The sequence below is a fragment of the Scleropages formosus genome, chromosome 2, assembly GCF_900964775.1.
Source record: "Scleropages formosus chromosome 2, fSclFor1.1, whole genome shotgun sequence".
Classification (NCBI taxonomy): Eukaryota; Metazoa; Chordata; class Actinopteri; order Osteoglossiformes; family Osteoglossidae; genus Scleropages; species Scleropages formosus.
This window is the reverse complement of record NC_041807.1, coordinates 22,241,058-22,362,953: the sequence shown is the minus strand read 5'-3', so window position 1 is coordinate 22,362,953 and position 121,896 is coordinate 22,241,058. Positions and strand designations below refer to the sequence as shown.

General features: G+C 43.2%; 1 protein-coding gene across 4 annotated transcripts; it reads left to right on the top strand.

Annotated features, from left to right (window-relative positions):
- Window positions 1-4,953: 4,953 nt before the first annotated feature.
- On the top strand, window positions 4,954-110,874 carry LOC108940004 (nuclear factor 1 C-type-like). 4 transcript variants are annotated; one of them, XM_018761746.2, is made up of 11 exons: window positions 4,954-7,338; window positions 34,318-34,849; window positions 71,781-71,852; window positions 74,840-74,914; window positions 76,744-76,867; window positions 77,953-78,077; window positions 83,263-83,376; window positions 83,663-83,847; window positions 86,668-86,827; window positions 91,525-91,610; window positions 110,229-110,874. In XM_018761746.2, exons 1-11 carry the CDS (start codon window positions 7,336-7,338, stop codon window positions 110,313-110,315), a joined length of 1,563 nt encoding a protein of 520 aa, XP_018617262.1. In that variant the 5' UTR covers window positions 4,954-7,335; the 3' UTR covers window positions 110,316-110,874. The 4 variants fall into 4 exon arrangements, with proteins under 4 accessions (XP_018617262.1, XP_018617255.1, XP_018617272.1 ...); XM_018761739.2 differs by lacking the exon at window positions 4,954-7,338 and adding an exon at window positions 9,967-10,226; XM_018761756.2 differs by lacking the exons at window positions 4,954-7,338; window positions 110,229-110,874 and adding exons at window positions 9,967-10,226; window positions 100,322-100,512.
- Window positions 110,875-121,896: the final 11,022 nt, after the last annotated feature.

Sequence of the window (121,896 nt, the reverse complement as noted above, 5' to 3'; positions counted from 1 at the left end):
CCCATTGCATGTGACTGGGGAAAATGTAGGGAGTTCTCAGCTCTCAGTGAGAGCAAGCATTTAATTTTAACGTATGTTGAACAGTGCCATTCAACCAATGAGTAGTTCAACAGAAACTAAATAATTTTAGAAGTATAGAAGTATAATGTGAAAGAAACAGGATATGAGGAAGTGACAGGACCAGAATTAAAAACTGCTGACACAGACTCACAATAAAACACATCAAAATAATGCAAGAAAAATTCCTGATTTTTTGCTGACTGCAGAGAACATTTTGACATCATCCACGATGGAAAACTTTCAACGCGAAAGCATGTTGAATGTCTGGAATTTCTTGGCAAACTCCTTCAGGTCTCTCACGTGAAAGCAAAACCATTTATTTCATAACAGAAGAGGAGATGTGAAAGCGTATACTTCAGCTGCTTCTCTTATCACCACGTTCAATAATATACGCTGTCCAAAAAGGGGACGATTTGGTCCAGAATTCATGTGATGTGCACTCCTTTGCTGACACTGGCCAGCTGTGAAATGTTACGGGAGAAATATGTTGGAATACGTTGGTAACTATGTTGGAACGTATACTCTGGACACACATGAGAGTGTATTTAAACAAAGTGATGGCACGAAATAATGCCTGTATGTCCTATGGAACGAATGTGAAGTTTCCCGTCCTTCTCAAACTAGACTCAGTACCACCAGCTTGTTCCTTCTGCAGCCTTTGTGGCTAATTTTGTATAAGAGTCTAAAAACCTGAGCTCCCACATCTTGCCTGAAGGTTCAGCTCGTCCAGAAAGACATGTCCATGTAACGTCACACCTGCTTAAACAGTTTCCATATCTTCTGGAAAGAACAATCCATGAACAAATTTTGTACTCTTTCAACCTGTATACTACTAATAATAATAATAATAATAATAATAATAATAATAAGGCAGCTGCTGCCTTTGGATCTTAAGGTTGCTGATTCACCTCTCACCTACTATTGTAGTACCCTTCAGCAAGGTACTTACCCTAAATTGCGCAACCAAAATTACCCAGCTGTGTAAACAGGTAAACAACTGTAGGTACCTCAGCACTGTAAGTTGCTTTGGAGGAAAGTGTCAGCTAATTGAGTAAATAAAATAATAACAACGTAATGCAAAGCAGGTAACCCTCCCTCTCTTTTAAAACTGGAAAGAGGGTCCTTCTTGGGATTTCTGCCGGCTGCCTTTCCACCTCAGGAGCAGGTGTGCCTGCTCCAGCAAAAAAAAATCCGGTCCTGCAAAAGTTCAGTCCAGTGCCAGATTCTCCTGGTTTTTATTTGTCTCAAACCCATAATTACCTCATTCAATCAATTCAGTTAGATTATCACAGCCTTCAGGTGCTCAATGTTAAACTCTTTAAAGAGATTAGAAAAATCTAGCTGCTATTTTCACTCCGGGAAAGTGGTTTTCTAAGCCGTGGTGTGTCCCACACTTTGCGGTTTCGTGGATGCTCTTTCCCCCTCTCACCTTGTCAAAGAAAATACTTCAGGCATTCTGGTTTGTTTCACTGGCAGAGAGCCAGAGATTCCCAAATAAAGAGGCAATTCTCTTAAATGAAATGTTTAATCATGGAAACATTATTAACCACACTGTTATAGAAACAGCTCGAATCTGAAAGCACAAAAAAGCAAAATGCTGCAAAATTTTTCATGCACATTTGAGAAAAAATGTTTCTGTATATTTCCCAGGGTGAATAAATTCGAAAGGTGCGGTGGCGCAGCGAGTTGGACCACAGTCCTGCTCTTCGGTGGGTCTGGGGTTCGAGTCCTGCTGGGGGTGCCTTGCGACGGGCATTCCGTCCTGGGTGTGTCCCCTCCCCCTCCGGCCTTATGCCCTGTGTTACCGGGTAGGCTCCGGTTCCCTGCGACCCCGTATGGGACAAGCGGTTCTGAAAGTGTGTGTGTGTAATTTAAACAAAACACTTTGATTTTAAAGTGCCCAAGATAATATGGAACAGAATCCACTTCCTTTCATGTCATAGGGCTGAACCGTACTCTGGCTGAGCAGAACGACAGAGCTAAAATTGATATGGATTTCAAATTCAAAATATGGAATATCTTTCATAAAATTATCTCACCACCAATTGTTATGACATCTGGGACCCTCAGAAGACCTTTTGGTACAATCCATCCTGGAACATCTGGAACAAATCCCTCCTATGATGAAGGAGAAGTTGTACCCAGGAGCGAATGTCATTTGGACTGTAAAATCTGCATAATAAACTATCAACTCACATTTAGGAAAAATACTGGAAGAGGATAGAAATTTCGATTATACAGGTGCATTAATAACTTCTGGAACCACAGCAGGCCAGCAGCTGCTCCACCCATGGGCTTCTCATGCACATCTCTGTTGTCTCAGCCATGTGGCTACACACTCAAGGAACTTGGGAATCCTCTCTTTATCACACACACGTTGACTGAAGCCGCTTGTCCCAAGTGGGGTTGCGGCAAACCGGAGCCAAACCTGGCAACACAGGGCACAAGGCTGGAGGGGGAGGGGACACACCCAGGACAGGATGCCAGTCCATCGCAAGGAACCCCAAGCAGGACTCGAACCCAGCCCCACCAGAGAGCGGGGACAGGCCAAACCCACTGCACCACCACACCTCCCCTCCTTTCTCTTTATCTTCTGTCATAATAACGAATCCTGAAGTTAAAAAATACAAATCAAAGACAAATATCGCCCATAAACCTGAAGTCACGAAACGCATGGAATTCATTATTGAATATCATTATGAATGACTTTGTGTGATTTATTATTCTTTTATGGAAAATGATACTTTGGGAAAAACTGAGCAGAGAAGAGTTACAAGCCATACGAGTGATTTCACAAAATATTGCCTTGTTAGGCAGTGTTATCCCTCACTGCTCTCTTACAATCCATAACTGTATCTCGAAATGCAGGGTTGCAGCAATCCGGAGCCTATCCTCGAAGCACTTGCAGGCAGGGTACATGTGTATGTTTGCCGGAAAAATGGGTGATCTTCTTGTGACTCAGTAATGAATTATTTATTTTTCCCATTATTATTTTCACCAGAATTTCCTGTACAAGCAGATCTTGTTAACAAATTAGAAAGAAAAGATAAATTGGAAGAAAACTGGAAGAAAAGATAAATTGTGTAGACAGTATTTTAAAGTAGGCAGATATCTATACTAAGCAAAAAAAAAAAAAAAAAAAAAAAAACCTACATCCAAGAAATAGTAAAATGAACAGAGCATTACCTTAGGATGGAAACAACTGATACATATACATATACATTTCTTAAATCATTTCTTAAATCAACTTATATTAACTACTTTATCTACAGCCTCCAGCCAATGGCACTGTAAAATACATATTAATAGAAAAATGAGGGAAAAAAGAATCCGTGACTTCATCTAAACTATGTTCTTTCCCAACTTGTAGTTATTAAACTTATCTCTTACAGTGAGTGAACTCATAAAATATTGCAGTTTGAAGAAAAATAATGGAAAAGAACGCATACAATTATGATCACACACAAGTGCATTTTGCTGGATTCTGTATCATTATTACCGCTTAAAAAACGAAAAGAAAAGAAAAAAATCAAAAGAAATATTATTATAGTAGCTTTGCAGGCACCCTTTTCTACCGAATCACAAAATAAGTCCCGGAATAAAGGCACCGCATTTAAACTGAACTATTTAGCTTGTAACATTTAATTATTCATATTTTAAATAAATTCAGACTTCAAATTATGATTAATGTATTTTGCGAGCAAGACGTTTTAACATCTAAATGTTGCAATTAGGTCTTGTTTTTTCTTATTTTTTTTTTAAATGAAAATGTACTTTTAAATCAATCTATTCATGCGTATTATAACTTGTCAATTATTAGAATTTTTATGACATTACATTTTATAATTCCCGATGTTTTACACAATGTGTTACGTTGTTATTAGCTGTCAATATTTTATAAGAGTTAAAGATAATGTGGAATTTGCTCGCAACAACCTATTACTACGTGTAAGATCCCACTTTAGCTCTATGAGAGGGTTAAACGAAAGAATGTGTTAAAAATTAAATTTGACAATACTAAAACAGCATGCATGGCATCTTAGTAAATAATTAATAATCAGCTTGAAAGACATATTAGTCTGCATAGGTAAAAGTACTATTGCATTTAAATGTTCCTCAGATGTTCTTAAATATTATGTAACTTCTGCATCTCAGGAAACTAAAGACAATTATTATTATGAAGGAAAACCCTTCAGTGATAATTTACTTTAGTTCATTTAAGATGAATAAGCAATGGGCCTGAGCCACAACCGAGCGCACAAAAGAATGTCCTAGAATCTTCTCATTACCTTCAAATATAAATTCAGTTCCAGCAATACAAAAATCGGAGAATATTATAAACATCACTTAAGCACAGTGGACTCTTAAATCCGCAAATATCGTGCTTGCAAAACATGACGTGAAAAATTCAAACTCGACTAAATTTCCTCAACTTAAAAAAAGCCCTGAAAAATCGTCACTTCACGCATGAATGAACAAAGAAAAGTAATGGTTTAAGCTATAAAACAAAATGTCAATGTTTTATCCGCAAACCTATATACTGTAGCCGGTGAGGTTAACACTGATTTAAATTGGAAGGGACAATTTCCAGCACAGATGTTAACGCTGCTTATTTTGGATCCAGAGGTTGCAGGTTCGATTCCCCCCTCCGGTCATCGTACCCTTGAGCAACCCTAAAATCCTTCAGTAAAAAAATTATACAGCTGTATAAACGCGTAAATAATTGTAAGCTTGTAACTGTAAAAATCGTGACCTTAATATTGAAAGTCGCTTTGGAGAAAAGCGTCAGCTACGTGAATAAATGTGAATTTTCAGAAGAAAAAAATAAAATTAGATTTAACACACAAACATTTACCTAATTTGTGTTACATTATTATTATCTAACATGGGGAACCACTAGCAGGAATGGATTTGGACTCTTTCTCTTTTTACATTCACATCGAGGCAGGTTGTTCCAGGGTGCAAAAAAAAAAAAACAAGAAAAAGGGAAAAAGTAATTATAGTGTCACAATCGGTTGCATAATTATAAGAAAAGAGAGCGGACTGCTGGGATCTGCATGATCAGTTACTCTTCCCTGGGGTCGCGTTGACCGCAACTTCTTTCTTTACAAGTTTCGGAAATGCTTTGACGCGCTTTAACACACTCCTTTTCTCCTCATATGACTATTCTTCATGTAAATGTCACATAAAACGTCACGTGCATTAAAATTAGTCCGAATTTGGGAGTAATAAAATAATTTAGACCAGCTTCCTCAAATGGAATTCATTATATTTTGTCCAAATATGGAAGGTAGTATCAGTGGTAATATGAAGAGGTACAGATACAGGTTCTTTCTGGATATAGGACACACACACACACACACACACACACAAATATGCTAACACGTTAAAATGTAATGTGAATGCATGCTGCCCAGTCACATTCCCAAATAAAATGAAAAAGTGTCACTATGTCCATCTTGATATGATTACTCGTGAATAATTATTACTAAAACAAAAGAGCATCTTCACAAAACATTCACGTGCCTCTGAGAAATCGTAAGTTCAACTGACACAATATATATGATGGTCGCCCACAAAATCACCAATACGGCCAGTCCAAATTTCTCATTGTTTCAAATTCTCTGTTAAATCTCGGGGATCCGTGGACCATTTGAACACGTAGCCCCTACACTTTGAACACTGTTCAGTTGCTTACACTCATTTTAGACCACACTGATTTATGAAGCTTTGGGTGTTCAATTTCAGTCGTGTCCTGGCAGTTCATAATTATGTAAGTGCTTTGATAATATCTTATTTTTAGACTGAACTCGAACAGGGAGCAAAAATAAACAGGGACATTTTTCATATAGGCTGCGAATATAAAATCCACCAAGGCTAAAACCAATAATATAGCAGGGACAATATTGAACTGGAAATAACAATATTTAACACTTGGCTGTAATAAACAGAACACAATATTAACACGGCCAGGTTAAGATGTAGGTTTCCACCGATGCTCTGCGTGCATGAATTTTTATTTTACTCTTTGGAACAGCTGAAAGAGTTGGTCTGGACAACATTTTCTTTCCCCACGACATCACACCTAGATTCGGCAGAATTTCAGTGCACTTTCGTGTGGGGAAGATCTTGCAATGTGACATTAATACGATGTCAATTTTTCCTGATTACTGAGCACCCATCATCTCATCTGCAAGTGCGCGGACCTGCGGCTCAAAAAGCGGACGCGGTAGAGAAATTGGGAAGCCAGCAGGAGCGTTAAAATGCGGAAAAGGGGACTGTGCAGCGCACCACCTCCTCCAAGACACACTTCCCAAACGCAAGGATCCTCTCCTCCATCCATCCCACTGACACGTTCAGCCCCCGTGCCAATAAAACACCCGTCGCCCTGAAAACAGCTACAAGTAACATACTTTAAAAAAAAAAGAACGAAAAAATAAATGCGGAAGGCTGTCACTTCCAACACGCGCAACCTTCCACATTTTCTCTGTCCAGAGGACTGCTGATGATCGAGGTTTTAACCCCCCCCCCGCGGCACCCCACCTTTTAAAACTACGCCATCAAATGTAACGCTAATACATATTACCACGGACGCACCCCTGCACTCGCACCCGCAGACAGCCGCCCCCGCCCGGCGCTCCGCGTTTCCTCCGCGCCTTCTGTCGCTCCACAGTGCGATGTCAGCGGAGCGAGGCGGCTCGGGCCTCCCGCGTGGACAGCGCGAGCTCCGCGGAGGAGAACAGCGGCAGCAGCAGCAGCAGCGGCAGCAGCAATAGCAGCAGCAGCACCGTCGCACGCGCTGATGCGCAATGTCGCCGCACGCGTGACACCCGCCGCAGCTTTAAAGACATATCGCCGATAACGTCGCGGCACAGCGTCGCGCCATCAATCAGCGGGCGGCTGCGCGCAGACACGGCGCAGTCCCGGGAGCGCGGCACCGGGGGACACCTTAACGCTATCGCAATATCCGTGCTCGCTCCTCCTGCTGCTGCTGCTGCAACTTGGAGTGCGGGTTCGGGCGGACTGCAGCGCGCTCGCTGCTGTCGGACGACTCCGTTTCCTCTGCCCGGCTTCTCCTTCTTCTTACCCTCCTCCTGTACCCACGGATTACTTGCTGCGTGGCCGCACGGATGGATGTGTACTGAGCACGAGAGCGGCGGCAATCACAATAATAATAGAAGCGCGTGGACGGACGGGATGACAAGGCGCTGAAGTGCGGTGCTGCCGAAGCCCACTGCGCTCCAACTTTCCGGGGGTCGGCGGTTCTGCGCCGAGATGGTAGGTGACGGACGGACACTTTAGAGCGCTTTTGCCTCCGAGTCCGAGTCCTTATCCGCCTTGCCTTGTTGTTCCTCCTTTACTCGTCGATACTCCCGCGGACGCAGTGCGGGCGGCTCTTGCGCTTATGAACGCGCATTACGGCACAACGTGACAGTCTGTTACTCGTTTCCTCCTTTTTTACACTTAACTCGTTTGTTTGTTTTTGTTGAAGGTTTGCTCATTTGCTTTGCGGAAAGCGGTCGCTTCGTCGGAGAGTATTTTATTATATATAATGTCGGCGTTGGGAACGAAACGCGCCGTTTCTCGCTGCAGCCCGCGGAGTAGTTAACGGGGGTTGACGTGTCGCCTCGGCCCCGCGGAGACGCGCCAGTTCGGCGGGCGCTGGACCCCACAGGCCCGAAGTCGGAGTGAGAACGCGAACGAGCGCCGAACCGCAGCGCCGAGTTCGCGCAGCTGCGACAGAAAATGGCCGCGGCGGGATCGGCGGGCGGGTGCGCGCCGACGTGAATTTGAAGGGCAGGCCGACAGGGGCGCGCGGCGCCGGGGAGCCGTTAGTGAGCGCGGCGCGGGATCGCAGATCGCGCACACACATGATACGGACAGACGCAACGCACACCGCACTGTTGCAGCATGTGCGTTAACCAAAGAAAGTATGTAAAGTCACAGTTCCAGCAGAACAGGGCCATCGAACGCGCGCGCGCGCGCGCGCCCACACACACACACACACACACACACACACACACACACACACACTCACACACACAAACACAGCCAAAGGTGCAGCGTGCTGATCTTCAGGGAGGCGACACTTTATTCTCTCCAAAAGACGCTCTCCTTTTTTCTCAGTATAATATAGTCGCCAAAAAACCCCCAGCGACTCTGGCATCGCTTTTTAACTACAGTTACAATTAATAATTTATCAAACATGGTAAACGTGCTCTGGACCTTCGCAACTTCGTGGAAACTTGCTGCTGTTACGCGATGTCGCGCGCGGATAAATATTTACTGCGCGTATAAATTAATGATCTGCATTCTGCAGTATTGTTTACAATTAAAAATTGCACGCAGATCGTAACATTTAGAAATTGTACACACGTCCAAAATAGGAATCGGTCCAAACTTACGAAACTATAAGTACGGTGCAATTATGCAAGAATTGCAGGACGTTTTTAATTCCTTAGCTAAAGCAGGGTGTTATTACTATTAGGGAAATTGTTTATGATTTGTTAGCAAACTTTTATACTTGTTTAGAAATCAGTTTAAAATGATATATATTTGGGATCTGACGTTTGACTAAATGGACTGAACTGAGCCTGATGATTTAAGTGCGATATTCACTGTAATAAAGTTTTATCTCTATGTGCAGCTGCACTTTACGGTACATATTATACACTTTTACGCATATGTACATACACGCGTTTTGTATTTTGTTCATATGTCAACAAAAATGTAAAAAGTGAAGGGAAAGTTGACATTCATTTATATTTAGTCACTTTCTCTTCACCGTTTCCCATTTTTCATGTTAAAAGATAAATGTAAGACTACATGCGTTTTACATGCATCTATCCAAGTAATTGCACAGGTGAATTACAGTCATATTTACATATTTCTAAATTAGGTAACTAAGCCTGGATCAGGAAGCTTTCATAATGTACCATATTAATGACCCGCTGTACCTTGATGCCTCTTTTGGCCTTAGGATACTTGTCTTGGATGGCCAGTTGTAGTCCTGTTAAACGAATATTCCCTTCATCGTTTTATCGGCCGCTGCCTGTTTCCTGCGTTAAATCCTTTTTTGGTGTTAATTTTTCAAAGTACCGATTACACTGCTTTTTGTGACCTTTGCATTTAGTTTGAGCCTACACATGGTAAGAAACACATGATGAATGGGGGCGCCTGATTTATTTTTCTTTGGGTTTTTTGGTGCGCAGGCTTGACACATTTTAGTCTTAAATTGGGGATTACTTTATATGGGTTTCAGGCAGTTTGGTTCCGTATTGTCTGGGTGTTGCGAGAATTATTTTGCGGTGCTGTTTGGACCCCTGTGCCTGGATCCCAGTACATGAGCTTCTCTACACAATGCACTGCACAGGATCCTGTGTACATGGACCCCCTGTGCACATACCCCAGACTTACCCCATCACTCTGCTGCCTGTTTTTCCTGAATCGCTGTCTTGGGTTTTCAAGTTTTCATGTCTTAAAATTGTGTCCCGAATGCCTGGGCTGGGAGGCTCAGCTGCCGTACTTGGTTTCTAACTCAGAGTCATCGAAGGCGAAAGGATCAGTAAGAAAGTGTCCCGGTAACAGGGTGTGTCAGTCATCGTTTTTGCCTGCTGGGGGGGGGGGGCTGCGCACGTGCGCGGTGTGGCGGACAGACGTGTCGCATCGGAGGGTCCGAGTGCTGCGCTCGTACTGGGAGTGATGGGCCTTGGGAATCGGGGATACTGCATCTTTAAGTTATTCTTTCTCTGGGATGGGCTATATTCATAACGTCATTTAATTCCTCCCTCTTTCTCCTTTTCTCATTCTCTGATTCTCTCTCATCATTTGCTAAAAGGAGAAGATTTGCCAACCGTCCAGCGTTTCCAAACGCCCTCCGCGTTTCCCCCCCACCCCCAACCCCAACCCACCCCAAATCGATTATTTCTGTCGCGCGCCACGTTTTCTCGCCTCTTTATATGTCGAGGCGCATAATCCATGCGGACCTCAATGCCAAGTCACACTTGGCGGTGAAGAAGAAGAAAAAGATGATGATGATGATGATGATGATGACGACGCTGGTGAAATGTGGACCAAATATTTGATAACTTTTTTCGGCTTTTGCAGTTTTACACTCCGTTTTCCCCCAAAGCACCATGATGTATTCTCCTCTCTGCCTCACTCAGGTAAAAAGCCGCGTTTTTACCCATGTTGTCATAAGTGTGTGTGTGTGTGTGCGTGCACGCGCGTCTCTTTGAAACGTGGAGGTGAGATCTTGTTGCGAGAGGAAAAGGCGGGATGGTGGCGGCGGCGGCGGCGGCGCATCTCCACTTCGTGGCCCTTTGGCACCGTCGCCAACTTCTCCGTTTCTGCCGCTCGAGTTGATCCGGTAAAGGCGCGCGCGCGCTTTCCTATTCCTTCATTCGCCGTTTCCAACTCACTCACGAGTCACTCGCTCCTGCCTTAGTTTTCTCTCGTCGTCGACTGCTACTCAGTCAGTCAGTGTGCGGGAACAGCTGGCACACCGTCAGTAAAACCGAGGTTTTTATTTATGCCCACCTCCCTCTCTCTCAACACAGTTTTGTTACGATTTCGGCGATATTTCGGATCATCTGTAGAATTTATGGCACTGAAACTCTTGCGGCGGAAAAAAAAAATGTAAAGAAAATGCGCCTTCGGACCCTCATTGTGATTAGAGTAATTTTTTTTAAACGATCTCTGGAATATATTTCACTTTGATGGATAAATGAGAAAAGAGTGCGGCGGGGGGGGGGGGGGGGGGGGGGGCGTGCGCAGCGCGGTGTGTGTGTGTGTGTGTGTGTGTGTGTGTTGATCTACCTACCGTGGCGGTTTGCGTCCTGCCCCGCGGACGAGCGCAGCAGAGCCGTGCGCTACAGTAACGCGCCGAAATGAGGCGCGTTCACGTGGCTGGTGGGAGGGTTTCGTGATAAGATGAAAAAGTCATTATATGTTTCTTATTTCATATCGATTTTGCAGTTGCGCTTATAATACTTTTCGGGTGTCATACTCATGTTTGACCATGCATGCATTTTTATTTCTTAAACAACATTCTCAAAGCCGCGATTAATAAGACGTTCGTTTTTCTTTATCCATAAACCGAATTTGCAAATAAAATATGCATTTGTTCAAATATTGTTGGATTATGTTTGCATTGCAAGTGTTTTGATGGACCAAAGCCATCACGTGTCCCTGGATGCAAATCAGCTCTTATATGTGTATTCTCACAATTATTATTGTGTTCATACAGACTGGCCCTGTTAATGTGTTTTCATATTTTCCTTATTCCTTTTACAGTATTACAGCTCTATGGATCACTGTGTATTTTAAATGTGCTGTGGATGTGCTTTCAGTGCCGGATTCTTTTTCAACAAAGTTTTATTTATGTAGCTCCAAGTGAATATAATCACACATTGATTATATGTGAATGTAATTTTTCTTTCTATAATCTTGTCCATATGTTTAAAATGTGCTTTTTGTGTCATTTGAAAACTGCCAGTTGAAACAGGTGAATTAGTTCAAAGCCTGGGTGATGCATGAAGTATTCAGTGCGATGTGTGGCCTGCGCTGGACAGTGGACAACAATACCGAGTGAGCAGAGCGGCCGACACATCGGGGTTTTATGCTGGAGTCCATGGGGCTGGAGCTCGTTGGGTGGTTTTACCTGGTAACTTGTGGACGCTTACTTTCCGTATACTTAACAGACGATCTCCTGAAGAAGGACATTCAGGGCTGCCGGATGTAAAACTACACAGTCAGACAAGATCAATAACAAGGGCAGGTACCGGTGAAGACGTTTCCAGAGCGCTGCTTAAAAACACACCTACACAAGGTGTCATTCGCAGTCCCTCACGACAGAAATACGTAATAAATCTGAACCGGGGTTGTGTGTGTGTGTGTGTGTGTGTGTGTGTGTGTGTGTGTGTGTGTGTGTGTGTGTGTGTGGATGCTGCACTGGCTGTAGGTTTGAATATGAGGCAAATCCAAAGTTGTCATCCATCCTTTAAAAGAAATGCTTTCATCTGAGCTGAGAAACTTTGTTTTCTGCTGTGCGTCCGAAAGCGGGCGAGTTGCTGTTTTATCGCGAAGGCCCTGAAGTTTCCGGTAACCGATCAGTAACCGAGAGCTCGGGTTGTGGGAAGTGACATACTGCGCGGGTGCAAAAATTAAGGAATTTAAATTAGCATAAATATGAATTTGTTTAACGTGTTAATAAACAGCCAAATTAAGGACTTCGCAGATGGAAAGGAAACAAATCGCTAAAAATGTGCTTCGCAGATCTGCTTTGGTACTGATACATAGGCATGGAAGGAGAAAGCGGGAATATTTGCTGGAGAGATGAGAGAGAGGATAAATGATAACCATTATCACCGCTGACATGCGTGTTATATAAAATTTCAAGACGTCTGTAATTTGCAACTTTCTCCTCAGTCAAAATTCAGGTTACATCACGTTGGTTTTGCAGCCCTGTGAAAAACAAAACCAGCTGCTCTCTGTAGCCTGCAGAAAGGGTGGGGGTGTGTGTGTGTGTGTGTGTGTGTGTGTGTGTGTGTGTGTGTGTGTGTGTGTGTGTGGGGCAATGTGATGGGTCCAGAAACCTTAGCTTACCATTGTGCGGTCAGCGCTGCTGTGAATTGATGTGAGGGTTACACCACCACTCACGCAATCTTGATACCTTTACTACCTTTACCATTTTTTTTTTTTAAACTTCACCACATTTCAGTCGGCAGTCTTTATATAGACCTGCTTCTGCGAAGCGACAATCATAGCGGAATTTCTGCATCATCTGACTTGTAATAAACAGGAAGGATTTCTGTTTAAAGACGTAACCGATTCTTTTTAGGTGTCGCACGGAAATGGACCGAAATGAAAAGTGTTGGAAATATAAATAAAGAAAAAAGGGAAATTGGCTTAGTTTGGCAATGAGACTGACCACAGCAAAATAGCATAAAGCTTCTGGAAGCTGCTGATGACTGATAAAAAAAGGCAGTAAGTGCTGGCGGACAGCATTTCAAAACTTTCCATAGCCGTCATGTCATGAGTAATGTATTTATTTCGGAATGAAAGTGTTTGTGTTTGTGTCTCTATGTTCCTATTCCCCGTGCTGGATTTGGACGGCGAAGGGCACCCCGTCGGTCGGCGCCGTTCCACGCCGTACCTCGAAAACCCCCTGCGGCGCGGCCCGCCGCGTCTGCCAGACCGTCTCCACGGGACCGGTCTACCCGTGCTCCGTGTTTTCTCACACCGCGCCGCACCTTTCGTTCTGACTCGCGAGGACCTGGAAAACCAAAGCTTCCTCTCACGGCGAATTAAATTCCCATTCGTGTTTAAAAGTCACGCTGCTGCAGAGAACTCGAAACCACCCGGCGCAGACGTGATAAAAATGGACAAGCGCGCATTTCCTCCTTTGCCCCCGTGCAGGCCGGTGGAGACGTCTTCTTTCCCGGAACGGCACGGCATGGAGGGACAAGGAGGGACAAGGAGGGACGGAAAGGGACGGAGAGGGTGCGGAAACATGCGCCGTCCCGCATACGTGACTACCTGTCCTCCCTGAGCGCGTCCCCCTTTGGGCCCTCATTAGAGCGAGGCCGGAAGGCCTTTAACCCCACCGTATGCGACAGGCCGCTGTGGGACGGGGCACGTTTGCCCGATTTACCTGATTTACCGAGGGCCAGTTTTTAAGTGTGTGACAAGTGAAAGAAATTAAGCTATTTGTACAGTGAGACACAGCGATGACTCTGCTTGTCGCTGTTACCTTCGCTGCTGGGTCTGCAGCCCTGTGTGTTATGCCGATAGTGCAGCGCAACGTTGCGCCTTTTTTCCTGCCGATTTCTCACCGATAATATCCGCTAGTACACAGTAACACGCTTCCGTTTTTAATTGTAACAGCTACATTTATTTAGTCTCTTTTCTCCAAAGGGATGTACGCATCAGAGAACAATATAAAAAGTGCATTTCATCAACAGAAGGAGGGATTTGGATGCAGACGTGTGATTCTAGAGCACAATTTGTCACAATCTGCCATATGTGCCAGTATACATCACATGAATAAATGCATAAAGATTTAGCCATTAGAAAAAAAAAAAATTAGGAACTCAAGAGGTGAGGGCAGCGGTGAGTTTGAAAGAGGTGAGTTTTAGACCCTTCTTAAATGTAGTGAGAGATTCAGCAGTTCTGAGTGAAAGGGGAGGTCAAGCCACCATATTGGAGCCAGAACCAAAAACCTTAGTGCTTCTAATTTTGGACCTTTTGTACGTGGGATCACCAAGCGGACAGAGGTGGAGAAACGTAGCGGTTTGGTTGAGGTGTAGCGGGTGATCTGGTCTTGTAGGTATCAGGGATCAGTTCCAGTTAAGGTTTTGTAGGCCATAACCAGGGTCTTGAATTTGATCCGGGCAGCTATAGGAAGCCAATGCAGAGAGAATTTTGTGTGAATTATACTGTAATAACACTGTATTTTGTTAATGCACATAAGTGAGTGGAAAAGTTTGGAGGCTATACCTGTCATTCCTTGGAGCTGGAGACCTTTTCCTGTTCAAAGTACCTTCCTGCACGCTCTATGCACTTCTTGCCAAAAACTTCCGAACGACGTGCGGCGGCAAATTTTTTTGGCATCGTCTTTAAAGCGGCGACCTCAGCTTTTTTCGCCTCTTTGTCAGATGAAAATTTCCTTCCCCAAAATTTCCTTTGTCTCCGTTCCAGGTGCTTCGTTCAACATCTCAAAAGTTTTCTTGAACGCTTTTCCCGAGCTTTGCGCAAAACTCAGTCGCACGTCTTTGTCTCGGAGTTGAAGAAACATCAGAGGTGGCCGCCGTCGCAAAATAGGGGTTGAACCATTGGGTGCGAAAGCTGGAGAATGGAACAGAACCCGGTCCTGCTAGTGGTGACGCTCAGTAGGTTGTGACCTTGACTGTCCCAGCACCACACAGGTGCAGCGCGGTCAGTCTCTAAAGTTCTCAACCAACCCTTGGAGATGTACCTCATCAATATGGGTTATCTTCAGCAAGCCCCTACGTCTCTCCGGGCTTCGTTCTCATTGTGAGGCCAGGCAGGGGCACCTTTACATCAGCATGATTCAGCTCATCACCATCATCAGCATCATCATTCTTTTGAGAAGGTGAGGTTTAAGTAAAACCTTGAGCATCTTGTTACAATAACTTTTTTATATCACACATCTTGCGACACACCTGGTGATGTCATGGCATCGTGGGGTGTTGGAGGTGTTTCTGCATCAGGCATCCTCATTTGGAATCAGGAATCCTGTTATTGTTATTATTATTATTATTATTACTATCACTATTATTTGATGCATCACTATGCCAGCCAATAAAATTATGATGATAATAATAATAATAATAATGCTCATATTCATTCTGAAACTTGAGCCCCAATCTTTAACTGCTGAAAAACCTTTAGCCTGTATGATTTACCCCTTCAGCTTTTCTAACTACTGATGTTTTCGCTCACCTTCTTAAGTATATTTAATGTGTTTTTTCATTGCTGTCATTACTGTTAAAGGTCATGCATTAGCGGGTGTTACGTGACTGACCACTCCTGCCGTAAGGAGCGCTGAAATACCCTTGTTCTGCTGTGGCACCCCAGGCCCCGGAGAGCCCCTGCTGCTATTAGGCTGCGTCTCTGAGGCCGGCATCGCTAGCCCAGGTGCATTCTGGGTAGGGGAACCTGCCCCAGTTTGGCTGTGAAATTTCCGAGCATCGGCGTCACAGGGTCGCGGTCCTCTGGAATGCGGCGTATCGGTGCAGGTGGGGAACCTCGTCCAGGGTTGAAATGCGGAGTAGCGGCCGAGGCCAGGATTCCCAGGCGGCCCTTCTTGCGGACGCTGAATAGAGGCTCTCTGTGCTCCACGTTACAACTCAGAATCCCTGGCAGGAAGTGTGTTATCGCAAATCTCTTCATATCACAAGAGTTTGTTTAAATTCTGCCAGAACACAAAGCCTCTCCCGTTTTGAGTTTAGTGATGATGGTGACAAAATCTTAACCGCATGCGTGCGACTGCTTGCGGAATGAATCACCGGGGGGACCCTGTGGAGTGGGATGATGACCGCACCCTCATCTTGGATCTGCGCAGCGTTGTCACGGGGGTTAGTGACGCGTAGAGCCGCTGAAATGGGGATCCTGACCACGTGTTGTGGAAGAGCGCCGTGCAAGTCATCGTCTTCTCTTTCATACAGTACCGGTCAAAAGTTTGAGCACGCTTGATGGAAATAATTTGTTAATGAACGTGATGAGGAGAGGAGCTGATATGTCTTCCCGTTACTTCTTCTTGAGCAGTAAATCCATGAGATGTAGGCCACTTGTGGGTTGCCTTGTTTTTCCTTTGTGGTCCAGTTCACCCGATGCAAGTATTGACCAGGTGCCCCGGGTGTTCTCAAACTTTTGACTGCCACTGGTAAAGCCATTCGTTAAACAGTTCTCTATTAATTGCATTACATTTATTGTTTCTTAATGAAGGCTCAGATGCTGCTCTGTGATGTGGCTCGCAGAATATGAATATTCGCGACTTACCGGCAAGACAGGGATTCCGGGGCTGTTTTGGCTGTGCTCAAGGCTCAAGTCTCCTGGAGTACGAGGCCGCACGCCGAGGAACCTGTGTTTCTGGCAGCCTGAGCGGATTGATGAAGGCCGTCGAATATATACGTATTTCGTGGCCTGGTGTAATGTTTATTTAATTATTTTTCAGTTTACCTTGGATCTAAGGGGGGCACGGTGGTGCAGTGGGTTGGACCGGGTCCTGCTCTCCGGTGGGTCTGGGGTTCAAGTCTCGCTTGGGGTGCCTTGCGATGGAGTGACGTCCCGCCCTGGGTGTGTCCCCTCCAGCCCTACGCCCCGTGTTGCCAGGTTAGGCTCTGGCTCCCTGCGACCCCGAATGGGACAAGCGGTTTCAGACTGTGTGTGTGTACATTGGATCTGCAGCAGCTGTTTTTTTCCACCATATTCCTTTATGAACCAATTTCACTGTTATACACCATGTAGCATAAACGCACGGGTTTATGGTTGACAGAAACTGCCCTAAGAAATTAATCCGAGGACCACGTTAAGAGGCGATTTTATTGAAAATACCTAATGTGTAACGGCTCATGTTTTCCTTTTCCGTTTGACAGAATAGAGCAGAACTCATGACGGAGCACTCCGAACACTCACCGTGCGCTGGCTCTCGCTGTGTGTGTCGAAACTCACTGCAGCCGCACGCGCTTGCTCCGGCTTTCCCGGGGAATGATATCCCCCTTTTCTGTAAGGATGGCGCGGAGCAGGGGGCTGCTCCGAACGAGCACGGGCTCCTTCTCCTCGTGCCGAGATGGCGCGCGCCGCAAGAAACGCGCCTTCGCGCCGCGCATTTGTGGGTTTTCGTGCCGAGCGGAGAAATGAAGCGATGTAGGGCAGCTTCGGGTGCCGGTGCCTGTCTCCGTGAAGCTGAAAGGGCAGTTTTTGAGTCATCAGGCACACTTTCATGTGCATGGAGCAAATTTGGGTGAAGGCGCAAGGGATCTGTCTCAACCTGTGCTCTCGCTGAATGTGCGTGCAACAAAAACACATTTTGTACAAGAGCTGACAACATGCGCTACGCGCGTACGGTGGGCGGGACACAGGGGAGGATTCATTTCATGCGCCCTGAATGAGATTCCCACAAATCACTGCGAAAGAGAGACGTTATTGTTAACGCGCACGTGTTTTGAAGCCACTTGTCCCAAGCGGGGTCACGGCAAACCGGAGCCTAACCCGGCAACACAGGGCGGAGGGGACACACCCGGGACGGGACGCCAGTCCGTTGCAAGACACCCCAAGCAGGACTCGAACCCCAGACCCACCAGAGATCAGGACCCTTCCAAACCCGCTGCACCATCACATTCCCCTCTTCTTATTAGCTATTTACACAATCATACATACTATTATACTGTACTACACTATTCCATATAATATATCCAGTTTTGAAAAGTTATTCCCTAATATGGAATTAAGAAAAAATTTTTCTAAATGATAAATACGAGCGCCGATTATCCGAAAGTCAGTCATCTGACTTATCCAAACCACTGTGCCGCCCCTCCCAAAAAATAACAGCACTGTATTCTGTTATTTCTGCCCAATTACTTATTTCTGCTTATGTAAAAAAATGTGATTTATAGTTGAACCCATGTAAAATAATGATGTAAATTTAAAATCAATATAATGTAAATTGCTTTTTCAAAACGTGTCGGTTATTGTTTACAAACCGTTTCCTAAATCACTTACTTTTTATGCGTCGTATTTCAAAATACGGTGGTAAAATCCTCGCATACGATAATTTTACCGTATGGCTACACTTTGTTTTGTATAAACCAGGTATTCTCACGTATGTTTGATTATCCAAACTATCTGATTAGCCAAACCAACCCTGGTCCTGTTTAATTTGGATATTTGAACGTTCTGCTGCAGAGTTCTATGGATTTAGGAAATAATTTTTCCTCTTTTCTTGTGGCCACAGCTGGAATCACAGTGCCCAGCTGGAGAGCTCTCTCCTGCTTTACACTGGATCTACAGCGGCTCTTCACCATGTTTTTTAAACCCTTCTGTTTACCCAAATTAGCCATCTTAATGAAAAGTCACAGCTCCAAGCTGGTCAGCTTTCTGCTGATACCTGTGTGACTAGTTAAGATGCAGATGTGCTGCAGATGTGCACCGTGTGCGTCAGCCAGACGGTGTCAATAACTCTAGCACGACCCGTTGTGGTGACCGCCCCCGCTGCATGCCCCATTTCTTTTCTGTGATGTCCCACGCAGCTACCGCTGTAAACACCTCCTGCAGGACAGCGTATTCATGGTTTTATTTGCCGTTTAAACTTCTTGAATGTCGGCTGTAAATCAGAGGCGTTTGAAAGCAGGCAGGAGGGGGCATAGTGGTGGGTGCTACCATTGAACAACCCAAGTTTCGGTCCCACCGCCTGCTCTAGCACCCTTGCGCAAGGTACTTACCCTGAACCGGTGCAGTAAAAATGACCCGTTTGTATAAATGGGTAAATAACTGTAAGTAGCTTAATGTTAGAAATCGATTTGGGGTATCAGCTAAATAAATAAATAAAAAGTGTCATCGAGTGTCATCTTGACCCTAAGACAGATGTATCTTGATAACGGCGACTTTGCTTTAGCCTGTCAATAAAATTCTACTGCCATGATTAAATTAAGGGGACGTTAGCCTTGTGACAGGACGATACCGTAGTAAGTTCTCTGCGTTTCGCCAATGTATGAAATCGACCTAAAGCGGACTTGACTGTTGTTGACCGTTGTTCTTCGCGATGACATTCTTCTGAATCACAAACATGAAAGTGAGACTACCGTTGTGCTGATTTTTTAAACATCTTCTATTCTGTTGCATGAATCTTTTTATGCATCATAAACATTTACATTAATTTAGCTGAGCTTTTGCAGCTCGAGAAACTTGCAGAGATTTACTTATAGCAGGGCAGTTTTTACTATAGGAATTTAGTTCATCCTTAGTAGGGTATCCAGGGACAGCTGACGGTCTGGCATGGCGATTAGGGCCGCTGCCTTTCGATCCGAAGGTTGCCGGTTCACATCTCACTTTAGCCGTGGTACCCTTGAGCAAGGTACTTACCCTGAACTTCTCCAGTGAAATTACCCAGCTGTGTCAATAATTGTAGGTAACTTAACATTATACAGTAGATTGCTTTGGGAAAGAGCATCAGGCTAAATGAGTAAATACAAGTCAAATAAACTGTAATAGTGGTAGGTGTCTTGTTACATGCTATATAACACATGAAAATATGGGTTGAGTGAGTCAGCAGAACTGGGGTGCAGATCCAACGAGATCATCTTTAATCTTAAGATGTACAGGGGTCTAACATCTAATATACGTTGGATTACTTGCCTGATTGCACAGCTCGGTCCGGTATCCGCTGCGCGACTCTGCGCTATTAAAGGATGAACTGTGAGGGAAGCCTGTTCTGAGGATCTGCTCTGCTCTCTAAGATGAGCCGTGTTGCTTCTGTTGTGCCGTGAATGTACTACACTTACGACGCAGGCTCTCGTTACACACGGATGGCCGGCAGGCTGTCACTGTCTGCAGGAGAGCAAGATGATGCGCGGGTGCAGAGCCCAGCCCCCACAGCTGTATCTGTTGCAGGCTCAGACAGAGATCTCTGCGAAGCTGGAGGCGAGCCAGGGAGACGACACATCAGCTTCGCGCGTAACCCCACATGACTCCACAGAAGAGAAGTGCAGCGTTTCTCTGCCTGTCTCATTTGGGAAAGACCTCAAAATGTCCCTGATGTATTTTTAAATAATTATTTTTTGCCTCCCAAGCCTCACCGCCTTTGTCTCAAAAATACGCGAAGAAATTCTTTTGTGCGTTACGTTCTTTAATTAGGCCAGCGATGTTTCTTAATTAATGTCAGACCTGCATTCCTCTCTGTACATGTTCTATTGTTATTTTTAAAATTAGAATTTTAACGCTGACTATATGTGGAGTTCTCAGTTTTGGCTCTGACGTGGTCGAATGTGATTCCTCTGTCCCTCGGAGCTGCTGAATCCCTTTAAACATTGAAGAAGCATCTCAAAACACATCTCTTTCAGACCCACTTCTCTCCGGACATGACAGCTCTACAAATTTGCTTCAAGCCATCTATCACGATCACTTTTATATTTCCTGTAAGTTCTATATGCAGCTGTCCATGTGATTTGCATCAGAGAAAAACGGTGGAGCTGGACAAACTGACTGCTCTTTTATGATCATGTGTGGAGGACAGCGTCCACTAAATGAATCAAACTAAGTGTAACAGAGTTAGTTACAGACTGTTAAAATCTATTTCTGGACATACAGTGTCACAGCAAACAAAGATAAGTTTCTTCTGCAAGGATTTTCATTTCATACGGAAGCTGGACTGTATGCGAAAAGGGTTCCAGAATTGTATTCCAAAAAAACATGATGGGAATCACAGGCTGCAGGAGAGGAACTGGTGCTATGTGGTCTTATCATTCTTCTTGCTTTTGTGTAGCCTGAAAACCAGTAGACTTAGGTTGAATATTCTGCCAGTGCTTCATCAAGCAAGACTTCAATGGACTGGCTCACTTCCTGCCCCCCCAGCATCTGCTCGCTCTAAATATAGCCTTGATGGCTAAGTTTTCCCTCACAGAAGCAAGAGGGTGGGGTGGGGTGGGCTGTGGCGTTGAAGAACAAGCTGTGTTTAAGGCTCACCGCAGTGCCCTATTGTGGCATGATGGGGATTACAGAGATTAGCAGGGCCCAGTGTTGTGTAATGGATTGTAACCGTGGCGATGAAAGCTAAAGAGCAGCGGCGTAAGGATGCTGCAGCATCAGGATGCTGGGCTTGGGGAGGGAGGGAGATTTGCAACATGCTGTGTGTCTTTGCCATTTAAGAGCACTCTCAACAGCAAAAACCAAATACTGTTCTCTAACAGCCTCTTTGTTTTAGATTTTATTGCACTTTCTTTGGTTGTAGATATTATTATTAATGTTATTGTTGTCCATTACTACTTAAGTCACTCGTAATTGTACACTTTTATAATTTTTGTTGTTGGAGACTGGAAGATACGCACAGTTCAGTGCCTCTAGGGCACCACACCAAGACCCTCATTGGGATTTAAAATTGACACCCATTACGTTAGATCACAAGTGCAGTTTTTAACAGCCAGGCAGTCTGGCTTTGCATTACTCCGGAAGTGTCACGCCCCCAACCACACACACACCTGGCAGGAATCAACGGGACAGGGTTTAAAAGCAGCCAAACCACCACTGTCAGGTTGTGGAAATCTCCCAGAGACAACTGTCCCTTCTACACTCACCAGCAGCATACACCGCTTTGCCCTGTTTCCTTGTCCCATGACTTGATTACCTCGGTTTCGATCCTGGCTCCCCAAATCGACTACGACTTTGGATTTGCCCGCTGAATGACGTTTGCCCTTCGGTCCCTGACCACGAGTCTTGTCTTGCCCTGCAATCTCCAAATAAGCACAACTGCGATTGGGTCCTACCACTTGCTTCCCGTCTTGTGGTTGTGACATAACAGCATGACAGCATTAATGTGTATTTTATATTAACAACACAAGAGTCATGCTGTAGAAGCTCGCACACCAGCTGCCTTACAGCACCTGGGCCAATGGGGCACAGGTTCGAATTCGGCGCAGTCTATGTGAAGTTTGGAAATTATTCCCGTGTTTTCACATGGGTTTACTCTTAGCGCTCTGGTTTCCTCTCAGAGTCCAAAGGTGTGTGTTTCAGGTGGATTGGGGAATCTAAGTAGTGTGGGAACGTGTGTGTGTATCAGTGGCTACATTGTGGTGAGCTGGCATCCTGGTCCAGGGTGCACCTGAACTAGCCATGCGCCCTGTACTCCTGGGACAGGCTCCAGACCACCATGACCCTGACTTGAGCAAACGGTTAGTGAGTAAGTAAAATGCATCCTGTTATAAAAAAAAACAAATATGCATTCTGAGTTGCCCACAGTTTAAAAAAACTGAAATTCATTGATAATTTTGACAATACCACTGCTTAGGCTGTAATGAAATATAACTAGCAAACAGTGACACAAAGCTCAAGCCCAATAGGTGAAAACAACGATCCTGTACCGTGAAAAACATGCACGCAGCAGTTCTGTTAAAGTTTATATTTTGCGAAAGGTCTCTGTACGTTAATCATTGTAAGTCTCACTGTTCACCAAATAACTAAGTATTGTTTAGTATTTCTCTAGCAGCTCACCAAGAAATAATAGCTTCAGACAGAATATTTTCAGAACAGCATTCTTACATACTTGCGATGTGACCGGAGTTACAGCATGGGTTCTTCAGCAGATAGAAATAATGGATTGTTACATTTACATTTCCAATTTGAATATACAAAAAAATGGCTCATAATGAGAAACACTTTTGCTGGAATTATTTGTGTCCTTTGGCGTAATCATTGTCGGGCGGTTTTTCAGGTAGATGAGGTCTACAGACCATACGTTTCACAGATGAGATCATAAGACCTTCCACAAATAACCCCGTGACAAGGATTGAGTCGGAGAGATGTTGGCTGGGAGGTGTGACACAAGGCCGGGTGACAATTTGAGATTTACAATTGCTACACGAACAATTTAAAGCGACGGAACGCCATAACGGAAAGCTACCTCGAAGACATGTCGAGGGTTAAAGTGCTCGCGGACCTCCTGTAATGCTGATTAGAATTTTAATCTGAGTACAAGGGCTTAGTTTCGCGAGTCCACGATGACACGTGGGGCGTGGATGCTGCAGCTGGCGGCCAGCGTCTCCGCGACGCGCGCAACCGCCGCCACTGTTTACGCGCGGGCGATCGATGGCGCGCTTCCTGTTTGCGCGTCTCGCGCCGCAGCTTCTCTCCTCCTTGTGTCCCGCCGTGCGCAGCGAGGGCTTAAACCGCAGTTTCCTGCCTGTTGATGGGGTGGCGAAGATAGAGACAAATGTGACGCGTTTAGGTAACCGACTACAGGGGAAGCCGTTGCCAATTATAGTTTTATACTACAGTACATGAATAGTATAAAGTTGAAAATGTACTGTAGTGGCGGTTGAGAAGCCGCAGCTTCGTTTGCGCAGACACTGAGCGAAGCGCTTTTGTTTTGTCCGTTCGCGACCCCCCCCCCGCGTCCTTGCCCGTAACGGAAGCCTTGACACTGTCCTACAAAAACGCACAGCTGCGAAATAACAGCGGACACATTTGGGGGCCGCTGACTGTTCCGCAAGAAATAACGAAATACTGCGTTTCCTTTAATTGCACATCACGGTTACGTGCGGGTAACTTGCGGACTTGTAACGGCGCGGAGCGCGCGGCTGAGGCGCGCGGCAGCTCGCGAGACGCCGGCCGGGTTCTTAAAGCGAACGTTGACGCGCTCGGGTTGAGGGATTTTGAAGTGTTTTCCTCAGAGTGGTATAAACTTCATGGTCCGTGCGTTTTTTTTAGTTACATTTACTGCATCTGATGCTTCTCACTGTTTTACCCGTTCATACAGCTGTTTGAGCCATTTATATATTTGACTGGGTAATTTTTATTGGGAAGAAATGCGAGACGCGCTCAAAACAGGGTTATTAAGGAGCTCGAAAGCCGTACAAAATTATTAGAAAAAATGCAGCACGCGCAGTTTACAGAATAGAATTTTTTTTTCGTAGGGACGAATTTTGGCGGGATGGCTTCGTCACCGTGACGCGTCACATTGATTTACATTTACATTCATTTATTTAGAGACGCTTTTCTCAATGCGACTTCCAATTGACTCTACGTGGTATTATCAAGGGGCACGGTGGTGCAGCGGGTTTGACCGGGTCCTGGTCGCTGGTGGGTCTGGGGTTCAAGTCCCGCTTGGGGTGCCTTGCGATGGACTGGCGTCCAGTCCTGGGTGTGTCCCCTCTCCCTCCCCCTCCAGCCCTGCGCCCTGTGTTGCCGGGTTAGGCTCTGGCTTGCTGCGACCCCCCCCTTAGGACCAGCGGTTTTGGACTAAGTGTGTGTGGTGTTATCAGTCCACACACCTTATTCACCAAGGTAACTTACACTGCTTACAATGGGTCATGTAGATGAAGGCATCTGTGTGCGCACTCCCTTTTTTTTCATAATCAAATTTGAGCAATTTAGAGTAAGAACCTTGGTTGTGGGTGCTAAGAAAAAGCAGTGGGGATTCCAACATGGGCCTTTCAATCACTAAACACTGCCCCACCTGCTCACTCTTAAGTTGGTGGGAAAAGCTCCTTAAATCCTGAGCCATTTATTATTATTATTATTATTATTATTATTAATAATAAACAAAAATTTGAATTATGGATCTACTGAATGAGAGCCAGGGAATTACGTTTACCTCTAAAATAATAGAAAACCTGCTCTATATTGCACTACATCATACCGTTATATTCCTATTTTAATAATCTTTTATGGAAATTTAAAATATATCCTGTAAGAGGGCAAATTTAATTTAGTTTGGGATGTACAGCTGAATTCTTTGGGCAGTTCAGCCTTTGTGGTGGATTCCCTTGCGTCGATCAGGAGACAGATTTACTTATATGAAGCCTAATGCGATTAAACAAGCAGACAGGACAGGAATGGAGACTTAAGTAATCTGGTCCTGCACAGCTCTCCTCCACAAAGCTGTAGGGCCCCTTTTTACGTCTTTGGTAACTTTTGTACCTTTTTATACACGCAGCTGTTAAACATTATTTTGCATGAAGTCGATTCACCTGTTTTGCATCATTCAATTAACAGTTGAAAAATCAGAGGAAATTTGAACACATTGGGGTTATGCCACAGTTTGTGTTTTTAATCAAATATGAAGTTTAGCAGCCTCATTATTTTGTTTTTCATTTAATGTTAAATGTAGCTTTGAGGGTGCCTATGCTATAGAATATTGAGTACCTGTATTAAATCTAATATGCAGTATATAGAATTACATGGTAACCACATCAGCAGTCTCTAGATTTGTCCTGTGTGCAATATGTTTGAGTTTCTTGGCCTGATTTTGTTTGAAGTTAATGCACATCATATTTTATACTCTTTTTTTGACTCACTACATAGGCATTTTTTTCAAACCAGTTTACTATTCTCTAAAGTGGTTTCCTGTTGTTTGTCATTTGCTAAAAATTCTTTATTAATTGAGTCACAAACACTGCAGCGAGCTTTGAAACGCTTTGTGTGTCACTATATTATGTGCTCATTAAACTTTGTGGATGCTCCATTTTTACTGTGGTATGGATATGATTGACTTTCCATTTTGGGCGTTGTTAATTAAAACTGGCTGCAAAAGGCAATGAATGACATCCATTTAACGACAAACTATTTGCGTTTGTGGTACATTGTGTGTATTTGTATATAGTTGTAACAAGAAAGACCAAAGCTGATTACTTTCAATGTATATGAAAAAGTGAGAGGTTACTTGCAATAGGAACATCCCTGTCATAGACTATATTTCATACAGAAGGACTCCAAATGCAGAAACAGTCTGCCAAAGAAAAGATAATTATTAGGGAAAAGAACTATTAATAAATCTTTATGCAGGTATTTTATCCTTCTAATATTTTCTAATGTTTTCCTTGTTTTTTGCAAATATTTGCTTTTGCTGTGTGTGTACCGAAAAGTTTTATGCAAATTTCATGGGCGGTAGAACCCTCTGAATTTTAATTTAAATTTTGGAAAAAAAATATTTAAATCAAGATGGGGAGCAAAAGATTAGGAGTAACTGACAGGTATGTGCCCATGCTGGAGTTTGCCAGTAGTAGGCTGTTACATAACTGGGAAGTGTTTGCATCAAACCGAAGGACTTCGATAGAGTCCGTGCTCTTCTGATTATTTCAAGCACAAGGGGCTCTCTGTGCTCTTCGTCTGATTTGCAGCTCTTGAGTTTGGAATGTGACATTCCTTAAAAAAGGAGGGGAAGGAGCTTCGTGGCAGTTCTCCAGCGAGTACAACGCCCGTGGCACCAAGCGCGCACACCTGATTGTGGCCTTTTTGGAATATATACGCTTAAGGTGGCAGCTGTCGGAAAAGCCCCCTTCTGCTCAGCAGGAGGAGAACGCGGCTGGGCTGAGACTGCTGAACAGCCGCCCCGGAGCATCAGTATTTTGGCCCCTGAAGCGCCATGTTTGCGCCACTCTTAGTTGTGCTTGTTTCACTTGGTTTTACAATGCAGAGGCCCAGAATGATTCTAACTGTGAAAGAGTGGAAGGTGTGGAAGCTGTTATGATTATAAAAACATGCAAATGATCTATGTAAACATAAGGTATTTGGAAAAGGACCAAATAATGTTTTAAGCCGGTTCGAGGCTGTACTGGTGGAAAAAGTGCCTCTGTAGCTTTGCGTGTGTGTGTGTGTGTGTGTGTGTGTGTGTGTGTGTGTGTGTGTGTGTGTGTGTGTTGATATACCTACCGTGAGGTGAACTGAGGTGGCAAGTTTGTATGTCAACACTGCCTTCACTTTCGCATAGGAAAGCACAACATGCTCCCCGTGCCCCCAGGGTCTGCAGCTCAGTGTTTCTCTTTGACAGTTATTGACGGCCCATGATGCATTGCAGTTCACAGGATGCCGTCGGCTGTTATTCTCTAAAGATTTTGTTTTTTTTGATTTTTCTTTCCCCTGCCTGCTTTTTTTTCCCTCTAAATCACATTCCTTAACAGCGTAAGGAAACAGCGTAGGCAGACATTAAAACAGTTCCAAACATAAAGCGACAATGATGTTTAAAACAGTTTCTTTGGATGCTCTTTGGGGTATTAAGTTACACGTTTAATGTACTTGTTGAAACGCTTAAATCAAATATGGGATGTGCAAATGAAATATTCTCTTTCTGATATATTAAGACCAATTTCAAACAATTAAAAGGCCATTTAATTGCACACATTTGCAATTCTTGTAAATACCGTCGTTAATATTTTAAATGACTCATGTTTTCTTAGATTAAGAGGTTTTTCTGCACAAGTGTATCTTTACAGTAAAAAAGATCACACTTATTTATCGTCGTGGTACACATGCTGTTGAAAGGATGTGGCCACTTGGCTGCACGTGGTGTTTGGAAGCTCCAGGTGTTTCCTTAAAAACTTTGAAGTAAATGTACCGAAATGTGAGGGCGGGGGGAGCAGCGGGGGGAGTATTTTAAAGAAATGGCAGCTCAGCCAGCACCGGTATCTTAGTTTCAGGACATTCTCTTTTCATGCTGTAGGTTTCCCCTGGGAAGGTGCCCCCCGTGACCCAGCCATTGAGCCTCGGCACAGGAGGGGATGTCTAATTATGACCGTAGCGGGAGCTCCGTATCCACATCTCACAGCTCTTAGCGGGGTTTGATAAAAGACCGCTCTTCATATCCAAGGCTCATCTGGCTACGTAGGAACCTGCTGTCTTCCCTTAAAGAGGTCCGGACCACAGTGACCAAACTGAATTTTATAACTGCAGCCTGTACTCTATTTTCATGTCATTTTTTATTCTGCATTATCTAAAGAGAAATGTGTTCAGAACATCATAAAAAGACTGTTGCAATTACATATACGGAAAACAGCCTTTGTTCCTGTGTTTGAAAAGGCAGGATCAGCCAGGGGATAAAATAGAGTAGCTGGGCACAAGCGCAGTTTTTTCATCAGCTCTTTAATACTCAAAGGAACAAAGAGGAGATCCCTTCTGTATATTCTGGCTCGGGGCAGAAATGAAGGTGCACTATGAAATGAATAGCTGCCATTGTTCCGAATGGCTCGCAGCTGTGCCCGTCATCAGAGGTCCCGCTGCTGTCAGTGAGTGTCGGGTGGCGCTAGGTTGCCCCCGCGGGCAGAACAATTCCTCACGGAAGCCATTTCTGCAGCTCTGGCCCAAAGGGAGGGTCCGCGGAGTTTGGCTTGCGGTCAGGCCAATGTCGGGCTCTCTGTCAAGTCACCATCAAAACATGAGTCAGGAGGCAGGGGCAGTTGGTGATGCAGTGGTTAGAAGAGCTGGGTTTTGGACCCAAAGGTGTCAGGTTCGAATCTCATGTCCCTTTGTAGTACTCTCGAGCAAGGTACTTATCCTAAATTCCTCCAGTAAAGTTACCCAGCTGTATGAATGGGTAAATAATTGCAGGGTGACTAATTGTAAGTATGAATAAATGTAAACGAGAGATCTGTCAAAATCAATATTAGATCTCAGGGAAATGGATGCCTTATATACACAGGTGTGGTCTGTTAGTTCCCAAATACTTAATCTCACCAGCATTTAAAGAATTGGTCCTAAAAGCTATTATTATTATTATTATTATTATTATTATTATGCTTGCAGCTTCACATTTGAGTTCTGCCTATACTGCTGGATGTTTTACGGACATATTAGTACAGTAGTATTCAGTGTCCTTCACCCATGCGTCCTCTAGTTCTTGGTGGGAGGAGTTACTCCCAGTCATTTCAATTACCTGGAGTCTTTGCTTAGGCATAGCATGGCTTTGTTTACTGGGAACAGTAACTGGTCTTTAAACGGCCAGTCGTCCCCAGCTCGAGCTCTGCAGCTTCTGGCTCACCCACAAACACTGCAGAGTTTGTGGTGTTTTCACGCCAGTCAGGTAAAACAACCTGAGTCCTTTATTTGTAAAGCCTCCCTGTTGATTGTGGATTACCGACCGTGAACGTCCGTCGTGAGTTTTCATTCTTTTTTACATACATGCACTAGAGCGTCATTCTCAAACGAGATATCGCCTTACTTGGCCATTGTGCCATCGCTCAGCGTTCTGTTAGTCAGCAATGAACCGTTCTTCAGAGGTCCTCTTCCCCCTGGGTAGTTCATAGGACACAGACAAGTGAGGGTCCCATAACACTAGAGCACATCTTACATTTACACTCTAACGCAGAGCTCCTTATTGTCATGCGACTCGAGGTAAGGCGATGTTGCCGTAAAGGGCGGTGTCGCTGGCGCCGGCCCAAATTCAGCGAAGCGTGCGTTGTGGGTTCTGCATCGGCCCAGGATCGTCTCAGTGGGGGTACGAAGGGAATACATGGATCTCGCTCTCAGTCTCCTCTATCCCCGCGTTCCATTTGTTCCCTTCACCTTCCTCCCTTCATGGGTAGATGAGCTCACGACAGCTCCTTTGCTCACCGCTTTCGCCGTAGTGCTGCAGCGAAGTACAGAGGAAGCAAGAAGCAGCACGAATAGCCTCTCGGTTCACGCTCTTATACGTTGTTTACATGTCTTAGGCTGTTACGCTTAGCATAAATCGTGTATACAAATACCGCATTCCAGTCATTGCGATTCGGAGAAAATTTCACGAGTTTGTGATATCGTGATTATGCCGCTTATGCTAATTCTTGAAGTGCTTGAAATCTGTTAATAGAGTAAATTAGCAGCGAGGTAGTATATGTGGAATTGTAGGCAGTAACTTTATGGGTAAAACGATGAGGCAGTCAACCCAGTTTGAACAGTAACATTTAACATTTGTAAGCCTTAAAAAATTAAGTGCTATCTGAAAATTTTAGAATTCTCTGAATAATACAGAAAATCTCTCTAGATATAAGGAATTATATATATTAGATGAATTAATATATAATTGTAATTAATTACATCCGTTAATTACATATATTTAATTATATTATATAATATCTCAGTACTCTTAATATAAATTAAAAACAACCTGAGAGTGAAAAATTAAATGAAATACTGAAATGTGAAAAATACCTAATTCTGGTAACAGTTAGTGTCAATTATAATTTTAAGTGAAAGTAAAATGTCTCTTGTATTAACATTTCTGCTTTAAAAAAAAAATGAAGTGACTGGTGCATTCAGAGGTTCGGTGAACGCATTCTGGATTCCAGAGGCGAACATGTTGAGAAAGTTTCAGACATCGCACCTCGTACGGAAAGGAGGGCCTCCTCCGCCGGGCTCGGCTCCTCCCTCTCCCCGTGTGTGGCCGAGGGCTGACTCAGCGGCTGCTCCTGGACGGATGCGATGACTCACGGAGGGAGGTCCGCAGATTATGCCTTCTGACCCACTTTGTGCATCCGCTCCGAGATTCCTTGTCCCCCCCCCCGGGGGCTCGCCCGGGACTCCCGTGGCCTTCATTCTAGCGGAAGAGGGTTGTTATTCACCAGATTTTTTTACATGTACGTACATATATACATAAAACGTAATCGACGAGTGTTCCGTGCTGGACATTAGGGTGGCCCTTGTACCGCACCTAAGCGATGCTTGTCGCTTAGTGCACGGGCCAGGTGTCTACTGAATGGCATGTATTTGTCAAATTTCACAAAATTAGCAGCAGGTAACCTATTGTTTTGAATCCTCGAAGGACCCAGGTTCGACTCCCATTCCTGCTATAGTAACTTTGAGCAGGGTACTTACTCTAAATTGATACAGTAAAAACGACCCTGCTGCATAAATGGGTGTATCATCGAAAGGAGCTTAACAGCGTGAGTTTGTTTGACAAAAGGCATCGGCAATAAATAGGATGTAAATAAACGTCGAACGCCTTGACGCCGTTGTGTTGGAAAATAAGAACTGGCCTTCCCCGTACTGTACTGTGTAACGGCGTGCAAAAACGCACCGGACTGACCTACACGCGGCCCGTGAAGCAAAGTGTGCCGTGGAATGTTTTAACGCCGAACTCGCGTCGGATTTCGTTCTCCTGTACGCTGCATGCCGTCAGAGTCTTTATCGCGTCCTTCTCGGCTGTACCTTCGCCCCAGTGAGCAAACGCCGTGCGCTCAGCCTGCGTGCTGTCACGTGCTAGGCACACTCTGCGGGTCTTACCACCAACTGTCGTCCATCCTCCCCCAGTTCCTGCTTCGAAAATAAATTTGCAAAATAATGGCCTCCCCTGTTCATGAAATAATAAAAACGGTATCCTAGTAACAAGTTGTAATAAAAACACATCTCGCTGTTCCCCTGCAATAACAAAATTACTACATTCCTGCATAAATACAGCTGTGAAGGCTGCCTCTGTCTTCCACCGTGGTGTTAGTACAAGTGGCCAGAGCTATTTCGAGATACTCCCCCGGTCACCGGGGTGTCCCTGCACACCCGAACAAAGGACGAGGGCGAGGAGACGGATTTCGTCAACACTTGCAGTTGCTTCCAAACTTTCCAAACTTGTGTCTCTGATAATAAACTCATAAATCACCTTTGTTTATCGGTAACACTCTCATTACTCCTAAGTCAAAGAAAAATGTGCGGTTTTCCAGCCAAAGCAGCTTTCTTGTTTCGGCGATGAGATACAGAGCACATTTTGCTGGAGTTTGTCCAGTTATAATGTTGAAAGAGTGAGAGCAGTTTTTCAAGTGTTGGCTTTTGGAAGGGCATTAGGTTATTGTGGTAATAAATATACACTGCAGGGCTTCTTGTGTCTGGACAAGGGTTAGGAAATCCATTACTCTGTTAACTCTGTGCAGCACTGTAGACGGACAGCGTGTTTACTGACCACTTGGAAGTGGCCGTGCGTGGAGCTTCCAGAAGCTTGGAGCGGGTACGAGAGGAAAAAGCAGCTTCTGCGCGGTCAGAGAGATGCCCGTTTATTGTCGCTGAGCTCCAAAAGGCAGCTTAAATTAGGAGCGGCGGGTGTGGGTGGGGTGGTTTATAGAACACAAGAGCTGCTTTATTTTAATTACAGCCTCAATTGGAGTCTTATTAAAACGTACGCCGGCCTCACGAATGCTTTCTCGATGTGTCTGTGCAGAGCCCCGAAAGCGGCTCTTTCCACAGAGCTAGATGGGACTTGTTGCGTGGGAGCCAGCATTTCTTGTGCAGTCTGCGACGTCAGAAAAAACGCATCTTCGGTGTTCAATTTCTGCGGCCCGTAAAGCTAACGTTGCGCCTGCTGCATCGTCCTATACGGCTCTTGGGCGAATTCAACCGAAAAATCCATTGCATCATAAAGGCTCGCTGGCGAGATCAAAAATAGACATGAAACTTGCAAATTACATTCAGTTTTGAGGGCAGCATTGTATTTTACGTTCTGGATCTTAACCATCTCTCTGGTTTCTATCTGTACGAGTTCCTTCAGTGCTCTTTGAAGGGTTTGCGTTGACATAGTAACTAGCATATTTTTGTGATCATTCCTGATTTCAGATCAGTGTGTGCACAGCGCATTCCTTGGCCACGCTGGATAAGCACTGAACCGCAGAATTTAGGGAAAAATGTTTTCTTAATTTTAAATTTATAAAGTAATACTGATCTGGAAATAAAGAGTTTATTTTTAGTATGAAGGAAGAAAAACATGAGACTGGATTTCCCTCATTTCTGAAAAGTATGCTATGATTGTTGCTTTTCCACCAGCAGCAACAGATGGAGACTCACGAATTACTCATTACCTACAGTAAGAAGAGAAATTCCCTTATGTCTAAGACATCAAGTGTATCAATTTCAATTTGTTTACTATGAATGTGGACTAAAGAAGAATGAAACGGTGTAAAGTACTTCACTTGGGTTAACTGTTCTAGGACTGATAATCCCATTGCGCTTTGTCAGTATGGGAATAAGCACGGATTCATGTCAGCAAGTATGAGCATGTGTTCCCTTTGTGTGGACAGAACAGGGGTTTTTAATATGTATCTAAAATGATGTTGTTTGTTTGCAACAAGCAGCTCACAGTTGGGGACAGCTGGAAGCATTTAAAATGTTGTTCTCAGACTCCTTATTGCTGTGTACCACAGTCATGTTCCATTTCTTTATAATGCAGCCATGGGCTGGGTGTGGATGGGGGTTGGTCAGTGGGATTGGGGTTGAGATCAGGGTTGGCATTTTGGTTGGCGTTGGGATTAGGGTTGACGCTGGCAATGGACTTGAATTCTCGGTGACTGAGGATGAGAGGCTGAGGTTGAGGCTGGAGCTGAGACTCGAAATGGTGGGTGGATGAGAGCTGGGTCATGTATCAGGGCTGAGATTGGAAATGAGATTGGGATGAGGGTTGGGGTAATGACTAGGGCTGGTGTTGGCTTTGGGCAGGATGTTTCAGCAGCCTCTCAGGAACCCACACTGGGATGTGACACTTGTAGCTGTTGTATAAATTATGAACGCTGTTCAGTTAATTATGAGTAGGCAAACATAAAAAAATATCGTAGCAAATATAAATAAATGAATAGTGGCATTCTTTACTTGAGAACTCTTACGGCGGAAGCTCCAGGTGTAAAAACAGAATATAACGGCAGTATAAAAAGTGCATGCTCAACTGCTTTGATAGCTTTATTGTTGTGTTAAGGCTGACATAATTGTTTCAGAACTGGGTAAAATGCACATTTAGTTGTCCAAGCCTCGCGCTTTACATGGGGTATGTCATATTTTCTGACAGTTATAGCTCCACATGCTGTGGATTGGCCTGCATTAAGTAGAGAAAGTGAAGGGAGGACATGGAAGTAATTAGTGACACCAAATAAATGTTGCTGTGTGGTTGGCCTTGAAGCAGAGCGATGGCTGTGGTTTGGGAGCCTCCTCAAAGGCACACACATGTCTATTTATGCTGTTGAAATCTCAGGCTGCTATGAAGAAAAACGCATTCGTCCAATATAATTAGGAAGGAACTGATGTGTGTTGTGTTGCTGTGTGTAGGGCAACGGATCCATCTCTATGGTAATTGGTTTACTTTTAGATTTGCTGTAATTTATTCAGCTGACATGGTGATCCAAAGCGACTCAATTGGAGAATACAGTAAGGACCGTGAAGAACATGTTTTCCATTTTTCACATCTGTCCCTAAGACAATGAGTTTTATTCGTCCTGAACGAAGGGGCGAACACGCGCACATGGTAATGTTGTCTCTGACCATACAGTCGACGAGCTGAATGATTTGCATCGCTGTTTTTTTGTTCTCCAGGATGAGTTCCATCCCTTCATCGAGGCCTTGCTGCCCCATGTGCGCGCCTTTGCCTACACCTGGTTCAACCTGCAGGCACGTAAGCGCAAGTACTTTAAGAAGCACGAGAAGCGCATGACCAAGGATGAGGAGCGTGCGGTCAAGGACGAACTGTTGGGCGAGAAGCCTGAGGTCAAGCAGAAGTGGGCGTCCCGCCTGCTGGCCAAGCTGCGCAAGGACATCCGACCTGAATGCCGTGAGGACTTTGTATTGACCATCACCGGCAAGAAACCCCCATGCTGCGTGCTCTCCAACCCTGACCAGAAGGGCAAGATGCGTAGGATTGACTGTCTCCGGCAGGCCGACAAGGTGTGGCGCCTAGACCTGGTCATGGTCATCCTCTTCAAGGGCATCCCATTGGAGAGCACGGACGGCGAGCGGCTGGTCAAAGGCAGCCAGTGCTCCAACTCCATGCTCTGCGTGCAGCCGCACCACATCAGCGTCTCCGTCAAGGAGCTCGACCTATATCTGGCCTACTTTGTCCAGGAGAGAGGTGAGTGATACGGCGGGACTCTTCTGCGCTGGGTTTGTTTGGCATGTTCTGCCACACGTCTCAACTTGTTGCTCATCTACTAGAAATATTATTCCATATCAGACACCCTGCAGGACCACAAAGTTAAAAAAAAAAAAAAAGTCTACATAAACTCTGAGGCCTCAACCCACTGTTAAAGATTTTGGAAGACAGGAGATGTGTGCAGATGCCCAGCGTCTGGATCCTGTCTTTCAACGTAAACTCTGCGGTGCTCTCCAGCACTCATGTGTGCTGCAGCTGTGAAGCACAGCTGATTGTCCTCTGGAAATATGTGAACTTTGGAGCAGAAGCTTGCGAGAAAGCTGGTAAATCAGATGATTGGAAGTGGCTACAGCTGGCGATCGCTGGACACATGTATGCTCACCCAGCCCCTCCCACGTGTCTTTTGACCTATTAGCTAAACATAGACCTTAGAGATAAACAGCAAGCCACATTTACCATGCTGTTTACTTTGCCCATGCTTGGGCATCCCTCTAATATATACATGAGGTATTGCGGCGATGCCGTTTGCGCATCGTCAAGGTGGCACACTCTCATGCAGTCATCTGGGAAACATTATGCTCTGGATGGGCGTTGGCACCAAAGTTTCATTACACTGATGTGTGTGCAGAGCCTGCAGGTAGTCTGTCGCTCTGCCAAGCTGCTGACGTGGCTTATGGTAATGCCGGTCCGGGGGTATTATAAATGCATATCCTGCTGTAGCGGCGCAGTGAATGACCTTTTTAAACAAGTATTTTATTGTCAGAGCCAGGGAGGCACAGAAGCTCAGCAGAGGTTGGCTTGACTTGGGAGAGAAGGAGCTATCTGGAGCCAAGATCTGACGCCGTAAATCACAGTAAACGAGCGCCGCTCTGCCTGCGGTTCCAGTTTTGGAGGAGCTTACGGCCTCGCCGTTGCCATGGCAGCTCCCGGCTCCCTGCCTTTCGCTGTTCTTCAGCAGGTAGCGTAGTGCTTAAGCACAGGGACTCTTTAACCTGAAGGCTCTTGCTTTGAGTCCGGGAAGAAGTGCTGTATTACCTGAATTGCTCTCAACTAAGACGCTTCACCGGAAAAGCTTTATTGTAATATCTAGTGATATTAATGAGTATGCGTTTAAATATTTTCACGCAGCAGATGCTTTTCTTTGGAGTGACATACAGCTCGGCGTGAACAAAAATGCATCCCATCAACAGGCACAGAGCTTTACAGACAAACACTTGATTGTTAAAGCTTGTCCAATATCACGGTTCTTTGCACATTGCACGTGTAGCTGCTTGTAGAATTGACAGGAAATACAAATGTGATCGTGACAAATGATGTGATATAATTGTGCGGAGGAGTTAGGCAACCTGGAGGGAAGTGATTCTGAAACCGATCTGTCTTTTGAGACCCTTCTCGAATGGTTTAAGAGATTCAGCAGCTCTGAGTGACTGAGGGAGCTCATTCCTCGACATGGGAGCCAAAAACAAGTCAAAAGTTGTTCTAGATAAAGCACAATCTGAGCGGCAGATTAACACGAGTGCCGACGATATTAATAGATCTTTATGTGGCTTCTACGTTCCATGTGTCATACGTATGTGGTCCATCTGCAGCCTAGTGCAGAGCAGGGAGGCAGGCTGTGTGGTGAGCGGGAGACGTCATAAAGGAGACAGAAAATCCCATCGAGTGAACAATAAAAATTACCCTGCTGTTTGACACTTAGACACAATATGTGGTATTTAACACCATGGTATATGGTACAGTATTGCATACACTGTAGTGTACTCTGTTTTTGCTAACAGACCTGATGTGGTCGGGCTCAGATGGCCTTCAGTGTCTTCATGCGTGGGAACGGCAGCGTGTGCGACCGTGTGTGTTCGTGCGACGGAGAGAGAAGGAAAGAATGCATATATCTATAATTACGTTAAATTATGTTTTTTTTGTTTCCATTTTGGCTTTCTCTGGATAAGAGTGTCAGCAGAATCTGCCGAGCGAATAGAATGCAAATGGCTTTGCGCGTTCGGCGCTGCCGTTGCTGTGTCGAAGCGATAGAGCGGGCGGGGGCCAGGGGGTGCTGTGTGTGCGGTGTGGGTCGGCTCTCCGAGGAGCGGTTAACGTGACTCAGCCTCCTGCTATCAGCACCGTGTCAGGAGAAGCCTAGAGCTGCTCCCGAGCCCTTTGCTTTCAGGGTTTTCAATTTGTGTGTTTTCCTTACTGTTCTGCTGCGTTACCAGGTATCTGTAACTAAATCTGAATTCGGTTCCTTTGCGAATTTTGCGTGGAGATTTGTCATAACTTTCCTTATGTGCTCATTGAAAAAACTGCACATATTCGCACGCGAATGTCGAACCTGCTTGTGCTCGCATCCGAGTGAACCCTGCACCCGTGTGCTTCCGGGATAGGCTGTGGACAACCGTGACCCTGCCTTAGGAGAAGCAGTCAATGCTAGTGAGCGAGTGAGAATATGAGAATGTGCATATTTTTTCTCTAAAGCCATGCATCAGATTGTTCTGGAGTTTTGGTGGGTCTTTTGTCGTTACGTGACCACGTGAAAAATTTGATAGCGGATTTCACCATTTTGAGCCAAGCGAACGGCTTGAAGGAAATTGTTTAATTGCGGTTCGAACGCTCAACCCGGTCACTCCCGCTCCTGCTCTTGCTTGTCTTCTCCATCCCCTGGCAGCCTTCACGCTCAGCAGTCTGGGTTGCAGTGGTGAGCTCCCCATCACCTGACCCACTCAGGAGCTTGCAAGCCCCTTGGCCGCCAACAGTCGGATAAGGAGCTGTGGCTTTTCGCTGTTGTGGAGAGAGCGAGTGAGAGAGAGAGAGAGAGAGAGAGAGAGAGAGAATGGGATGGGGAGGGGGGGAAGGGTAAAGCGAGTCAGCATTTCTTCTTAAAGGTACAGGCACACACTGTAACCCGAGGCATTCCCCTACCCTAACTCCAGGCCCTGGCTCTACAGTACCAGGCTAGGGCTGCCGAGTGACTTTGTGTCTTGCTTCCTTAGCGACCCCCGAAAGCGCAGTGCTCTCCATAGCCAGTGTCCGTCATGGGCACAGCAACTCCGGTCCCTTCTGTGGAAAAATGACCATCTGCAGAAGCTGCCATCACCGACTTTGAGCTTAACCCCACAGCCAGGACCTCACTCATATTCTTTGCAAGGTTTCCACCATGGCTCCATGGCTTCCTCACTCTCCTTCGGTCCTTCCTGGAGAAGTTGCGCGGCACCAGAGATCATTCCAGCTTCTTTGAGCGGTACACCCCAGAGTTTTTGGTGAAGAGCACCCTAAAGGAAGAACGCCGGGTACAAAAGCTGCATGCTAATTTGACTAACTCGACAAGACAAAGGTGCTCTGTCTACGAGGGTGACCGTTCCTTGACCTGCTCCCGGCCACAGCCGCCTCTCCACGGGATGCTGTCGCTCTGCGTCGCGCGCACGGTGCGGCCCGGCGCGTCCGCACGCGTGCGCGTCAGTGCCGGAACGGTTGCCGAGGGGACGGCGACGGAGTGGACGGAGACCCGGCGGTTAAGAGACGCTTGCAGGTTCCGTAAACACAGTTGGCGGTGGAATGCGCTCCGCTGGTCTGGCGAGACATGCAGGGGAGGGTGAGATGGAGCAGAGGGTAGTTTAAGGTCAACTTCAACGGAATGTTTTCTCCCCAACGGGGAGGAGGACCGCGCTCACCTACTTTTTTGGAGCGGCGGCACCGAGAGCGAGGAGCAGGCAAAGCAGATTTCTGCGCACATAAGAATTTCACACACTTCCTGTCTCAAAGGTGACGTTTTTGTGTACGGCGGCACACGCTCGTCACGCGGAGGAAATCTGTTCGCGAACATATTCCCGCAACTCTCGAAAAGAATTATTTCGGTGATGGAGTGCCCCGTGAACGTTTTTGTTAAAAAATTGTTCGAAGGATGCCCTAAAGTGAAAGGCTTCGTCGTACGTATTATTACGCTTGGATGTTTTGCCGAATTGTTTAGCGTTAGTCATTTCTGTGCTTCCGGAAACACGGCGCAAATAACTTCTGCAGTTTTCAAATTGCTAATAATGTTTCTGCTTCTAAAAATGCACAAAGTGAGACGGGAAAAAATACTTGCAAAGTGAATTTCGTCTTGCTCCGCACTTCTGGGGGTCATGTTCCAGTCACACTGGTTATTCCTGGGGTGCTTTTACCCTCCTGTCAGCACCACTGTTCTCACCGGCATCTCTGAGTCCTGGTTTATGGTGTCAGTCTCCACAACTGATACATCTACATTGATTCATTTAGCAGATGCTTTTCTCCAAAGCAACTTACAGTGATTATTAACTACTCTTTTGCCGGCACCTTTATCGTAGGCCACATAGATACAGTATAGTACAGTACACTGTCTACATTCAGTCACCTATTTATACAGCAGATTAATGTAATACACGCACACACACACACACACACACACACACATTAGGGGTGTTTTAGGGTCACGGGTCTACCTGAAACACATGGCTTTGGGTTGCGGGAGAAAATTTGAGCAGGAGCAGGAAACCCGCGCAAACAGGCGGAAAACTGCACACAGGCCGAGCCAGTTTCGAACCCACGTCCTGCTGCTCTGCTGTGTCTCCTTTCTTTCGGAATCAAAGCAAATAAAAGAGATCGATATCAGATTAGGTTTCTAGATATTACGGTATAAGACATTTTTACCGCTTTCTGCTGTAGTGCGTCTTATTCTCAGTGAGGGATCGGGGGACTCTTACCGCACGTCTGTGCTCTGCTATCCGTGGGACAGGCGGTCCCTGCAAGGCAGAGCGTTTTTCTAAAGGAAGTTAGAATGAGTTAGTTGTATTTCCGAGGCTTCGCAGCCGTGTTTGTGGTGGGGGAGGAGGGCCTCGTCTCGGGCCGTGAACGCGGCCGCTTGCGCGGCTTCCCCGAAGAGGCGTGCCTTCGCCCGTGGTGTGTTCCCACCTGGCATCCTACACACAGCCAGAGTCACCCTGCCCGGAGCAGGTGTCACCTCTTCCACGCCGTGTCCCAGACCGCCCGATGCAGCCGTTCCTCCGTTTACGTGTATTTATTTATTTACTTTCCTCCAAAGCAGCTGACATTGCTAAACCACTTGCAATGATTTACCCTTTTATGCAGCTGGATATTTTTTACTGCATCAGTTCAGGGTGAATACTTAGCTCAAGGGTACTACGACAACAGGTGGAATTCAAACCTGAGTTCGAGTGGAAGGCAACACGCTAACCATGCATTGCTATACACTGTGCTGCTCATCTGGGGTTCAGTTATTTTTTACACCTGCACTCCTTCTGTGTTTCTACTACACACGTAATTTGCTCTAAAGCAGCACATGGAACTGGTCATTACACACCTATTATGTCACATGAGAAAGACTGATCTCCATGAAATAACTATTTTGTGGTAAAACTAAGGGACACTAGAGGTGCACGTACTTTCAAGCAGCACTGTACACGAGAGTGTAGCGTGTTAACAGTTTGCGCTTCAGCTCTTTTTGATTTCATGGCCTTTTTCTGGCTCTCGCCGGGTAGATTCCTCTCATGTGTTACTCGGTCATCGTTTCAAGGGGCTTGCCTCTGGAAAACCACCCATCGTGCACCAGTACAAGATGCTATAAAAGAACGAAAGCTTTCAGGCTGAAAAAAAATGCGCTCGGTTTCAGTTTTATTCAACATGACTCGGAACATTTTTGTTCGCAAAAGAGAACTCCGTTTAAGCTCTCATCTCGTGTTGGTGTGTGTCATGAAAGTAATGTGTGGTGACGGTCCAAGCGGCGCTCTGGAAACAGGTCACTGTTTTCAAGGTCACTCTCAGGAAGGCAATCTGTTGAATCAGTAAGTGACCCATTTTTAACCGTACGCGTTCAGTAAGTCGAGCACTAATTTCTAGAGTGAAACCTAATAAGGATGTTCTTTTAGCATTCCGAAACTTTCATTTGTGTGCATGCAGACTTTTTTGTGTCGGATTTGCAGTGGTTCAAAATGGTTCTGATTAATAAAGATTTGTGTTCGGGGGACAGCTGGTAGTGTAGTGGTTATAGCTGCTGAATTTGGCTCCTAAGGTTTCAGGTTTGAATCCCATCTCTAGGTGTGGTAGCGTACTTACCCCAAATTGCTTTAGTAAAAAAGTTCTATAGCTGTTTGAGTAGGCAAATAGTTGTGGGTAGATTAACATTGTGTGTTACTTTGGAGAAAAGTGGCATATTTCACTTGCAGGTATCAGTATAAATTGTTCTGGGGAAATTTTCTGGTTTTATCTAACAGTGGAAAGATGTGTAATCATAACGATAATCATAACCTCTTTAGCATTCCCCTCAAACACAAGTTCTGAGAAAGTGCTTCAAACAAGAATACACTGAGAGATATTGAAAGATTTGCGGTGTATTTACTGTATTTTAATTACTGTACATTTATGACGGAGTTTCAGTTGCGTTTTGTTATCTGTTACTATTTGTGTTTCGAACTGGGATGAATAGAGAAGCACAATTACTGTACATAAGCAATGTAAGAGTAAAACATCATTACAGTAAGTTGTACTATGTATGTCATGGAGTGATTCTGCAAAGAAGTTTTGGTTTAAGATGTCATGACAATGTCTATCAGAACGAAAGAACTCAAACAGTACATATTGATAGTACAAAGCAAAATCCTTACACAGTTTATCAATAATAAATTTAGAGACATCTCTCCATAGCTTTTTGGTATAACGGCAGTGCCAAAAGAGGTGAGGCACCGTTTCTGGATGCAGGTTACAAAAAGAGCAATTTGCATCAATCCCATCCCTTAATCTTCTAAGAAGATGCTTGACAAGGTAGAATTTGTGTATAATCTTGAAAGAGATTTCCCTAACCTTGTTTCTTATAAAGTATTTGTGAGTCAACAGCCAGACTTTCTCCCATGGCACATTGTCTACAAAGGTGTTCCAGTAACTTAAGCAGTGACATAAGGTAAGGTGTCAACTTCATTGTGAAACAAGACCGAACAGCTCTGTTATTATTTCTGAGAGACCGGGAGAAACAGATCCTTCCATACGGAGTATCAACTGGATTCGCTGTAGAAACAACAGCAGGGTAAGCGAGCTCTCCAGGTAGAGTCACAGAACCATTAGGAATAGCCTTCATTACCAGACCAGACTCTTCCTGTGTGACATGAAACCCAAAACATGACACAAATTCAGTGTAACTCGTAAGAACTCCTCGTGAGGTCAGCAACTAGCCCACCAGAAGGATTTTTCTGTCGAACCAACTCCTTAAAAAGATACTCCTACCCTTTTAAAGGACCTCACCATTGTTCCAAATAATACCTGTGTGGAGAAAAGTTGTGCTTGTAAAGTATTTCCATGCCAGCGCCTGTTTGTGAAAGACTGATAATTTAACAGGTAACTTCTCCACTGTAATTGCACGTCATCAGAAGGAATGAGAGACCGCCGATTTGGTCAAAAACAAATTTCGGAATGAAATTCAATTTCAGAATGAAATTCCGGAGTGGTCGTTACAGTCACGACAGTGGTCGTCGCGGGGGTTTATTGCGATAGTCGTGACACAGTGGTCGTCGCGGGAAGTTGTCGCGATAGTCGCGGCAGTTGATTGATGGTCGATAGAACTGGTGGTTCTAAGTTGCCCTTAGTGTGTGTGAGTTCTTGAGTGTGTTACACTGCTGTATAAACAGGAGAATTTATTGAATTGTATCTAGTATTTGTAACGGATTCAATGAAAAATTAGTTTCAGCTAAATTCTAGTTAATGTCATGTTGCTTTGAAGAAAAGTGTTTGCTAAATGAACGGAAGTAGTGATTTCTGTATAATGTTCAAGGGTCCTTTAAGAATGACCTCAGGTAAATACATTCTGCGTACTTAAGGACATTCAGGTTTTGTTTTTTAATGTTAGGAATTCATGATACAGTAATTGCAATATTAACTAAATTTTTTCTTTATTTCCAGACTTTGCACTGGAATACGTTTTCCACAAAGTGTGTCAGAGCTTTCTGACGTGATACTTTCAAACAATGACTACCGCAGTTGTCCTTTTAGCTGCCATCATCTTTAAGGTTTCTTTTAATTGTGTACCTGTGCATTTCACTGAGATAAATAGATCAGAACTTCTGATGGAAGAAGTTTGTTATTTCTTCCTTATAGCTTCTTGGAAACAGTTTTTGACACAAAGACATGTCTCCTGCGAGAGGCTGCCTTGCCAGAGGAACACACTTAAGAGGGGAGAGTGTGTGTGACTGATGAGCGCCAGGTGTGAAGAAGCAGAACATCTCCACCTAGATCATCCTGACCTCCTTTCGGTCTTAGAACACATCTGAGGGACAGGCTGGAGAGCTAAAGAGGCTCCAGATTACAGTGCTTTCCTTCAGCTAAAAAGCTGCTGGTGTTCAACCGTTAAATAGCGTGCGATTCAATCTGCCTCTTGGATACGGGCACCCTGTGGTATGAATCACTCAAGTGTGACTATGGTGGTTAGCCCCTCTGCACTGAAACTGTGACACTGACATAGTTCTTGCTAAAACACGGTCAGAATCAATTGGTACAGTCATCTCCTGAAGATCTTCTAAGCCTCCCGTATCGTTTCACCACCATGCTAACCCTGGTAAATAGCTCTCTTTACATCAGTTTTCTTACCTTAACAGAGATGTCCTGTGGAGGGAAAAACAGGAATTAAATCTTTGGAAGGAAAAACCGGAATTTATTTGGAGCTGTGCGGATGTTTGTCCTCCTCGGCAGTTTAGCACCGCTGGGGTTGGACCGTGTGAGGAGGGTCTAGAGAGAGTAGCAGGTGATTCTGGCTACTGGACTTTCAGAACATGAGTCAGGCTTCTCATGTCGGAACTTAGAAGTGTGAATGGTTTTGCTGAATACGGCTCTCCTCGCCACCGGCCAGCCGAGACCCTGCGTCCCTTTAGCCACCTGTTCCATTTGCCTGTAGCCTGTTAATCCTTGTGTGAGTTTCCTCCTGACTTCTTTGTCTCCTTTTGTACATCTCCATGAGGTGACCAACAGGCTTGGGTGTGCAGAAAAGTAACATTGCTGGAATGAGTTTACATTTTTTTGCTTGTCCAACGTTTCATTTTGGAAGACATTTCATTCTGGATGAACCCCCCGAGATAGCTCCCATTTAGATTTGGCCTCATCATTTCCCTAAATCCTATCCTTACAGACCCAAAGGGAAGCAAATAACGGGCTTTCTTAATCCCTGCTGTCAAGAAGAAGATCTCAGACCATTTTCTTGGCCAGAGAAACCATAAGTGGTTCTTTCATGGAGCAATGGCTAGTCTGAATAGCAGCGGCTGGCAACGAGTCAAGGTCATAGGGTCGGAGAGTTGGACCGCGGTGGAAAAATTCTCAGATTCAGTGGAAGAGCCATGTAGTCATAACTCTTTCCTCAATGCTTTACGCTTCCAGCTATCATCGTTCACATTTTACAGTGTCAAGAGAATTATGTCACTGCTTTTTCTTACATCCTTAGTCACTTTGTTGGGTCTCACACGTCCGGAGTGTTAGAAAGTTTTTAAAAGTTGGGTCTCTTTATGGGTTTGACCCAGTCCAGTACAGTCTGGACTGGGTCAAACCCAAAGGAAGACCCAACTTTTAAAAACTTTAAGTAATTAAAACATTAAGTAATTAAAACTTTTGCTGCAGAAGAATTATTTCTTGACAGGTGGACAGAACCCACCCATCCCTTCATAAAGACCCTTTTTTAGGGCTTCCTCATTTTAATTGTTCTCTAAAGGCCCTACATACAAAAGAGGTGAAAATAAGGAGTGAACATGTTTGTTTGCTCGAACAACATCAGGTACAAGGAAGAAGTTCATTTCCAGAGTGAATAACGGTATGACAGTCATTTAAAGTCAGGCAGATCAGTATTACGAAGTGTTTCCAGACTGACACCCAGCCCTGTGTAACAGAAAGGTCAAGGTGAAGTGTCATTACAATTTTATTTTTGTTAAATCATGTCTGCACACATATAGATTATTCAATGATTGGTGAACAGGTTAAAGACAATTAACAAGTTTGCTTATTACTTTACACTGTCTTTCTGGTATTGCCTGGTGTTGTCTAGTATTCTCTGGTTTAGCATTCTCTGACTTAGATTTCAGCTCTTCATGCTTGAGCTACACTGTAGATCATTAACAGGGAAGCACTTGGGTTGACTGATGATATAGTCAGTGTAACTTCTGTGTCAGATAAATATGTGCGGGACATATAACAGCATTCAAAAGTTTGGAATCACGCTGACATTTTCATGTTTTTCATGGAAATTGATACTTTTATTCACCGAGGTAGCATTAAATTTTTCAGAAATGATGGTCAGTACATTGACAATGTCATAATATGTTTATTTTATGTAACTGTTCTATGCATCAAACTTTATATTCATTGAAGAATTTTCCATTATGCCGGCCAGTCCATCAGAGACAGTACTCCAGCTTCCTGTTTCTTCACCACGTAGGTTTAACATAGCTTACAAATACGTCGTCCTGCTCCATGATGAAATTTGCATCAATCAAGTGTTGAACACAAGAGATGGCATGACATTTTGAAATATTGGTAACTTTTCTGGTTCATTATTCCTTGCACTCTGTGTAAATCTCCCCCCTAACCAACACCCAAGCAGCCCCAGACTCAGGCCAGCATCCTGGAATGATCTTTTTGCTGCAAATGACTCTGGTATTTGGCATTTTCTATTTAAAGAAGCAGCCAACTGAAGACCTGTAAGGTGTCTGTTTCTCAAAACTACAGTCTCTGATGTACTTATACTCTTCTGCTTCTTTTTCTATCCTAGTTAGATACAGTTTGCCCCCTTCTCCCAAGAGAGTAGTGGACAGTGCTGCTGTCCCCCAGCGCCTGAGTGGTACGAGAGGATCCCCACTCTGTCTGTATGGAGCTTGCATGTTCTCCTCCCCGTGTCTGTGTAGATTTCCTCCAACATGCTGTTTAAGTAGATTTGTGACTCTAAGTTACCCATGATGTGTGAGTGAAACAGAGAGTGTGTTTCAGTGACGTACGGAAGGTTGACCCATTGTAAGTAGTGTATGTAGCACTGTAAGTCACCTTACTGGCACATTTTAGGATAAGTATATTGCTCAAGGGTACTACAGCTGGAGGTAGGAATTAAACCTATGACTTTCGGGTCCAAAGGGAGCAGCTCTGGCTACTACCTGTTGTCCCAAATTTGCAATATTAGTAATAATGTTTTGCCTATATTTTTAAATCAGTTTAATGGTACCTTGATAAAGAAAAAGCACCGGTTCTGTCAAAACACGAAAATTTCTTGATGGTTCCGAACTTTTGAATGGTAGTGTGTGATATGAAATCCCGGATCCTTTCTGAAACACCACCGTAAAATTCTCTGATTGGCATTTCCTTTCAGTTTACTGCCAGAAACTGAACTACAGTGAACTTGAGCCATTAGGACCACTGGAAGTGCCTGAGGAAGGGTGGCTGTGTTTGCGTAGCATTCGAAGTATCAGAGAACTGTAACAGACGGACCAGACGCTTGCATGGGCTGAACTGTGCTTTCATTGCAGGCACAGTCATGTGGACCCTCTAGGGTTTTTTAAATTAGAATTGCTAGACTTCACTAGATACCTCTGTGGACATCTCAGTTGGGTTTCAAATCCAATGCTGGCCCTGATACCCTGGTGGGTGTATTTTGGGAATGTGATATAGTTTTATTGAAATGGTGTTCATTCAGCCATTCAAAAGATCTTTAACAAAACATGGATTTCTCCCCTCTAGAGTCCAGTTAAACCACAACCCAAATTCTTTTTTTAATAAAGCTGTGGAAAGTAGGTTGGTTATTTTTCTTCATATTTGGCAAGAAAATGTACTTTATTGTAAATGAAATAAAATGTACTTTATTGCTGTGGTTTACACAAGAAATTCCCTTCACAGATATGTGGTTGACTCAAATGTCTAATTTACTTCCACTAGAAAAGTTAAAGCTTGACCTATATCATAATACTAATGAATTCTGGAAGATTTGGTCAACTTTTACAAAACCTTTTTGCTAGTGATGCATGACCACTGAAGCTTAACATTGCAACGCATATATACAGTATTGCATGCTTACATACTTTATACTCTGTTGCCACGCCCATATCATCGGTGCGACAGGGAACACCTGGGGCTCGAGGGAGTCAGAGGCATAAAAGGCAGAGGCAGAGCGACGGTGGATGCGGAACCTTGTTTGCCTAATGCTCACTCATTGCGAGAGTCAGCCTTTGGTTTCCTAGCCCTTGCCCTTGCCCTTGCCCTTGCCCTTGCCCTTGTCCTTCGACCACGCTTTCTGGATTGTCCTGTGTACGACGTTTGCCAATCGAAGACCATCGCCTGTCCCTGACTACGTTTCTTGTGCGTTCCCCAAAATAAACACCAGTGCGCTCTGCAATTGAGTCCGACAGTTCATTTCCGGAACGGAACGTGGCATCTATATGCATACAGTAGATACAGGTGTATATTCATACACTCATCCCCCATTATTCTGTCTCCCAATATCCAGTTTTTCATGTACAGTATCTAGTCCAAGATTACGAATACCGGTTATGGTCAATATATCCGGATTCTTATTTACATCTATTCATTTAGCTGATGTTTTTTCCCAAATCAGCTTACAATGTTAATCAAAACACAGTTATTTTCCCATTTATACACATGGATAATTTTACTGGAGCAATTTAGAATAAGTACCTTGCTCAAGGGTCTGCAGCTGGAGGTGAAATTTCAACCTGTGACCTTTGGGTCCAAAGAAAGCTGTTCTAACCACTCCAGTGCAATAAACTGCAAAAACATTTGGAAATTGTGCCAAGGTGCTGTGTGAAAGAGATTGTAAAACATACTGTGCTTTAATTTTTTTTGTTAATTTGTTAATTTATTTTTAATGTTACATATAGCCTTATGTTTCCTCATGAAAAAATTTTTTATAATATAATATATGACAAAATAAAACAGAAAATGCATTGTTCTTACCTCCGTTCCCGAATTAAAAATATCAGATGTGGTGAGGAAGCCTTCTAGATACAGTCCCGTGCTTCCTGCTACAACCACATGTTCGATGCAAAAAAAGTTTCCTGGACACGTATGCAATATGAAAAAGCTTGGCAGGGGTGATGGAATAAAAAATGAATTTTTATAATTATTTTCCAGGAACAAGCTATGAAAAAGTAATACTGCTTAAAATTGTGATGTGTTACACTTTTTCCTCATCATATTAGGTGTTGTTAAGGGAGTTTTTGGAGAGAAGTCTAGATGGTAATGAAACATATGAAAAATTAATTTTAAAAAAAAAAATGGATTAAGTCGTTTCATCCTTGAGTTTTTTGGTATTTGGTGGGTTTTTCAGGAAGAAATTACGACCCGTTAAAGGGAGACGAGTGATTCTAAATGTTATTTCTGTTTACTTGGTGTACTTATGGTGTCTCTGTGTTTTTGTGAGCCACATCTCTTCTGATAAATAAAATCAGGCTAATTCCTGGTATATACAAATCAGTAGAGTGAATCAGTAGTAAAATATAGTATAGTAAACTGTTATATACAGACTCCCTGATTTTGTGAAATAATGTAGCAGTATACTGTGCTGTTCATAGAAATGTCTTTTGGAATAGAAAAATTGCAAATAGAATATGTTTATAATGAAAGGTGTACACCTGGAAACAGTGCAGCCGGCCGTTTTGTTGCCGGTGGAAAGCCGTGCATCTGCACGAGCTTCAAAATGGATTCTAAATAGGCAACCTTATTCTATGAAGCGGTTCTTCTCCACATTCCCCCACTGTTTTTTCTTCCTTTGTCCTTCTGCTTCTCATTCCTTTTCCACAGTTCTCGCTCCCTGTGAGCTCATCAGCAGCGCTGTGAAGACTGCATGCCAGAATGTGGTGGTAGAAGGCAGATCCAGCCAAACCCGCTGTTCTTATATATATCGAGGCCTGGAGACCACACCGCCTGCACGTGTGCAGCGCAGCCCCTCCCATCTTTTCATTTTCACTGGAAACATCAAACGGGGGCAGAGGAAGGCCTGTTGAACAGCAACTTTAAATTCAAACCCATGACCAGAAATTTCAGGTTTTTGAAGGTCACCAGAGACTGTTTATTTAAATACATAAAATGATTAGCATTGCTTTTGACAGCAATGGGTTTCATCCATGTAAACGCTGCTTCTAAAGTCATGCAATCCATGACCTTAAATATATTTAAAAAATGAATTTCTTAACTCGGTTATCCCTAAACTCTTCCGTATGTTCTATTTTAAAATCCCTTGCAGTACGTATCTGGCATCTGGTCTAGGTAAAGAAATAAAAAGAGGCTCATTATATTTTATTCCCAGTGGATAATAATTTATGGATTGGTGCTCTCTGCAAATAAATATCTGAAGTATTGTGAAGATAAATTACATTTCTAGCCACAATACCTGGATTTTGTATTCCTCTAAATTGTGTGAAGCACTAACTTAAATGTGATTTTGCCTAAGTGAAACTTGCAAACATTGCGCAAATCTAAGAAACCTGTTAATCGTAACAATCTGATCAGTATAAAAGCAAAAAGGAATTTTCACTTGACAACCTTACAGGTGCTTTCATTTTTGTCTTCTGAGCAGATGTGTTCAGTAAAATGTTAAAACCCAACATTACCCAGTCATATTATTGCAACGACCTGCGTTACCATGAGTTTGGGCGGGAAAACGGGTCGATTGTAAATAGTTGGATTGTGGGAAAATTGGAATAAAGTGTTCAACCGCTGGGGGGACTGTCGGGGAATATAATGGGGTGACTTTGTTTGCCAGTGAAAAAAGAGAACACCTGAAGATGATGCTCAGCAGGCTGGGAAGGCTGGCTTGATGTGCAGGTCCTTGAGGAAGCAGGGTCCTTGGCACAAGAACATTATTTCCCTATGTGCCGGTGTTCTAATAACCATTTGTCGTAAACGCTGCCTGTGCATCCTTCTTCGCCCTGTCTGAACCTAGAGTGCTGTGCGCCACATTATGTACTGTCCACTGGATCCTTTGAACAAGGCAAGGTATCGCTGTGCAGTATGTTTTCATAGGGCGTAGTGCTGTACAAACTATATAATAACCGTGGCACACGTCTGTCTCAGTGAGGCGTAGAGTTTAAAGCTCAGGGAAAGTTACAGCATTTCATTTGCTGTAAGTGTCGCTCTCAATAAGAGTTTCTACTAAAGAAAATGCAGAGGGAAACTTTTTGTGCATAAACGGCTTAGACGATACGGCGGCGTAATCCGACTTGAACCCCGAAAAACTGCGGTCATTTGGCTAATTGCCAAACCACCAGTGCGCTGCCACCCACATACGCTATTAGTTAGAATGCGGGCTCTACCGACATGACTGCCCGAAAGGAGCTGGTGCACATTTTCGGTTCCCCTCTGTCCCTCATCCATTGTGTCCTTCTTTCACCGTTCTTCTTATAGCCGTCTGCGTGTTTCTCCTCTCATCTGTGGCTCTTCTCCTTGTGGGCCTTTAACGTACTCTAGCAGCTCTCCAAGTATTTGTTCTAAAGCACTCAGGAAGAATTGGCTGGTGCCATTACATATGTTACAACAAAACATATGGTTGTGTTTTTCATTTCATTTTCAACAGAGAGAATGTTCTTTCATTTAGAAGTAGAAGCAAACAAGGAAGAAAAATCAAAGCAGAATAGTGAATTTGGAAACATATGCTCTGCATAAGTTTTATAGGTTTTATAGATTTATTTGCTCATGCGAGTGTCGGCTCCTCTCCAAAATACTGTGTTGGCACCGTTGGATTTACCATACGGTCACACTGATGCTCTTATTGATATGGTCCCAGTTTTAGAGTAAATATTCTCGTTTTGCCTGATAGGCTGCTAGACTGGCACCTGTGGTTCAAAAGCTCACTCTGGAAGTTTTAGAAAGTGGGGAACAGGTTTTGATAGGAGGGATCTGAGGTCACTGCTGCCTTACAAATATGGGCCTAATGTTACAGTATCGAAATCGAGGAGAAAGGGTCTGGAGACTGACGGACACGTTTGGAGAAATTACCATGTCCAATATATTTGAACTACGGGATTAAATATAGAGAAGGCGTTTGCCTTAGGACGGGGGCTTGGTGGCGCAGTGGGTTGGACGGGGTCCTGCTTTCCTTTGGGTCGGGGGTTCGAGTCCCGCTTGGGGTGCCTTTCGACGGACTGGCGTCCCGTCCTGGGTGTGTCCCCTCCCCCTCCGGCCTTACGCCCTGCGTTGCTGGGTTAAGCTCTGGCTCCCCGCAACCCCGAATAGGACAAGCGGTTCAGACAGCGTGTGTGCGTTTGCCTCAGATGGAAAAACTTGCTCATGTTTCTACCCCAGATGGACATTCTGTGTGGATGTGGCTGTTATTTAAAATCTTGGAGTTTCGGCCTTTTTCCCCGCAGCATCCGACGACTTCCCCCTCCTTGGCCCAACCGCTGAAGATACACAGAGGCAAATGAACAGCGAGTTGGCGTTCGCGCTCAGGGGGCCGTGGTGGGGACAGACGCAGCAGCGGGGACAGCGAGCGGGTAGAGATCCTGGTAGCAGCTGCTCCCGACGGAGGCGCAGCTGGAGCCTCCTGGAGTGGGAGACAGGAGGTGCTTGTGTGTGTGCGTCCACATAAATGTGTGTACATCTGAGTGTGTGTATGTTGCCTGTTCAGGCTCACTTTCCTTCCTGCTGTGCCTGTCGCGCTCCCCATACCTTCCATTCTTCCCAAATACTTTCTGCACCTCCAGTTCGTCTCGCAGAATTTCCTGCACTTCCTGCTCCTCCCAGAGTGCTGCGTATGCGCTTCCACACCTAGAGCTTTTCCCCCAGAACCTCCCGTTCCTCCCACTCCTCCCGCCGGTGCTCCTGACACGACGGCAGCTGTATCCCTGCTCTGTGGTGTTGAGCCAAGGTATCGCATGGTGGCGTGGACAGAACGGTGGCCCGCCACGGTGGCACGCTTGGCTCGCAGCCCGATCGCCGCACAAGAGGGTAAATGAAAGGACGGCGCGGGAGATGAAAGGTGCACCGGAGTCCGTTCCGTTTGGGAAAGAGCGGACGGGCACTCGCACAGCCCGTTTACACTCCTTACACTCGTACTCAGGATTCATTAAGCCCTAATTAAAGCCCCCTCTGCTGTGCCATCTACATCTGTGTGAAAGAAGCAGCGATCCCTGATGCCAAAGAATAATTACAGCCTCAGGGACTGGCCCTACTTGCGCTTTCATGCTGTGCCGGGTGTTTTTGTTTTCAGTGCCTCTTTCGTACCGAAGTGACAATATTGTCTCTATTAACACTGTCACGCCTTTTTACCGTGGGAAAGTTCATACTGTGGACAGGGTGCATGGTGGGACCGTGTTTTTGCATTCCAGAGAGATGAAGGTGAGGCACGTTCGGTGCCGGTGCGTCAGTAGACCGCCGGCCTGAGAAAACCTGTCCTGGGGCATTTCGGCTTTACGTGCGCTGCCTTTGTTTTAAATATGGAAAAGTTATCAGCTGGCTTATCATTTATTTCTTGACATCTTTTGTTAAGCTTAAAAAGGAGCAGGATGCTATAGTAGTCATTCAGGTTGATTCAAGAAAGTTACCAAAACCTATGCCAGATCTCTAAATATCCAGTATTATTGATGGATGATGGTCTTACACTTTATGTTTCATTAATCATGATTACTTTTGCCATATTATCTTGCATTATTTTTATTATTATTCATCATCAACAACCACTTGTCCTGAACGGGGTCACGACGAGCTGGAGCCTTACCTGGCAACACAGGGCGAAAGGCCAAGGGGGGGAGGGGTCACACCCAGGAAGGGACATCAGTCCATCGCAAGGCACCCCATGCAGGGCTTGAACCCCAGACCCGCCACAGAGTGAGCACCAGCTGAACCTGCCATGCTACCATGCCCTCATTATTATTATTATTATTATTATACATACATACATACATACATTTTCAGAACCGCTTGTCCCATATGGGGTTGCAGGGAACCGGAGCCTACCCGGCAACACAGGGCATAGGGCCGGAGGGGGAGGGGACACACCCAGGACGGGACGCCAGTCCATCACAAGGCACCCCAAGCAGGACTCGAACCCCAGACCCACCGGACAGCAGGACTGCGGTCCAACCCACTGCGCCACCGCACCCCCTATTATTATTATTATACTGTATATAATAATTATTATTTCGGTGACACATTTCTGCAAAGTAACTTACAATGTTATGTTTGTTAGGGTTATTTTGTTTGTTTTGCAGCTAGTATTTGCCTTACCTGAATATATTATCTATATATCTTGCCGTATCGCATTCTGAGTCTCAGGCCTCATGGAGAGATGCTGGCTGAACCAGATGAGCCCTTTAGCGCCCTTTTCATTATGTACAGATTCTGAAAAAGTACATATGTAAAAATAATTGTTAAAGTTAATATTTTGAACAAACCACTTTGAATAAGGATTGAAACAGTGCATTTAAGACTCAGAAGCTCTCTTAATTTCCATCAATCTTCAACCACCAGTTGTCCTGAGCAGGGTTGCAGCAAACCAGAGCCTTACCTGGCAACACAAGGTGTAAGGGGCACATCCAGGACAGGACACCGGTTTCTCGCTAGGGATCCCAAGCAGGGCTCGAACCCCAGACCCACCATACAGCCAGCAGCAGCTGAACCTGCTGCACTATCACACTCTTCCTTTTTTAGATTTAGCAGTGTGATATGTTCACTTTTCCTTCCTTTTTTGTGGATAATTATTTGATCTCATTTGAAAATACATACTGGTTATATGGGGGTGCGGTGGTGCAGCAGCAGCTTTGTCCTGTGCCTGCTCTCTGGTGGGTCTGGGGTTCAAGTCCTGCTTCGGGTGCCTTGTGGTGGACTGGTGTCCCATCCTGATTGTGTCCCCTCCCCCCTCCAGCCTTATGCCCTGTGTTGCCAGGTTAGGCTCTGGCTTGCTGCGACACTGCTCGGGACAAGCGCTTCCATACAGTGTGTGTCTCTGTGTACTGGATATATAAATCTTTCCTCTTTTACAGCATAATAGCCATCATTACTGCCATTTCTATTTGTTTGGAGCTGAAGTGGAATTTTATTATGTATTTAGATCATATTTGACAGTGGCTTTTATTCATCTGTGTTTATTGGACATGACATTGTGGTTTGTGCTTGGAAAGGGCCACGGTGTGTGTTGCAGCTTGCCTGCTTGCATGGGATCACACTGGAGGTCGGAGAAATGCAGCGAAATAGCTCCTGCTGGAGAAATCCTTTTCTGTTTTGTCACCGTGTCGCCTTCATTTTTCCAGCTTGTTTGTTAATATTTACGTTCCACCGAGTTGGCAGAGAGTTTGGTAGATATTTACATTTATTCATTTTAGTGGAGGCTTCTCTCCTAAGCAACTTACAGTGTTAAGCTGCTTATAATTATTTAGCCATTAATACAGCTGGGTAATTTTTCTGGAGTAATTCTGAGTAAGTACCTTGCTCAAGGGTATTACAGCAGTAGGTGAGAACCAGGATCTGAAGTCAGTAGCTGTAATCACTGTGGTATCGGCTGCTCCCTGTTTAGCTGTCTGGTATTTTTTATTTCTCCTGTATGTGGTGGTCATGTCGTTAGAAATGTTGTCTTTCATAATTTTTAAAAAGACTTTTTTTTTAAAAATATTTTTTAATAATGTTTGTACTTAATTTAATCCTCGTTTCGTCTCAAAAAAGGCGTCTAAGTCCACAGGGTGTGGAGAATGGCCACAGTGTAACTCTACGCATAGTGTAACTCAGTGCAGTTTTCATGACGTTAAGTCTGGTGTAGATTTAAGAGAGGTGTGTTTTTGTATGACGGAAAAAGTGCGAAGTTAAGGTACCTCCGGTAGTGTCCCTTTTTGCTCAGCGCCGGTGCTCTCGGTATCGAGAGAGGAGGTACCTGCACATCTTACAGAGGACAAGGAGCTTCTGGAGCCGACAGAAAGGAGCAGCGGTTTAGCACATGGGGAACAAGCAGAAACTGGTGGCTGGTATGAAGGAGAAGTGCATCACAGGAGGAGAGAGATATGGATGGAGAGAAGCAGGCTTTACAAATAGAACACGTATTTTTAAATAATTAAATACTCTCGATTTACGTGCATTTTTCTACAGTCAAACCCCAGTAGTGTCAGCTGATGTTTGCAAACACCACAAAAACATGTGCTGTATATACAAAACAGGAAACGTGTCAAAAAACATATTCCAAAATGCGTTGTGTATTCCATGAATTACTGTATTACAGTGGAATACGTTTTTTAAAAAATCATCGTGGCATAATTTGTAGACAAGAGAAGTAAATCTAGTTTATAAACAATAATAAAACTGCCATATTTTTCTTGTAAAATTTTTTGTACCAAACCACTTATTTTTAAATACCATTTTGAAGCAAACTGCCATTTCTTTTTATCGATGCATGAACAGTGAGCGTCCGTGGAATTTATTTTATCCTCTTCTGATATAAACAGTCACAGATGCACTAAATAAATCTGAACGTATTGCAGGCTCAGTATTATCAGTTTTGGGTCATTTAAAAAGGCACCCCTGGACTTACGCAAATAGAGCGTTCGTCAACCCCTTACGCAAATCGAAATTTACGTATGTCGGATTCCCCCTCCCCCTCCGTTACAGAGCCAAGCCTTCTCATTTCCTATGCGTCTGTTGCAAAAACGGGTATAAAAAATTGCACAATATAATTCTTTAGTAAATGTCAGACATATTAAATACTGTAATAAGACATAGGCCTAGTCAATTAAATAATTTTTAAATAGCTACAGAGCATAAATTTAATTAAAAAAATAGACTCCTGCATACGTACGCATAGGGTTTGCGCTCACCTTATATATAGTAGTATGCTGGCACACAAGAGGGTGCTGTTGTTGTGTAATTTGTAATTTTTCCATCTCAGTAACCGCACCTTGATGTTTCTTCGTTATTATTGTTGTTTTTTCGCTCGCCGTTCCTTTCACGTTCTCATTTATACAGACGCTCCTCGAATTAACGGTGGTTCGACTTACGATTTTTCGACTTTACGATGGTGAGCTGGTGATCAACATTCAGTAGAATCCGTACTTCGGGTTCCAAATCTTGAGCAAGTGATATGCAGAGCGATACTCTCTCGTGATGCCGGGCAGCGAGCTGCATCTCTCAGTCTGCCACACGGTTGTGTTTTGTGCATCTATGTCACAGAAATGCCCATCTGTCTCCTGCTACTGGTGGGAAGAAGAAGAGGAGGGCATTTAATCTTGAGGAGAAACTTAAGAGTAATTGCCATACTCTTCTTCTTCAAGAGGAGGGCAATTACTCTTGAGTTTTAATGAAGACGGTAAGCCCGTAATGGCCATCGCACGTATGCTAGGCTATGATTTTCTGTAGGTTAGGTGTACTAAGTGCATTTACGGCTTATGATATTTTTGACTTGTGATGGGTTTCACGGATTGTAACCCCATCGTAAGTCGGGGACCACCTGCATGTAAAGCATCCTTCACTATCGTATTTAAAGTCGATACGGCTAAACCTGGTTCCCGTGCCACAGACAATAATCTTTGTCATACTTCCTTATTATGTTTAATTTCACCTCCAAATCAATTGCTGTACGCTTGCGAGACGGTTCTCGTTTTTCTTCAAGCGCACATTTACCACCAGACATTGCAAATAATGAAAAGGGTAGAAAATATGCGACAAAAAGCACTATGCTAAGGAGAGGAGATGCGTTCACGGCGCAAAACACGTGGGAACTGGGAAGAAGCATCTTCCTGCCTTGTCTCGCTACGCCAACTTGCGTGGAACGTATTTCAGATGGTTTGTGTAAAATAAAAGCGCTATCCATAAATAAAGTGTGTGCCGGGAATTTTTTCCGTAAATCCGGATTTACCTAAGTCGAATTTACGTAAGTAGAGGGGTGTTGGTAGCCAGAAATCAGATGGGCACCATAGGGGGATCAGAATGCTTCAGAATAAAGCAGAGTGAAGGAAACTCAAATTTTAGGCACGTTAAAACTTTGTTATTATTCGGTGACGGAATGACGTTCAAACCAGAAAAAATAAATATACACACATTCTCAGAACCACTTCTCCCATACAGGGTCGCAGGGAACCGGAGCCTACCCGGCAACTCAGGGCATAAGGCCGGAGGGGGAGGGGACACACCCAGGACAGGACGCTAGTCCGCCACAAGGCACCCCAACCGGGACTCGAACCCCAGACCCACCAGAGAGGAGGACCCCGTCCAACCTACTGCGCCACCACGCCCCCCAACCGCAGAAATAAATATTTTAAAAGAAATAAAATAACTAAATACAAAAAAAATTTATAAAATAAATTGTGCGATCTCCTCTTATGTAGGAACTGTAAGTCTTTTCCACGGTGTTAGATGGTGGCAAGGCCTGCAGTAGGGCCAAAGGGCTGCGTTTTATGTCACGTGTCCACAGCTTGGAGCAGATTGCCTATTGTGAGGCATTCGAAGAGGACGGCGGAGACTTGCTTTCTGTGGATCCTCTGGGCTGGCAGAAGAGCTACACCAACTTCATGTCAGTCCCATGACTGTGTGCTGCTCCTCCCCGTCTTCTTTTCCCCTCTGTCTGAGTTTGTGTTAAAGCGGTCAGGGACAGGGAAGGCCGTAGGGGCACACTCGCGCTAAGCCCACCCGAAACACAGGACATTTCATAGGCCTGCTGAGGTGGAGCAGAAGGTATGTGAGGCTGTGCGAAGAGAGAGGACCCTCACCAACTGTTTTGGGGGTTTCAGTTACACAGCTGCGTTCGCCCGTGACCCCGTCCCTCGCAAAACAGCTTCCTGCCCTTTCCAGGGATTCTTGCAAGGCGTAAATTTCACAGCTCCCGCCTGACGCGGAGACATGAGCGCTGCGAAGAACAGGGCTGGTGAAAGTCACCAGATCTGGGGATGAAAGCATGCTGAGAAATGTGACAGATTTCTAGCTCGTGTTCTTGTGAAGGCTGGACGAGGGTGCGCGTCGCTCACTGCTGCGAAATGGTCACCTGTAGCCTTGTGCCAAGTCTGCAGGGTGTGTGTACATAAGGCAGTTGGCATAAATACCAGCGCGGGTTAACCGAAAGCCTGCCAGTTCCGTCACCCTGTTGTTGACCAGATTCTTGGTTCAGACTCCAATGTGACTCCTTGAGCTCCCTCTCCCACTCAGAACTGCCGAGTCCCTCTTAACATTCTAGAAGAGTCTCAAAACATGCCTCTTTCAGACCTAATGCTGTCTCGATCCCCAAACCGCTCCATAAATGTTCACTCCATTATCTGTCAAAAAGACCTCCCCATCAATTCTGCATACAGCTACTTGTAATGAATTTGAATGTACGTTTTCAGCATACTTTACATTACAAGTAGCTGTTTGCAGAATTGAGAGAGAGGTTTTTTCTTTTTTACTTGTCATGTATTGTATGCTGGTGGTGTTGGATTGACTAACTGTACCTGGTGACTTACGTTTGCATCCGTAACGCTCCGTCTGTTGGCGAAATGCTCTTTTGTTTTCTTTACGTCTGCTAAAGGAGTGAAAGTAAACGTAAACTCCCGATGAAAGCCTGCGAGAAACATGGTTCACGGCCGAACTCGCATTCGGCCTCGGGCCTCATGGGGGAGATGCTGGCCGAACCACGTGAGAGCCGTTCCCACTCTGCTGCGATTTATCGCGTTTTCATTCTCGGCAGCGGGGACTGTGGAATTCCGCACGGTACCGGGGGCAAAGACGCGGCGCTGCACTGAGCAGGAAGGACCGGGGGGTCTGGAAGAGCTCCTCTCCATGTCGTCTGTGGGCCGGCAGACTTCCAGCCACAGAGCCGCAGATAGGATTTCCTGTCTGCTGCTCGCTGTCTCCCCTGCATATCGATCAGCTACCCCGCTGGGTCTCCGTACTATTAATAGCCTTCTCCCCGGACGGCCCAGCTTCAGAGCTCTCCGGAAGATGTAGAGTATGTACTTCACGTCACTCGGAAACATGCTATAAAAATCAGTGTATCTCTGGACATTAATGATGTCGCTATACATCAGTGATGCTGAGATGTTTTTGGAGCTCAAGTGTGTTTCTGAGTCATCTGAGTCGGGTGTCTTGCATTGACCCATTTGTGATTATGCGCAACTATGTAAGAAACTATATTTTACTTTTATGCACTTTTAAACAGATCACAGACGACGTGCGTTTTGAGTCGCTTTGTGGATTTTTTTTCGCGGACCTAAAAACAAAGTAGTAAATATGACCCTTCATTAATTATGCGTGTGCTCATTTATCGATTCTTGTTTAAGCCACATCTGCGCCATCGCTTACTGTACTTGAACAGGGCTCAGGAAACTGACAATCGGCCTCAATTTGTCCAATTTGCGAGAGGCGAGAGCGGAGAGGAGAGCCGTACCGGGCGCTTTTCCGACAGGGAGTCCAGATGGACCCGGGGACGACGCTAATGTTTACCACATTGCCGAACTGTCACAGGATGCCTGCAAGGAGGGGGGGGGGGTGGGGATGATATAGAGACGGTGAAGGGGAAGGGGGGGGAGCAGCTGTGGGACAGCAGGAGGGGAAAACGCTGTGGGAGGGTGGTGGGTTCGAGTGTGCCGTGAAGAGGAGGGCATTTGAGGACATGAAATGCACCGCGTCACCGGCCCTCTCTCGCCATATGGCCGCTTCCTCTTCTGTTTCGGATCTCCCGCTCAGCACATTCTGTCCTCCGCGCTTACACTTTCTTTCCCCGTTGCAGCTTTTTTCCACTTGTCGTGGATGTTTTTCTACGGAGGGGTTAGCTGTAGTTCAGCGCAGGTCCTTTGGCTGCAGCGGGACGTGGGGAAGGCAGAGGAAGACTTCTTGCAGCCTTGTGGGTTTATTCGCTGTTGTTGGAGGACGCAGCCTATTTCTGGTCCTTATTATATTTTATGTACATTCCTCGGTGCTTTTCTGAAAGAAGCCAAACTCTATCTCCGACACTAACCGAATGTGGGCAGCGTCTTTTACCCATATGAACTATCTGCTGTAATATTTTGCAGTACATATTACACATTTAATGGGGGTGCGGTGACGCAGCGGGTTGGCCCGGGTCCTGCTCTCCAGGGGGTCTGGGGTTCGAGTCCCGCTTGGGGTGCCTTGCGACGGCCTGGCGTCCCGTCCTGGGTGCGTCCCCTCCCCCTCCGGCCTTGCGCCCTGTGTTGCCGGGTTAGGCTCCGGCTCCCCGCGACCCCAAATGGGACGAGCGGTTCAGAAAGCGTGTGTGTGTATGTGTATTACATATTTAGTTTTTTTAATCTGACTGTTATTAGTATTCCATTCTGGAAGCATTTTTAAATGTAATTTAATTTAATTTAATTTTAAATTTTTCTCCTATTTCACTGTGACGCTTTATCAGGTTTAATGTTTACGGTCAATCGCTTTGTACTGTTTTATAGTTGCACAGTCAAAGTGGGATCTCGTACCCCTACGAAGGGTGAGCAATGCTCATTTAGTGAATAAGGCGCCCTCAAATTCCAGTGTTTGGGGTCTGGTGCAAGTGGCCAGTGACTCACTTTGTGGGTGCGAACTTTACGAGTGGGACCGGCCCCATCTCTGCTGCGCTGAGATTCTTCTTAAAACCATTGTGCACTTCTGGGGTTTTTCATCCTCTGTGCTGTTACTGAAACAAACAATGCAACTTACATACCGTAAAAATTATGCGGGTGCCGAAAACTTGACGCAAGTTTCCGCTAAATCAGATAGAGAAATTAGAAATAAAGTTTCTTCACTATAATTCTTGACATCAGAGTTCATAAGAAATTTTTACTGGAATGAAGAGTTAGAGGAAGAGTAATGCTGCAAGAGTAAGGTTGTCGCAAAAATGTCCTTAAGCCTTAATCATCGTTGGTTCCTGAGGAAAATATGCTTTTTGACAAATCCGGAATAATTGCACAGACCCTTCATATAAAAAATAACAGCACCGGAATTTTTTGATGATTGCGATGATCTAAAAATGTGAATTTTCCTGCTGTGCTATTTTCTCCTATCATGGCATTTTATTCATCCTGATACCACCGAAAGCCAGTGATTTTTTAAAATTGAAGTGTAACACGGCCGTGAACATTTTTAAAGCCGTGTCGCTTCACTCACCTCTATTTGTTTTCAGTTTACAGGTTGTAGTCTCCTCTAGTTTATTATTTTAATTCTGCTTACTCGGTAGTGCAAACAGTCACAACCTACAGTTTTTAGCCGATTAGTTCAGCCGGCGACACGAGCGACGCTACGCGAACCATGCAGTTTGTCTTGCGAGAACACGTTAGAATTTCCTTTAGGGTCTCGATAATCGATCTAATCGGGTCCAGAAAGAAATGTTCAGAAGAAAATTCTTCAGGTTAAAAAAACTGCAAGACCGAGAGAAAAAAAATCTGTCCGAAATTCTTCATGTTAAACGTTTAAGAATGTTATAAAATTTGCAATGAGCACCACCGTTATTCCCGTCCTCAGGGACCTTGCTTTATAACCACCGTCATCTTGCCCCCCCCATCACCTCCTGTGGCCCACGTGGCCCTTTCCTGTTCTGCCAGTACCCTGGGGGTCTCCACAGCGGCCAGTCAGCAGCCCCCCCCACCAACCAGCTCCCCTCACATGTGGTACCCGCTCACAGGCTTCAGGCGTCCGCAGTCTGAACTTCATTACTTTTGTCTGCAGCCTTTTCGCTTTCGCTCGTGGTCCCAGCGGACGCAGCATCTGGGGTGTGCTGCGTCGAACTCTCACTGGGCCCACTGAAAGCTGCTGTGAGTTCGGGGGGACGAATGTAAAAATACGTGCGGTTGTGACCGCATCGTTGTCAACTGTCACACTGACACATTATTCCCGTAAATTTGACTTTTGCTCTGAAAGTGAACGTAAGTGGCGTTCTCCTATAATTTCAGTCCAATGGCTCTTGAAGATTTCAGATGCTGTTCCAGCTGTATGCGCCGCCAAGCCAGGCTATGCACTGCGCACCAAAAAAACCGTTGCGGGGAGGAGAGTTTAAGAGGTGGCGTGATGAGTGGCGCTGCGGCCTCACAACACTTGAGCGGTGCCATCGGACATACCTGTGACCCCCTTTGAGTCAGTGCAGAGTTTGCATGTTTTTGCCTGTGTTATGGGTTTCCCCTGGGTGCTCTGGTTTCTCGTCACAGTCCAAACGTGTGTTTCAGGTGGATTGGTGACTCTAAGTGCACATGTGCTGTTAGACAGCTGGTAGTGTAGTGGTTAGAGCTGCTGCCTTTGGATCCTAAAGGTTGTAGGTTTGATCCCTTCCTCTGGCTGTAGTTCCCTTGAGCAAGGTACTCACCTTCAATTGCTCTGGTAAAATTATCCTGCTGTATAAGTGGGTAAATGATTGTAAGTTGCTTTGGAGGGAAGTGTCAGCCAACTGAATGAATATAAATGTGTGTGAGTGCCTTGCAATGAACTGGCATCTCATCTGAGTTGTACCCTTTCTCACAACCTATGGTTCCAGGATAGGCTGTGCATTTTACTTCCACTTTTGTCATATCAAAAGTATTTCTATATATTTATACATATTCCAGATTTCTTGGGTATGTTGTGGCAGTGGTTATTTTAACTGGATGGACCAGCATGGCTCCAGCCTCCCCAGCACTCCTGAACCTGTCTGCTCGCCATGAGATAGAAGCTGTAAAAGGCCCCAACGTCCGTGTTGCCTAGGTTTCCGTCATCAGCTGAGACCACACAGGCAGCACCCATCTCCTGTTTTCTCTGGCGACGGTAAAGATGCAGCTGTCGCGGTCCAGCCAACGTGGGGGTAGGGGCAGAAGAATGAGGAACGGTGAAAGATTTACATCCTCTTGGGATGGACTTCTCTGGCCTCATAGCTACAGGAGCGCTGTAGTGGTTTGTGAATGACGTTTCTGGACTTCAGCTAAGTGGTTCGCAGAACATTACTGCCATTCCAGTGGATTCTTTTTGAACTGAGCTGAAATCTAAGAGGGGGCCGGTGGTGGGGTGGTGGGATGGGTAGCCGATGAGGGTTCGACCACAGACAGGGAGACTTTGTCATGTATGTATTACATGAGGGGGCTGGTTTGGAATGGACCTGCTGCGAATGGACAGAGCGAGAGGGAGGGAGCATGAAGAGATTTGGTGTGTGTGTGTGTGTGTGTGTGGGGGGGTAATTCCAGTCTGCCAAACGTCTTGATGGAGGGTGACCTCCTGTCGCGTTGGTGTCTCACATCTCCAATCCAAACAAGGCATCTTGCAGGCCCAATCGAGAGTGCCCAATTCAAACAGCGGCACATGCTTGCTGTGGCCCATCTTACTGGGGGGGGGCTGTTGTGGGAGGGCAGCACCACCTTCATCCTCCTCCAGCCCCACGTTTGGCAGTTCTCCCCCAAGAAGTGACTGAGCCTTCGTCCGTTTACTTTTCGATACAGGGTGCTTTATTGGCATGAGAAATTTCGATACGCTAGGTGAAAAGTCCTAAAGACTGCTTTAGAATGGATAAAAATAGTAACAACAATGACAATAATACTAATATATATTTAATTAAATCAAAAAGTGAAAAACAAAATTAAGAAACAGTAATAGCAACAACCACAGCATTTAAACAATCCCCTTATAATAATAATAATAATAATAATAATAATAAGAATGATGAAAGTCTTCCCTGAGTATTCCTCCTAATATTGCCCAGCAGTTCCCAACAACCTGCTGCGTCCATCAGCGTGACCTTGTGCAGTGTCCTCAGAGTGGACACATGCTGATGTGCGGATGATCATCTTGTTAAGAATAGCGAGTGCCTCCATCATGTGCCAAGTTACCGAGCATCAGATGTGGGTTTCACCCAGAAGGAAGGCCCTGATGCTGCGAGAGCAGTTCATTTACGAAAGTAGGTTTCTTCACGTGTAACATGATAGAATGGGGTGGGAGGGTATGACTGCCGTGTGCTTTTGTTTGTGTCTGTACCGCGTAGGTAATTGCATGTGTGCGCTGCAGTACATGCACTCTCTCATAAGTTTCTGCAAATATCATACTGTGCTCAGATGGAAAACATTGCAGGCAGAAATCTTTATTGCCAATCCAAAGGGAATGGTGGGTGGTTTAAACCATTTTATATAAATAAATATATTTAATATGCCTATGAAATCTGTCCAAAAATAACTTTAAAAGAACATGGCGTTCGCATCTGGTTTTTATATTGTGGCTTGCAGAAAGCGGGAGAAGTGCTTGTATAATTCTTTACACACAATACGAGGGAGGCCTTCTCTCAGGCTATTAAACCTCAGGACCAGTCGGTATTGTTGTTTAATCGCTCTCTGCATAGGAATACAACTCCCTTGACCTCGACAGGCAGGGCTTAGGCTGACAATGCTAATTTGAGTCTGAAACTCTGAAACTCCCTGACTTTCTGCTGGTAAGTTAAACCAGATGTTTTTCATAAAACTGTGGCTTCCACTTTTTGGGAGTCCTCTTCTTTAAGTAGAGGCCTGTGGTGGTTGTTTGGGTTGCGTACAGTCCTTTCTAAGTGTGACGGGAATGAGGCCTCGGTAGGATGGCATCTTCTGTTGGACTGTTTTGGTTTGGGTGCAGCATATTTTAGGTTTCTTTGGCAAAATGAAGGCTTTTGTTAACAGCTCTCACGTGGCCTCTTGCAAAGTCCGCACCTAAATTCGGTACGTTGTAAATCATTCATGTGTCTTTCCGTGTACCGATCTCTCACCTTCCTTGAGTTCCAAAAAAACGCGTCGTTTTCCCCAGCCTTATGAAGGTAATCCGTTGCTGAGAAACGTCTCTCAAGGTCAAAGTTGTAATTAGTATTCGTTTCAGTGGTAAAAAATGTAATAAAAGCTGATGCCCATTTATGCTAAAGTAGGACAGAAATAAATGTAAGAATGAAGGTAAATCAATATAAAAGTACATTTCTTGCGTTCCTCAGCTGTCGGGAGGTGTACGAAATCCAAACTCGGATCTCGTAAATATGAATAAATGCATTGTAAGCTGAATTAGGGCCCTAATTCAATGAAACTCCTCGTAAAATCCCAGTTCTTGTAGCTTCAGTGGGAACATCTAGGAGATGAGCCTAATTATACATTTCAAATATGGACATTGCTCTTCGTTTAAACGTATATTAGACGATTTCATTACAGGTAATCAGAAATGTGTTATGGGAAGTAGCTGTTGCTTGGCACCTTGCCATCGGTCATGCAAGTTTTTTTAATTTTTTCTTGGAAGTTTTTCATCACACCATAAATCACGGCATGGATTTTGAGTCAACTTAATGTCTAAGCGTGCAGTGCACTGTAGTCTGAAATCTGTCTGGAAGTTTCTCACTTTGTTTCAGACTTTGTGCTATATAGGACATTCTTGCGCTGGAACATAAAAGTGGTATATTACTTTAAAGCTATCGCTGCAGTACCTTTCTGAGTCCCCCTTGGTCAGCAGATTTTCTGAATGAATTAAAAGTGGAGGCACTCTTAAACTGTGTGCACTGTTTCTGAAGCTCATCTCCCGTAACATCAAAGTGATTCATGCATGCAGGCTTGCGGTGGACCCCAGGCTTTATAAACCGTTAACCTGAAATTGATAAACATTGTGTTTGCCCATTATCCGCTATAGTAAACACCAAATTAAACCCCATTCAGAAAAAAAGCTCGGTGTGGCACTTAAGCTGCGGACTCCAGCATTTAAACGAATGAGCTAAACGTACTAAATTTAACCATGCTAAGATGCTGAGTAGAACCTATGCCAGGCTAGTCAGAGTTTCCTTGTGAATCAAATTCCCCACAGGTCATTAACTACTGCTGTTTTTAATTTACCCAGCAAAGCTCCCCCCTCCCTGCCGTTAACTGCTCTCTAAATGTTAATTGGAAAGGGAGGTTGATGGGTTGATCTCTGTGGCTTAGAGGGGCTTCATAGATAGAAGGATGAGAGCAAAAAGAGGATGCTGATGAAGAAAGAGTCAAAGTGGATAGGTAGGTAGAGATTAATTTGTCATTCAGCTTTATGCAGGGGTGTAGCTCTTGTGTCGCTTGAAGAGGGGTAGTGTCATAAAACACATGTGTTTTGAGAAAGGACAGGGGGATAGGCAAATTACTTGTTTGTGAATGTGTGTATCATCCATGCTTTGTTCACTTTCATTGCTTACCTGTGCATGAAAGCATGTCACGAATTTCACAGAAAAATTGAAGTGAACTGAAGTGATGGAGGGAGACAATGTCAAGTGGAAAAATATGGATGGCAAAGAAAAGAGGTGATGGGTAAAAATGTTTGGTGTGTTATGATGTGCACCAGGAACGAGATATTGGTTTGGCTTTTGGCACAGGCAAGCTCAGTACAGGAATGTTAAGCAAAGCTTAAATACACACACACACACTTTCTGAACTGCGTATCCCATATGGGGTCGCGGGGAACCGGAGCCTACCCGGCAACAGAGGGTGTAAGGCCAGGCAGCGGGGGGACACACCCAGGACTGGCCGCCAGTCCGCTGCAAGGCACCCCAAGCGGGACTCGAACCCCAGACCCACCGGAGAGCAGGACCCGGTCCAACCCACTGCGCCACTCCACCACCGCGCCCCCAAATCCTTAAATAATACCCTAATAATAATAATTCATCCATCATCATCAACTGCTTGTCTTGAGCAGGGTCATGGTGAGCTGGAGCCCTACACAGCAACACAGGGCACAAGGCCAAAGGGGGAGGGGACACACCCAGGACAGGGCACCAGTTCACCGCAAGGCACCCCTAGCAGGGCTTGAACCCCAGACTCGCCACACAGTGGGCACTAGCCGAACCCACCGCCCCCCCCCAGGCTACCCAAGGCTTCCCAAGGCTTCCCTAGGCTACCCCAATAATAATAATAATAATAATAATTAAAAAAAGTCGTCTTCCCGAACTATTCCTCTTAACCTGACCTAACAGTCCCCAACGACCTGCTGTGTCCATCACTGTGACCTTGTCCACTGCCAGCTCGACACAACAGTATCACACACCACAGAGATGGCAAGAAAAGCTCACTGTTACAAACAAATGGGGCTCTTTAAAGCAGTGTGTTAGAGGCAAGCAGTAACTGCACTCTCATTATTACCTTGTCTCATTATTACCTCTTCCAGTCATCTTACCCATGTTGTACCATGTTCTACCACATTGACTGAAACTGTCTCCAAAATCAGTGTGAAGACATGAAGTTCAAGAAATCATCAGGAATGTTAAAGTAGAGGGGTAGTTGACACTTTAGAGATCCTGTCACGTAGAAGTGATCCATCATTGCCCACTGTTACTTTCTTGCTTTGGTTCCTTTTCGTGTGAAGCTCATAAGGACAGTTAGATTGGATGGTTTAAAGTGAAAATGTCATTGATTCAAACCAAGTTATTCCCATAGTATAAAAGAGAAGGGGTGTGGTGGTACAGTGGTGCAGTGGGTTGGACCACAGTCCTGCTCTCCGGTAGGTCTGGGGTTCAAGTCCCACTTGGGGTGCCTTGCGACGGACTGGCGTCCCGTCCTGGGTGTGTTCCCTCCCCCTCTGGCCTTGCACCCTGTGTTACCGGGTAGGCTCCGGTTCCCTGCAACCCCGTCTGGGACAAGCGGTTCTGAAAATGTGTTTGTGTATGTATGTATAAAAGAGTAAGTTGTTTATAAGTGCCTTACTATCATGGGTAGTGATCACCTTTGAAGTTCTTTTTTTTCTTGACTGCTTTCAGATTCTAAGCTGGTCAGTTTGTGCATCTCCCAAATTAATTGACATGAAAGGTTTTGGTCCCTGTCAAATTTTGGGTTTGGTTTAAATATTCACACTGTTTTGAAGGGGAATTTTGTCTGTCTATAAAAAACAGAGGCTGATTTTACTGAAAGTACCATACTCAGCTTCTGTACTGTCTGGCTATGTAATGAGCCTGAATTGACTTAAAAGCAATTGATCTTTCTGTACTCAAATTGTAGGAAAAATAGGCATGTTAACATGTAAGCATACAAATTACATTAGTCTTAATTATTAAAAGTTTGTAATTTTCCAGCATGGGAATGGCGGTCATCTAGATAACAAAATATATAGATAATATGGAATTGTACGTAGTATGAATTCACATACTTATTCATTCACACACACCGTGTCGATAACTGCTTATTTTTGTCAAGGTCACGGCATCCAGAGCCTATCCTGGAATCACTGTGCGCTAGGCTATGAGGGAAACACCCTGGGCAAGATGCCAGTCCATCGCAGGGTAATATGTGCTATACTTGGAAATAGATTGTTAGATGGTCTCAGTATTAAAAGAAAAAGCTGTAAAAAACCTTTGTTCATTCATTTTCAATCCTAGGTAACAATCATTATTTCGTGATTTTAAAATAAAAGTAAATGAAAAAAATTTTGCCAGATGCTCTTCTCTAAAGCAGCTTTAATCTATTTACCTACTTTCACATCCAGATAATTTTACTGGAGCAATTTTGGGTAAGTACATTGATCAAGGGTACTACAGCTGGAAAGGAGGTTTGAATATGCAACCTTTGGAGCCAAAGGGAGCAGCTCTAACCCCAATACAACCAGTTGTCCGCTAAAGAGGTGATGGCACCAAGCTGCATAGTCTTGATGTTGTCACAGTTCAGCACACAACTAATGAAGGTAAAAAAATAACTCATGAAACAAGTCTTTGCGCAGAGTAAGATGTTCAGAGATGGGCAAATGCCACTGCTTGATGCTGCATGCAGTTCTAAATGGGATGAGTTTCCAGTCAGAGGCATCGAGCAAAATGACCAGCTTAAAAAAATACTGAAAATACCTGCAGCTGGATAAGGACTCTACTGAACACGTATCCTCTGAGATCTCAGGGATCAATGATGAGAAAGGGGTCACCGTGCACAGAAGTGCCACGCAAATAAGCCTGTGCAGAAAGAAGCCACACGCAGCTCCCTGTGCTTTTGCAGATTTTCTCAGCTGTTATTTAGCTGGTAGTTTCTTGAAATCCTCCGTTACTCCACTTGGAATGTCTTTCTCATTAGGTCATTTTCGTGGCAAACCTTCTCCTACTTTCTCCGTCTCTCACTCTCTGCCTGCCAACTTTTAGCTGGCACTTCTCTGCCTCTCTCTTTCGGCCTCCTTTCATCTCTCATCTGTAGGGGGTTACTTGGCACCAGAAGAACGTTGGCACGTCTACAGGGCTAGTTTTACTTAGTGCATTCTTGCTCCAGGCAAGATAGAGCGAGAGAGAGAGAGAGAGAGAATCAGAAAGAGCGAGAGAGACAGGGGAGAAAGAGAAACCTAAAATGGCTGCCAACCGTCCTGTCCTCAGCGCATGAAATGTCTGCCAAAAAGTAATAACCCCTCCAGTGGTGTTCATCAAACCTTAGCTGGAAGAACAAAACAGCAACAACGACACTCAGGATAACAAGGAACGTATTTACAGTAGCTCTGAGTGAAATGGAATTCTGAGCGAAGATAGACATTAATTTATAATCACTGATTTCTGACCAAATAGAAGGGAAAATTTTTGAAAAACGGAGGAGGAGAGAAGGTGGCAAGAAGGAGGACTGTCTCCTTCGAATGTCCGGATTGCGTTATCACTGTGTTTCCTGGAAGTTCTGCAGCTTTGTCTCATTCTTCAGAGCTCAGGTGTATGTGTTTGGGGAAATCTGGGCAGCGCTCCACACATTCCTCTACAGAGCAGGAGCAAAACAGATGGGTCAGATATAACAAATAATTTTTTTTTTAAATGCTATCTTAGAGGGAAATGCCCGATTGTGAGCTTTGCTGCCAGTTGCCTAAAATAGGCGGCCCAGTATAAAACAGGAAAATTGATGCCGCATTGTAGCTGCAGCATGACTACACCGAGAGAAAGCGTTTCTCCTCAGTTTCAGGAAACCAGCACCCCTGGTTTATGTTATGATAAAGAAAGGGAGAAGCACTCCAGGATTTCTCACAGCAACTGACACTTTTCACCTTGGCCCATACTTTGCTTTATTTGTGCAGACAAGACCACCTTGGCAGTAAAGGAACAGGTCTGTAGTTGAGAACTGGGATTTGCTGAGCTCTTCATGTGCCAGTTCCCCACCACACCACCTTTCTCTCTGCCAGGGATTCTTTCTGACGGCTGTCTGCCCAGGAAACAGCACTGTTGCTGATGGGAAAGGCTTCGTTTTTACATCACAGACCAGGGAAGAGATGACAAACAACTGGAATAGGTTTTCTTAGTGTTGCTGGCGCTGGTCCTCTTAGCCAAAGTGGAAACATGACTACGAAAGGCTGCTTCTTTTTAATTCATTTCATTGTTACACCAGCTGAAGAACAATGGAACCAGTTAAAGCCTGAAGTAAAGTTTTGCATCTCTAGACTTGGCTCAACAGTCTCCTGTGCCAAATTCTCACCCTTGCTGGCCTTTACTCCTAACAAGAAACAAATCTCATTTCATCTCTGTTCAAAGCTCTGTTTACTGCTCCCCTACTGAAATCCATAGTCTATAACCATTTAATGGCCCTAAAAAACTGAAGACAAAGCAGTTCAAGATGTGTCTTTCTGTATCTTCCCAGGCGTGCTAAAGACAGGAAAAGGAAAGAATGTTTTTTAAAGGAAACTAGCAGCAAAAGTGGATGTAGAGATGCAGCCTGTTGTGCAAGACATACACGCGAAGCCTGTGCCAGACTGTAGATATGCTGTGGGAGGCTCATGTACCCACTTTCTGCTATTGGCAGCACTTTTACTGGGAATGTGCCTCTGTGGTTTTAATACATTATAGTTCTGTCTGGAGATCCCCATTCATTTTTCAAGTCTTTAATTTAATTTTGTTTCCCTTTAACTTTTGCAATCCCATGAAGCAAACTGACATTTATCAAAATTCTGTTTTCTGTCATTGTTGCTGAGTTTGATTTGTGTCTCCAGACGCGTGTACGGCAGGAAAATAAGGGCATTTAAATTAGCTTGGCTTTGTCACTGTATTTCGTTCATCTGTCACTGTGGTGCTTTATAAGTTCTATCCAGAGTAAATTTGGCAGTACAGCTCAAGTGCTGTGCCAGCACAGCTCATATCATTTGGATTAGGCTATGTTTTGCTGGCCAAATCAATGAGTAATGTGAAATTACACAAGTGAAGTGTTTCTCAATAGCTCTTCTCAAATATGTCCAATTTGTTCATTTTTAAAGTAGTGAAGCCTTTCATGAAGTGCCTGTAACTCATTTCACATATTGATCGAGACCTTTTGAAGAACATTTGACTTTACAGCCCTAAGACCATTTTGTTACTCTTCCTCTCCATCTTCGTATCCTGAAAAACTTAATTCTGTACTTAAATTTTCCCGAAAGTTGTAAAGTACCAAATGTTATGGTAATACTGTCTGGGACGAACACTGGAGACAGGTAAGTGGAGGACCCAAGTGCGGGTGAGCTTTATTCAAGCAACCAGGTTCCAGGGACAAGGCGAAATCAAGGTCGGGGACAGGCGAAGGTCTGAGAGGTGCGAACGTCATAAACCGGGTAATCCGAGACGTGGTCGAGGAGAACAGGCAAAGTTCAAGAACAGAAAACAGGCAAGGCACTAATGGCAAGATCGCTGAGACTGCAAAGCACGAGGTGATTGCAAGAATCCGCGCCCGAGTGTGAACACGGAGCCCTTTTATGCTCGGTCTTCCTGAGTGGACTTAGGTGCGGCTCCCTGGCTTGTTCCCGGGTGCGTGACAAATATGAAGAATATATTCATATATGACTGTGGGCACCGTGCATTTTGGGACACCTAAAGGGGCCTTTTTTCTCTTTACCCATGTACTTACAAAAAAATATCCAACTATTGTGTATACTGTAAATTTCTCTTACTCGAACGGTGAACTTTAGATTGTCATTTAAAAATGCTTTTGTTGTCCTTGAAGTCCGTTATTTCAGTTGAGCTGTGCAGTTTCCAACCACAGTAACAGAGATAGACCTTAAATTGTGAATTTATGGATCTTCAGATGGGACTGTAAGGATTTGTAACAGTTTAGTCATTTGCTGAGGTATAGGTGTTTTATGACTGCCTATTTGTTGACTTTTCTGTCTCCGTTCTTTGTAGAGTCAGAGCAAAGTGGCAGCCCGCAGACGGGTATTGGCTCGGATCAGGAGGACAGCAGAGCTCCTACCACAGGTAATAGACCAAAGCAATTTTGTTGCATGTTTACATTTTCCGCTGTCACTAATAATGGTTTTCACAGCACAGATTCCTATGTAAATGTTTCACTAAAATCATGACTCTAAGTTCTGCAGCCCTGTGCTTTGCTGATGTTACTCAGGCAAACTCCAGAGTCAAGCTGTCGTTCATTCCCCGCAGCATTTTCCATGTGCTTTCACAATGCCTTATTTACCTACACGTATTCTTTCACCACCTTTATCTCAAAATGAAATCTGTCGAAGATGGAATAATCAGTCTCCAAACTGTTGAATTAAACCCCTTCCTGTAATTTGATCATGCAGTGTACGTCAACCACATCTGACTGCTGCAAAAGCTAATGCTGTCGTGTTTGGCTGGTCTGTCTGCACTTGCGTGGCAAGCTAGAGCCCATTACTGTGAAAGCACACCCAAAGAAAGGCATTGACTTTGTCAGCACTGATTGTTCGTAGCCAGATTCTGCTTCATGTGTGCTGAAAAGAGCCCTGTAGCTTTATAAATTTTCCACCCCTAAGGGAAAATACAGCTTTCATAGAATTCTGCAGCCTTCATGTCAGTGAGCCAAGGAAATGGGAATTTGAGTTACAAAACTATCACATCAACAGGTTGACTTCTAGTGACTTTTGTTCTCCAACACAGTTTATATTTTTAGTCAAAATGTAAAATGGGATTTTGGACAGAACTAACTGTTCACCCAAAAAATAAACTGTAATACAATCCCAAACTGAGCTCTTCATACTAGAACTTGCCAGCCAATAAAAGTTGTGGCATTTAGGTGTACATTTAGGAATTGTTTAGGAATGACATAAGATCTGAAGTGGGCGGTTATAGACGTTTTTTGAGGAGACATGTAACGTGTCTTCTTAAATGCAGAAGGGAACCAGAGGAAACGCAAGGATTAAGAGAAGTGGTAATGCAGGAAAGGTGGTTTGGGTAGATGCCCTTGATTTACAGGGTCAGGGTTCACACCACAGGACTGTCTGTGAAGCTTGATGCAAATCCATCTCTTTTGAGTAACATGGTACAGTGACTAGATGGAGGTGAGGTGGAAAGACAGAAATTCTAGGGGTTTTAAGCAGAAAAATTAAATTTTTTCGGATGGATGTTCCTACATTCAACACATCTGAAAAAAGGCTGCAGGGTGGAAAGCAAAGAGTGTTTTAGTAGGCTGCTAAGTAGGTATTGCTCAGAGATTTACATCATTTCCATTCTGCCATGTGTGTCTTAGTTCTGCCAGCACAGAGTGTCATTTGGTCCCAAGGCCATGATGGCAGGTTGTACAGGTCTGGAAGTTTAGCGACGGAATGAAATGAAAGAGCCAGAAGGTGTAGATGTATTTCCCTCATAAATTTTCTGACAAGGTCAAGTAACCTTTTCAAATAACTCTATGATTGACAGAACAGCCGTTTAATCTGTTAATTCCATTTTATAGAGATCATGCACTCAAAGATATGAGTGTATGATCAAGGGAGATTGAGTAATGTGATTGTTCTACGTTAATTTTTTAGAACTGGTATAATGTTAGTTGCAGTTATGACTGTCTGCATAATATCATTTGTATGTCCTTACCTGTATAATATGCCTTTGTGGTTCGCATTACTTTTAATTCACTCTCGATAAGATTGCTATCTGACCAATATGTATAACAGGAACAGGAACCTTTTCTTTCTTTAAAGCTTTAAAGAGTTCAGAGTAAACAACGTCTTGTAGATTTTCTCCATGTCAAGTCAATTTTTTTCCGATATTAACATTCAGTGACCTCTGCTATTGTTTAACAGTGTGGACAGAACTTTGTGAGTTTTGGAATGGAATTCATATAAAAGAACGGAGAAATATTGTCATGACTGTAATGAAATTATCCACAGCTCTTACCTGTGGACAAAGCAATACCTCTTATTTAATGCCAGTTGCCTTGAACTACTGGAAATATGTACAAATGTGTCCTTAAAGAAAAATGTAGGCAGTGTAGGCTGTACTTTCTCTGCATCTAAATTCTAAATTATATTACATATTTTAACAATACAGACTCTCAGTTTGCAGTATATACAGTACTGTGCAAAAGTCTTAGGCGCTTAGATCTGTTTCACAAAAATATTTGTTTTAGACAGCTATTTAATATGTGGGGGTGCGATGGCGCACCGGGTTTGGCCAGGTCCCGCTTGAGGTGCCTTGTGACGGACTGGCGTCCCGTCCCGGGTGTGTCCCCTCCCCCTCCAGCCATACGCCCTGTGTTGCCGAGTTAGGCTCCGGTTTGCCGCGATCCTGCTTAGGACAAGAGGTCTCAGTCAGTGTGTGTGGGTTATTTAATGTCTTCTGCATTAGTGTCAATGAGAAGAGCATTTTTTAGATTTCCAAGCATTCCTTTAGCAAAAAGTTACAGTATTACAGTAAGGGTTTTGTATGTTGTTAAAGAAAGAAAGTGCACGCACACACAATGTCTGAGACCGCTTGTCCTGAGCGGGGTCGCGGCAAAATGGAGGGGACACACCCAGGACAGGACGCCAGTCCAACGGAAGGCACCCCAAGCAGGAGTGGACCCCCAAATTCACCAGAGAGCGGGACCCGGCCAAGTCCACCGTGACCCCGCTTGGGACAAGCGGTTGTTGACGATAGATGGTTACTAAGCTTTGTAGGAAGTTTCTTGATTAATAGCATCATTTTAGAAGCATTCTCACTTTACAGCTATTTTCCTCAACCAAGTGCCTAAAACTTTTGCACAGTGCTGTATTTTAACCATACACCATGTCTACAAAGATCAGTCATCAAGTAACTCCTACATACTTTTGTATTTCTGACATCTTTTCTTGTAAAATTGTGATATCTGCAACTATCCATTGAGAAAATGTAGTCATGGTGAATGTATGATTTTGTGTTCCTGTAATACTGTATAATGTACAGTACAATTGTACAATTGTAATTAACATACAATTTTTCAAGTACTAATGTACAATTTTTGTCTCTTGTAGATTCGCCTGAATTTAAGGAATGCTTTGTCACATCAGGAGTTTTTAGTGTAATGGAGCTGGTGCAAGTCTCCAGAAGTAAGAGCATTCTGAATAATTTTCATGCGCTTTTACATTACACAGTACCCTTCTGATTTTAACCTTGTTTACATTTAAATGTGTCAGGAAGGAAAATACTTCATAACATGCTTTCTCTAATGGTCTTTTTATTATTTACATTTCAAAATATGTGGTGTAGTTATTAAAGGTCAAAGTGACAAATTTTACTACAGTGTTATATAATGACCAATCTGTATAATGTCTGTCTCTGAAGAAGACATTGAGAATTCTGTATTTTTTGTGGGATTATAAAATGCTATAGCTGGGTGTAAATGCCAACGATCTACTGCACATCCAGACATAATGGATTATACAGTAACACTGTAAAAGTGTATGCTCACAGGCTGCATTAAGAGTGAACCTTTGCTGATATACTCCATTCATTAAAAGTGAGATCTGAAATGCAAAAATACCAGTCTCTTGTTGCCAAATATGTGATATTGCGCAAGTGACAATTATTTTTTTATGTCTCATTTACAGTGCAAATCCACATGTTTCTTAGGCTCTTTCATTTACATTTACACTAGCTAGAATTGGGCCCAGCTCACCATGCTCTGTACTATTGTAGAAACCCTAAGAAGTCACAGTAACCCAGTAATTTCTAATAATTAGGACTATGCTCATTAATGTTTTACCATTTTGTATCTTGAGTATTCCTCAAGAACTATGGAAAAGACTTTATCTCACATTTCTAATGATCTTTCTGGTGTCCTTGATTGCTTTGTTTTATTTAAGGGTAGGAGGAAGATCACTTAGGAGCGCATTGTCTTTTTCAATGTTTTACATGCAGAGGAAGACAGTGAGATTGATAGCCCAAATCAATCACAACGCCTTCCCGTTGAAGAACTCCGAGGATCGTTCCACAGAAAAACAGAATTAAATTACCGTTTCAGTCAGCCTTATAATAAAATATGTGTACGTGTCGCAGAAATTTCTGCCCGACATTGATTTCAGTGCATCAGCTTTTAACACACATTTAATGCCATAAATCAAGTGTCAGCACTAGGGTGAAGTACCAGAACAGCTGAACAGTCCTAGGTGCCCTTTAGGAACTTTAACTACCTCCAATAACAGACGGGCCATTGTTCTCACTGTCTTCTTTCTAGACAGCGCATAGCAAGGGTTAATGCAGCATCCCTGTCCACTTTACCATGTGGCCAGTAATGGGCATGGCCACGGAGCACATTAGTGGTAACGTGAGGAGGGCGGTAGGTAAGCGCTGAGACACAGTATGGCTGCGTGGACCCGTGTTGTGCCCCTGCATGCCTTCATGGTGGGAAACACCCCCAACCTCATCCTCATAGTGATGGTGGCAGGCCGGCGCAGCGGGTGTCCACGGCTTTCTCTGTTGTAATAGTTGTTTACACCCACACACGCGCATAGACACACAGACACTCTGCAGACACGTGCATTCACTTTGACATGCACACACACACACACACACACACACACGCACGCACGCAGAAACACTGTTACACCGGGAAACGAGAAGGTGCCCCACGTTCACTTTTGTAGTGTTTGTGTTAATGTCTTAATGAATGTGTACAGTTATTTATGTCTGTGGTGCAGAGTATTGTGTGCATCCTAACTGGACGAAACAGTGTGTGTGTATGCTTATACAGACCTGTACCCATGAGTCAATGGCATGTGTCATGTGCCGTGCTGGTGACTGTCGTGTACTATGCGTGGGTGTCACTGTGCATTACTGTACGTGTTTGTGCCGATCTGACGCGGCCACCGTTACCTGCCCGCTTTCGCGTTGCTTCTGCTACCTCACACGGATTTGTCACTGCGCTCTCTCCCCGCAGCCCCGGTCGTGACCAACGTGGGCCCCAATTTCTCCCTTGGGGAGTTGCAAGGACACCTGGCGTACGACCTGAACCCTTCTGGGGCGGCCCTGAGGAGGACCCTACCCAGCACATCTTCCAGTGGGTCAGTCCCAGAGACCATTGTGTTCTTTCACATGCAGGTGACATTGGGACATGGCAGTGAATTGGGATCTCCACGTAGCCCACAAACAAAAGGGCATTTGAGATTTTGCCGTATCAACTTTAGCAGCCATTCCTGATTCAAATATGAGCAGCAGGGGAAATGATTACAAACCCCGGCATGTGAACTCTTAACCGTGAGATCCCTCCACCCCCGGTAGCGCAGTGGTTAGAGCCGTTGGCTCTGGTCTGAGCGCTCTAGAGTTTGTATCCCATCACCTACTCTAGAACTGTTGACCAAGGTACCTGCCCTGAACTGTCATTGTAAAAATCACCCTGCTGCAGAACATGGAGAATAAGTTGCTTTGGTGAAAAGCATCTGCTAAATAAATGTAAATTAAGAGAGAGCTCCTTCTTGTAGTACAGGAAGTACCTGTTAGTGTTAATGTGTAAACATGTGTACAATACTTTGCTTTGAGTGTAACTCCCAGCTAAACAACTTCTGAATGATAAAAGTCATGGTGCAGTGGTCCAGCAGTGAATGCTGAGGCCATTTTGCTGCGTCGCTGGCCTGCATTCAGGAGAGGTTCAGTGAAAATGTGACTAATAAAAATCACGTATGCAATACCGCACCACAGAATAAGAGAGCACAGCACCCATTTTTATCAGTAGCCGGGGAGGAGAAGTGCGTGCGGTTAAAGAACACGATTCCCAAGAGGTGTGGAAGCAGTGCCATACGCTGCAATTCATCTTGCGTGTCCGCCATGCTGAAAATCCAGCAGTGATGTATGGTCTCATTTTTCACCGTAAATCTCGAAATCTCGAGCAAAGCAACAACGACGAGAAGCTATTGGGGGGTGCTGGGGATCAGTCAGCGCTCGGTAACCAAGGCCCCAGTGCCTTACCCCAGTGTGGTCCTGGGGAAGAAGCCCACAGGACAGCAAATAAAGCAGCGGTCAAGACTATGGGCTTGTAAATGGACAGTTGCTTGCCTGGCTTTCAGGAAGGGTCATGTTGTTGTAGAGGTGATGCTGTACAGGACTTGTCTAACCTGCTGCCTGTGTCCCTTCTTCCATCACCAACATGCAGGAGCAAGAGGCACAAGTCGGGCTCCATGGAAGAGGACCTTGACACCAGCCCTGGAGGAGAGTACTACCCCTCGCCCAGCTCACCCGCCAGCAGTTCTCGCAACTGGCAGGAGGAGATGGAAGGAGGTAATGGGCTTCTTCAGTTCAAATTCATTTCTGCTCTAAGACGGAGCTTTTGTTAGAGCTCAAATGAAGTGTAACACGCCGGCGTTTTTTCTGCAAGGTATGGTACTTACTTGTTTGATTTAAGGTCTAATAACTTCAACCACAGCTTATCATGCATGAGAGACATTTAAAGACATGGTTGCTTGTCTCTGGATTTAGAACCTGTTGTTATGGAACCAAACACCGTGAAACCATTAGCCACGCATCATTAATTGCGAATGTCGGCAAAATCCTTTTTTTAATGCTTTCCGGCTCAACTGCATGTTTTTATGACCAGACGGTGTACGCTGTTTGACCACGCAGAAAGTGATCCGATCTGTTATAACGGAAGAGTAGGCAAAAATAGGCTGTGCAGTGTGTATTTTCGGTGAAATTGTTTATTTGCACACACTGAAACATCACTTAGATCCAAACAGGTTCTTTGCCAGAACAGACTTCACGGAATTTGTTACCTCTAGGATATGGTCATTTAATTTATTTAATTTATGGTATGGTATGGTAGTTTAATGAGAACTCGAGAGTAGCAATAATTTTCAACTTGATGTACCAGTGAATACAGTCAACATTAAATTGAAGAATATGTGTAGCTGTGTGACAAATACACCATTTTTGGTCCAGTGGTACTATAGTACATGCTGCGAGTTGTGTGTTTATCTTTTTTTTTTTTTCCCTCCACAGGATCAGTTATCATTACTTCTACATTCAGATGTAGATTAATCTTTGGAATATTAATCCTATTTATTTTTTTGATAAGTTATTGGCCAGCGTACTGTCAGAGATGTAGGAATTTGGCAAAGGTGACTAAAGTCTCAACTGTTGAACCTGCTTGATTCTTGCACCACAAATTTTGACAAGTGTGCAAAAAGAGCAATGGGCACAACAACTTTTAATCCAGAATTTATACAGATTTAATCTGTCAAGCCTTCTGGCTTTCAAGGCTTGGTTTCACCTCAGGGTTTTGTATCAGCTAGAGACATGTCTAAGCATTGTTCCCGTTCCTCCCTGCTATCTGGTAAACTTTTTCTACAGTTTGCTTTTTTGTTTTTCTGCAGATTGTGTTGTTCTGCAACATGATTTTCGGTGATGTGGGATGTTATTTACACCATCTTTAATGCTTGGATCTCACTGTTTCAAATGAACTAAGCTGTGTTTTTACTAAAATATAAAACAGTGTAAAGAGAAACAGTTTGCCCTGATTATAGTTTCCGGTACATTTTTGCTTTTTCCATATTTTTAGAAAAGATAACTTTTTAAATGTTTTTTTCGTGTTTTGGCTGGTGTACTGCTGCAGATATTTAGTGAACAATACAGCCTGAATATGAAAGAATTTCAAGGCAAAATTCAGTTTTGTCAAATTGTTTTGAATTATGTCCTTTTTTTACGCAAGATTTCATTGGAGACTAGACTAGTTGCTTGTGTTGTGGTGGCTTGTTATTCAATATTTATCCAGGGTGCCAGTTGACAGTGTACTATGCCCTAATGCTGTTGACTGGCAGCTATGAACTGGGCCAGAGGTGTCCTTACAGTGAGATGGTCCAAGGCCTTAATTTGTAAAAATCATAGTAGGTGAAATACTGAATCTAAAATGTTGAAATTTTTCGTATTTTATGTAGGTGCGGTGTGTTTCTAACTAAAAATGTGTTTTCACGTGATTCAGCACAACTTCTAGTATTTACAGCATATACAGGCAGGTATAGTACTGTATCTATATAGTGCTGCTTCAAAGTATATGAGCCTTGTGTCCCTTAGTTTTACCACATTGTTTAATGAGAAGCAGCCTTTCTCATGTCACATACTGTAATAGGTGTGTACTGACCAACTCCATATGTTGCTTTAGAGGAAATCATGTGTGTAGCAGAAACATAGAGGTAGTGCAGGTGCAAAAATAAGTGAACCCCAAGTTGCACTGGTTAAACCAAGTAGGTAAGTAGAATCAGGTGTGTAAATCATAACCATTTATTCATTTTATACATGATTATGATTTACATATCTAACATTAAGATTTTATCAGTGCATTTCAAAATTTTCTACAAGAATAATGACATCCCTTGTGGGTTCCCATACTTTCAAGCAGCACTGTAAATAATTTTAAAATGATTCTTTTGGCCACATTATATGAAATGGCAGGCTACATGCAGACCTCAAGCCTCGTGCTGGACACCCCTGAATTGGGGGAACGAGATGAGGACCATCCACAGTCCACTGACGTGGGTGAACCTGGCAGCTACGGCGAGGAGCATGTAGCGAAAACCCACGCTGCCCAGACTTTGTGTGCTACCGCAGAGTGATCGGGAAATAATCCTGATAAAGCGTGTGGCTTTGGAGGCCCTGGAGGCTCCCGGGTGGAGGTGTGTTTTAGCAAACTGTGGAAAGAACTACGTGAGTGGGGCCCAGCGCAGTGAAGTGCTCTGTGTGCAGGTTGGAGAAGTGCTCTCCACATGTGCGCTGTTCTGGAAGCACTATCCGTGGCGAGATGGAGTGGTGCAGTAATGTAGTTAAGCAGTTCCTCTTACACACGAGAGCCTTCATGCTGCCATGTGGGCGCAGGGCGGCGAAGCTCAAAACTGAAACAATTTACTGGGACATTTTGTAAGCAGGGATGGCGGCAGAAGCACAGAGCAGCTGACATTCTTAACAGTGATTTTCCAGAGTGCCGCCAAGGTGCGGTGGTTCTAAAATGTTCCTGCTTGTCAGCTGTATGCCACACGGTACCTTGCTGTGCTGGTGCGACAGTATTACAATTTATTGCAGCTAAGTAGGGCAGAACGCGTGCATGCGGACTCCTCAACGTACACACTGTAGCCCATTTATAAATCCAAAACCATGTTCGCTACAACATTGCACTCAATAAAATTTGAATAGTGTATATGTAATAATATAATGTAGATCTGTTGATTTTGTAAAAATCTCAGGTAAAATTGTTGTAATAATTAAAAAAAAAACTCTGACTCATCCACTGCTTTTTTCAATTAAAAAAAAAATTAGAACAAATAATTTTAAAATGACTGAAAATATTTTTTAAAAATCTTGATTTCTAATTCATTTCAATCGTTGAACGATTTGTCCCACTTATCAGAATCTGGCCACTTTAAGCATTTTTTATGATCTGCAAAATCGAAAGGTTAGCAATACAAATACATTAATACAATACAATACATTGCTTACCCGTTCATACCTTAATTGTCCAAATCAACACGAGCTGTAAATACTGTGGAAGGGAGATGAATGAAGGCGGTCCCACAGCTTTATTCTCTTTAGGTGGTTTTTACTGCCAGCTAACAGCTGTATGGGGAGCAGGTAACTTTCACTCCGTAACACACCACTTTTGGAAAACAGATGAGGCATTTAAAAATAAAGAAAAAAATATCCGGAAAAATGCTTGTTTCTTGGAAAATTCCTTAAACCAGTGTGTTTTTATTACGCGAGTCACAAGTCTGTGTACAGAGTGAGGAGGTGTGAGATAGACTGGTGGATCTGTTTGTTTTTAACAGGCACACACGGACGTGAAGGGAACATTTTGCTCTTGTAAAGGCCAGCGCAAAGGCCGAAGCGTTCCACATGGCTTCAAGTGCAGTTGCTCCAGGCCCTCTAACTCCTGCTTGGATGCTGAGGAAGATAAAGTATAAGACAAGAAGGATGTGTTGTTATCCCTCTGTAGGCTCTTTGTTTGAAGAAGAGGGACCCTACTTTTCAGTTAATCACAAATATTGGTGCTGGGTAGGATAATGCTCATCCATGCCTGTTTAGTATTTCAATAGTTACATTCATTTAGCAGATCTTTTCTCCAAAGCGACGTACCACTCAGCGTAAACAAGAGTGCGTTTCAGCAACAGACAGAGAGATACAGATCTAGACATGTGATTTACAAAGTCCAGTCAATTAGTCTAATACCACCTATTTTGTGAGCATTCATTACATGTCTAGTTGTATATAGAATTAATAGAGAGGGAGTTTTTTGATTGACAATTTAATGAAGATGTATGGAGCAGGCGGGGGGTTTGGTAGCGCAACGGCTTTGGCCGGGTCCTGCTCTTTGGTGGGTCTGGGGTTCGAGTCCCGCTTGGGGTGCCTTGTGACGGATTGGCGTCCCATCCTGGGTGTGTCCCCTCCCCTTCCAGCCCCACACCCTGTGTTGCCAGGTTAGGCTCTGGTTCACCGTGACCCCGCTCAGGACAAAAGGTCTCAGACAGTGTGTGTTTGTGTGTGTGTGTGTATGGAGTACATAGGAGATCAGGGAAGAAGAGGTATGTTTTGAGACTGTTGTGGATTGTGGAGAATGATTCAGTAGTTCTGAGTGTCAGAGGGAGATCATTCCACAACACTGGAGCCCAAACTGAAAATTTTCAGGTTTCTGAATTTGGACTTCCTGTGCCTGAGACTACCAAATGGCTGGAGGTGAAGGGGTGTAGCAGTGATCAGAAGCAGTGATCAGGTGATCAGGTCCTGCAGGTGTCTGCAGTATCTGCAATATCCCTGCTTTAGGTCATTATGAGAAGAAGCAATTGTTTGAAGGGTTTGAAGTTCCAGAGTATAATGAGATTGCGGTGCTGTTTATTTAAGAATAAATTTGTTTTGTAAACTTTGCCTGAATTTCCTGTGGAAATGTCAGATGATTCTACCCATAAATGTGTATAAAAACCACTTTAAATATCCAGCTCTGTACCCTCTATTCTCCCAGTACGTAGTGAAGCCTATATTGCTATCGAAAGAAGACTGAAGTTGTCACTTCTGGTTAGTTTAGCCTCACATTCAATTCAGGGTAAGTCGCTCCACTCAAAAGGCCCAGGTTTGAATCCCACCTCCTGCTGCAGTGCCCTCGATCAAGGTACTTATCCTAAACTGATGCGGTAAAATTACTCAGCTCATTACTCATTACTCATTACAAGGGTAAAGATGTGTAAGGAAGCAAGGCTCAAAGGATACTACAGCACAAGGTGAGAATCGAATCGTGTCTTTCGGGTCCAAAGGGCGCAGCTCCAACCGGTACGCCACCTGCTGCCCCATGTAATAGGGGCACATAGAACAAAAGGTGTGTAAGCAAACGGTGTCCTACACAAATGTGCTTTAGGGGATGGCGGAAGGCCTTTAAAATGTGCTCTATTGTTTGGCAACTGTGTCACTCCCTTCTCACTCTGTCCACATGCAGGGATTTCTCCAACAGTGAAAAAGACGGAGATGGACAGCCCGTCCCCACAGGAGGGGTCCCCCCGCCTCGGAAGCTTCACCCAGCACCACAGACCCGTGATCGCCGTGCACAGTGGTGAGTGACCGTGGCCCGTGAAGTCACCTGCTACAGTGGACGGACACACAAAGGCACATACGCTGAGAGCCGCACTGTATTCCCCACAGCTCATGCATCTTCTGATGCCCATGTAAATACTCACACCTGCTGACACTTTAGACAACCACTAAAATGAACTGTATGTACGTTACCATCAACTGAATTAGTGCGTTATGCTGACACGCTAAATTATATAAATTTGCATAGATAGCAGCGACTATTTCCTTTGACTTCTTTGAGTGCAACTACAGCGGCTGTTTTCCAGGTCTCTCCAGGAGTCCACACCCCTCCTCTTCTTTGCACTTCCCCACGAGTTCCATATTACCCCAGACGGCTTCTGCCTACTTCCAGCACACAGCCATACGCTATCCGCCGCATCTCAGCTCACAGGACCCCCTGAAGGACCTGGTCTCCCTAGCATGTGACCCCTCCAGCCAGCAGCCTGGCCCGGTAAGACTGAACCCGCCAGGGGAGCTTGGAAGGAGTGTACTCTGTGGCCTAGTGCTTTTGCTTCCCCCCGGCCTCATACATCATGACCACGAAAGATAAGATTTGACTTGATGAGCTTTACTGTCAGCCCTCAGGTCGTTTCTGGGTGACGGACTGCTTACTTGTTGTAAACAATTTGCAGACTCACGTCATCCCCTTTGCAAAACATGACAATCACACACACACTCATTGACTCACATTTATACACAGTATGGGCAATTTCTAGTTACTAATTCACCTGAAAGACACATCTTTGAAGTGCAGCACGCCACAAAACAAAGAGAACATGCAAACTCCACACAGCCTAAATCCAATCTGAACTCATGTTGAAACCTACAGCCCAGGTGCTGCTTTTTCATCATCATCATCATTATTATCATCATCATCATTATTATTATTGTCATAAGTAGTAGTAGTAGAATTGCCATTAGTATGCGATGAACTGGCATCCAGGATAGGCCGTAGTTCACCTCAACCCTGCATAGGACAAGTAGTTTTTTAAATTGGATGTATTATTATTATTATTATTATTATTATTATTATTACAATGCATAATAATAAGAACCACTGTATTGTTGGTTCTGTTTGCACTTATGCCTGTTGTGCAGCTTGTATGATTTTATTTTTTCCTCACTAAAGTGTGTGATCATCATTTGAAAGTGCAACACATCATTAGCTTGTTAACTTGTCCAGTTAATGCAAAATCAGTTTAAGGACATTGTGGACCAGGAGTGGTTCTCACATTGGACTTTAAGATATAGCAAGGGACAGTGTAGTGGTTTGACCTGTTGCCTTTGTGGTCACAGATTCACATCTCACCTCCGTCAGTAGTACTTTTGAATTGGGTACTTATGCTAAAAATTTGTTCAGTTGAGTAAAATTAACCAGCTGCTGTTAATGGGTAAACAGTTGTAATAGTTTAGCATTGAAATTTACTTTGGAGTGTACCTAGTATCTGCAGAAGGCAGTGTTCCGGTGTAGAAACATGACGAATACCATGCAATTTTCCCTCTTTACTTGCAGTAATCAAGAAGAAAAACAACTTTAGAATTAATTTAATCAAAATTTCATTCAATGTCGATGTAAAGGTATTTTAACTGCAGAAGTATTTCACAGAATTTTTACCACATTACTCTGTTTGTTATGCCCATATATGTGTTTTCTGGGACATGGCTTCTAATGACAGCAAGAACATGCAAGCATTCTGTGAATTCATGGCTTTGGGGTGTGTTTTGCCAAATGGATTTCTGCATGCTGGCAGTCATTTTACATATGTGTGATCAGGGAACTCCCTATTGTCTCTTAAATTGCTCCAGATTATTCATTAAATTCAAGTGCTCTAGCAACCTGAACATGTGCATGCCTTCTGTTCTCCCGCTGCTTAACAAGAGCACTTTATTGTGCGAACATACAGTAAGCATGTGGTGGTAATGATGAGGTCTTCCAGGGGCTCTGGAAAGTGTAGCTCCTCGCATGCTGTGTAATTCACTCGCCTTGCATGCTCTCCTCTTGTGGTGTTACGGCTCTGGGGTTCAATTTCAGTGATATCTAACTGCAGAGCAGTTCAGGTTGCTGACCCCACTGGAGAGTAGGTTTCAGATCAGCGTTCAGTGAAAAAAAGTGGACACACTCGTATTATTAATACTGTCTGTGTCTCTTTATTCGTAACAGTGACTTGCGATGATTTACCCATTTACACAGCTAGGTCCTATCCTCACCTCGACCCGTGCCCAGAGCAAGTGCTACCTCTTCCACACTGTGTCCTAGACCACCTGATGCAGTCGTTCCTCCATTTATGTGTATTTATTTACTTTTCTCCAAAGCAGTTTACATTGTTAAACTGTGTACAGTTTACCCTTTTATACAGCTGGGTAATTTTTACTGGAGCAATTTAGGATAAGTGCCTTGATCTAGGGTACTACAGCAGGAGGTTGGATTCAAACCTGGGTCCCTTTCATCATCCAGGAAAGATCTCAAAATCCATCCTTTTCATATCCATTTCTCTTCTGATCTCCTTCCAGATAAATAGTTATTGCATCACGTCATCTGTCACAGTCATCTGGGTGCTTCCTCTCTGGCTCTCAATTCACATGTAATAATGTGCACCAACAAAGACAGTCATATAGGACAAACAAGCCGTGCTTTGACAATTACATCTTTATCTAAAGCTCTCGACTTTTTGCGAAGTGATAGGCTGAGTAGTACATCGCTTTGGCGAAAAGTCTTTGCGAAATTAATACATGTAAACGTAAAACGGTTAATGGCCATGTTTTTATATTAGTGTGGCATGTATTACAGCCTGCTGTTTATCACGAAACTCATCCTGAAGGAGACTCCTAGGCACTAATAGGGATGCTGACGTTGTAGAGGAGCGCTTCCCTGACAGGGAAAATGAAAGGTAGCTATTCACCAGGATGGCCTCGCTATGAGCGCCCGCCCATTTTGCAGAGTCATTGGAATTCTCCCGCTGCATTGCGACTCTCGATGGGCGAGCGCTCAGGCACTCGGGCGCAGGGGACCGCAGTGTGTCTGAGTCATTCTCCACCTATTGTTGCTCCGAGTTCGGCCGGAGCGCAGTTCTCAAAAACAGAAACTGGTGTGGAACATGGAAAAAGGGGCGGAGCTTGTCTTGCTTTGCCCCTGTGTGGTTACAGGTGGCACTACATCCAGGGTGTGTGCTGTGTTCGATTACTGCCCGGTGGCGTCCCCTGCTTTTCTTCCTTCTCACATTCCCACTGCACTGCAGTGATGAACCTTAACAGCCCTCCTGTTTGTCTGCAGCTCAACGGCAGTGGACAGGTGAAATTGCCCAGCCACTACATCTCATCGCAGATGCTGGCACCACCTCCCCCTCCCAACATGCCCCGTCTGACGCTGCCCCCCGACTCAAAGTCCAGTACCACCACGGCAGAAGGAGAAGCCAGCTCTCCTACGTCTCCCAGTAAGTGCACCTTGTACAGCTCCTGAGGTAGCACACACCTTTTCACTTCCAGTCACCTAACATACCAGAGTGGAAGTCTGAGATTTTCCTTATGAAAACCAAATATAATAATAATTGCCCAAATGCTATACTGTACATTTATATTTATTAATTTAGCAGACGCTTTTCTCCGAAGCGACGTACATCTCAGAGAACTTTATCTGCTGTACTATGTATAGTAATCCAGACAGTTAAGAAATATTAAAGTACTTTAGAGAAAGGGTCACACTGATCTGACTTTTTTTGAGCGAATGAAATGACCAAAAATGATAAATATATTACATAGGTTACAATCGTAAAATATTATGCTTGTTCATTGTTTATGTTTTTGTGCGCTTAATATTTTCAGAGTAATTTCAAGTGTGAAATACTGTATTTCAACATCCATCGCTTTCTATGCGGTACTCAGATATAAGTAGGTATTAAGAAATACTTATTAGAAAAGAAGAATGAAATAAGCGATGGAGGACATGTACACATTATAGCCACATATTGTTCTCTGCAGCTGAACTAGACACAGGACGCAGGGGCAGACACAGGATACGGGGGATGCACAGTCTTGTTGGGAAAGGGAAGTTTTGTCTTCCTGACATTTTTTTGCTGCTGAAGCAGATTGCAGCAAACTGAAATGAATGGGACATGCTGAAGTGCAGGATAGGAACCACAAACAACCAGCTATTAAGAATGTCCTCAGAAAGTGACAGCATCCATTATGGAGCACAGGAGCACGGCAGCTGCCGAGAAGTAAAACAAAGGATGAGACAGGACTGCTAAGCACAAGCCAGCAATGGCACAGCCCTCTGGGAAGACAAAGAGTGCTCAGGGCGACTTTAGAGGTTTTATTTCTCCTCTCTTATTCATACTACAGACAGTTTTATTGGTGTTGGTTATTTCGCTCCACTGCCGCTCGCATTTTGGTGATGTTGGCTTTCGTGAGTCCCTGCTCTCAGCAATTCTTCGTCACCTCGCACTCTAGTATAGATATAATTTTCTGAAACATGTCAAAACGCTGTCCTGCCACACCAAAGCAAACTTTGCCATTGGAGTCAAAGCAGAAATGTATTTTTTTTTTTTACATTTTTCTCTTTAAACTAATGAAGTGTCACTTGATCTGTTATTAACCAAATAATGTGATGTTTCATTCTGTCTGCATAAGCTTCCGGTAAGTGCTTAACTTCACAAAAACATTCACTCATGTTGGGTTCTTACAAGCTCAGAAAATAGAATATACACTTCTTAAATGAATAGAATAAAAATAATAGTTACATTTGTTCTTTAATATCCTGATATTGTTAATGACCACATGGAATTCCTTTCAATGTAATGAAATATGCGCCACTGTTTTAATGGACCACTTAAAACATGACACACACATCCCAGTATAGTATTATGATGTTTGCTTGCCTTTAGGTCATTGATACAACATGAAATTTTCTACGTCCTGCAACGAGGCCTAAAAGACGTTTTACATTTAAAACTCCACCCGTACTTGGTTTAAAAGCTGGCTTTTAAATGCAGGCAGCTTTTGGAAAGGTAAAACCGTACACGGGTAAAAAGTTATTACTGCCTCCTGCCAGAGTACAGGGAGCAGGAGATAGGATGGATAAGGATGCGTGAACACAGGAGGTCATGGATCAATAATGTGCAAGCTGAAGTCTCAGAAGAGGAGATGTGCATGATAAAGTGGCCAAGGAAATATTCCACTTCCTTTCAGTTCCAAGGTTTTGCTTTTATACAGACATAATATTCTCCAAAGTGCTGTTATTTTTACATGTCTCAGTCCGGAGATGTGCCAGGAGAAAATGAGTGCAAATGTATCATCTATCAAGTTGGCCTTCGGCTTGTTTACAGAACATGGAAAAACTGCAAAAAAAATGTGATTTTGGAAAAATTGAAAGAGGTCTTTAAAAAAATTCCAGCTCATTCTTGTACTGCAAACAAACCACAGAAAAATAATAAAATAGAAAGAATCCATAATTGCACATTGGTAAAAAGTTTGGGTCCACTTGGATAAAGTGCTGCCCAGCAATTTAGTGTTTCCGTAATATCCACTTTACCTTACACTTGGTCTCAGTAACCTACACTATACTCTTTACCTTACACTTTATTTACCTTGTACTGTAGATTTTGCCTTAAACTTATGCACCTCTTTATGTAAACTGTACCTTAACACACTGAAAATAACATAATTTATACCTTATTCTTTATACTTCCCATTAATTTCTAGTCTTGAGTATCACTGATATATATTTGTTATTTGTTGTTTATTACGTAATTATTAGACATATATATATGTTCCACTTTTAAGACTGCTGATTTAATGCTCTGATTTTCAGTAGTTAGATGTTGCTTCCTCTGGGAAGTAATTGTGGATAGCCTCTGTAGAGAAAACTTTTGATATTTAAACTCACATTTAGAGAATGTGTTAATTAGCCAAATCATTGAATGCCACTGAGGATGTTTTAAGAAAATAAATTCCTTCATATTAATTATTTCACACAGAGGGTGATAATTGACTTATGGACAACTTTATGAATAACCAGCCTGATTTGTAGTAAACCATTAGATTCCAGAAGTATTTTACCTTACTCTCCCCTTCTCTGCCAAAAGCTTTTGTTTGCAGTCAGTGCAATCTGCTTTGACAGAGTAGCTGAACAGCCCACTTTAAGCAGATGGTGAGGTAATACCCACTTACTGAAAGACCACATAAATGCATTTGTCAGAGGAATAATGTTCAAAAATAAGGTTCCTTACCTATTTTTCAAAATACGTTGTTCTAAGAATTTGGGCTGTGAGAGAATTTATTTTGTACTCCAAAATTCGGACAACCTCAGCTCACACTCATAAGAAATGCCTTACACGAAGAGAAGTTTAGATTCAAATAGGAGCCTGAGTGATGTCACCGTAAATGATATCCAGCCTCCCCAATCCCCCCATGTGGGGTGTGGCTTTTCTTGCTCTTGACTGCTAAAGCAAAGATGCTGCGCAGAAATGCTAAAAGATGAAAAGGCAAAGGAAAGCCTTACTTCCCAGTGATAAACTACATAAAATTCTCTGGAAAAGCGATGTCATTACAAATTATTTGATTTTTTTATTATGCATGTATCACAAAAGATATTTTATGATTAGTTCAGTAGAGAGGGGTTATGGGTATTATGAGTAATTTATTCATTCATTATTGTTACTTGCTTGTCCTAATGCAAGCTTACTGTAATCTGGAGCCTCTCTCACAAGCATGGTATACACTGGACAGGATGCCAGTAAATGACAGGGCAATCGTACACTTCTGTATTCACATACAAAGGGCAATTCAGAGTTACACACACAATGCCTACAGCCGCTTGTTCTGAGCTGGAGCTTAACCCGGCAACACAAGGCAGAAGGCTGGAGAGGGAGGGGACACACCCCAGACAGGACACCAGTCTATCACAAGGCAGCCCAAGCAGGACTTGAACTCCAGACCCACCAGAGAGCAAGCCCCAACCAAACCTTCTGTGCCACCACAGCCACCTAATTCAGAGTTATTAATTCACTTAAACCTTGTGTCTTTGGGCTTATGGGGGAAACCAGAGCACCCAGAGGAAACCTGCAGGAGCACAGGAAGAACATGGAAACTTCACACAGACTGAGCCAGATTTAAACCCATCTTTGAAAACACTGGCCAGGAGTTGCTAGACATGAGCACTACCAGTAGTACCACTGTGCTGCCCAAGAAGAGCTAAAACAACCAAATTTAAAATTTAAGAAAAATTATGAGAGGTAAAGGAAAGTGGACAAGAAAAATACAGTATGCAAATGTGTTATGTACAAGCAATTTTAAACACACACACACATTTTCAGAACCGCTTGTCCCATACGGGGTCGCGGGGAACCAGAGCCCACCCGGCAACACAGGGCGTAAGGCTGGAGGGGGAGGGGACACACCCAGGACGGGATGCCAGTCCGTCGCAGGGCACCCCAAGCGGGACTTGAACCCCAGACCCACCGGAGAGCAGGACTGTGGCCCAACCCACTGCTCCACCACACCCCCCACAATTTTAAACATGTATGATTTAAAAGGGTCCTGTTGAGCTCTAATATTCTGGACTTTCTTTAGAATTTCAAGATTCTTGCGTTGAAAAGTTAAAGCTGGGATTTTGTGTGTTTGGCAAAAGACAGGTGAACCTTGGTTGAGGAATGCCTGTTCCAGTTTTGAATTATATTTAAAAGAAATTGTAATTAAAAGTAATTTATGAGAATGCACTTTAAGATCTCCAGGACTGAATTATGCTTGTTATTCAAAGGAATCCTGTAAATTTTTAGTATGGCAAATCTGGTCAGTGGATTCTAGTTACCAGTATAAAAAGAAATTGGATTGAATTGAATCTTCATTGTGACGTGTATGGTGCCTGCTGAAAGGGGTCCCTCCGTGATAATACTGCCTGCCAGTCGAATTAACATTTATGTAAATAAAATGCTGGTAATGTAGCTGCAAGGCCGGCATGTCCACCTTGAATACACTAAACAATAAAGCTAAAATTCTGTACAGTTACAAAAAAGGACAGATGAGCTTTCACTGAGGGATGTACACACTGTTCTTATGCATATTGTATTGTGCCTCTGTTGGGTTTTTTACTTGCTCTCTCTTTCTGTCTTTCTCTCCCCCCCTCATCATCCAGCATATTCCACCCCTGGGACGCCCCCAGCCAGCCGATCGTTTGTAGGGATTGGTCCTCGGGACCATAGTGGTCTCTATCAGGCACAGGTAGGTTTCTTTTGACCTTTTCTTCCCATGTTGCATACTGTGTATACACTCATCTGTCTGTGCCCCTCACTGAGAAAGAGAAATGAAACCTCTCAAAAATACCAAAATATCACAAGGGCAAACTAGGAAGAAATACTGTACATCCTCCACCTGCCAGTCCTCCAAGAAAACATTTCTCCTCTGTCTTCAGACCAGCTGCTTCTTATAATACACATAGTGTATATGTGTGTGTATATTATTATAATCAAGCGGAAAGAAACAAACTAGGTTTACTTAAGAATCACAGCAACTATGTCTCTCTTTCTCCTAATTTAATGCACAAATTGTATTTTCGCTGAGATGTACGTCGCTTTGGAGAAGAGCGTCTGCTAAATGAATAAATGTAAATGTAATGTAGTAACTGTCCTTTTGTTAGATGCAACTGGCTTTCATTAATAGGAAGATTGACACAGGTTGGTGTGACACAGATACTGCTGTCCTACGCAGTGCCATCATTTCAACATCTCTCATTCCATATTACTGGGAAGTGTATTGCTGGCTAGGATATTGCATATCTGATCTATAATCTATAATTATCTCCTCTTGTAGCTCACCCACTAAACCATATCATTTCAATTATGGTTAAGACTGTAAGATAAAACATTATTCCTGTTATGAAATTATGATAATTGGGCTCACAGATGTTTACAATATCAACAAAGTTCACAAGACCACTTTCTATGTCAAAGCATGCAGGCACTACGCTTAGGGGTGCTGATAAGCATTTAGAATAAATATTTAATTTTATGAGATATTCATTAGAAGGGGGGCACGGTGGGTTGGACCGGGTCCTGCTCTCCAGTGGGTCTGGGGTTCGAGTCCCGCTTGGGGTGCCTTGCGGCGGACTGGCGTCCCGTCCTGGGTGTGTCCCCTTCCCCCTCTGGCCTTACGCCCTGAGTTGCCGGGTTAGGCTCCGGCTCCCCGCGACCCCGTATGGGACTAGCGGTTCCGAAAATGTGTGTGAGATATTCATTAGGTCACTAGATTAACGCTTTATGAATACTAATAACAGGGGGATGTGGTGGTGCAGCGGGCTTAACTGGGTCCTGCTTTCTGGCGGGTCTGGGGTTCAAGGCCTGCTTGTGGTGCCTTGTGACGGACTGGCGTCCCATCCTGGGTGTGTCCCCTCCGGCCCCATGCCCTGTGTTGCCGAGTTAGGCTCCGGTTTGCCGTGACCCTGCTCGGGACAAGCAGTTTCGGACACTCTCTGTGTGTGTGAATAATAATTTTTACCAGGGTAAATTAGATAGTAATACACTATGTTTAGCCAAGTTTCCTGTTCTACAGGAACCCATTAAATAAGTGATGAGTGTATGTATAAAATCACTTTTTTCTACTCCTTCCTGAACTTTATTTCTTTATGTCATTAACATCCATGAACCCAATTATCATATTGTTTGTGTCCATGGTGTACCCTTATCTCATACCCTGTGCTTCTTGGGTAGACTCCGAACCTGTCGCCCTGCGTTTGACAAGCAGTTATCAATAATGAACGAATGAAGGAAAATACAGTAAAAGATGGATATATAATAATTTTTTGCAAATATTATAAAGCATTATAATTGTCAAGCATAAAAAACTGCGTTTTAATGAATTTTAGGAGACATTTTATTTCCACAACCTGATTATGTTTTTCCATAAAAAATAACAGTAATTTGATTCCCTCGCTGCAAGAATTTGTATAACGGGATGATTGCATAGAACAAATTAACGAAGTTGTGTGTGGGATAAGTATAGCAGTATAATACCTCTATAGGAGAAGCCCAGTTTGGATGATGAGACCAGCAGCGCTGTACTAGAAACCTATAGTGTCATTCTAAGGGAAGTCGAAGCATACTGCTGCTATGCAGTGTTTTTTCTGCTGTAAAGAAAGTGTAAGTACACCAGAGTAAGACATAATGATATAAATGTTTGGCAGGTGGGGCAGGACTGCTCAACAAGTGGTGAGTGCTACTGATGGCTCTGTGGCTATGGAATATAGATTAAGAGTGGACTTAAAATCATTTTGAGTGATATGCCCTGCTCCATGATTAGACATTCCTTTGCAATTTGAAACCCTAGATACTTTACAAGATTACACACTTTAAAAATTTTTGGCAGTCAGACAGAGCACACAGACAGACTGTTTACAGGTACCACATGAACATTCCCTGACATGGATTGTTGAAAATCTGTGGTTAATTTAGTACTGTGTGTGTGCTTTCTCAGCAGTTTTACCCCAGGTAGTTCACCAGTGCCATCATTAGCCTGCCTATAAGGAGATTCGATGTAAGGACTGCAAAAAGTAGAGGAAGCAGCCACTGCCTTCTTTAAACTGGACTGCTGGCAAGAATCAGTTGTTAAATTGTGACAAGACTGAGCCAGAGTTTCCATGAAACCACTTATTCAGACATTGCACGCCAGTTCTACAAACAATGGGACACAGTATATTATAACACAGATTTACCAATAATGGTGTATACAGAAACAAACGGACAGAAAAAACAAAGGGTATTAGAGAGATGATGTGGCAAGTTGTGGGGTGGAAGCAGCCACATGGGCAGAACAATGGTGTACCTTTATTAATTAAACCAAAATAACACTGGGAATCAGTTACTGGACGCTTAAGCATGGCCATTAGAAACATTTTTTAATATTGAAATCATATGAGTTCGTGGGGCCATCTTTGATCCTTGGAAACCCCGGTTCCAGTTTGGACACTGGAGACCTTGCCTTCGGATTTGCTGTGTATAGGGGGTTTTTAACTCCGGTGTGTCAGCTGTCACTTGATACATCTCGGAGCAATGGAGAAGAACTAGGGGTGACATGGGAGAAAGGATGGTCTAGAGTCCACACCCCACACATTTGGGGGCATCAGACCACAATACACAAGTCTTAATTACCCAGACAGCTAATTGTGGATGAAGAAATAAAGGCATGGCTTGGGGTGGGTAGAGAGTAGCGGGCAATTAAGATCTGTCCTGCCCAGTTCTGTTGTTTTTCGGTTCTCGGATCGTGTTAAATGCTAAAGTGTGAAGGGCTCAGCGTTCCTGCTGTCTTCCTCCTGCTTATGCTGGAGAAGGTGAGGGGGCTTTGTGTTCTGTAAGCAGCACTGTACTGCACTTATGTGGCTTTACCCCAGGACTGGGATTCCTTGGGTTTGAATCCACTCTCCAGGGCTTCTTGTATGGCAGCCGACAGCTCCACTCCTGGAAGGGGCACATGGTTGAAAAGAAGTTGAGGGGGGTCTGAGAGGGGGTCTTTATGCCCTCACACTGGGGATAGCCACATCCAGGGCTGTCTGGTTGCTAGGGGAAACCAGACATGATGTAAGTGAAGAATAAACTTGTACTTCAGGGGCTACAGAATAAAGAAATAGAATGGGTCTAACCAATCAGTACCTTCCCTCATTTTTGCTATTCCTGCGGAGTGCTATGTCAGGACACTTGGGGCATTGCTTCCTGACGAACTCAGTTTTTATTTATAGGACACTTTTTTGTTTTGGGTTATAGTTTTCGGTTTACTATTGAGAATTTTAGATCAGCTACTGTTTTTTTCTTCAGTGTTCAATTCCCATCCTCTGTTGAACTTGAGTGTTTGCAACATTTCTCATCCAAAATAATTCAGGGACAGCAGTTTTGGCTTTTCTAGTATACTACCACATGACCATTAGTCAGTTTGAACCCTGTAGCCCAGAGGTTCTCCATAACAAGGCATAATATAGCTAATCGGTCCCAAGGTTGCAGTCAGCTGGCAAATCCTGGATGGCTAAAGACCTTTCTCAGTCGGAAAATGATGCCAGTCATGATGTGCCTAAATGATGATCATAGTCGCAGCCAAACGTCTCTGTGCCTGACCTCAGGGTCTCTGTCTTTATCACCCGAATCGCTCAGGAGGAACCTGTTACAAATGTTTTTAGAGTTTAACATTCACCAGACCTTGTAGTACTGTTGAACAAGCAGCATTATAAGTGGCAGCTTCCTGACATAGCTTAAAAGTCTACAAGGAAATACATAAATGTTTCTCTTCTTTCTCTCAGTAGGGAAATGAATTTAGTACTCTACTTTTTCTGAAGATCCAAGGCATCCGTATTTAAAATTAGGCCCTTTTTATTTTTAGTTGATGCTAGTGTGGAGGGAGTAAAATAAAATAGCAACACTACAACATGTATTTTTTCCCATCCTTTCACTTAGTAATGATTTATTGCAGAGTTGCTGTGGATTCTTGGGCTGCAGTTAACAGCGAGAGCATGACCAAAGAGTGCTGAACATTGCGTTCAAATATCTTTTCTTCTTTTCCTGCCCCTATTATGGTAAAACAAAGTTTCTTACAAAGTTCCCAGTTAATGTGAAATGTAACTGTTTTGATCAATGACTGAGTAAATCAAATACTGGGACAAATACCATTCTCGAATGAGCAAAATTTATGTTTGTCTAAAAGCGTCTAACAGTACATTCATTGTTGCTTCTGCATCATACCACACCCATTCATCTTCCTAATTAGTTCCTGAAAATCCATCTGTAAGGTAACCAGATGGACTCAGAAGAAGCTATTCCTATTATTTGTTATGCAGAAAAGAATCCAGTCATAAACCAACATAAAGTTAACTCAGATATCACCCACAACATACAGAACCATTGACAATATTTTTCTAACATTAATGAAGAATTACTCCCTTTTCAAACTTGTTGCCTTTATTGTCAGCTTAATAAAATTTTAGAATTTGTGTGAGCTTGAAGAGAGTGAAGTTGGTGTTATGAAAATTCCACCAGTGGAGTGTTGGTTTCACAACAATTTTCACATTTGAGCAGAAACCACAGCACATGATTATTTTTTAACAGTTTATTTCTTGGCTGCTCAAAGAATGTAAGTGTCTAGTAGGTATCATTAAAATGGAATGTGAAAGAAGAAGACAAAGTGGAAAAGAGTTTGTGCACTAAGCAGCTTGCAGTTAGATACTGTACATTTAAAGATGTACCTTGCAATTTAAGGTTCTGTCTGAAGGTAGAGCCACAAGGCAAACTTTGTCCGTCTGATACCACCATTGTGTTTATATGCTTGCTTCGGTAGCTGCCAATGAGGTGTTCTTCTCAAAGCCATTTAGGGTAAGTGCCTTGCTCAAGGCTACTGCAGTGGGGTTCAGACAAGGAATGTACAGATTGGAAGGCAACTGCTTTAGTCATAATGCTGCCCACTTTTTTATGAGCAGTTCTTTCATTTTGGGCTCTTGACTTTTCTTTTTTCTTGAGTTTATTAGTTTTTTTGGGGACATGGAAAAACCAAAATGAAAAGAATATTGCTGCACACAAGAACACAGTGTAGCATTCCATGTAAACACAAACCTCTGTGGTGTTTGTTCCCAGCATCCTCAGACTGAACGTAAAGCAGTTTACAGCTTCATCAATGGAACTAGTTACCAGTCTATGTGGGTCGCTCATTTGGTTATGAATTTGTAGATGTTTCACCTTGTATTTGGTAACCAAACAACTTGCTGGTACTGGATAACTGGGGACAGAGTCCTTATTCCAGGATGAGTGGTACAAATTCTTGAAATCTTGATGTATAAGATGGTATGGGTGAATGAATGTGTGTGTCTGTTCAATTTATGTGTACTTTGAAATTCTGCAATTGCAATTGTGGGTTTGCAACAGTTAATTGTACTAATTATTAATTATGACTATTTGTTATGACACAGACCTCATATTTAGTGTTGGCTCCCTGTGCAAGTGTGCTTTAAGAGCATATCCAGTAAAGTAACTTCAGAAAGAACACTTCAGAAAGGATAGTGGTGTTCTTGCACACCTGAATTCTGGGACTGTCAGAAGACCAGTTCCTGTTCACTGTCTTCAATGCATTTACGTTTCCATTTGCATTTATTCATTTTGCAGATGCTTTTTCTCCAAAGCGACATACATCTCAAAACAATGCAAAGAATGCATTACATCAACAGAAGGAGATATTTAGATGGAGACACATGATTCTTGAGTACAGTCGATTTGTCACATTCCACCATATGAACCAGCATACATTACAGAGGCAGTTATGTTTAGTTTTTTTTTAACTTATTAAACAGATAACATAGTACATGTTTATCAGGTACAAGCACACAGGAGATCACAGGAAAAGTGAATTCAAAAGTAGTGATTTTTGAGCCCCTTCTTGAATGGTGAGAGGATTCAACAGTTGTGAGTGAGAAGGGAACATCCTTTGTGTTTCTGATTTTGGACTTTTTTGTGTGGGACAATGAAAACGGGCAGAGGTGGAGGAGAGTAGCAGTCTGGTTGGGTTGTAGAGAGTAATCAAATCTAAGATAGCTATCAGGGAGCAGATCCGTTGATGGTTTTGTAGACAGTGACCAGAATCTTCAGAATGTACCAGAATTTGATCCTGTTGTAAATCCTTCCAGTACTTCCTCCTAGGAGGTTCTCAGATAAAACAAAGCTCTCTGAAAGCTCCTTTAAAAGTGAAACTGCTGTAGTTCTCTAGGCCTCGTTTTGCTTTCTTGGTAAATATTTCCGAGTACACTCAATGTTTTTACAGCTCCTTATTTTTCCATATTTGTGTTTTTTTATGGACATTCAGCATGCAACACATTTCTCAACAGACCAGTAAAAGTACCTTTTTATTATGATTTGACAAAATTCAGATTTACTTGAGTCTTTCTGGTGAATTTTAAGAGTAGGAATGCTGAATAGAGCAGAAGGCTACCGTCTGAGACTGTGGCCTCAAACAGTGCACTTTCCCGCTGATTGTTTGGATTGATTCCTAATTTGTTTCTCACATTGTCTGCTTTGATTCAATGTGCTTTTTTATCTGTGCAGTTTCATGAGATCCCCAGCTGCTTTTTCAGATTGGTCTCGAGACTAAATCGACCTTACGTGATCCCCTGCAAAGTGTCCATTTTTAAAATGTGCTGTCTTGAAATACACATCAATCATTGAAATTGCTTTTTGCTGCCAGCTATATTTGGAGGAGCGTAGCGCTTTCTTCACTGAACTCGTGTAGCTGCCATGCGCTGCACATGAGTTAGTGAGAATTAAAAGAAATCCCCTTTGATGAAGGAGTCCGGCTCCAAGATGTGACTCACAAACCCACTGAACCGTGACTTTAGTATTAAGCAGGCAGTAAATCATATTGTGCTCTGAAACATTATTAGCTGCATTTATGTATGATGGCCTATTTATGCAACGCCATGAAACTGTACTGAGAAAACTGAAATGCAAGCCTGAACGTCAGTGACTATGTACAGAGCACGCGTGTGCAAGCACTCCCTCGTTTGCCTGCCCCTAGAGATGTAGGGCTCAGTGTACGTCTCATGTCCATGCAACATGGTCTCATTCCCCCTTGCAGAAAAAGTTAAACAATCACTTCTTTAGTCACTCGGCATCGACCACCGCTGTTAAATGCTTTCATGTGTTTTCAATTTCTGTGAATGACAGCGCAAAGAAGTCTTCTCTCTGCGTCGCCCTATTTAATTCTCATGTGATTTTAACTCACACAGGAATACAGCTATGTGCTGCTTGTACCCATATCCAATATTTTTTCATTTTTTTTAATAGTCTTCACCAGCCAAGGTGTTTTACAGATGGGAAAAGAGATGGATATATGTGAACATAAGCTATGCAGCGTATGCACGCGCATGTAGATATGAAACAGCGCATCACGTGGTTTTTCATTCCCTCCATCCACAAGTTCCATAATGTATGGCTCAGCTGCAATTAAGTCAGTACATTTGGCTATAGGCTGAAACTGCCTGTCTGAGGACCATTAAAACGACCGGCGCCTTGGCAGAAAATCCTAAGGCTGTATTGCCAAATGTGAAAACGATTCAGCGGTTTTCAGGCCAAAATATTATTAGAACATATTTCTGAAGAGGCTTTCGCTTGAGTTCTGCTGGTATCTCTCTCTGGCTCTAATAGTACTGTTGCCACATATTATTTTTAATAGCTCTGATTTCCGTGGGCCTCAGCAGGAGTTAAGTGTATGGGCTCCATTAGCAGGGGACACATTCATTGGCAAGACTTTGGAAAACATATCAGTGGAACATATACTGAGACCAGATGCGGTGGATAGTGACCGGTCGGTCCAGGGAGCGTGCTGGTAAAGTGCACCACTGTTACAATACTTACACCTAAGATGCAGATACTCTTCTTCATGTGAATGAAGCAAAATTGCATATTAATTCTTGGGACTGAAACCTTAGCCATTTGGAAATATAAATGTATGCGGCTTGATGGGAGGGATGGTAGAACGGCAGGTAGCATTGGAGCCTTACCGCCTCATCTGGTATGTCCAAAGGAGTGTCCAAAGACATGTGTTTCAGGCGACTTGGGCTTTCTAAATTGCCCCAGTCTGGAGCTTCAATCGGTATTTCATTTCATTTCATTTATCAAGGGATGGGAATGAACTTTGTGTTACTTTTGTGATTCTGTAAAATTTCTTGTTGATTTCATACTATTGTCACACAGTAAATCTGTGATGGCATTTTGGATTGCTTTGGGTTAAGTGATGACGCTATGTAACGATGAATGTTTTTCATAGTGTTTTGTAACAATCACTAAAGTTTGCCTCTGAAATGAGTACATGCAGCTCACATTCTTTACACTGTGATTGTACTAGTTAAATTGGTTCACTGGAGAGCGGCTGAATTCACGTGTAATTCTTATAATTCTTTCTTTTTGTTCCTCTTTCAGTCCTGGTATCTGGGGAACTGAACAAGAAAAAGGACACCTTATAAACAATAGACACACGGATTTGGGATTCTGTTTTCTTTTTTGGATTAGTATGTTAAAATGTAAAGGAGCTGCAAGAGGAAAAACACCAATACACCATACAGTGTATATATCTGGGTGTATATATATATATATATATATATATATATATATATATATATATATATATATATGTATGCATATATGTTTATATATATCAATATAAAAATGCTTAAAATTTCAACTCGCCTTTCAATGAAGAGAGAGAAAAGAAGGTACGGACAGAGAGTCGAGGAAAAGAAGAGACAGTATTGAGGGTGGTCAAGATGGCGGGCAAAAACACTACCCCCTCTTCTCCAGTATACCCCCGTCCTCCCTGGAACGTTCAGCCTCAACACCCTCCTTCTGCTACAGGTGCTGCTTCCTCATATATGCAAAATGAATATAACCTTTATTTTCTTAGTCCACATTACAGTGGAATCTAAAAGGAAATGTTTAAATGATTCTATTTTTTCCTAAGGCTGTAAGACAGTTACAATCCCTGGTTTTGAAAGTGGGGTGAGTAGGGAGGAAATATAATTTCAGATTGGAAGTTGAATTTCTTTGAGACACCACCCCGTAACTTTTTATTTAATTTTTCATTTTTTCTGGACAATCATAGAATCGTGTATCTTAGGGGACATTGTTTTTCATTACATGTGTATTAGCTCTCCATTAATGCACTTGGGCAGTTATTGATGCTAAAATTTTGCAAGTGGCAAAGAACAGCAGTGAACATTAAGCGAGGCCTAGTGGTAAATATGCTGCTCAGTATTAGTGTGGGTGGGTGGGTCCCTGTCTTGCAAGATATACGTAAGTCTTGCAAACCTTTGACCCTTGGGGTTCTGAAGAAAGCCAGAGCATCACTGTCCCGAACCCTGCACTGGAAGACCCCCAGCTGGCAAGCTTGGAACATAGTCCATCCAGAATGGACTTCTGGCTTTAGCCTTTAAGTTCGCTGGCTGGCCAGTCCCGATGCAGACCCATGTGACCGACGTAACGTGGAAGAGGATTGAGACCCCTGTGCCGTGCCCTCAGTAAGGCCATACAGCAAAGGCACATCAGCAGGGACGAGCGCAGATCAGGATCATGACTGATCCCCTCTGCTCTTAGTCCTTGTTTCTGAGGCCACCAAGTGACCAAACGTGCTGACCTCCCTAAGGCCGAACACAGGAAGTCAACAAAACTCAGAAATTATTTGAATGGCATTTTCCTCCAGTGGAACAAATACAGTTCCTTTAGATTTTTTTGGAAAATTTTCAGTTTCTTTTGCAACTCCTGCAATATCCCTCACCCCCCTTACCTTGGAGTCATTAACTTGTTTTTATTGGAGACAACTTCTAATCAAGTAAATAATTTTGTTTTCTTGCATGGTGAAATATACTAAAACAGATCTAGCACTATTGCAGCAGTATTGGGTGAAGAAGATATATATGTTTAAACTATTTTATAGGTTAAATTGCAAAGTAAAGGCATTGCACTACTACAAAGTACATTTTTTGCATTCAGCAGCTAATCATTTTGAGGGTTTTCCATTTAAAATGCTGCAGTTCAGAAGTAGATTAAATTTCTTTGGAGACTGTGTGTCTGTTTGGTAGCAGGGTGCATTAATTATTGGCATTGGCTTTTTCAGCTCTTAATATGAACTGTTGAGACTGTTCTTTTGCATTTTATGTGTTTTTTTTTTAGGATGGTATACGCTGTGTAAAAGTGAAAATGCAGGAAAAAAGGAAACATTTTGAATAGGAAAAAGATTTGAACTTACGGAATGTCACCTTTTCTTGTTTCACTGTAGTAAGTGTGCTGCTTTCTAGGTAAAAATGCAAAATCCTCTATTTTGCAATAGAGTCTGGCATAGCTATACAAATGAACGAATTCTTTATCTGGCTGGTAAATGTAAAACCTGGTAACCTTTGAGATCAGTGCCCTGGATTTCACATTTTTGGAAGAGTTGCCTTAGTGTGAGGAAGGGACTAGGCGCCCAGTATTAATGTATTTATCCCAATAAGTTGTGGCTGGCTAGTACCTCTGTTTCATTTGACAACGAAATTGTTACAGAAGGTAAAGAGAAGAGTGTTCTAGGATCAGTACTGATACCTAAGAAAAAAAACCATCAGGGCTTGAGACTTTGCTACCAAACCCAAATCCTAAAGCCATGAGAAGTGCCTAACAAACTGTACTGCAAGTGTGTGTGTGTGTGTTCGTGTTTGTGTGTGTGCGCGCGCGTGCTTGCGTGTGTGCATGTGTTCTCTCAAGTTTTTAGGAGATTTGAGCCTCGGGTAGTGGATGGATGGGAGTGGAAATCAATATTAGGCGTAAGGAGGAGAGAAGAGACCAAGAGGGTGTTCAGCTTCAAAGCCTCTACAGTGAGCAGCAGCAGATGTGAGCTGACCTCGCACCGGGGTCTCCTAGGACAGTGTTGTGTGTTGGGGGTGGGGGGGGGTGGGCAAGCCCCTGTCTTATCCGAACTGACGCATATCGAATACGTGTGTATGTGTCTATATACATGTTGATGTATATATGTATATATGTCAGTTTGTAAAGGGATGCTGATCATTCATGCTGGTTATTTTAGGATAACCTTGAGACAGCTTGGGAACTGCACATCTCTGTGTGCGGGTGTTGGCTTTGGCGGCCCACACCTGCATTTGTGAACACAATAGGAATTAATTTTACAGTTAAATAGGAGTTAAAGGTGCTGATACGAAATGTATTGACATTTAACAATGCATGGTGCTTTTGAACTAGAAAGTCAAGTCAGTTTTGCTCTATTGACCAGCATTAAAGCTGAATATGGGTGCATGGCATAACATTTCCTGAAATCAGCCCCCCCCTCCCCTCCCCTCCCCTCCCCTCCCCTCCCCCCAAAACCCATGGAACAGAGAGCTGTTTGTAAAAGCCTTTTTACCTTTTTATCGTTCCTTAGTTTTCATTCGAGTTCCCTAATGTTACGCTTAAACTTTGCACGATATTTTATATACCACATTATGTGCCTTGCCTTTGGTAACGAATAATAATAAGAAAAATAATAATACTAAATTGATTTTAAAAATTGTAAAGAATAATAAGTTCTTCTCTGATGTAATCAGTTTTGCTGCAAGAAAAATATTAATATCAGTGCTGCATGTGTGATTGCTTGTTATTATAAAAGTAGGGCCATTAATTAACAATAAAGTGAAAGATGACATTTAAAGAGAAGGCTGAGATGAGAGAGTGATCAAACGTTGCTGGAACAGCTTCTTCTGAATTGGGACGCTGTCTTGTCCCCCTTTCGTTGTTATCAATTTATTTTAAGGACTCAGCATTAATTATTTCTTTAATTTTTACTTCTTGAGCTCCAAGACTGAAGCAAGTGGAGTATGTGCAGAGCAGAGAGGTGCAGATTTCCAACACAGAACTGTGAAGCACTACTTGAAGCTGTGTGAAGGATTCACTGGACTTATGAGCTCTTTCTTGTTGTCTTTTTTCCCAACAGTCCCGACCCTCACCTCACTCCCCAGAGCCCAGATCACACTTTGAATCTGTTCGTGAACAGAGATTTTAGCACCAGTATTTCTACCCATTTAAATTGAACTCACTGCAACAGCTCTTCACTGTCACGTAGCCAACAGTGAGGAAATATTGTGATCGCCTGGTGTGGGTCGTGGATTTTGAGCGGAAAAAAGTCAGAACTGGATAAGAAAAATAACTTGAAATAAATACAACTCCAACATCTGAGAGGTTTTTTTAAATTGACTTTAAACAAGCTGGCATGCTTTCCATGCTGCCGGTATTGTTGCAAAGGAGTCGGGCCTGTATTCACGATTTGCGTGCGTGTGTGTCCGCGTGGTGTGGAGCTGGCTTACATGTCTAGTCTCCCGCGCTTTTGCAGCTCTCTGGTTGTACAGGTGTGCAATACTGCCCTACCAGTAGTCTTGGCAAGCAGGAGGAGGGGGATTTGGTACGAGCTGAGTTTTGAACTGCTGTGGCGTACTGGAGGCCTGGCAGAGCGCAAATATTTTAGCACTACTTGGAAAATTGTGTCTGTGGGGAACAGCAAAGTGTTCGACTCGCTCCCCGCCGTACGCAGCAAAGCACCGTCCTGCTATAGGGAACGAGACTCGTATGCTGTACAGTTTTGTTAAGTACCCAGTTTGTCCCATTTTTACCGTGATTTTTCGAAAAATCATCAAGATCTTTCAAATTCACAAACAGGATGTTTAGTTTTATGCTGCAGCTGTATTTTTTTTGGAGGAGACAAAAGCTAACGTTAAATTTCTCAGTATGCACATTAAGGCTTTTTATGCACAGCTGAAATGGAGCTTGCTTTTCATATTTCTACACTATGAGCTACTTTTGTCAGAAATCACACGTGCAGAACAAGTATTTAAAAATGTGTTTGTACAAAAGCTGATTTGCCAATTTTGAAATGTTTCACTGACTAACAGGGTGGGAGATATCTTTTTCGGTTAGGACGCCGGCAATATTGTTTATGATGTGTGTATTTTTAGCACGGCCATAAAAAGGCCAAGCGGTCGTTTGTTGTGCAGCACGCAGTATTGCTTCTGCAGCGGATATTGCGATGCTGGTAGTAGCTATTAAGTAAAGGAGAGGTAGAAGAAGAGTATTGTTTACATGCCCGTCTTAAATCCTTGGAGATGGCAGTTTGTGCTCCTTGGCGCCACCCCTGGTAGATGTGGATTGCTGCAATCACAGCATCCCGTTCGATCCGTCAGATCCAGCAGAGCCTCCCCAAAAAAGAGCAGCATGCAACTTTTCCAATTGTTAAACAGGACATGTGGTGCGGCAGGGGTATGACCTGAGCAGAAGTGTGCAGTTTTACGGAATCTGTTTTCTTCTGCTGTTTCATTGTTTTTTCTTTTTTTTTTTTTTTTTTTTATTTCTTGCTCATTTTTTCCATTGTTCTCATTCTGCACATAAGGTAAAGCTGGTAGCATAGTGGTTAGCACTGTTGCCAAAGGTCACAGGTTTGAATCCACCTCCAGCTGTAGTACCCTTGAGCAAGGTACTTACTGTAATTGCTCCAGTAAAATTACCCAGCTGTATAAATGGGTAAATAATTGTAAGTAGCTTTACATTGTAAGTCACTTTGGAGAAAAGCGTCAGCTGAATGAATAAATGTAGTGTAAGGTTCTGGCGCCCCTACAGGAACTTTCTTAGCATGATGAGATGCTACTTATGTATTAATAATATCAATTTGTCATCTGTTTAAATGACAACTCTTAGTATTTGCGAAAGACAGAAACACTAGAAGTCCGTCTCGGAGACGAGGTTTGTGTGAGTGTAGAAGCTACCGATGCTGTTCCGGTTGCTCACAACTGTTAAGGCACTTTAACTTATACACCAGTATGTATTTTTGCCCTGTGCGTGTGACTTATTATTACATTACTGTACTGTGTTGTAGTAAGTATTACAAACAAGGGATGACATGGAGGCAATTTTTACCCACCCGTCTCATCTTTGCTTCCCGTTCCTGGGTCGACCAATAGGGTGCAGACTCCATCGCTTCACCACATGTCCTGTGAAGATTTGCACTGTTCCACACTCATCACTCTCAGTTGAACCCATGGCCAGGGGTGTGTCGGTCCAGGGGCATGAGGGGCCGGGGACAGGACAAAGGTTCCAGGCCCAGGTCCCCCGTGGTAGTCCAGCCTTCGCAGTGGTCCTGCAGCTATGTGTGCCGCAAAGCATCTTTTAAGAAACTTTTTGTATCTAATTCAGCTACGTATGACTGACAGGCTTTTTATCAAGGATAGGGTTTTACCTCGTTGCACTCTTTAAGATGGCTACAGGTGATGGTTGAACTTACTCTGATATTTGAATACTTTGGAAGTGATTCATGTAAAGTGATACTTTTTACCTTGTTTCAATACTCTTTTTACCTTAATTCAGTACTACAGTTTGGTAGTAATTTTTTTATCATTGAAAGATTGTTACAATTTGAATACAAATTGGGTGCATGATTGCTTTATGGTATGCTAATGGGAAGGCGATGCAAAATGTGTATAATTGATTTTTTTTTTCGTTTGAGAGATGATGTGTTTCTGTTTGTGCATTTGTCATAGGCAATTTGCCACAATTTGTCATTGTGGCCAAGCTGCATAAAATAATTATTTGCTCAATGTGATCATCTGCATGAGTTTTTGGAGAAGGTACCTGAGATTCCAGCCTGAGACACTAACAACAGTGACTTCAGCATCACTTCTTGTCATTTTAAACAGAGCTGGACACTTAAGGCAGCCACGTGGGAATGTTCATAATTGTCACCAGTTTTACATTTTCTTTTTTCTCCCCACAATTGTTTTCCCAGTTTCTTTTCTTTTCTTTTTTCTTTTCTCTTCTTCCAGATTTTACCATTGTCATGCTTGCTTTAAAATCTCACACATAATACCTTTTTTTTTTCCCTTTTTCTCTTCTTTGGCTGATGGCACTATACTGGTATTGGTGTTTCTCACATAAAAATTTTGTTTAAATACAGGATGTGCATCTCTGAAAAATACTTTCCGTACTCAGTGTGAGGTACAAAGGCAGAAAGGGAGGGGCTGAGACTTAGAGTGAGAAAAAAAAAAGAAAACAGCTGCTTACATTTGTTTCCTTGCAAGTTGTCTTGGGAAACCTGAAAATCACATAGCTATAAGAATACTGTTTCGCCTGTTCTTTTATGTCATGACTTGCATGTCACCTTCGATGGTACAATCTTCAGACCCCATTGATTTAGTTGTGGGACGCAGGCCGGTGAACCCAGGTTTTTAGAAACGTCATGGACAATCAACAGCACGGCGGGCGCTGACGGTCACCGGTGTCCGCAGGAGATGTGGTCGCAGGGGAACCTCTGCCCATGTGCCCATGGCGAAAATTGAAATGCTAATTTCTTTGTGTGTCTCCTAAACTTTGGATATAAGACCCGTTTTTGTTCCGAGTGCCTTTCTTGCTTAATTCTGAATGTTGCTCTAGTTTTCCGCAAGAACGTACTTACTCTGTTTAATGCCAGAGTCTGTTAATTTCCGGAAACTTCAATATGACATGTGTCCATTTCCCTGGGTGTGGTTACCGAACAATGAGCACCTAAAATAAAATGTGACAACAGTAAAATGAATCAGATCTCTGATTTGATTGTTAAAAATCAGATTTTGTTGGTGTTTTGTCATTTTGGAATTGGAAGCAGTGAAGTTTACCCAAAAAAAAAATTATTTTCTGGTTTTCGCCAAAACATTTCGGCCAGCGCTAAAAATCCAATGTAGATCCAGGGGGTTTTGCTCTTTTTTTTTTTTTTAAACTTTTCAGAGGGTTTTTATTTGGGCCTTTTCAGAATGCTGTCGGATTTATTTAAACCATTCCTTTTAAATGTGCATGAGGAAAACACATGGATCATTCTAATATCTTTTGTCTGAGTAATATTTTCAGAACTTCCATGTGACCTTATGCAAGGGTTGGACAGCTCCTACAGGGCACGCACTTCGACTTCCTGCTTTTTAACCTTCTGCTTCCAGATCTGTCTTTGCACACATTCATGTTGAAATCACTAAAATCTTAGCTTAATTCCCTACATTTATCATTTAGAAAGAAAGAAGTCCCAGCTGGAGTTGTCCTCCCCTGACCCAAAACAAGGGCTATGTACACAAGCAACAGACTGGGCCAAATGTATCTCTGCTACTTCGCAATATAAGACTGTTTTTTTGAAAACACTCATTTCTTTCAAATAAACTTCCTGATGTCAGCATTTTCATTGTAAGTACTGAGCCTGGCAGCTGTTGCATTTAGCTGTTGAATGAGGCTCATTGTATGGAATCGTGCTTTCTCCCATGTAACGTGTGACTTTGAGGACAGTTTAGAGTTGAGAATATTTGAAATGAAGCTGTTATTGACCCCTGGTTTCTTTTCAAAATCTGAGCTAGATCAATCTGTGGACAAGTCGCCTTGTGACTGACGACCGTTTTACCACATTCAGATGTATCCGATTGTCCATCTTTACAATGCAGCATCCCACACTCTTCAAGTTCAAGGGGCAAGTTTCCTGGGCGCTTGTAGGAATCCTACGTGAGAGTCTACGGAAATCGGCATTGTGTATGTTTATAGCAATATCGCCATGTTTTAGGATTTGATCTATGATTGTTCCTTCAAAGGCATCTAATTACAAGGTAAAGTGGCAGAGAAATGTAATTTTACATGTGGTGTACAATAAATCTCACCAAATTTGATTCTGACCATGTGTTTCCCCATCAAGCCAAGGAGAGAGAGATAGAGCGTCCCTGACAGTCTCTGATAGGTGTTAACGAAGAATTTGCATGATAATTTAGAAATACATACCTCACAAAGAGCTCAGATTTCTTTCTTCAGTAAGCCAGCAGGTAGAAACTACAAAAAATGTAAGAGTCAATACCAAAAATGATCTTAACAAGCAGTGCCTGTCATTTAACTGCTAATCAGCATTATTATTTTAATAACTTTTTTCTCTGTGAGGGCATGGTGTGTTGCTACACTGAGCTGTTGAACACTACTCTCTGGGCCAGGACTGTCGTGGTCTTGTTCCCCAGTCTCGTTGGCTGTTTGCTTTCTGCTCTTGTATTGTGTTGTATGGGTTCTCCCATCAGGCCTACATGCCACCTCACATTTACGGTGGAGAGAGTAATGGAATAACAAACCGGTACCCGCTTGCAAACAGTTCGTATTTCATATCAGGGGAAGCATGGGAAACTCATTTGATGTCATTATTTGGGAAAACCAGCTTGGAGACCTTATTCAGAGGAGGACTGTTTTTTTATCGAATGGCCTCTTTTCTAAACCACTCGAATGATCCTCACCTTGTAACGGCAGACGGATTGTTTTCGTCATACTTTTTGTATTTTGATTGATGTTTTTAAGGCATGCTGTTTTACTTTCTCTACATCTCAGTGTTGGATCTGTGGAGGGAAGATTTTCTCAGAGTGCACTCTAATGCAGTGTTCAATTATGAGGGTTTTTTGTAATTTTTTTTGTTTTTTTTTTTTTCTTCCTCATTACACTTTAAGAATATTACCATGGTAGTTTATCATTAGTTGCTTGCTTGCTGCAGAGACCTACATACTTCACACCAGGAAAGAGAACATGGACGTTTGGTTCTGTCTCTTCCAGCAGAACAGACCAAGAAACACACTAGTTAGTAACAATTTTCTTGATTTTGCTTATTTGTTTTTTCTTTATTGGCTTTTTGGTTAAGAATTAACTGCAAAACAAAATCATCTGTTCAGCAAATTAGTTGACATACAGCAGACCTACTGTGTTTATGTTGCAAGAGCTGAATTTTCCCATGTGTTTTTCAAACTGGTGTGGGGAGAAACTTTTACAGCTTTGAATATATTTTATTATAACATTGTATTCAGCCATCGCTGTTAGCAATCGCTCGTAACTACATTACTGGAAGTGAATATGTTTTCCTATGCAAAAAAGTATAAAAATAATAAAGAAGCTATGCTACAACTCAGCTACCCTGGGTCATGCCTGTTATTTCTGCTCCTAGATGCTCTCAGAAACTCATTCAGTTATTATTTTATCTTTATCTGCTGGAAACATCTACACAAATTTAAGACCCCAAACACTTATTAAAACACACCACCTACATATATGAGTTGGTAATGTATGGCAGGGGTTTGAGTCTGACTCAGTCTGTGTGAAGTTTACATTTTCTCCATGTTCATGTGGGTTTCATCCCACAGCCTAAAGATGTGTGCTGCAGGTAAAATGATGACCCTTATATTAGTCTGAGTGTGTGTGTGTGTGTGTGTGTGTGTGTGTGTGTGTGTGTGTGTGATTCTACAGTGATGTGCCAGTATCCTGTTCATTGTGTACCCTGCTTCACACCCTATGTTTCCAGGATGGACTCCAGACCACCGCAACCCTTAATTTGGACAAGATCTTACAGAGGATGAATAAATGTTCTAAGTTTTCTCCAACACTTTAACACTCTTTATGACAAGAGCTTGTTTAACCAGACTAACACTGTGGTGCTAATAATTTTCCTAGAAAAGTCATACTATGAGATATGCCCATTTAGGTTATTAAATTTTACGAGGGCTTTCATTTAATTCCCATCCACTTTGGTATAACCAGTTCTCTTTCGGCCCTTATTTGCTAGTTTAACCTGTTATAATCTCGGTAATCGTGGTACCCAGCCCTCATTTGGAGTATCCAGTTGATGTCATTGCCTTCGGTGAGTGCAAAATTTGCTTTGTTTTATGTCTTTTTTTTGTATTAAAGTTTGAATTAATACATAAGTACAAAGTATCTTATGAATTTATGTTTTGTGCAGATAAATGTACAGGATGTGCACAGTATGTAATAACTATAAAAGAGCTGAATGAACACCAGTAAACAGCCACACAGTACTACAGAGTATTATGATTAATTATGACATGATAATCAGTGTTAACAGTTGAAACTGTTACACCCATTTTATTGAGATTTGGTGATATTTTAAATTTGTGTCAATTTTGGGGGTCTAGAATGATATTAAAAACTATTACCAGTGTAGGCTACTTTTTTGCCTTTTATTTGCTGTCTGTGTCATCTGAGTTCTTGCGCTGAAAACACTGACACTTGAGAAGAGGATTTATCCCCTTGGCACCCCTGTAATTGTATCAAAAATTCAGAGAAATGCCTTCAGTGATGGACTCATGATACTGTTGAGGGAACATGAACAGAAGTAATCCTGCAAAGAAAGGCCAAAAACAGCACATTAGTAAACTGATTGTGCCAAAAAAATCTGCTGTGGGCTTCGAACCATCTTGTCTAAGAAAAGAGCTCGACACAACCAGGAAAACTAAATTTGTACTATTAAAGGAAAAGTTAACCCTGTTTCTCATCTGAGGCCTTTACATGATTTCCATTGGTGTGTGTCAACTCCCTACTTTTTTACTAAAAGATACACATAAAATACATATACAGTGCTGCTTGAGAGTGTGTGAACCCCATAGGGTTGGTCATTATTCTTGTATACAGTATAAAAATTCACTTATAAAATTTAAACGTTAAATCTTAAAATAAACTTCTAAAATGAATAAATGATGATGATTTACACACAAGAAGGAGGGGTTGCACAGTGGTGGAGCAGGTTTCGACAGGTCCTGCTCTCTGGTGGTTCTGGGGTTCGAGTCCCGCTTGGGGTACCTTGTGATAGACTGGCGTCCCATCCTGGGTGTGTCCCCTCCCCCTCCAGCCTTACGCCCTGCGTTGCCGGGTTAGGCTCTGGCTCGCCGTGACCCTGCTCGGGACCAGCAGCTTCAGCCAGTGTGTGTGTGATTTACACACCAGACTGTACTTACCTACTTGGTTTAACCATTACAACTTGGGATTCACTTATTTTTATACCTGCCCTACTTCTGTGTTTCTATTACACACACGATTTCCTCTAAAGCAACATATGGAATTGGTCATTACACACCTGTTATGTCACATGAGAAAGACTGATCTCCATTAAATAACTATTTGGAGGCAAAACAAAGGGGCACAAGGGCTTCACATGCTCTGCACAGAAACCATATTCAGCATAAAACCCTGTTACGCACCTTATAAACACACCCCGCTGCATCACACGGTTGAAATAGTTGTACTGAAATGTACACAGTCCTCTGTCACACTACTTCAACAGTTTGATATTTCATTCATTTTGAAATTCATTAATTCTTTGTCAATCTATGTAATTGTATGACAAAAAGTACCGTCACGGACAAATGCACAGAAACCTTCAGTCTAAACAGGATCATTCTTAGAACATTTTAAAAATGTTTACAGTGTTTGGAAATGTAATGCTTTAACCACTGTCGAACCTCAGGTAAATCTATGTAGTTTTAAGTAAATTTTAGGTCATTTCTTCTGAAATAAGCATTTTAGATTAAATAATAATGGTAATTAGAAGTGCAGGCGACTGACTGCTAAAAATTACTTCCAAATGTGAATAAAGCTGAGCTTTCAGTACTGCAGCTGCTGAAATGCATTTCTTCCAGTTAAAAGGCCAAATTATGAAAAAATCCTGCCATGAATTATGACAATATAGGTACAAAATGTATGTATAGCTCATGATCCGTTTGTGCTCACATGTCCTCAGACAAACCTGTTTATCTGAAAATATAGTCACTCAGAAGTGTTTTTCAGCGTTTTACAGTGATCCTGAATCATTACTAGTGAAAGAACGCATTATCCGTAATTTAAAAACATCATATTTTCATATCACTTCAATATCAATCTGATCCAGCAAAGTTTCTGTGCACAGATTAATGATCATTCTTTTAGTTCTTTTAGCTTTAAGATTTAAAGTAATGTGAATTAATGTTAAGATGAGTTGTGTAAAGCCATGATAAACTGATCTGTTCAATCTGTCTTGGGTATTTAACAGAAAAATATCACTCAATACATCTTTCATTTTGAAAAATCCATACATAGCACCTGCGTGGAATGGAACATTATTGGAACAAAGTCCAAAAAAATTCTCCTTTTTTGCCTTACTTATGAGGAGAATTGATTTGGTGTGTGTTTTACTGTGCCGTACTCAGCTCCGTGCTCATGAATTTAATAACTTGATTTACACAATTTTATGAGACATGCCTGTAAAACGACATCACCAATAGTTTCCAGATGTTTATGGGAAAGCAGTGTTTCCCGAGAGACACTGGATTCTGCACCTGCCATGGGCACTTAGAATTACCAGACCCATGTGCAGGAGTCCCTCGTAGTGCCTGTGACTGACGCTTCTTTTGCGTGGAGTTTGCATGTTCTCCTCACGTCTGTGTGGGTTTCCTCCGGGTGCTCTGGTTTCCACCCACACTCCAAAGACATGCTGTTCAGGTTCACCCACAGTGTGTGAGTGACAGAGAGAGTGTGTTTCACTGATGTATGAATGAGTGACCCAGTGTAAGTAGTGTATCTAGCAGTGTAAATCACCTTGGTGAATAAGGTGTGTGGACTGATAACACTACATACAGTTCACTGGAAGTCGCTTTGGAGAAAAATGTCTGCTAAATAAATGTAAATGTAGGTATGGAGGTGAAATGATGCAACAGAAATAACTTGTGGTCTGCAGAGCTATTGATAAACTCACTTAATCAAACAGTATTTAGGCAACAACCCATGTAGCAAGAGATGTTACTTCAAGACAAACAATTGGTAAAAAACCTTGACTGAAATTGTTGTACAGACTAATCTTTAGCATGCACATACACACATACCTGTAGCTGTCCATGTCAAGTTCAACTCTCTGGTATGGCCTATAGGACGGCCAAAGGATCTGCTGCCGATAATGAACCCTGATCCTTCCTTCCCATCTGACAACTTGATGGTCCAACTCTTGAGAAGTTTAAAATGGACAGTGCAAAGGTCCTCACTGGAATGAATTCCCTCTAACCCACAGAACTGCTGAATCTCTTCCGCCATTCAGAGACAGCCTCAAAACCCATCTCATTGAGACCCACTTCTGTCTTCTCTTAATAGCTCCACAACTTAGCATCAGACCATCTGTCACAATCACCTTTGTGTTTCCTATCAAAATCCATTCTACATGCAGCTACTGGTGTAATGTGGTACTGGATCAACGGGCTTCACTTCCACAAACATGTACCTGCATCTAAAACACTTTGTTGTGAAATGCACTTCCATTACTTTGACTTGTCCATCGCTTTGGAGAAAAGGGTCTGCTAACTAAACGACTGTAAATATCTACTGGCTCTGAAACTTTGGTGCCACGGTCAAGTACTACCGGTACTAATAAGATTTCAGTTCACCAAAGCGTGTGTGTGTCAAGACAAAATGCCTCAAGAACTTTCAGTCACTCATGTATCTACTTGGTCATTGCGCACACTCATAACCGAAGAAGATCTAAGGAGATCCAAGGACATTCAGAAAGAAGAAATCAGGAGACAGACTTCAAGACTTGTTGAAAAAACCATCAAACTGAAACATTTTGTCAAATCTCAGCACTGCTACAAAAGCAGCCTGTACTGTTGGTAGTGGGCACCACATGAAGCGTGTGTCCCACAGGTGTCACGTGTGAGTCTCTTGCACTTAGAGGACGCCTGTGAGCAACAGCAGTAGATTGGTAGACTCCAGCAGAAGGAGGACTGTCCAACAAGGAAGGACCGCTGATGGCTGTACTCAAGGGGGCTCGACTGTCCCATATCGAAAGACTGTAGATAGGAAGAACTGGTCCTGGAGGGGTCGGTCCCATGAGAGCACACCGCGGACATGTGGACTCATGGGAAGGAGGACAATGGAAAACGAAAAAAACAGCAGATGGTTGGACTCTCGGGAAGGTGGCAATCCCTTAAGGAAGGAACATCAAAGTCCTCCCAAAAACCTATATTCTCACGAGATGAGACAACTGTGGTTAAGTCCAACGAAAATACTAGACAAAATATGATGTTTTATGCATTTTGCAAATGCCCAATGTACAGCATGTGGGGTATGTGTATATAACAGCATATTCACACCACCATCATGTACATTTACACTCTGTTCGTAGATCCCTTAAAAACACATCTCCCTAAATTCATGACCTGATAATCTGGTCAGCATCCAGCTTTCTTACCGTGATTTTTAGGACACACTCCAAGAACCGTGCAAATTGCATTGTTCGTATTTACTATTGATTCTCAATTTAAAATTCCTCATGTTCCATTCCAATCTGTCAGACTTTCACAATTGTCTAAGTAACATTTAAAAAAAAAGTCAAGATTTCCACCTAGTTCAACTAAAAAACGATACGGAAAAAATCATAGATCAGTCATAGATTATAAATAAACAGGACTGCCATACCGGATTTTGCTTGACTTTGTTTGCACATTTCATATCTGAATTTTTTTCAACTTGTATGGTGACACGCAGTAAATCTATATTATATTATATTATATTATATTATATTATATTATATTAAAACAGGTACTTGAAACCTATGCACGTCATGATATTTCAAGGAACAACATTTTTTGAGGTACAAAATTTGCTTTGACGTTCACTACCTTCTTGTTAGGTTACTAGGAGAGATCTGGTTCCACCTGCTGGCCGTTGTAGGTACGACAGGGTGATGTCATTGTGGTTGTTCTTGGGTATGGAACACAACACATACTGAATACTAGCTATATGATGCCTCTCATCAGTATACAGCATCTAAATTACTTTCTCTTTTCTTTACAGAGTGCAAGTTTAACTAAGGAAGAAAATGATAGGAAATTAAGATGAAAAAATGATACAATGACATCTTGTTTTAATATGAAAGCGTATGAGCATCATGATGCAGTTTAAAACATGGGCATAACTGCGTATTCTTCAGCTTTTGTATTGCAGTTGTGCTGAATTCCTGGCTCTGTTGTACTGATCCTGCTCCTTCTGTGATCTTTTTGTGATTCTCTACAGGTTGGTCTCTTTCGGCTTTCCTGGTTCTTCACTTTTCTCATAAAGACTGTCCTCTTCCCCGTCCTCTTCCCTTCTGTCAGCATAAGAAATGATGAAATATTTAGCAACAAACTCAGATCAGGGTAATTTTCTAACATGTACCATTAAATCAGCCACTGTTGCTTTTATGCACCCGTTAGGGATAGACAAGCACAGATTGCATTCAAATATATGACGTTGCTGAAAGAATCAGTAATGAATCAATTTTAACTAATAAAACAGTACAAGTTGGGTACAACTCAGTCCAGAATTCAGCAGGTTAAAGAACAATCATAAGAAAATATCTGATGCTCATGATAAACTCTACATATAAATTTCATAATTCTGCTGCCAGCCATTATCTCAACGAAATGATTTTAGCCTTCAAAACGTGGAACCAGGGACTGATAATGAAGGCTCTGCTTTATTGCTCCCGGGCAATAAAAGACAGAGCTGCATCAGCAGTGTATGTCTAGCTGGGAAATGTCTGCCTTCCAGATTCAGGGTAAGAACTGTGCTCAACTACAGTCGGAGGTGGGATCTGAACCTGCGACCTTTGGATCAACTGCTCTGACTACTGCTCTACCAGGTGTCCTCTGAGAAAGGAGCCTGGACCCACCTGTCTTTAGTGAAGAAGAGCCTTTTCACAATGAACAGGACGAAGACGAGCACAAGAAAGCCCAGCAAGGCTGAGAGTGCCACCACCAAGGAGTGTATGTTCTCTTTGCTGCTTGTTTTCCCACCTGGAAAGCAGGAGAAAGAACTGTCAGCTCTCACCGAAGAGCAATTTTTCATAACTCAGCGCTAGCTTGTTACTGTTCATTTTTATGACTACACATGTATGTCTGTAGAGCAGATGTTTTTATTACTGGTGACATGTAATGTAAAATAATTGTAAAAGAACATTAAAATTTGCTGTGAGCTTGAGTAAGAGGAACCAAGAACTTCCTCTTGAAAAGATTTCTGACATAAATTCTTATGAAATATTTATAATACTTGATGTAACCCCGAATACATAAACGCTCAGGAGCCTATACATAGTAACGATGAAGATTTAGCTGGATCATAACAAGATGCTACGTATGTGTTATGTTATATTGTATCAAGATGTAATATCAGATGGAATAGAAGACAGACAGAAGATCAGAATGGATGGAACTACTCTGTGATTTCATCGACAGATTGAGATTTGTAGAAAGCAATCTGTTTAAAACGCATTGCATATCGCAGGTAAGAGGCGCAGCCAGGGGGGACGTGAGGAGGTGAGGTGGGGTCACTTACTCTTCTCTGCCAGGCAGACGCTGACTGTCAACAGCAGACAGGTCAGGACACTCCAGTGGGGAAACATTTTGCCCGCTGGTCCCAGTTCCTGTTGTGTGTCTTCGTGTGTGTTGGTGTGTGTGAAAGAGAGAGAGAGAGAGAGAGAGAGATCGTGATGGGATTACCTTTTCCCTATGGACTGACGATTCCTTCAGGGGCTAAAGTTCATGCACAACCTGGCTCCAGGGAACACAGCCACCAGGAAATGAAGAGCGCAGTGTTGTTCATTAACAGTGGCGCATCGTGTCAGATCAAAGTACCAAATTATTATGTCAGGAATTGCTTTTTATTGCTATTGAGAGCTGTGATAATGGGTATCGCTGCCACCTCACAGTGCCTGGGTCCTTTGCGTGAATGTCTGAATAAAGATCACACTGTGTGGGGTCTGCATCTTCTTCCCATGTCTCCAGGGGTTTCCTCCCACAGTGCGAAGATGTGTTTTAGGTTTGCTGTGTGAGTCAGTGTGTGAGAGTGGCTTCTCTAAAATGGACTGGTGTCCCGTCCAAGGTGTACCCCTCCTAGCCCGTGTTTCCAGGATAGGAACCACCGTGACCCTGATTTGGACTACAGGTTTATGGTAATGAGTGAGTATTCTAAAGTGTCAAGATTATTAATAAATCCTCCATCGTCTCAATTTAATTTACAGTTTATGGAAATTCACTCATTACATTTCCAGAAGAAATTGTTTCTGTTTCAGTGGACCTTTTATTTAAATTTAAATTTTGTTTCAAACAATTATACACTTCTTTTTGGATATTTTACCACTCCAAGTGTACAAAGGAAAGTGCCTGTTACATTTTCCTGGAAAGAATATATCCATTAAAAAATACATTTGTTTATCAATGGATAAACAAATGTATTTTTTTCTGGGTTTCATGTCTAGAATGTACCCTGTTCCTGGGATACTTGCGATCATAAATTCAACTATGAATTCGGCATCATATCAGAGTTGATGAAGTTGACTTTAAGTGGCACAAACACAAGTAATATTCCAGACACTCGTGATTATTCATTTAGCAGATGCTTTCCTCCAAAGCAACTTATAATTATAATTTAGAGCAAGTACCTTGCTCAAGGGTACTGCAGCTGGAGGGGGTGATTCAGACCAACAGCTTTCAGATCCAAAAGCAACATCTCTAACCACCGTGTCATCAGCTGCTCATATGAGTGAACACTTAGTATATGTCAGTTATCTGCAGTAACTAATATGCAAACATGAAAGAAAACCTGCATGCTTTCAAAGTATATTTCAGAAAAAAATCACTTTGCATGTTACCTGGACTTGAGTAAAGTACAGAAAATGACGAAATAGTACATGATGCATCCATATTTTTGAAAAGCCAAATGAGAAATCAACCCGTTGAATGTGATACACAGTCAATGTCCCCAAAAGACACACGGGGACCAGATCGGGCTGGCAGCGGCTCCTGGACATCAGAGGTGACCCAGATGGCTGGTGTGTCCTCGTTGCCCTCCATCACCACCTTAATCTGCTCCTCTCGGGCCATCTCCTCCAGCTCTGGGGTCATCTCAGGGCACCAGTCCGGTATAAACTTGTCTCTATTATCCCAGAGGTCAACAGGTACCTCCGCCTCCTGCTCTCCAAACAGCCAGTCTTCAGGGAGAGAGCAAAAAAGTACGTAAGACACTTGTCATCACTCTTGTGTGTGCCGTGGCTCATAGCTCATCCACTCCTGCCAAATTTACCCCTGTAGTAAATTCAAGTTCATCCTGTGTTCTTGAATGTGAAGCTCGAGCTCCACATAGCTGTACCTGTGTCAGTTGGGACAGGAATAGGATGGTCCCTTGTGTCTCCAACCTGTAAGTTTAAAACTTTCAAAGATACGAACATTTTCTTTACTGTTGTATTTCCAAAAATGTCTCTCTTTTTGGAGCAAAAATCACCATCATTTCCACATCCCACCCACATTTGGCAGGAATTTGCAGTAAGAAAGAGATGAAACACAACAAAGGTGTTGGACCACCTTCATTAAACTCACTTCCAGTGTTTACAGCTTAAAGCAATGTGAAATAAAAATGTTAAAAGAAAAAGAGTTATTTCGTATAGCTGTGCGGAAGATTTTTACATAACCTTCCCCATAAATAAATATAGGGATCTCATTTACATTTACATTTATTCATTTAGCACACACTTTTCTCCAAAGTGATGTACATCTCATAGAAAATACAATTTCTGCATTACATTAGGAGAAAGAGATATAGCTGCAGATGTGTGACTCTTAAGTACAGTTAGTTTCCTTCACCATGTGCACCGACGTTCATCATACAAGTAGCTGCATAAAACTTAACCAGAATATCACCTCACCGATTCGTAATCAAGATCTGCTGTTATCAATTATGTTGATAAAGAAATAAAGTGGTTCTGAAGGTAAGAAACGTCAGCATGCTTATGTGACGTCAATGGCATTGAAGGGAAGGTTGTGGAGATGGCATTTTTATTTTCTGTGATTTTAAGCAAGTTTTTATTTTAATGAATATATGTAATGTAGTTTACACTTATTAAAAATAAGAAAATAAAAGCATTACACTGCAATATACAGTCGTGAAGTCGTAAGTATACCCCATGGAAAATGAGGCCTTATTCAACAAATTTAGACATGCAGACATTTTATCTTCATTTAATCACTGCCTATATACAGTATAAAGGTGATATATTGAAGACATGACACATTAAACTCACATTATGTAGTCCTTTTTATAATTTAAATAAACAAAAATACAGGGGGCATGGTGGCGCAGTGGGATGGACCAGGTCCTGCTCTCTGGTGGGTCTGGGGTTTGAGTCCTGCTTGGGGTGCCTTGTGGTGGACTGGTGTCCTGTCCTGGGTGTATCCCTGCCCCCTCTGGCGTGTTGCTGGGTAGGCTCTGGTTCCCTGCGACCCCGTATGGGACAAGCGGTTCAGAAAATGTGTGTGTGTGTGTGTGTGTGTGTAAACAAAAATACAGATTTGTTACATGGAAAAAGAAAGTACATCCCTAAATTTATCACAACTTTAAATGCACAAAATCAGAATCACGTGTACCAGATGAGGTGCCAACGGTTAGAACATTGTTAGGGAGTATCCTGGAAGAACCTGTGATTTAAACCTCAGACATCTAGGATGTGGTTTGTTCTTTGTTACTGAATTGTGTGGTGTCATCATGCCTCAATCAAAGGAGCTCTCTAAGGCCTTCAAAAAGAAGATTCTGGATTCCAATGAGTCTAGGAAGGGATTTATAAAGACCTCTAAATTATTTGAAATCAATCATTCCACCGTCCAAAAAATCATCCAGAAGTGGAAAAGATTTGAAACAACTGCCAATTCGTGTAGGACAGGTCGGCACAGCAAATCCAGGCTAATAGCAGACCATAAGATGCTTAAAGAGGTCTCCAAGAACCCTCAAATTTCATCTCAAGATCTGGAGGTAACTCTTGCCAGCAGTATTGACACCGGCAGTTGCATCTACAATCAGAAAAGAGTGCACAACTTTGATGTGTATCGGAGGTGTGCCAGTAGGAAGCATTTACTGTCCAAAAACAACATCAAGGCAAGACTAAAGTTTGCCAGTGAACAACTAGGCAAAGACCAGGACTTCTGGAACAATGTGCTCTGGACAGATGAATGAAAGGTAGAGTTGTTTGGCCACAGGACCAGAAGACATATTTGGCATAAACCAAAGACAGCATTTGAGAAGAACCTCATAGCAACTGTAAAGCTTGTGGTGGAAATGTTATGGTTTGGGGTTGCTTTGCTGGTTGACTTGCAATCATAGATTCAGCTATGAATTCTGCATCATATCAGAGACTGCTTGAAGAAAATGTGAAGCTATCGTCCGAAGCTTGAAGCTGAACTGGAAGTGAACCTTTCAACACGATTGTGATCCTAAGCATACCAGTAAATCTACCAAGGAATACCTCAAAAAGAAGAAATGGCGGGTTATGGAATGGCCTCGTTAAAGGCCGGATTTGAATCCCATTGAAATGTTGTGGGGGGGATTTGAAATGGGCTGTACAAGAAAATCCTCAAACATCTCACAGTTCAAGGAATTCTGCATGGAGGAGTGATCAGAAAGTTCATCAAGTTGATGCCAAAGACTTGTAGACAGTTAAGCAAAACGACTACAAGAACTTATTTCCACTAAAGGGGGCAATACCAGCTTCTGAGATCTAGGGTATAGTTACTTTTTTCCACACAGGAACATTATATCAGTTAAATTTTTTGTTGTTCGTGTATATCACTTTTATCTACAAAAACTGTTTAAATGAAGATCAACCAAATATGTTGAAAAAGGCAAAATTTTCCATGGGGTGTACTTATTTTTTGACATGACCGTATGTGTCTCATGTCCAGAATGTACCCTTTTCCTGGGATACAGTAGGCTGCCATAACCCTTCATTGGACAAGTGGTTTTTCATAGTAGGAAGGTGGAAGTGTTAAATGGAGTGTTTTTGTTCATTACAGCCTTGTCTGAGGGTTTTACAGAACCTATCTTATTAACAAATGAAGATGGATGGTTATGTCATTGAGTCAGTTCTGACCAATAGCGATCACTTGAGCCTTGTTCTGTGTATCTGGGGGGTGTAAACACAGCTGAGCAGGACTCAAACCCCATGCCCACTGAGCTGCACTACACCTCAATGTAGGACTTGAACGTACAACCTCAGACTCCAGAGGTAGCAGATGTAACCCTATACCACTTGCTCCCCAGTTTTGGACGCTGCTCTATGTCAGAACTCCAGCCTATATGGGTGTATTTCAAGCCCATTGTTTTCTAGATGCACAGCAGTAGATCCCCGCACCCAA

Excerpts from the sequence above, each read along its gene's own strand:
- LOC108940004 (XM_018761739.2), top strand. The coding sequence starts at position 10,197 with ATGATGTATTCTCCTCTCTGCCTCACTCAG. Across the intron at positions 71,853-74,839 it reads CAGCAGAGCTCCTACCACAG|ATTCGCCTGAATTTAAGGAA; the intron begins GTAATAGACCAA and ends TGTCTCTTGTAG. Across the intron at positions 83,377-83,662 it reads CGTGATCGCCGTGCACAGTG|GTCTCTCCAGGAGTCCACAC; the intron begins GTGAGTGACCGT and ends GCTGTTTTCCAG.